The 144,179-nt window shown below is 40.2% G+C and overlaps 2 protein-coding genes across 11 annotated transcripts; both read left to right on the top strand.

The window, feature by feature from the left end:
* The first annotated feature begins 17,964 nt into the window (after nt 1–17,964).
* LOC131245075 (mitogen-activated protein kinase kinase kinase 5-like) lies at nt 17,965–43,687 on the top strand. 2 transcript variants are annotated; one of them, XM_058244273.1, is made up of 11 exons: nt 17,965–18,588; nt 21,044–21,679; nt 21,763–21,850; nt 23,294–23,356; nt 23,462–23,625; nt 30,760–30,835; nt 34,836–34,895; nt 34,972–35,091; nt 41,749–41,940; nt 42,820–42,911; nt 43,016–43,687. In XM_058244273.1, the coding sequence occupies exons 1-11, from the start codon at nt 18,137–18,139 to the stop codon at nt 43,248–43,250; spliced, it is 2,178 nt and encodes a 725-aa protein (XP_058100256.1). In that variant the 5' UTR covers nt 17,965–18,136; the 3' UTR covers nt 43,251–43,687. The 2 variants fall into 2 exon arrangements, with proteins under 2 accessions (XP_058100256.1, XP_058100255.1); XM_058244272.1 differs by having other exon boundaries at nt 21,041–21,679.
* A 2,582-nt stretch (nt 43,688–46,269) lies between these two features.
* On the top strand, nt 46,270–114,837 carry LOC131245076 (ubiquitin-conjugating enzyme E2-17 kDa). 9 transcript variants are annotated; one of them, XM_058244275.1, is made up of 12 exons: nt 46,288–46,421; nt 46,514–46,596; nt 50,925–51,052; nt 59,444–59,548; nt 61,216–61,553; nt 61,637–61,724; nt 63,447–63,509; nt 63,615–63,778; nt 78,010–78,085; nt 81,647–81,706; nt 81,782–81,901; nt 82,731–83,077. In XM_058244275.1, exons 1-12 carry the CDS (start codon nt 46,396–46,398, stop codon nt 82,920–82,922), a joined length of 1,443 nt encoding a protein of 480 aa, XP_058100258.1. In that variant the 5' UTR covers nt 46,288–46,395; the 3' UTR covers nt 82,923–83,077. The 9 variants fall into 9 exon arrangements, 8 of the variants coding, with proteins under 8 accessions (XP_058100258.1, XP_058100261.1, XP_058100264.1 ...); XM_058244278.1 differs by lacking the exon at nt 46,514–46,596 and having other exon boundaries at nt 46,294–46,421; XM_058244277.1 differs by lacking the exon at nt 46,288–46,421 and having other exon boundaries at nt 46,464–46,596.
* The last annotated feature ends 29,342 nt before the right edge of the window (nt 114,838–144,179 follow it).

The raw sequence follows: 144,179 nt of genomic DNA, 5'->3' as shown, positions 1-144,179 counted from the left end.
ACGGATTATAGAGTTCCAAGGAAATAAGATTCAACAGTTAAGATTGATTTTAGAGGGTGGGATTGGGTGGTAGGGAGTGGGCCACACCTAGCTTCTCTCATGGAAGCCATAGATGATTCCTCTCTTGGGATTTGCTTGGAATGAAAAATGAGAAAATGAGAGAGAGGGAGGAGTAGTGATGGGATGAAAAGGGATAGGTTTTCTTGACTTTTGGTAAGGAAGGAATGGGTTAAACATGGGTTACTTTGACTTTGGGTGAGAGAGGGATGGGTAGGGTAATGGGTTGCTTATACTTTCTTGAGGTGATTGATTGATGGATTAATGTGACGTTTGGTAGAGATTCTATCGGAATCCGCAACGCACGACATTTTTCCCGAACTGAACGCGGGCCCACATTTCCTGGCCAGGGTATCGCCTTGGCACGCGAAACGCTTCGTTGGAACCCGCAGTGTACGCGTCGCTGGTCGCCGAAATTCGACTGGGAGGACCGCGGAAGCCTACGGAACAGTACAGGCTAGGATATGGGTCTTACAGCTTCAATGGTGGTCATTGAATCCCCACTGTTTCTTCTTATGAATCACACTCAATTTTGGATTGTCCCCATTTTTTGTTCTTTTAGATTTTTCACAAACACCACAGTGGACCCCACCTACTAGCATCCCGGTGCAGTAACCTCTTGCGTTTTTAAATCTGACAAGTGCAGTCGACTCTAGTAATCCAGACCATTGATTTGTTGCTCCCCACTATGGAACAACTATGCTCCAAAAAACTCCTTTGTAAGATAGTGATAACCTTTCGATTTGTGGAATGTATACGAACGGGTAAGAAAAGAAATACATTGATTGTCCACATCTAACTGAACATTTCACGAAATTGTCACCAAGATCATTCTAAGTTATTTTTTGGGGTAATGGTGCATCCATGTTTGGAAAGGAACCTATTTCTCCACAACCCCTCTTAGGAAGTGCTTTCAACTCCTGAGCTTTATGGGTCCACCCGCATTGTTTCTATGCCATCAAATGAATTCATTGTGTTAGCCCTCCCAGATTGAGGAGATATCCCTAAAATCACCCTAACCCAAAACTCAGGTGGTCTACACAAAGTGAACTTAGGTGTTTTAATTATGATTTGCACTATTCTCTTTTTGTGGCCCACCTAAATACTAAATTGAGCAAATTGTATAAAATCCTTTGTATTAAGTGGATGACAATTACTCAGATTACATGGGTAAACATATTACAGGCTATGGTTCTATATATTGAAATTTTTTGATGAACAAGCTTAAGCTCGACTTGAGGTGAACTCGCCTTGCCTCGAACCATTAGCTCGACTCAAACTCAACTTGACAACTTTGGCAAACAAACCAAGCTTCAATGTTGAGCTTAAGCTAGAACTCGAGTACAACATGGACAGGCCGAGCCGAGCTTTACCCACCTCGACTAGACTGGGCTCGATGCCCACCTCTATATGGAACCAGGGATGCCCGCCTGCGCACGAAGACATCATGTGCCAATCAGGAGAGCCAGTGCAAGCTCCTAGTGTTTCAGCAGGTAACTTCTTTAAGTGGACCCCACGTTGGAAATAGGAACGTGCGGCCATCATATCAATGGTCTGGATCAATGAGACATGAGCCCACTGACCGCTTAATTGGATGGAACCTAGGTTTTGGAATGACCTCATTTTTTTTTTAGTTTGTTCGCCTTAGTGGGACATGTTAGATGAATGGTTTGGATGAGACGTGTAGGGCGATGCACGATGTGAAGTTTTGTGAGTGAGTGTGAGGAGCTAAGTCTGGCCTTAGGTAATTTCAGACAGAAACGTGAAAGGAAGATGTTTTTTTTTTTTTTTTGGTACATGCTCTATATAAGAAAAAGACCCTTCCTACTACCGTATTTGTAAATAATACCCCTGTCGGTGTATGACGACGTCGGATGGTTAGGCCTTATAAATGTTGGAGAATCTGAATTTGGTACTGCTGCAATTTTTTATTTTTTATTTTTCCCAAAAAACGCCCCCCCTTTTTTAAATGCCTATCCTTCCATTCTGCATGGATCGCATAATTTTGGCACTTTAAATCTTAATCACTTTATAAGGGAAACGAATTGGCTACTCCCCCTGCCACCAGCCCTGTGGCTAATGGTTGGTGCCCCGTGGCCCACCATGATGTATGTGTTTCATCCATTCCATTCATCCATTTTTACAGATCATTTTAGGCTTGATCCCGAAAATGAGAGGTATATAAATATCAGGTGGACCATACCACATGAAAACAATAGTGATTGGATATACACCATTAAAATCCTCCTAAGACCCTCTGTACTGTTTATTTGACATCCAATCTATTGATTAGGTCATACAGACCTAGATGAAGGGAAAAAAAACAAATATAAACTTGATCCAAAACTTTTATGCCCCCTAAAATGTTTTTAATGGCCCACGTTCATTCAATATTGTTTTCCAGTAATGTAGTCCACTTGAGATTGTGATATACCTCAATTTTCGTCTCATACTATAAACTGATTTAGAAAATAGAAGGACAACATGGATGAAACACATACATCATGGTGGGGCCCACAGAGCACCGACCACTAGCCATTCGCAGGGGGAGTAGCCAATTTATAGGTGTCTTTTTTTATATGGCCATTGCTCATATAGTTACCTTAATCTTAGTCACCTTTTGACCAAAAAATTTTGGATGCAATTGATTGGGTTGTTAGGATCATCAGTTGGTTGTAATTTTAAACCATGGCTTACATTTAATGTTTGCTATCAGGTGAATGGCCTAGTTCCTTCACTTGCCTAGGGGTGTACATTGAGTCGAGCTGGCCTCAGCTTAGTCATTGGCTGACCTCAACTTGAACTTGCTGAGCCTGACTGGCCATCTCGGCTCAGTTCAATCAGCAGCTCGGGCCGAGTTCAAGCCAAGATCGAGCTAAGTTTACCATGGAGGCATTTCCACAAACACCTGAACTACAACTTCAAAATCTAACTGTTTTACAAACAGTGACAATGGTTTTAAAGAACACCTTCTAAGCAACATAAAAACAAAGAGAAGAAAGAGAAAAAAGGTATTTGTTTCATGTACAAACCGTCCTTGTCACCCGCCACATTCTGCTGAGTCATTTTATCAAACAATTGGTGAGCAACATCAATGGCAAAGTAACCGAGTCACCAAACTGGCTCAATCCGAGTTCGATTTGAGTTGGATTAGATCCGAGTTGAGACGAGATGTGGCCTAATCAAACTTGGCTCAAACTCATTTTCTAGATAAAAAAATCAGCTCAACTCAGCTTGAACTCAGCTTTGAACCGAGTCAAATCGAGCTTTTTCGAGTCGAGTCGAGCGAGCTAACCTCGGTTCGTATACACCCCTACACCTGCCACATCAATACATGTGACTTTCTTCACATCAGACCCGCCTTACGATTAACTCAGATGAGGACCGTCCAACTGTAGGTCCTCAACACCAATGGTCCATAGCACAATGGATGATCCAAACCAACATGTCTAGCAGGAACACATTAATAGTGTTTGGTACCATTAGACATCCTCGTTAGGTGATCCAACCATCTAACTGATGGGCCGCAGGGGCCGCAGCATTTGATCAGTGTAGATTGGTGTCTTGAGAAGGAAGGCATGGGCACTATATTGACACCTTAGTCAGTCTAGTCCAACATTTAGTTGGGCCATATACATAAAACAAAAGTCTTGGCAAGTGTACTACATTCGCCATCTATATAGTGGGGCTAACTGTTTGAATACCTCAGATCTTACAATGATATGCTATCATGGTTGGAGTAACCGGCTAGATGGCCAGATCTCGTAGCTACGTACTGCCATCTATATGGTGGGGCTAACTGATTGGATGGCTTAGATTTTGCAGATACGTGCAGGATAAAAAAAGGAAAGGAACCGCTCGATGCTTCAAATCTAGCGAAGATGTGACATTGGGCCTAACCTGTGGCAATTTAGTAGCTTAGCCAACGCTAGTTAAGCCGCCATCTAATAGCATTGACAATTTGGTGACTTGCGTATGAGGGAAAGGTATTAATTACAAATATGAAAAGGAAAAGGAGAATGCGTATATGTAAAATAAAAATAAGAAATGTTTTAAAAAATGTAAATATTTGAAAAATAACACGTGGCATGATTTAGGTGAGCCATACCAGAAATCGGATTGCGTACTGAGTTACTCAGTACGCTTTTATCGTACTGAGTAAACTCAGTTGAGCCTATCTAAATGTATATAGGTTATCCACGCCCCCTCATCTGTTTTTCCAGATCATTTTAGTGGTTGGGTCCAAAATATAATTATGCCCAAAGCTCAAGTGGACCACACCACAGGAAACGGTGGGAATAATGACTTCCACCATTGAAACATTTCTAAGGGCCACAGTGACGTTTATTTGTCATCCAACCTGTTCCTAAGATTACAAAGAAATGGATGAAGGGAAACCACAAATATCAGATTGATCCAAAGCTTCTGTGGGCCCCAAGAAATTTTCAACGATAGAATTTCAATTCACACTGTTTCCGGTGGTGAGGTCCACTTGAGATTTGGATATACTTCATTTTTGAGATCAAGCCCTCAAATTATATGTTAAAATGAATGGACGGAGCAGATAAAATATGTAAATCACGGTGGACCCCACAGAGTTTACTCAGCACGCTTAGCGTACTGAGTTACTCAGTACGCAATCCGCTTCCATTTTACAAGGCTTACCTCTGGGGCCCACCGTCTGTATATGTGCCACCCAATCTCTCGAGAAGGGTCATCCAATTTTGAATGTTGGACGCCAAAAAAATCAGGCCGATCCAACCACCAAACGGGTCAATATGTAAATTTGAAAGTTTTTGGTTGGTTTTCAATTGTTTTTTTTATGCAGTGGTCTACTTAACGGTTAGATAGGCCTGATTTTTGGAAAATCTCATTATAGTGGTGAGGATCACTTAATTCACGGGTTGGATGGAAAACACACAACACGATGGGTCCCACACGGGTTTAAGTGGATGTGTAGTCAAGCTTACAAACTTTTTGCATGCCTTGTAGAATAAGCTAGTTCCACGAAGACTAAAAAATGACAACGTATCAAAAATTCTAAATATCGTAACGGAAAACCACGAACATACAATTTGACTATGGAATTCAAACTCGGGCGGAGCAATGTAGACCATAGTCACGCGCTTCTTTGCTGGGAAGCGGATTGCCTGTGACCCGGGGGCATAGAAATATCCTTGCGTTCAAGGCGGCGTGGAACGGAGATGTCAATGACAAACCCACCCTATCCATCTGTTTTGCAAGACCATGTAGGACAGGAATCTAAAAATCATATAAATCCAAAACTAGTGTGTGACATACCACACAAAACAGTGTCCATTGAACATTCGGGGGTGATAGAAGTTTTGTATTAGTATGATAATTGTGATTATAGAAATAATTGATGTCTATCAAATGGTAATAGTCTAATAAACGTTAGTATTAGTATATATTGTGAATTTGGTATGAGTATAAGAAAGTTATAATGATCGAGTTCGAAAGGTTAGATGAGACATACACGAGATTTTTAGACTCTTTAATCACTAACAAGACTAAGGTCCCACCGGACATGCCAAATTTGGTCACATGGTTTGTGCTGGTGTACCAGAACCGAATGTTCGGCTCAATTTAAACCGAATAACTAATACCTCAAGCATCAAGATAATCAGATATGTCGGAATCAATCATACACAAGGGTCGGCTGCCTATTTAGCACTAACACAACATTATTTAACATGATCAGATGATTATCAGTGGGTGAGGTTCGTCCTTTGAAAATGGGTTACATCTTTTGCTTATAATAATCTTAAATAACGTTAAATAATTTATTTTGTTTGTTTTTTATGGCCGACTGTAAAAATTTTCCTTTTATTTTATTTGTATTGAAAAGTTATTTCATACATAAGTCAAAAGGTGCAACTTATTTTTAGATGATGAACCCTATTCTCTGATAATCTAATCATCTAAACAACATTGTGTAAGTGATGGAATAGGCGATTGATCTTATTCGACCCCGGTTATACACGGTCGATTCCGACATATCTGTCTATTTTAGCGCTTAGGTTTTAGTTGTTCGGTTTGAATTGAGCCACACATTCATTTTTTGCATACCCACATAAACCAAGTAACTAAATTTGAAACCGAGAGGTAGCAAATGGTGATAGCCTTTTAAATGGTTTGGATGGAATATAAATATCATGGTCAGCTACGTTTCTCTTCCCACTGGTTCTTTGGTGTGGTCTTCGATCCACTAAATTTTAGATTCAAGTCTAATCATGGTATTTCAAAATACATGGACAAAATGAATTAATCAGGGACAAGTATATCATTGTGCCCTTCGGTCCAAGGCAATTTGCTCCCCATTTGGAGTGGACACGTGGCAGTAGATAGGTAAGCCTGTCCAACTCATCTTACTTCACCACCAAGGAAATCAGATTACCTACTTATTCAGTAGGCTTTTACATAGTGAGTAAACTCAGTTGGGCACTTGGGCCACTATAAAGGTTTCGGCTCATTTTAGTTGAACCCAAATTATTTTTCACCTTATTTTAGTGGTTGAACCCAAAATTGAAGTATATCCAAAGCACAAGTAAATTGCATACAGGAAGAAATGGGAACAATGACCTGTGCCACCGAAACCTTTCTAGGGCCATTGTGATTTTTATCTGTCATCCAACCTATTAATAATATCACATAGACAACAATGAAGGGGAAAAACAAATAAAAATTTGATCCGAAACTTCCATGCCCCTAAGAAATTTTCAATGGTAGAAATTCATACGGTCTCCCATGGTAAAGTCTACTTGAGATTTGGATGTACTTCATTTTTAGTCTAAGCCATACAATTATCTGTTAAAATGGATTAACGGAGCGGATAAAATATATAAATCATGGTGGACCCCACATAGTTTACCCAGTACGCAATCCGCTTCCACTGCCAGGTTTCTCCCACCAGAACGCGGTTTTTCTACAATAGCTGTTGTAGGGAGCCCGTGGACCAAAAAGCTACGTGGGGCCCACTGTGATGTGTCTGTGAAATTCAGTCAGTCCATCGCTTTCTCCAGCAGATATTAGTATGTCCGAGTAAAAAATAAGTCTGATCGAAAACTTAACTGGGCCGCACAATTGGAAAAGTTTGAAATGTGGCGTTTTCCATTGAGACCTTCTTTGGGGCCTGATGAAGTTTTGGATCAGTCGGATATTGATAGCCTCATGAATGGGTTGGATTGAATACAGACATCACGGTGGACCCATGAAGGTTTCAATGGTCTGCGTCTGGTTCCCTTTGTTGGTTCGTGGTTGCAGCCCACTTTAATTTTGGATTGGTGTGATATTTGGGTTTTCCTCCTAACATGAGACGGCACAAATGATGGACGGAGTGGATGCACGCACACATCATTGTGGGCCACACATTTTTCTTTTCATATAGTTATCCCAACCTTTCAATTGCGACCATTAAATCAACGGTCGAGAAGAAAGTGATCGTGATAAATAGGATGGTTAAATTGTATGATTTTCGAGTTGTGCCCCCTGCACACATTTCGAAATGTGCCTGCGTGCCATGTATGGCTTTCTGAAATCCAGAAGGGTTCACACATCAAATAGGAGAAACCAAACCCGTTGATTGCACTTTGGATCATTGACCATTTTCTTTCCAACCGTTCATTTAATTTGCAATATCGGACGATTTAAAGCATCATGGCAATGTGAGATTTGGGTCATGCACCCATCAGAAACACGCTCTACAACGTGGATGGCGTAGATCCACCTACATTTCAGTGGACATGTCTGGGATTGTGTGCTACACTACAATTAACCGTACCCTACTAGAGGACACCATATGCATCCTGCTTTGGTGGATGCGTCAGCGATGCCAAGAGATGTACACCAACCGAATTAGCTCAGTTAACTCACTTGGGGCGTGTTTGGCGGGACCGATCCCGTGGGATTAGGAGGGATGGGATGGATTTTAAGGTAATGACGGTGGTGTCAGTGGACCGTCGGATATCCAATGGGACTCTTCTATCCCAGGACCAAAACCCCCCACCTGTTTGGATTGTCACGGCCATCCTAGGATCACATGAATAGTGATCCCGTTTGGATGCATATGGGATTTGATATGAAATCAACTGCAATTCCACCGTGTGCATTTGGACGTTTGAGTGGTCTCATGCAGACTGTGGGATCAGCCGTTCGCACGTACGGCTTTGACTGGTCCAAACCGGGTGGGCTACCACACCAAAACCAGTCCACCGTAGCTAGTGGCTGGTGCTCTGTGGGACCCACAATGATGTATCTGTTTCATTCGAATTGTCTATATATTTTACTGAATCATTTGCGATCATACTGCATGATCTCATCCATGCATACACAACATTCGGTATGAAATTTGTGCATACGTGTGGAAGTACTATATCAAATCCGTATGGATGATTATAATATCTGCTAATATTGCAACACCTACCTTGACTATACTAATGTCTTGAAATCATCCAACTTAAACAAGCTGTTCAAAGTATCAGTTTTAGTAAAACATTCCCAATAATATCTAAATTTAATCATAATATGCAATGCAAAAAAAAAACCATAATTCTAATCAAGAGTACCAAAAATCTCTCTGCAGCGGAATGGGGGAGATCATCAGTAAACGTGGGCCTAGAAATAGTAGCCCGGGCTGTCTGTTAGATAGACAGCGTTGCAGAATGATGGACATCAACTGCGTCCATTGATGTGGCCACATCTCCCGAGGGAGATCCACGTCTATGTGTTAGCGGTGCACTCGCCAGACCGAAAAAACTGTCCAGCATGCCGTAGCCTCTCTCCAATTCTTGAACACTCGATGGCGGCCCCCACTATATCCCTCTACCTCGACTCGTGCATCATCGCGTGTAAGATAAATTCCTGGCCGACACCTAACCAGGAATACATAGTATTTTTTCTTCGCCATCTACAAAGAAAGGTCCACTATCGTAATGAATAGTAACAAATTGAAAATTATATGCATTTACAAAGAAAGAGGCACATCCGATCGTATAAAAAATATATAATCTAATAAAACCATTTGACATGTGTTTGGGGAGCGTACCTTTTCTCCATACGAAGTGTGTGGTCCTATCATAAAAAAAAAGTTACATAACAAAAGCAATTGATCCAAAATTAGATTAAATAATTACATATCAAGGATATCATCCCAGGAACAGTCCAAGTCCAGTGTATAACATTGTCTCTACTAGATGTGAGGAATTCAAAAATAGAAGTCGTGACAAAAAATATGTGAAAGTTATTACATGTTAAAAAAAAAAAAGCTTCTTATAGCAAATGTTTGACCACCTAAATTACTATATAAACCCTACCCAACTTTTAAAGTTTTGAAATCCCAAAGATCAGCAACCATTAAACAAAACCACCACCATCATTATTCTTCAAATTGAATAGAGTTTTTTTAAGCCAATTAACACGACATTCCGGTCGTAGAGTAATAAAAAAGGATGTAGACTTCTCATCCTTATTAAAGAGTTGACCAACATCAATAAACTCAGCATTGGTTAGCCCCTGAACCTCTTCCAGTATGTCTAAGACCCTACTCGTTCGGTTGACCTCCTTTCCAAGTCCGAAGTTACGCATAGCCTCCGCGACACTCGTGAGAGACATGCCTACGACATCACAGGGTCGAGCAGGTCACATCTTTTTTGTTGTCGCACTCCCACCACGACTACTCTTGAATTCGGTTCTACGATTAGGAGTGTCCTGAAACGACTTATTTTTCCTTGTTTAACTGTCAATTGATTGGTCATAATTGTCAGGTGATTCATAGAGATTTTCCTCGGAGAGGTCCACGATAACATCCGTGTCATCACCCAACTTTTTCCATGACTCATTCAGGCCTCTATAAACACGAGACGATGATGCCGCAATGTTCCTACTTCTTTGTGCATATCTGCCCGTAGCTTGATCAGAGCCGACAATCACCTCTAAATCATTCATCCGTTCAATTCGCTTGCCACGCAACCTCTCAGCTGGCTGATGAGACTACAAACATGCGATAATTTTGAAAATCAGTAAATGTCAGCTGACTATCAATTTTTTATACAGCAAAATTTATAGGTTATGTTACCTTTAAATACTCATCCCAAACATCATCTGGGGCCGTCACCACCATGCGCTCACTGTCCTAACCGAAGCCGCTCGCAACTAGTATGTCCTTTACATAATCGTACTCTCTTTTGTGATACCTCAATCTACTTTGGACATTTTTCCAGGTGACAAGAATCTGTGTACGTTTATGGACCTCGTGGCGGCCGCTTGATATGCTCCTCGTTTGAATCTATTATCTGCCTTTCGACCTAGCGCAATTTGCTCAATCAAGGTGTCAAACAAAACTCGATCCATAGTTCTAGTCAATTTGATTTTGGCAACGCGAGAGGAAGGCTCTGTCAAGGATTTTATGGACTTCTCATGTGGTAAGCAACGTGTCGGTAGAAACGGGTTATGCAGCGGCGACTGCGTCGGAGTCGGAGTGGAACCTTCCAAATTGGCCGACATATCACATATGTATAAATGGGAAGGCAGTTACACAAAGAGAATCATGCGAATGCATATTGTGTCAATTAGAAGATTTCCCAACATTATATGTAGATAAATAAACAGTCATTGACATTTGCAGAAAATTTTTTTATAACAAGTTGTACAAATAGAAAAAACTAATATTTTAAATGTGTACAAAAAACTCAGTGTATCCATTAGTTCAGTCATCTAGTATGTCATTATTATCACAAAAACTAAGTAGGTCTATCGAATCCTACTATTGTTTTGGGCGTCTGTCCACATGCGCTCCGCGATCCTGTCACGAGTTCTTATCCACTCATCCTTCGCTCGTTGAGTAACTTAGACTAGCCATTGCCTTTCATCAATTGTTGATGCCTAATTTAGGGTATGATTAGCCTCAACGTTATCCACTAGTACATCTATATCACGCAAGTCTTGGTCCGATCCATCTTCTCTCCGTATAAAATTATGTAGCACACAACAAGCAATGATAATTTTAACATGTGTATCAAAATGATATTGTATAGCCGTCTTTAAAATTGAAAATCTCCCATTCATCACACCAAAACATCACTCAATTACGTTTCGCAATTGCGCATGTCGATAGTTAAATAATTCTTTCATATTCATGGGTGATCCCCGGTACGGTACTCTTGCAGATGGTATTGAACTGAACGATAAGGGGTTATGAACCCTGGTGAATGAGCGTAACCAACGTCGACGATGAAGGATTTTCCTACACAATTGCAGGAATGATTCTTTCAATTTTACATAAAGATGATAATACACACCAATTAATCCACGAATGATAATGAATATTAGTTACTGTGGGGCATAATAAGATGATCGTCAGTTCGCATCAGCGTATTATGTAGAACCCTCGCATCCAACGCTGAACCTTCCCATCCAGCTAATACGTACAATATTGATATATCAAAAGAACAAATAGTAAGTACATTCTGTGACAAGATACCCTTTCAATTGCGTAAGCTTACATGTTCTGATGGTGCCATGTGTGTCAGAATATGTGCCCTGTCAATTGCACCTATGCAATCCCATAGTAGAATAGTTTTTGAGCCTATAGGATTAGTATCAAATAATATATATTTTTACGTTTAGATTAATGAACGATCAATTGATCTATAATGATACTTGAAAATAACTGGCCTAATGTGTATTTTCCTGAATCTCAATCGGTGTTTGTGCACCTGCTTGCTTAATATACTTAGGGTACAAGGAAACAACCGCATCTAGAACTCGGTTAAAGTGACGGCTTATAGTTTCACCAGAATGACAAAATCTGTGTCTTATCATACGATTTCGGACGTTGTGGCCGACTGTATGCAGGAACACGACTATTTGTTCCTCCAAACTAACATTACGTGTATCGCGTAAGGTCGTCTTATCACGCACTACTTCACATTGATGGAAAAATGCGTCATGCTTCATCCTAAGTTGAGTAATGCAATCCCTATCACCTATTCGAATAATAGAATTGATAAATCTGGCACGCGTATCATCCCCTATTCGAGCCGGTTCTTTAAACATGTAGTGTCAACAGTATTCCCCAACAGTTGCAACACATGCAGCCATTGTAAGAACCACAATGGAATCAACCATCTCTTCCTCATCTTCATCATCCATCACTTGTCACCCACCTACGTATACAGGTGGAAGTAGAAGACTTTAAAATTAGTGTGAACCTCCTAATTAAAATTACTTTTTTTTTTCCAAATCATATTGTGAAATTGTTTCCCTTAGTGCTGCCCACCTAAAAAATAGATGGGTATATTTTTAAGCACCAGGTCTAACTTTTAATGTGAAATCTAAAGAGAACACACAAAGACTGTGGATCATGTACAAACAAGGGTTTCATCCCCTTCTTAATTGCTTAATTCCCTTGGAGTGTGCTCACTTGAATCACACATTCACCTGATTTTTTGACCATGTATGGACTAATATGGGTCATGCATTTGAGAGTGAATTGCAGGAAATTTAGAACCACACCGTGGAAGAGCTCACTTGAAGCCCAAACCCTTTACTTGCTTGCAGGAGACCATCAATCTTTTATGTAAGCACTCATGAAAATGTCTTGCAAATTATAATTAATCTGCTTTCAAGATACAATAAGCTAACCTGTCTAAATAAAGAGTATGTGGAATTTTGGTTTTAAGATGAAAGCAACACTCCAAACAACACGAAATATAAACATGAAATTGGCCTCAGGTGGCCATGCCAAGTAAGACCCTAGAATTACTTTGATTTTCATAAAAACAAATTTTGAAATTTGAACACATGGTCCAAACGTTGAAAAAATCATTTACTTTATTTTTGAAAACCCAATCAACAGAAGATGCATGCATACAAACTTGTAATTGGTGGCATCTGTTTATAAATTTCTGATTGGGAGGAAGTAAAAATAAATAAAATAATAATAAATTGAGTATCAAAGGGGTGTGCACATGAATTTCACATATTACCCATGCACATTATCAACCAACCAGTGTCCAAATTGAGTAGAATGTATTAGAACATACCGGGACCACGTGTTGCAGGTATATGAACGCCGTGTTGCTATAGGCGAATATCTCACTGTAATCGGTAAAAAAGCCAATCAAAAATATTGAAACATTAACAATGTTTAAACCAGTTGACCATCAAAATATATCTCAAAGTGAAATTAAAGCATTCACAATATCTGTTTGAAGACGTAGCACTAATTCTCTCAGTCAATGTATACATACCTACATTGCTGACTGACTTAAAGCACAAGATCAAATACAAATATGCCCATCCTACTCATTGGTCCACTTTTTGGATTGGATGAAATCACTTCAACATACACAGTGAATCAATCTCAGACGATGATTCCGTGATCGTTGTATCAATACAAGTTTTCATATAGGTTCCTATACGAAACGTACATCGAAACAGATTGTTAGAATAAAACTCTCAAATGACACAAACATCTATTTTGCATCCATATGAGCCGAAAGGGGAGGAATACCCACTTTGACATAATTAAAGAACTTATAAATCAAACTTTGCTATGAGTTGCAAACTATTAAAACTCACATCAAATCCTTTCCATCCATAGAAGGACGAGAATCTCAAAAATAGTCCTAATATAGTAATTAACAAAGATTCAAGCCTCCAATCATCCCAGCTCCAACCCCTTGATTCTAAATGAAACATGCACCAACACCACATGCATATTAAGAAGGCTATCCTGTACAGTTGGTGATCATAATAATAAAAACTAGGAGACCTTCAAACAAATTTCAAAGTCTAAGCCATCTACAAAAACCGTCTCCAGATCTAATTCCACGCATTAAAATAGATTATTGGTGCTGGTAATAGAGAGCAGCTATCAGAACATTTTCACCAAAAAAAAATAAAATTTAAAAAGACTTTTATGGAACATCTATCGAGTTTAAGTTCCAACTGATGTCCTTGGCCCTTCACGAAAACCATATTGTTCGGTTATGTGACATCAGGACAAAACTAGAAGACACTAACAGTAATTAAGTAATATTTGAAAATTAACAGTAAAAGAAAAAACTTTTTTGCTTCCTAATTAAACCAAATCCATTTTAAGGCACCACCATGCATCCGCGAGGTATATACTATAAATATTTGCGTCATGCAAGAAGTTGAGCTTAACAACACCCACTGATACGGTAAGAAATACCAACCGACGGAACAATTGTGTGTAGAAGCCGTTTATGATGGATTCCATGCCCAAAATCGTTTCCTATCCAAGTCCTCCTCTCAGCTAAAAGAGGCCTTTAACGTACATGCATGCCAAGCTACAACTCCAACGGCCGTAGCTTCACATTGCAATGCATGTGGGTGTCGAATGGTTTTTTAGAACTCAACTCCTCCCAATCATATATGAAATTCATTCCAAACATGAATTTATGAGAGGATTATAAGTTTTGAAAAGGGACGACATCCAATCTAAGTTAGGATGATAATAGAAAGTCCTGAAACGGCCAATCCATATCCAGGAGACAGATTGTGGGAAAATCAAGGTATGGGGAGACATACCTTAATCACGAATGGTAACCCTCTTCGAGAGGCTGGACTTTACCTTCTCCCCTTGCTTCAATCAATGGAGTTCCACAACATGCATTCACGGCTATATAATCGGAGATGGTCGTCACTGACGAAAGCCCATACCAGAGATCATTCATCTCTGCCTTGTATGGATTTGAAAGCAGGGACGAGCTGTTGCAGGCGGCGTCGTCATTTTGTATCTTCGTACGGGCGAAAAATCCAGCAAGAGATCGCAGCCAGCAATCCTGCAGGATTTGGATGGTGGGCTCGAGGAGACGAGAGAGACGGGATGAGATTTCTCATCCTTATCCCACTGTACGCGAGTAATAACCGTGGGATAAAGACGGGTTGTTGTATCTTGGCCGAAACAAATGTGCACGTGGGATGGGCACGTGGGATCGCGTGATCCCATCCCTCGTAATCCATCCTAATCCGTCTGCCCAAACACGCCCTTGACTTGACTCGAAAAAGCTTGATTCGAGAGTCAAACTGATTTTTTGAGCTTGAAATTTGAAAAAATTTCAAGCCAAGTTCATGCTTACTCGATCTTGGCTCGATTCGGATTGAACTTTAACTCGAATTGACTTAGATTGAATCAGCTCAGTGACTTAATTATTTTGATATTGATATTGCTTGCCAAGTGTTTGATGAATTGACTCAATGAAGTGTTGCTTCGGGTGTATACATTCTTTGTGGGATTGGTAAGTAGTGAGGAATGAATGAATACGAAACAAATCTTTCTTTTTTTTTAACACACGCACACACACCCCACATACACACGCTTATACATGCACACACACCCCACACATGCATGCTGACACGCACACACCCCACACATGCACGCTGTGGGATTTCACTACCGTGGGTACACGAACCCTTGACCCGGTGTTGAAACTCCTAAGAGTCTACCACCCGAGTAAGAATAAGGACTAGAATGCGAAACAAATCACTACCAAAAAAAAAAAAGAAAAGAAAAGAAAAGGAAAAGAAAACTACACATTATAAAATTGCCGTCAAATCAAGATTCTAATGATGCTCATCCAATACTTGATGAAACACTGCTGTTATTGTTTTGTTTCATGTGAAAAATTGAAAACGCGCGCTATGAGTTTAAGAAAATGCTGGTCGAAAAGAGCTGAGCCAAGTTCAAGAAAACGTTAGCTACTGGCCTGGTTGAGCCGAGCTATGCCAATCTCGACTAGGTTCAACTCGTGTACAGCTCTAGTGATGGCTGCCCGGGAGAGTAGGATAAGAATCCTACACTGGGCATGTGTGCCAGCTACTGAAAGGATGCCGGAATCTGGCCCGTTAATTCAGTGGGATCCTAGTATGTGGCGAGGATTAACAAGTCAGATCGATTAGCTTATCATGCCGGGGGCCATACCTGCGTTAAAAGCGATGAATGGTTACAAATTTGACAACACAGCGAGCAACTGGGGCTGAGCAGTTCCATGAGTGGCCCACCTGATGAATAACTGCGATCACATACACAAATCCAACCATGGAATCAGTATTTGTAATTCTTATCCAGATCAACAGAAGGGGAGTTATTTGATACTCGGGCAGCACGGACGCTTGATACGCAGGCACTGTACGCATGCCATGCATTAAACCAAATTCAACCGACTAAACTATGGAGGCCAATAATCCTAACCTCTGACTCATGGACACTTGTTTACTTAAATAGGACCATTGGATCTTCGTTTTGTCATTTTAGCCGTCCAACATGTCCATCCATCCGTTAGTCAGATAATCTTTTTTTTTTTTCGGTTCATGATAAATTTGAAGTGAAACACATAATCTGGAAAGCTTAAATTGGATTATTAAATATTTAAATAAATTCAAAGTGCCTGCGCATCATCCGTCATAGTCCGCCAGAGTATAGAAGTTTTCCTCCACGATATTCCCATGCAAATCCGCGCAGTCGATTTTGAGAAAATTTTCACTGTACTTGCTACCTTTTATCCAGCCTCTTTTATGAACAGTACAAAACTTACCTTCCCAACTTAGACCTTGTACACGTACCAACAAAACATTTGAAGATGAAAATACTCCTGTCCGTATGTGCAATGCCGGTGAAAAGCAAGGGTTTTTTGGTACTGAAATGCTCTATCCATACGTGAAAGGCCTAAGTTCGGGAAGATAAGTTTTCGACTCCTCATAAAAGACGCTGGATAAAGGGTAGCGTTACAGTGGTAATTTTCTCGTCGATATTCTCCCCGCCATCGGTGTAGCCCGGGTAAACCGTAGCAGGTGTTTCCCTGACTGTGGGCCCACCTGATGTATATGTTATACATATACACTGTTCATCAGTTTTTTTAAAAAAAATCATTTTCATTTATTTTCCCATAAATGAAGCAGATGGAATCTAATAATGAGAACCAGGAGTGCCAGACAGATGGGGTGATCTGATCCCGGGATGGTATTGGAAGGGATTGGAAGTTAAATCCCGGTATTGGCTGGGCGTGCCAAACAAACGGGGTGATTTGATCCCGGGATATAGCAATCCCATGAATCTTAAGACAATTCACTACAACACCATCACTACCTTCAAATCCCATCCAATCCACCCTAATTTGATCAAAATTGCCTGAGACGTGTTTGGCTCTAGCTCGAGGGATTGGAAGGGATGGGAAGGTTTAATCTCGGGATTGGCCTGGCGTGCCAAACAAAGCAATCTCGGGATATAGTAATCCCATGGATCTTAAGACAATCCACTGACAACACCATCATTACCTTGAAATCCATGCCATCCACCCTAATACCATTCAATCCCTTCCAATCCACCCAGCCAAACGGGCCTTAAGTGGACCACATCACAGGACATCACAGGACACATTGTTTATTAAACACTCACCATCAAAAATCTCCTAGGTCTCCCAATAATATTTATTTTCCATCCAACCCATTGATAACGTTAAGAAGAGCTGGATGAAATTAAAAAACAAGTTTCATCCAAAACTTCCGTAAATAACTTTTAATGTTCAGCCACTAGTGTGGCTCACCTGAGATCTGGATATGATTCATTTTCGAGACTAAGGCTTATATGAGATGCAGAAACTCACCGACAAAGTAGATATACAACACATACATAGAGGTGGGCCCTACGGGTTAGGGAAACCACCTGATCTGCTCCCCCATTTCCCGTAATCAGGTCTGCGTAAATCCACGCGGTCGATTTTCTACCCGCCATTTCCAGAATTCCGGCCTGATAAACGTCCAGCACACCTCACACGCGCGTGAACACACACGTGTCCCTTGCGAGTTGAGATGTAATCGTACTCGCTCGACTATCCTTCTCTTTTATATATTCAGAATATCGCAGAGAGAACCGCGTACCGAAAGGTGAAATATAAACTAAACAATCCCGAAGATCGTCATCTTCCTCTTCCACGCCCGATCTAGGGTTAGGGTTTGTTCCATGGCTCCAGACGGTCTAGGGTTAGGGTTTCTCCTATTTTTTTAAGAGGCCTACCATGCATCCTTCGCCTCCACCATGTATTTCTTTAAGAGCAGCGCAAATTCCCCTTCTTCCTCTTCCTCCTCCCCTAAATCCTCTCCTTCCTCTCCTTCCAAGCAGAAGATCTTCTTCTGGAATCGAAAGGAATCGCACCCCAGGCTCACGCGCCAGCGCAAGCTGCGCCACCTCAGCGACATCGAGGTCGTTGGCCTGGGGGTGAATTCGCAATCCCGGCCGTCTGTCTCGGCGAATTCTACGCCGGTCTCGCGGTCGCCAAGCGGGAGGGAGTGCTTGTCGGCCCGGGCTGCCCCGCTGCCGCTGCCGCTGCCGGAATTGTCCGGGATGTTGAGGAGGGCGGAGCCGGGGTTCTCTTCGTCCACAAAGACAGGGCGCTGTCCTCTCCCTTCTCCAAAGGACGGCGACGGTGCGGATCTTGCAATCGGGGATGGGGTGGGGGATCGAGCCCTATCGACCTCTGCAATCGGGAGGTGAGGCCTTATTTTTTGTTATTTTGTTTCATTTTATTCATTTGTAATATCATATGAATGATATGTTAGCAAAATGCGAAGCCTCTATGATGGGCTTTTGGTATTGTTTGGTTTTGACATGTTGTATGCAGCGTATTGGTATTGTTTGGTTTTGACATGTTGTATGCAGCGAATGTTAGGATTGTTATGAACCAATTTTGCATCTTTTGTTTTTTTCCCCCTTTTGATCTTATGCTGGGCTTCTCTCAATGAGATTGTGCAATTTGACAATTTTTCTGTCGGTTTGTTTTCTTGTGTTCTTCATGATTTGATATGTGAGAAATGTGGGAGAAGCTGGTTAAGGGTGTTCGGTGTCATGGCGCATCATCGCTGCAGAGCACCTACCCTTATCTGTTACAGTTGTTATTTGTGTCTAGTATGTTGTCTTCTATGTTGGTTCTTATGGTTCAAAACCATTTAGTGTTTTTTTTTTCCTCTTAAAAAAATAATAAAGTATAGATTATAGGCAACTGATCCCAAATAACCAGGTTCAGTCTATGGCGATGATTATGATGATCAATGTTTGAAGTGTCTGTATTGCACTATGTATGTACCCTTGGGACATGGAAATATCATAGGAAACAATGGGAAATATGACATTTATTGCATAATGTTGTGTGGTTTGAGAGAAACATCTAGGAAGCTTAGAATTGAAAATTATGAAAACTATGCATAGAAAAATGGTGGAGTTCAGTGAAATTTCAGTAGATATTAACAGACACCATGAGTACACACTTTGAACTGAAAACATTATGAAACCATGCATGGTAGTTTTTCATTGTTTAGGGGGAAAAACCATGCATTGTTTGCCATAAGTGATCCAATTATATTCATGCTGAGTTTATATTATTCAAATGTTGTACCATAGAAGAAATAAAACCCAATCAATCAACACATAGTTTTCACAGTTATGTTGCGATTTTAAAGGTCAAAAACAGAAGAAATTCAGCTTTTCCAAATTTCTTCCGTTATTCTCCTTCAGAATTGAAATTCCTTGCTCGAAATCCATGTTAATGCATGGAACTTATGTATAGATATGGATTTTTACTTGTTTCCTTGTTGATAAAAATGAATTTAAATAAAGTTTTCTCACTGTTAGGGTTCCGCTCGAATACACTCTTGGATTGACAAAGTTGTGTTTTGATTTGAAACAATTCAACTGAAGTTGTTAAAACTGAAAACACACTAAGAAACACAAACCTGTCCAAAACAAAAAAGAAGAAAAAAAGAAAAGAAAAAGAAAAAGCAGGCAAAAATGACTTTCTTATTTTCTAAACTGTTCTCTGAATATTGCGAATATTGCTGCTGTGTCAATCTATACTTGCAAATACTGCTAGTATCAATCAATGTTGTGCATTTATAACAGATGCTTCTAGGTGATATATTGTGACTAGCAATGCCACAATATAATGACATGCATTGACGATATTAACATTAAGGGGTTGTTTGGATGCCGGTAAAGTCCTCAAGTTGTAAAGGGATTACGGGGGCTGTTTGGATGGATGTATTTGCCTGTAAAGCCTTTACAGGCTAGGCTGTAAACAGATTACAGATTTTAGCTGTAATCTGAAACCTGGTAAAAAGCCACGGTTTAGATTACAGATAAAAAGGGCATTATACATGTTAGAACACAGTGGTTAATATACACTCATGATTATGTAGGGTCCACTGTAATGTGTATGGTACATTCGATCTACCCATCATGTGCTTCCCCTGATGCTCTCCTGTGGCCCTAAAAAAAACTGCTTGTCCATTATCAAATGGACCACACGTGGGAAGGATAGGATGCCCACCATTAAAAACTTCTAGATTGCATTTGGGGCCCACTGTGATGAGTGGAAGACATCTAATCCATTTAGTGTGTGCAATTGTGCATGCTTTAATGCTCTCTTAGGGCCCTAAAAAAAATCAAGTCTTTCTTATGTGATTTGTAGATTTTGGAACGTTCACCACCCAAGCTCTATGGTATGAATACCTACTTTATTCATTGTAAACACTTTACAGGCTAGCCAAACACACAATCTGTTTGCCTGTAAACAGATTACCACTTGAAAGCCGAATGGAATAGCATGCAAATTGATTTTCAAGTGTAATGTGTTTACAACTAAAAAAATTACGGGCATCCAAACGACCCCTAAATGTAATTTTTGTAATTTCCTCCTGGTTTGATATCATTGATATGTGGTATTGGTGTATTGGCTGATACCATCGACACATGGAATGCTGGTGATGGCGGTGGCAGTGATGATGATGATATGAATTGATAGGTTATGAGGATGCATTTACAAGTAGTGTGATATCTTAAATTCTTCTTGCTTACTTTTTATTTCTCCTGGCCATAAATACCATGTTTTTAAAGGGTTTCAGGACATGAAACTTTAGTTGCTGATACATTCTTGTGATCATGTTGTAGTAGGTTCACCTACCAAGCCATCCGCAAGGGTGTGGAGCATGTTGCTGCATCATCTGCTGGATCTACTTTAGGTCATGTTAAGAAGGTGATGCATGATCTAAATGCTGTTGAAAACTTTCAAAACGACTTCAGGCTTAATGAACCTTTTAAGAGTGCTCCAACTAGTGGCTTATCAAGTCCTGTACGTAGTCCTAGAAGATTGAGCACTGGGGATTTTTTCCCATCTTCTTACATGGCTTCTAGAGGGTTTCAGGCTTGGTCTGATCCAGAGTGCCAACCCTTAGACATGATCTTCTCTCCACATGCTTCACCAGAGAAATTTATGGCCAGTCCTGACCTTTCTCCTCTGCATAGCCCGAGAATGAAGAGTCCTGGTCGAAAATCTAATAATCCTAGTGGAGCTGCATCTCCATTGCACCCAAAAATGTCCTCAGAGAGCTCTGCAGCTTGGCATGATAGTAATGGTATTGTTACGGTCCACCCATTGCCCCTTCCTCCAGGAGCTACAGTGCCTTCATCACCAGTTTTTGTTCATCAAGCTACAGCAAAATCAGAGGTGCCACCAATGATAAATCAGTGGCAAAAGGGGAAACTTATTGGAAGTGGAACATTTGGAAATGTTTACGTAGCCACCAACAGGTATGCATTTATTCTAGGTGGTGTATGTTTTCAGGTTCAGCTGCACAGAGCAGCGTGCACCGATGACGTCTTTCGTTCAACAGGGAAACTGGAGCCTTATGTGCGATGAAAGAAGTCAATTTGATTCCCGATGATCCAAAATCAGCCGAAAGCATGAAGCAATTAGAGCAGGTTAGTTATTCTCATTCCTTACATGCTCCTAATCAGCAGCATTTTTCTATTAGCATATTCAGATTTGGGGATTTATCCTTAATATCATTTTACTCCATTGGCTTTCAAATTCTTCAAATGTGGTAAAGCATGCTTTTTATTTTTTATTTTTATTTTTATGGATGTACATTGTGTATGGCAAAAGTACGTTGAAGTGGAAAAAAAATAATGATGTGCTGATTGCCCTTTTCCATGGAAGCTTGAAATTATAAATGTCTGTCTGGAACTTGTTCTCTTGCATGCATTTGCTGCCACGAGTGTTTTGTCTTATGCAGCCAGTCTTGATATCTGGAGATACAGTTGAGCTGCGTAAATTCCAGTCAAGATTTTAGTCCTGTAAAATGCATCATTGCAGTTTGGTATCTTCTCTCTTGCTTATTATTGTTCTTCCATATGGAAAAACCAATCTCCGAATGTCCTTGTACCAGGTCAAACTTGCTGTCTGCCCTTCTCTTTCAATGCAATATTTTGTCAGAATGAATGGCAATTAAATTGGTCCCAGAATCCAAGGATTCCGGATAATTGCAACTTGTGAGGCTTTGCTTTGCTTGTGTGTTATGACCTGTCTCATTTTCTTTTGTGGACCATGCCATATTGATATCTGGCCTCAGGATTCTTTTCCTTTCAATGTTGAGGTATAAATCCAATATGGAGGTAGTAAAGAAGACTTGATGATATATGGTGTAGCTGAGGATATGGTCCTTGATAGACTGGAATGTCAGAATAGAATTTGGGTAGCTAACCCTAATTAGTTGGGATAAGGTTAGATAATGATGATGATCTGTTGACCAAAAAAATTAGAACTCTTTGCTACAAGAAATTGATTTAAAAATTCCTAAATTTGATTGAATCTTTCATTTCCTTTTTTTTTGGTCTCTTGTATATCTTTTTCATATGGTTTTGTACCTTCGCTGTCCTTCAATTGATTCATAAGGCACATTTGTTGTTCAGAGTTGTCGTGTTTGATACATTGACTGGTACTTATACTGACACATTTGTTCATAATACGCTGTTGTTCAGTGATACTTGTAGTTGTTATACTATATTACTATCATATTCATTCTGACTTCTTGTTGCTATTTACTTTCTGACTAACCGGTTCCACATAATTTAAAACCATGGAAGGGATAGGAGTATTACCTAATTCTTCCACTCCGCCATGACCGGATGAAGGGCAGCCCCTTACATCATTTGCATAAGAAAAGCCCGGCTTGGCAGCAAGCTCCGCCCCGGCCTGGTTAGGGCCACCAGGACTTGTACATCCAGCTGGGCATTCATTTTGTTTCAAACAATTTTGATATCTGGTCTTCCTATATGTAATTTTTAGTTATTTAAGTTTCAATATGTCCAATTTTCATGATGGTTTTGCTGTTATTTATGGTTTCTTTGTTCTTTTTGTTGCAGGAAATAAAGGTTCTTAGCCAGTTAAAACATCCAAATATCGTACAGTATTTTGGAAGTGAAATAGTGAGGCATTTCTCTGCTTGCTTATTTGTTGATTGTATGCTTTGGTGGCAACTGCTTATCCCACGGATCAAAATTAGTTGAAATACAACTGTTTCACATGTGCAGGTTGAGGATCGCTTCTACATATATTTGGAGTATGTTCATCCTGGTTCAATGAGTAAATATGTTCGTGAAAATATTGGAGCTATGACGGAATCTGTGGTTCGCAACTTCACCCGTCACATTCTCTCTGGGTTGGCTTACCTACATGGCAAAAACACAATCCATAGGTGCTTATTACCTCTATTCCGAGGCTTAAAATTTTATTTTATTTTATTTGCATTTTTTCAACATAATAGTTAGCAATTCATGCTATTTTAGTCAAGCATCTCTTTGGGACTTTCTTGTTTTAGTTCTAAGTAGCAACCATATTAGCAAAATTGTGCTCGATTTTTTTATTTGAAAGATAAATTGTGTTTATTTTGATGCAATAGAACTACACCACAGATTGTGGAATAACTGATTTTTTTCCTTGTTTTTTGTGATACTAACGATTTGACGCAATATGTTTGAAAATATTTTAATAATAAAAATATTAGAATAACTGAAATATAGACATAGCTTCATACCTTCGTGGCCTGAGATTTGGGGGTCAAGCAAGTATGTCACCTAGATTCGTGTCAATACCCAGCATCTATTACTGAATAACATAGGGAAAGATGAATGTCCATAGTGATATAAAGGCATACTTCTCTTGTACCTTTGTCCAGGAGGAACCTGGCCTGTTCTTGTAGCCAAATTGAGTCCAACTATTCCAGAACCTTGACATCTACAGGGTTTTATAACTGAATAAAGAATTTAAAAGAGCATATAAAACAGCAAAAAGGGCCGTTAGCACATTGGCTTGGACTTCTGTTTCCTGAGAAGATGATCGACGTTTGACCTCTGCCTGGCATATCTTCTTACACTTAATCCATTAGAAAAAGTAACCATTGTTTTTAGCAACAAATGACCGATCCATTTCTTGAGGCCTGGCATGCCCGAAACTTGTTATACTAAAAAACCTATGAAGTCTGATATATGTAAGAAATATGGCCAAGGCTTCAAGTGATCTGACATATGCTTCTTTTATCCAATTGCACTTGAGGGAATCTCCATCAAGCCAAATTGGACAATTGAAATACGAAAGTACTCCATATGATTACGTTGTTATTTTTTGGAAGGATGTTTCTTTGTTCCCACTAATCCATGGTTAATCAACCTAAATTTTTTTCGTGATTGTTAAAGTACTAAACTTATTAGTCTTCTCCTGGTTCTAAAATGATGGATTTGTTCATTGTTTGTGATGAACTTGATGGATATTTTTTGGGCATTCAACAAGGCTATGTGGGATACTTTGGCTTTCTGAGAGGAAACACTGATCTTTGTTTTTGGACTCACATTAGAGAGATCTTTTGAATCAGAAAATACGAGTTACAAAAGCCATATCTTGTATAATTTTTAAGTTTGGGAATTGTAGCTTCTTTATTGAATTTGTTTTAGAGCTTAGGTCTTTAGTTTTGTGTATAGAGCTTTTGCTTTGGTTTTGAACCTTTTTATCATAAACATTGACTTGTAGCCCTCATGTTCTAGTTAGTTTTCCTACGTGTGTTACCCAACGTCTGTTTTTTGGTACACTGATCATTGAAACAATTCAATCTTGTAACCATTTTAGATTATGTGGTTTGGGTATGCACCCAGTGCTCATCAAGGCAACCTTCTCCAATATACCGATTTATTACCTATCCTTCTAAGTGCCCACACATAGTGGTGGAGAAACTTGAGAAGCTGAGAAGGGACTTTCGTTGGAGGGGTTTAGAAGAAGGCCATGAATGCCATCTTATGAAGTGGGTGGATGTGTCTCCCAGTTCATCAGGGTGGTGCTGTCTTAAAGGAATTATGTAGCATGAACTTAGCCATCTCGGGCAAATGGTTGTTGCGTTTTGGTTCAGTGGAAGAGATCCATTGGTGTGAGCTATTGCTACTAAGTAGGCCTCGAGGGGGATGGGAAGTGTGGTGCAACCCGGTTTTCGAGTCAATGAAATCTTGATACCTAGCTTGCAAAGAAATTAAAAAAATATACTCACAAGAACAATGGAGTAGAGAGGGAGAACTTTTATTAATATCAACATTTTCTTTTACAAAACTTGAAAAAAAACCACACTTGAAAAATATTCGAATATCTAACTCCTACACCACTACTCCCCTTTTATAAATCCTAAAGGAATACTTCATTGAAAACTCTACAACTAAGAGAATCAATTACAATTTATTACAGACTAATCTAATCTGCCCATATGGGCCTCGCTGGGCTAGGCCTGTAGTGGGCCTAGGTGGGCATGCATCAAATCTCCTTGACTTCGAAAGAACTCATCTTTGAGTTGGAAACCAATCTTAATCTTTAGACTTGTACTACCTCTATGATGAATCTTCTTCTTCCTTGGTGGAAGTTGATGATGTAACCCTAGGCATCGGCTTGACACAACCTTTGTTGGAGAACATTGTAGATGATGTCTTGTTCGCTTGTGCTTTTGTGGGTGCCAACTTTTGTTGTAATTTAAAAGTTCTTCGTGGATCTTGAAACATTTGCTCAGTTTTTTGTGCCACAATCGTCTTTTGCAAAGATGGTTGAATTTGAGTATTGAGACCCACATGCATGTCTATCAATGTGATTGCCACTGTCATTGGATCCGTCAATCAATCCATCAACGAATTCAATTGTAGGTCCAACGTTAATGCATCGATCACCTCAAATGTCAACTGTTCCTTTTGATTCCGTGGATCTCTTCGTCATTTTTGGAATTTCTACTTCAATTCCGAGCTCTGTCACATTCTAAGAATCGGAGGATTCAATCATTAGTGTCTTCATTGGCCGGGGCCACCCATTGTTGGTTAGGACCTTGGCGGGGACCTTCCCCTACATGTCCACGCACTCTAACTTCAGTCTCTGGATTCCCTCCATGCTAGAGCTCCCCCCATTTGATTAGTGAGATTGCCTACATCATGTATGAGTTGATCTACCTATTCTGAGAGTGCGCGGATCAATTGAGCTACTTGCGCAAATTCTTCCTCTGCCACCTCTTTTGATGCCGGTAAGAGATGGCGTGGAGTCGAAAATTTCCAAAGATAACCTTAGCTTGGTTAGCAAAATGGTGCAACCTGGTTATCGAGTTAATAAAATCTTGATACCCAAATTGCAAAGAAATTTAAAAAATATATTCACAAGAATAATGGAGTAGAGAAGGAGAACTTTTATTGATATCAACATTTTCTCTCACAAAACTTCAAAAAAAAAAATAAAAAAATAAAAAAATCCCACACTTGGAAAAACACTTGAATTGCTAACTCCTACACTGTCCCCTTTTATAGATCCCAAAGGAATCCTTAATTGAAATCTTTACAACTAAGAGAATCAATCACAATTTATTACAAACTAAACTTAATTTTCTTCATATGGCAAAAGCCTAATGAAAAACAAACATGGAAAGCAATTAAATCTCTAAATCTAGGCCATATCCTCAATCATATCAATTACACCATCACATCTTTAAATCAGCGCCCTAATCTCCCAAATTAGTAAATTATATCCTTGATTTTATGCCCTGAATCTGTAAATAATCAGCCCAAAAACTAGCACATGTTGGGCCTACGGTGGGCTATGGGCATACGTCTTGTTGGGCTATACAATGGGCTTATATAGAGCTGTACACGAATTGAGTTAGCTCGGTTAGTTCGACTTGACTCGAAAAAGCTCGATTTGACTCAGTTCAAAACTGAGTTCGAGCCGAGACGAGTCGATTTTTTGAGCTTGAAAAAATTTCGAGCCAAGTTCGAGCTTGCCCGAGCTCGACTCAACTTAGATCGAACCCCAACTCAAATCAAACTTGGATCGAACCAGTTCGGTGACTTGGTTATTTCGATATTGTTGTTGCTCAGCGTTTGATGAAATGACTCAACGAAGTGTCGGCTGGTGGTGAGTAAGGTATGGATATGAAACAAATACCCTTGTATCTTGATTTTTATGTTGCCTACTTAGTTTTTGATGAAATACCTGTAAACCAATGTTGTTGCTTTACATTCCGTGAGAAATTGAAGGTGCATTCCATGTGTTTGAGAAAATGCCGCAGAGACTTGAACTCGGCTCAAAATGGCCCGAGCTGCTGATCGAACCGAGCCGAGCTGAGTCGAGCTTTGGTTCGACTCGTGTACACCTCTTGGCCTATATGGGTTGAGCCCTATTGTGGGTTGTGGGCTTGCATCAAAGTGAAAGAGTCCTCTCTCTACAGGGCATGCTTCATTTGGAAGTTGACAGTATGACTGAAGTCAGAATTCAAGAAGCGCATCTCCTTCTCGTTGGGCAATGGATCTAGAGTCAATTTTTGGGAGGATCCTTGGTGCGGTGATTGTCCCCTCTTCCAAGCCTACCCTAAGTGGCTTGCTTAATATTGTCCAAAGATATTAAAGTGGATGATTGCTATTTGTGTTGCGGTTCCTCAGCTCTTTTGGTCCGCCCTTGTACAAGGGATCTATCGGATACCAAGTCAGAGGATCTTTTGCCCCTGTTCGACTAGCTAAATTGCGCCCCAACCCCCTCCTATGGGGAGAAGGATCTTTGGTGTGGCACGCTCACCTCGGGTCTATTCTTGGTTAGATCTTTTTATAGATTTATTCGCTCAGACTGATCGATCAATTGACGAGATCACGCCTATCATTTTTTGTTCTATGGAACCCCCCTCTTGAAGATAGCTTGTCGCATTTTCTCACTTTATTCAATGTCTTGGGTTATGCCTGGAAATTCTAACAAGTTGGTTTGGCTTGGCATGGTGGGGGAGTGAGTAAACATCTCAAGTCGCATTTTCTCACTTTATTCAATGTCTTGGGTTATGCCTGGAAATTCTAACAAGTTGGTTTGGCTTGGCATGGTGGGGGAGTGAGTAAACATCTCAAGACCCTATGACATCTTGCTCGCCCGACAGTATGGGTTATCTAGGTTGAGCGAAATAGAGGATGCTTCCATAATAGCACTGGATCGGAGGAACTGGTTCTAGCTATGGCTAAGGAGTTTGTGTCAGATTGGGCTTCCTTGTTATTGATGTGAAGAATTTTGATCTTTCTGCCTTTTGCTTTCTTTTGGATGTAGCTTTGTGTCTTCCTTAGCTGTATTTTCCCCCCATTTGTGAGTCTTTTATTAAATTTATCATAAAAGAACCTCCTGTTATTTGTTTGGTGGGTTTGGAGGGATTTATGAGGGATGTAGAGGCGTCTTGTATTTAGGAAATTAGATTTCTTATTGCCCTTTTCGGTGCTCATTGTTCCTTGGCTTTGAAAGATACCAATGATGTGGGTAATAAACTTGCTTGTGAGGGAGTGATGAGAGAGTCACAACTATTGACTCCCTTTATCCCTTTTGTAACAATATTCCTTGGTTTCTGAAGAAGTTTTGTCACCATTCGAAAAAATGTGAAAAGGTCATTATTCAAGGTACATATGTGGTCTGCAGCCCACCTGATGAATGGGTTGTACCCATTTTTGTGCATGTTCATCGTCACTGCCGGGGCCACCTCATTCACTGCTTTGATGTCCCAATCACTTTGCAGATTGGCACTTTGCTCTACTTGAAGATGTGTGTGGGGCTAGTGAACCTCTTGCTTCTAAATTTTGTTCAACGCAATTGCTGGAGAGATTCTTGTTATGTGCATCAATATGGGGTTTTGTTGCCTGGGTATATTTTAGTTCCGCTTTTAATTAGGTCAACAAGCCAAACAACCACTAATTCTGACTAGTGTTCGAAATATCAGTATCGCGTTACGTATCGTATCCTTGGGATACAGATACGTATCGGTTATTACACGGGATATATCGTTTGTATCGGGTAATTTATCGCACTTTTTGGGAAACATGGGGAAGCATTGGAAAAATGGTTGGAATTTCATTGAGAAACTTCAGGGGTTGATAAAAAAGACCTTAATAAACACTTTTAAATCACATCTCAAAAAAGAAGTGCACGTAACAGGTTTCCTTTGTATATGCATTATCTGATTGAACTAATGCAACTATATTAAAATCGAATGCGTAACATTTAGTGTATGTGATGATCATTTCATCAAACATTCCTAAATACTTCAAAATTAGTCTCAATTGACTGCTGGTTGAAGGGAAATTTCAAAAAAATAATAATTTTAATACTTTTTTTAATATATATTTTTAATTAAAAATTATTTTTATTTTCTAAAAATTGACAAGGACTTAACAAATAAGTTGATCAGCCCTCAAAGATGCTTGGTTTCATGGTTGGATTGCAACATTGCAAGCAATTTGGGAAATTTTGAATTTTCTCCAAAATTTCCCAAATTGGACCACCTATACTCAAATTTGAAAATTAGAGTGTATGTGATGAGGTTAGTCTCAATTGATAGCTGGCTGAAGGAATTTTTTTTAAAAAAAAAAACGTGAAGAACATGAAGAACAAATGGATATCAAAACCAAAGCTCCAACTTCGTGATTTTTCATGCAAAACATGAAGGATCAGTGGATTTATAACCATTTGACATTGATTTAACATAATTTCGACAAAAAAAGGGATCAAAAATTGAAAATGCTGACCAGATTTAACATGTGGGATATATCAGCACTACTTGTGCATTTTGTATCGCACAGGTGAGATACAAGATATATCGTTGGATATATCGGCTGATATTTAAAACATTGATTTTGACGAAGTATCCAATCTTGAATTTCAACAGATTCAAATACTCTTGCAAAGCTCCTGTACTCATTTTTCCTTTTTTTTTTTTGTGATTTTCTATGATACATCATGATGTGATTTATTCATCATGTTTATACATGCAATAGTTGTAGATGAAAAACGTGCAACTAGCCACAGTGCATGCCATCCAATCCATCCAGCAGGGTTGTTCCACAATGAAAATGGGATGGACCAGAGATCATGCTGCTTCGATCATCATGTGGGCCACACGATAGAAAACAACAGACAACCACCCAGCCAAAGACCTCCAAATTCATGTTGTGGCCACTTGATCTTGGATTGGGATGATTTTTGGGGCATCCTATTTTCATTATGGGGCAACCACTGCAGACTGATTGGATGCCATCCATACACCATGGTGGGCCACAAACCAAAACTAGCTGCACTTACAACCACTTCTAGGTGAGACCTTCCCATGTTTATTTATTTTATAGTCTCATTATTGGTGTGCCTGATTATTGGTTCAAAATTATTTCATTCTAATTTATCTTTTCTTTGCAAAATACAAAAATCAATAGGAGAAAATGTACGAAGTGTTATGCTGTTATGTTATTTCCAGGATCTCGAAGTTTCCAAATATTAGTTTCTGTATTCCTAATTCAATGATTGTTTCTTATAGGGACATCAAGGGGGCGAATTTACTTGTTGATGCATCTGGTGTGGTCAAGCTTGCAGACTTTGGGATGGCAAAGCATGTGGGTATCTTCCATGAATAGAAAATACCAAACAATCTGTGCACTGTGTAGTATTTATTGTTCTTATTTCCCACAGTTGATTTGGTTTCTTTGTGTATTGTAGTTGCTGGAAAACATGCTTGAAGTAAATGATTGTATTCTGGGCATATTCTTGTTGAAAGAAAGTTCATCTTTCAACAAGAAAATGCAATTTTCTTGTCTTCATTTTAAATTGATAGAAGAAATGCTATTGTCAAGAAGAAATGATAAACGAAATGCATAAAAATATAAAATAAAACAAATGCACATTGAAAGATATATAAGTACACCTATTCATTGAAAGAAGAAGAAAAAAAATTGAGCTACTTATAAGTAGAAGATTGCATGGGAATCTAACTACCTATGTTCGTAATATTAAAATTAATGAGCAGACAAAACAATATTGTGAGGGTCTGGACTTAGATGAGCTGAAGTTACAAGAGTCTGGGAAACCGCAACACAAAGCTTGTTAATGGGAAACATTATGAGGAGAACATGGACTGACTTGTGCACCACATAGGGTATAATACTAGAAGTCACGTCAATTTTTCTCCACGTTTTTAAATGACCTATTTTCTTGATTAATGCCAATGTTTCCATATCGTTAACGCGTAATGTGTCACATCCTTGGGATATGGATACGTATCAGCTATTGCAAGGGATATATCGGTTGTATCGCTAATGTATCGTTGTTGTTGGGAAACATAGGAAAACATTGGGAAATTGGTTGATTTTTTCAATGAACCTTCCAAGATTGTTAAACAAGATATAAATACACACTTAGAAATCAAAACATCACAAAAAATAAGTGCATACAATAGGTTTCCTTTGTATGGGGGTCCAAGTCTATGCACTACTTGACTGAACTGATGCAAATATATTTAATGTCTATTTATATAATTTATAAATGTAAGAAGACGTTATGGAAACACAAGCAACACATTCAAAAGCAAAAACAAGTAGAAAATTAGAAATATACTTGTGAATAAGGTGTGTGGTTGTTCAAAAGCAAAAGGAGACTAAGAGAGCTACACTTCCACCCACTCCTTCACAAAAAGAAGCCCAATTGAATACTTGCACTGCTCCATTACTTTTGTTCCTGAAGCATCGATCATTCATTTCCCACCACAATGCCCTAAGTCATGCTAACAAACTTAATCACCACTTCTTATTCCTTTCTTTCCCTAACCCTACACCATGCCAAGCTATTAGAAGCTCGTCTATCTTGTTTGGAAACAGAAACACCCATAGAACCCCGGAAAATTGTAGCAAATGATCCCAGATCTCCCTAGCAAATACGCAATGGATGAACTAGTGATCCACATATTCCACATCTTTTAAACACATTAGGCAAACGCTCGGAAGAATCACCTTCCTCTTGCGCAAGTTATCTATTGTTAGAACTTTGTCCCTCCCCACTAGCCACCCAAAGGCCGCTACCTTCAACGGAGCACCATGGTGCCATTGGAAGGCCGTTGAGGGGACGTCATGGTTTTCCTTGCTCGGACATAAAAGCCGATAGAAGGATCTGATTGAGAATGCATCCGACTTATCCTTTAACCACCTAATGGAATCCACCAATGTTGCGAGTGGAGAAAACTTTTGTAACAACTCAAGCAATTAGACCAACTCTTTGATCTCCCCATCTAACAAGGTCCTTCTAAAGATTAGGATCCTCATTACCTCCTCATCCCTACATGAGTAGCAATTAAACACCTTCTCCCTCCCTCCCTAGCTAATCCAGTAATGAAGGAAACTTATCACCCAATCTCACATCCCCTGCCCACCTATCATCCCAATATCTAATTCTCTTATTGTTCCCCAAGCGAAAGCCTATTCCCTCTCACACTCTTTCTTTAAGGGACGCTACCGACTTCCACAAATAAGAAGATTGGTACAAAGATTAAGCTTTAGTCTACCACCCCCCTTACCTCAACCCCATATTTTCTCAATATTACCTCCCTCCGTCTAGATTCTCCCTCAAACCCAAACCTCCAAACCCATTTCCCCAACAATGCTAGATTAATCTCTTCTAACTTTAAGATTCCCGCCCTTCCTTGGCCCGTTGGTTTGCACACTTCATCCCATGTCATAAGACCTCTCTAATTTGAGAAAAATTAGGCAAATTTTGAATTTTTCCTAATTTTCCTCAAATCGGTTCATTTCCCAAATCTCAAAATTAGAGTTTATGTGATAATGATTTCATTAAGAACTCCTGAATACTTTGAAATGGGGGCCAATTGACCGCTGATCGAAGTGGAATTTTGGATTTTTTAAAAAAGCATTTTTAATTAATTTTAATTAAAAAAATATTTTTTTTTAGGGAAAAATCTCCAAATTACCAAGAATCATTAAATTAGGTTACATACATGTTTGATTTTGTGTTTGGACATAGATTGCAACCAATTTGTGAGAAATTGGAAAATTTTGTTTTTCGCAACTTGGCCCATCTCCTCCACATTTTGAAATTGAAGCTCAAAATCCATGTTTTTTTATGCAAAACACGAAGAATCATGGATTTGTAACCATTTGAGACTAATTTAACATGATTTACAGCAATTAAAGAAAAAAAGCAAAAACACAAAAAAAAAAAAACAAAAAACAAAAAAAGGATCGAAAATTGAAAATGTTCACCAGATCAAACAAGTCAGATATATCAGCACTACTTGTGTGTTTCATATCGCACAGGTGGGATACCAGATATATCGGCCAATATTGTCGATGCTGAAAACACTGATTAATACTTTGATATTCAAGATCTTAATCTAATATTTGGACCAAGAAACATCTATTTAGAACTTTGCTTTTGGACTCCCATTTATCCCAACAAGTTGAGATGTTTTTATTTTATTTCTTGGGGGAGATGATGGAATTTATTAAAAATTAAGGTAAATGGAATTTCCCAAAACAAAGATAAGGGCGTGAGACCCCTGCTTAGCTAAGTTAACCACAATGGAATTTCCCAAAACAAAGATGAACCGCCTAAAATCCTTTGAAGGCCTTTGACTTGCACCCATACACACTTTTTCAACTTGATTTTCTCGGCAATCTTCTGAAAGGATTACCTAGGAAAACCATGCTACTCTGTGATATATCTCCATTGGACTTTGTCGCCTGAATTAGCTGCAATACCCCATGTTTCATGACCGAAGTCACCACTGTACACATCATTCAGTGTGATGATCCTCAAAGTTCCAACAGGACTTTATTGACTTAATTAGCAAAGGAAGGTATTTTCCAGATTGAGGAGGTCTCACACACTTGGTGGAAGATGGTGATATTGTCGAACTAGCACATAAATGTCAAAGTGACAAGTGTGTACAGCTTCCTACCTGTCCAAAAGGTCGTGCTGCCAGATAGAACACCTGATGCGAACATCAGACTGATCCACTCATCATGTGAGCAACACCATAGGTATATGTTGGTTTTATTTTTTCGTGGGTGATTTAAATGGTGGGACCCACCTCTTGGATGGGTTGGATGTCACCAGCACATAGGCAATAGTTGGACGATAACACCATCGTCTAACTAGTTGTGTGACCTCTTGCAGATCTTCATTGTGTATCATTAGTTTCTGTCCATTACCTTAATGGATGCCTTGTACTCCTTTTTCTTATTGATGGAAAGAACCTCAAGGTCATTGGTCACCCATAGATATTGATTCACACTTGACCTGCAAATTATGCATTTTTTTTTTTTTGGTGGGGTTTCAATATCCAGTTAGGTATTTAATTATGTACCGCAGCTATCACGACTTCATCCCTCTGAGTGTACAGTTTTATAACAATGTTTATGTACCATATGTTTTAAGATCATATTGAAATATGAAGCATAGAAATGATTTGACGATGGCTGCACTGTGTCCATATCCTTGATTATTTCAAAACGAGTTGCTATGTAGAATTTCCCAATTGCTTCTAGTCAAAACGTTTTATTTTTTCACATAGCATTTTTTGCTATGCTGATTTGTGTTGGCATTCAGCTGAGTGGACAAGCTGCTGCACTTTCGATGAAGGGAAGTCCTTATTGGATGGCTCCAGAGGTATCTCTTTTCCCCACCTCACCCTGCAGTCTCATGCAAGAATCCCTCTAAATCATCGAGCTCACTGTTTTTGCAGGTCATGCAGGCTATGATGCAGAAAGAAGCTGGCTACGATCATGCTGTTGACATTTGGAGTTTGGGTTGCACCATCATCGAGATGCTTACTGGGAAACCTCCTTGGAGCGAGTTTGAGGGGGTAAGCACTTTGATTTTATGTTTGTTCATCATGTCCTGGACTTTGAAACATTTGCTTAGATTGGAAGCTGTTTAGTGGACATAGTATGCCATTTCAATTCCATGTCGAGATTTATGAAGTTGCGAATGGACCGAAGAACCTCTGATAAGTTATTGTTTGTGACCTCTCAGTGGTTGTTCCTGTTCATTTTAGTAACTATAGGATTCTATCTCTTTTGGACAACAAATTTTTTTTTCCTCTTATGAAGTTACGGCCCTTGATAGAGAGGAATGGCAGAACAAGATTCATGTATCTGACCCCAATTAATTGGGATAAGACTTCAATGACAATGATGATTATTATAATATTTTGGTAGGGAGCTGACCAAGAATGTACATTCCTGACTGTTTCCGAGCTTGCCAGATAAATGTTACTATGCCTATGGGATAGATTGGACCATTTGAATGAGGAGCGACTTTATTATTATTATTTTTTTCAAAAGCAACGAGAGAATATATTAAAAAAGGGGAGAGAATAAAGAAAACAGAAAGGAAAAGTAAATCTGCCGAGATAGCAGACAGCCACTAACAGCTTAGAAAACAAAGATTGCAGTCTTTCAGCCAATTAACATTGACCGCCCAAATCGCTTGGTTGCTCTACTGCTTCATTTCCTTCCTCTTTTGTGGGTCTTCCTCTCGTCATTGGTCCCCCTCCCAAATCGATATGGGACAAGGTTGTGGACAAGATTCAAAAAGCCCTTGCTAGGTGGAAATGCAGGTATTTATCGATCGGAGGGTGCATGACTCTGATCAAGTCTGCCCTTTCCAACTTCCCTACATATCTTATGTCCATGTTCAGATGCCCCCCAACCGTGCTTGCAGCCATGGATAAGTTAAGGCATGATTTCCTCTGGAGCGGTAAAGACAGTCAAAAGAAGTTTCACCTTATGGATTGGAAGGAGGTCGGCAACCATTATCAAGTGGGCGGGACTAGTATCAGAAACTTGAAGACTATGAACTAGGCCCTTCTCGGTAAGTGGATCTGGCGTTTGGGGTCTGAGAGGGGTTCTCTTTGGAACTCCATTATCAAAGGTAAATATGGGTCATCGCCAGGTGGTTGTTGGACAAGTGACAAGACCGTGCATAGAGCTTCCTATCTTTGGAAGAGGATCATCCGCATGAGGAAGGAAATGCTCAAAAACATCGTGTTCGAGCTCGGTAATGGCAATTCGATTCGCTTCTGGGAAGACCGATGGCTTGGAGAAACCCCTCTAAAACTCTGTTTTCCAAACATATACCGTTTGGCTCCTCTCAGGAACGTGACGGTGGCTGATTGCTACTCTGCTTTGTCTACAAATGTGGTTTGGGATGTTAAATGTATTATAAATCTCAATGATTGGGAAATCCCCGAATTCCCTGATCTCCTCGATGCTATCTCAAAAGCCATGCTAGATCCAGAAGCTCAGGATAATCTCTCTTGGACCTGTGACAAATCCAGCGCCTTCTCGGTCCGCTCATTCTACTCGTTCCTCACCCCTTCAACTCTCTCTACGCACCCCCCCCCCCCCATATATATATATATATATATGTTTTGGCTGGCTCGTAGGCAAGAACAGAATTCTAACGGTCGATAACTTTAAGAAAAGGGGAATGAACATTGTCAGCATTTGCATTTGCTGTATGAAAGTCGAGGAATCTGTGAATCATCCCCTGCTTCATTGCCCGTTCATCCATCAGATCTGGGCTGATTTTCTGATGCGGTTCAACATATGCTGGTGCAGCCTGCTGTCGGCAGACCTTCAAGTGCTTTCGTGGCAGGGGGTTAGGATGAGCAAAGACAGAAAAAGCATTTGGAGGATGGCGATCATCGCAATTTGGTGGTCTGTTTGGGAGGAGAGAAACAATAGATGTTTCAATGACAAGTCGTCTTCAGTTAAAGACGTTTGGTTCAGGGCAAATTTTTTTTTTTTTTTTTTTAAATTTTTAAATTTAAATTTTTTTATTTATGGAAGTAACTAGATATTATTAAAAAGAAAAGGAACAAACAACATAGTACTGCTGAGATAGCAGAACCGGACAACCTACAAGCCTAAGAAGGCAAGATTATAATCCTTGAGCCCCAAAACATTAACCACCCCTTCGAAAATCAACTTTTTAGCAAAGGATCCCACTGATTTAATCGAGGACTGAGTGTCGTTGAAACATCTTTCATTCCTTTCCTTCCAAACCGCCCACCAAATGGCGATAATCACCATACGCCAAATACTAGTCTTAACTTTACCCAATTTGAAACCTTGCCATGATGCGAGCATAGACGAAGCAGAATCTGGGAAACAGCTGACAATATTGAATTTGGACAAAAAATCCCACCAAATCTGAGTAATAAAGGGGTAGTGGACCCACAAATGATTGACGGATTCCTCACTTCTCATACAGCAGATGCAGATGTTAACAAGTTGCATCCCTCTCTTCCTGAGATTATCGATCGTAAGGATCCGGTTCATAGCTGCCAGCCATCCGAAGCAGATGTATTTAGGGGGAGCAGCATATTTCCATAAAAAAAGGAAACCCTGCATTGAAGAGGAAGGAGAGGGGGCAAGAACAGAGTATAATGATTTGACCGAAAATGTGTAGGACTTATCTTGTTTCCAGATCATATTATCTGGGGAAGACGGATCCAAAGTCACGTTAGATAGGCATTGAAGCAGATCTACATACTCAACCTCCTGATCGTGCAAATTCTTAACACAATTAATTTCCCAAACCCCTCCGGTACCTGTTTGGGTGAAGTAGCTTGCTATCATACTTTCTTTATCAGCAGCAATGCGATAGATATTAGGAAATCTACTTCTCAGGGTGTAATCTCCTACCCAATAGTCTTCCCAGAATCTGATCCTTGTCCCATTACTAGGATCGAAGCCTATATTGTCTATCACATACGATTTATGACGGATAATACCTCTCCAAACGTAAGAGGCCCTGTATGATGAATTGTTCTTGGTCCACCAGCCACCAGGAGACGAACCATATTTGCCTTTGACGAGGATGCTCCACAGCGCCTCAGATTCCTTGCCCAACCTCCAAGTCCACTTACCCAGAAGAGCAAAATTCATAATCTTTAGGTTTTTAATGTTAGCTCTCCCCCTTCCGATATTGACTACACATCCTTCTAGTCCATAAGACGAAATTTCTTAAGAGTCTCCTTACCACACCAAAGGAAGTTTCGTATGAGATCATCAATACGTTTCCCGATTGGAGCCGGGCATCATCTGTAGAGGGATATGAAGTAGACTTGGAGGTTAGAAAGCGTAGCTTTAATGAGGGCGATCATGCCCCCAATTGAGAGGTATCAGCATTTCCATGTAGCAAGTTTCTTTTGAATTTTGTCTACAATTTTTTCCCACATCGCAATCGGAGGAGGCCCTATAGCAAGAGGGAGACCGACGAAAGACGTAGGAAAAGAAGCCACAGAGCAGCCAAGGATATCAGCATATGCAGAAAGATCCAGATCCGACACGTTCACCCCATATACTTTGGATTTGGCCATGTTGATTTTTAAACTCGACATTGCCTCAAAACATCTTAAGTCATGTGAAGGTTATCGATAGAATCAGAATCAGCTTCAACCATGATGAGAGTATCATCAGCGAATTGAATGTGGGAAATGGGAGTGGCCACTCTTGATATCGATATGCCTTGGAAAAATCTTGCACTCTGCCCTCGAAGGATCAATTGCGACAAAGCTTCTCCAATCAAGAGGAATAGGAGGGGACAGGGGATCACCTTGTCGTAATCCTCTCGAACCAGGAAAGAAGCCTTTGGGAACACCATTTAAGAGGATAGAAAAATGAGCCGAATCCATCCACGATTTGATCCATCTTCTCCATCTGTCTCCAAATCCCATACGAAGCAGCATATATTGTAGAAATTCCCAGTCAACGTGGTTGTAAGCCTTTCAATATACAGCTTACAAAAGATGGATTTCGTTCCTAACCTGTGACAAGAGTGAAGACATTCGTTCACGATCAGCGCACCGTCAATAATTTGTCTACCCTTGATCAATGCATTCTGATAATTGGAGATAATCCTCCCCATGACTGTCGACAGTCTATTAGATAGGACTTTGGCCAGGATTTTATACGGGCCACCAATGAGACTAATAGGCCTAAAGTCAGATAGAGAAGAAGCACCAGCAACTTTGGGGATCAAAGTAATGAAAGAGGCTTCGAGACTTTTCGAAAGCTTCCCCCTCTCATGAAACTCAAGGAAGAAGTCCATAATATTTGATCTAATCGTGTCCCAAAAAACTTGAAAGAATAGCATTGGAAATCCATCAGGACCTGGAGACTTGTCTCCCGACAAAGTGAATATAGCCGCTTTAGTTTCATCTTCAGAAAAAGGAGCCTCCAGCAGGTCAGCCTCCGATCTTAGAATGGCTGAGAAGGCAATCCCATCTAGACGAAGTCTGGCCCATCCTTCTGAAGAGAGAGTGGTCCTAAAGTGGTCGATCAGACGATCAGCAATCTCGTCTTTATCTTTGATCTGTCTTCCATCGACTGTGATGCTTCGAATGGCTTTGACATGAGCTCTCATATTAGCAATATTGTGAAAAAATTTGGTGTTTCTATCACCCTCTGCTAACCGCTTCACTCTCGATTTAACCTTCCATGAAATTTCATCTTCCAAGGCTCTGGATGATTAGGACTGGATAATCTGAATCCGTCTGGACAGAATTTCTAATGGAATCACTTCACCGTCATTAGATACATCGATCTGCTGCAATTCAGCCAAAAGGGCCTCTGATTCCTTCATTCTTTTCGGGAGTTCTTTCTCCTTCCAATCTTTTATTTTATTTTTGAGGAGCCTGAGCTTGCACATCAGTCTATGACCAGCAAAACCGTCCACCTGGAACGAGCCCCACCACTCCACGAGTTGGTGCTGGAATCCTTCTATTTTGAGTCAAGCAGGATTAAATTTAAACGGCTTAGGACCCCAATTTACTTCTTCCATAGAGAGCATGATCGGGCAAATGATTAGATGTTGTTCTGGGGAGGGCAATCTGGCATACTGAAGGGAACGCCTCCAGCCACTCAGCAGATAAAAGAAACCTATCCAATCTCGACTGAATAGGCGATCTACGACAGTTAGACCAAGTGAAGGATGCTCCAGTCAGCGGCAGATCAACCAGCTACTGCGCTTGGATCCATTCAGAGGAAGCTTCCATAGCAGAGGAAGTTCTCCTCGGGCAAGAATGTTTGTCAGGAAAACGAATAACATTAAAGTCACCTACAATACAGCAAGGACCTGGAAATAACTGTCTAGCTGTAGTCAGTTCATTCCAAAAGGAGGACCTGAAAGAGTCGTCATTAGGACCATAAACAACAACAATGTTACAACAAAAATTAGACGACTTAGCTTGGAGAATGACTGAGACAGAGAAGACCCCAATGAAAGAGGATTGTAAGTCCCAATTGGAAGATTTCCAGGTGACGATAATTCCTCCCGAAGAGCCCACAACGTCTAGGGTAATACGACAAATATCTTTCTCTCTCCAAATAGACGCCAACAGTCTATCAGAGAATTGAATGGGCGGGTAATGTAATCGGGCTGAATCAGGACAGCTTGCTGTTCCTAGGAGTTTAGGCTCTCTGCTACCTCAGCAGAGTCCTCCCTTCCTTTGTATCTTTCTCCCTTTTTTTCAATATATTTCTCCGTTATCCTTTAAAAAAACAAAAAACATTGACCGCCCATTCAAACAACAGTCTTTTGAGTTTTGGCCCTGGAACAGACTACGTCAGTAGAAGAAGAGTTGTCGTTGAAGCATCTTTCATTTCTCTCTTCCCATACGGACCACCAGATTGCTAAAATGGCCATTCTCCAAATAGTCGTTCGGTTTTTTCCTAATTTGAACCCTTGCCACGATGAAAGGAGGTTGAGGGTCGAGTCTGGAATGCTGCACCAACTAATCTTGAATCGTTGACAGAAGTCGGCCAAGATTTGGGCAATAAAGGAGCAATGCACAAGTAAGTGGTTCACCGATTCTTCTTCTTTCATACAACATAAACAGACATTGACGATCTGCATTCCCCTCTTTCTGAGGTTGTCAATAGTTAAAATTCTGTTTCTACCCACCAACCAGCCAAAACAGATGAATTTGGGGGGAGCTGAGTACCTCCAGATGAAGGGGGAAGCAGGGATGGACATATGTGGTTTTGGAAGGATGTGGGAGTAGAAGGATCTGACTGTGAAAGAGCTGGATTTGTCAAGCATCCAGATGAGTCTGTCGGGCGAGGACTGGACAGGCCTGGCTTTGGAGATGCAATCGAGGAGTTCCATGTATTCAGAAAGCTCCCACTTTAAATTGAAAACGGCAATTTGTTTGAGAAGGGCAGAAACCCCCACTCCACTTCAAAAGGAGTGGAGAAAGTCTGTCAAACCGGCTCCAATTTCCCTCTTTTAGAAGAAACAAACAAAGGCCATTCCACTCTATACGATGTAGTAACTTCATATGCATCCTAAATCTGCCTTCCTACCATGTATTTAATGATCAGATTCTGTCATGTTGCGTTCAGTTCCTTTGCTATTTTGTTCATGTTTTTGTGTTTTTCGTTTATGCACATCTTTTATTTTTTGTTCCCATGAATTAAAATGGTTAGAATTCTCTGCTATGTTGGTGCAGGCTGCTGCCATGTTCAAGGTTTTGAAGAATGAATCCCCTCCTATACCAGATACATTGTCCCCTGAGGGCAAGAATTTCATACAGTTCTGCTTAAGGAGGAATCCGGCAGAGAGGCCGTCAGCAAGCAAGCTGCTCGAGCATCCCTTTATAAGAAACTCCTGCCATCAAGAACTCCCAGGAATGAAACTGATGGTAAATCTCAAGAGGAATTACAGGGTCCTGATAGATCAGGTGGTGATTTAGTGTCTTGATGCCCCCAGTCAATACTAGTGGGACCCATGTTTTAGTGATCCTGAATGTTGGTTTGAACGGGGGCCGTCGTTGGCAAGGGATTGCCCAAAAAATCTTCCAATATATTGGTAAAAACCTGGAGTCATCCAATGTCTTTCCCATGTTCTGGACTTCTTTATTTTTATTTTTAAATTTTGGGAGAAATACTTTGATTCTTTGGCATAGTTGGATGGATGACACACAGGCACTTAAAAATATAGTTAGAAATGACATACATGGCATTCTGGTAATTCTAATTAAACTGTCCAAATCATGGCGCTCAGTTTGGATGGATGATGAGCCAAACACACAGAATTATTTGATTATCTGACTATCGGATTGGTGGACATCAATTGTATGGTTAAAATGAAAATTATCCTATGGTCCTATTTCCAGAAACAAGCCCCCACTAAATTGGAGGATATTGTTTAACAATATGTTGGGACTTTTGACGTAGTGACTGTGGGTTCAACTATATAGTCATTTTAATTTGAGATAATGTTTGCAACATGTACAATTTCTTGGTGCCTGTGAGTCAAGTGTCATTCCTGCCAAAGAATGAATCAACTCCCCATTTTTTCTTCTAACAAATCCGTTCTGGAAGATTTGTGGTTCATCCCCCATCCACGGTGGGGCCAGTAAAAGCAACAGTCTGGATCACCATTACATGGGCCCACTAGTAAGGACCTGTGCATCAGGACGCTCTTCACATCCTTCAACTCCTCTTCTCAAATCTTGCCCATCTTTTTCCACTGTTAAGTTCAAAATGCTGCATGATCCCACCTCACGTTACTTGAGCAGGATACGACGACGCCGGCACCTAGTCCAAGAGAGCGAACTAATTTCATGCCAATCCCTCCAGGCATGCTGGCAAGCAAACAGTTCCCAAATGGGTAAGCATCACCACTTCTATCATTTTGACATTTGATCTCTTGACTCCGATTGATTTTGCATGATTACCGGATGCGGCTTCATGCATACTATTGTTTTTCTCCAGTGAGACTGGCCAATCTTATCATGAAACTTCCGAATCCGCAGCAGCCTCTCGCCATTCTCCCCGTTCTACCCTTGAGGCCATCCCAAGTCTATCTCCTCCACACTCGAACCACGGCACACGTGGTAGCTCCAGCTCTTCTGTGAATCTTCTAAACGGATTGCATCTTGGGGCCAGCAGCGGCCGTTCTTATGTGCTCCCTCAGTTCCATGGAGCAGCAGTGACCCATCTCTCGTAAGATGGGTTGGTTGTATCTCTACACGCCACAATAACCAGACCCATTGTTCATGTGTTTCCTGGAGAAGTCCAATGGTCACCTTTTTTGGGACATGCTGGTTTAGAGATTTGTACTCTTGTTCCCTGAGATCCATGTGCATATACCCAAAATGGTACAGACGGTTCGTGAAAAAATCCCTCGTCCCATTTTCGATGCACTTGGTGCTTCTTCAGGTCCGTTTGGCACAGAGCACAAGACCATGTGTATAGCATTGCATCGATCTGATTATTCACCATGACTACAGTTGTGATGACCCTGTATATTTGGTGTTTGGTATAAGCCTGTGTCAATAGCGCTCAATTGTTTGGATGACACAAATTGGCATGTTCACATACTAATATCAATCTGTAAATTATTTTTCAAACACTGAATGATCAAATTTTTTTTGCCCATACAAACTTCAGCATGCGGAGACCCACTTGATGGACTGCTTGGATCTTGCAAATCTTTGATATGTTGGCCTATGTTTGTGCATGTAGATTGACTGGGCTATGCACTTGTGTGGGCTCCAAAAGATGTTATTACCCGTGTTGTGTGCCCCACTGATAGATCATTGTCCCAAAATTAGGTTGTTGAGGCAATCTTGCTCTCTACAGCTATTGAATGTTGAGGCCAGCCCACTCGTAAATGGTCTCTCGTGGAACCCTCTTGGTCACGAACGGCAGCGAAAGTTGTTTTAGACCTCTTGATTTTTTATTTTTCCACTTTCCCCAGGGACTTTTCCACATTTCCTCAAAGGTGGGAGATGATTCAACGGGAATATGATACGATCCCTCTCACTAATATGTGGCAGTGTCGTCATGTGTAAATCAGGCCCTACTCCATGCGGGACCTAGCATTGATGGCGTATGTCTCAAAATTGAGACAATCGTATCCTTCCGAATCAATGGCCATTTAAGTGATGATAGAAAGCAGAAACAATGGGCAAATATGAAGTGGGATAAATCGGTAGAAAAACTAATGGATATGAATCTCTCTCTACTGCTGCTGCTGCTACTACGTGGGCTAATGTCTTGGCACCAGTATATTGAGTGAGTGTGATCGATGCATCACTGTACCACGTCTTCGAAAGAGATGATGTCTCGGGTTCCAAAAGTTTTATTATGCCATCTAGGGGTTTCAACGGGCGGGCCGGGCCGGGCTACAAGCTTCTGGACATCCTTGTCAAAATCCGGACTAAGGTGGGCTAGACCTAGATGCTCGACGGGCCAACCTGGCCCATTGACACCCTTAACAGTATCTTCCTTCCACGGTTTTGAAAGCTCGTTCCTTCTTTTTCTTGTTTTACCCCTCTTTTAAAAAAAGGAGCCAATAAACAGAAAAAGGAGTTTTATGATACTCAGTGCAACGTATGATTCTTGATTATTAGGCGCTCGGAAATTGTGCACATGATACCTGTTAATTCAAATTAAACGAAATAAACTATGAAAATCCATAGTCTCTAATTTGCAGTCCCAAAATGAGATTGTTTGAATGAACCTAGGGTCTAATTCGCGCACAGTTGTTTGTTGCAAGTACCGTCATTGCCTTTTATTATTATTATTTATTTTACCTGTGGAATAAATGACAACACACACACACACACACACACACACACACACACACACACAGTCACACAGTAGTGGGATTTAGCCACTAAATGGTTAGATTATAAGATAAGCAGATATTTTTTTATGACGATACATCTAAACTAGGAACCATAACTTTCTTAAACATCTCGGACAAAATACATATCATTTGTCACTTTACCAAATTATCCAACCTTTTCCTTTTGAGCATGTTTAATTACAAATGAGAAAAGATAACAATTTTACTTAATTTAACATTTGTCATTCACAAATTAAGTAGAGACTAGGGGTGCACATTTAACCGGTAGAACCATAGAACCGGACCGGAACCGACCGTGGTTCTACCGGACCGGAACCAACCAAACGGTCCGGTTTGGTCCGGTTCTAGAGTGCACCGATTCCGGTTCCGGTTCCAAAAATCAAAGAATCGGTGACATCGGTTCGGTTCTTGGTTTAGGAGTATGTAGAACCGAACCGAACCGTGAACCGATCCGTAGAACCAAATCGTGGATCTGATCCGTAGAACCGAACCGTGGAATCGAACCTTGAACCGAACCGATGTATTTTTGCATACTTTATAATTATTTTCTCTAGAATAATTATTTTCATAAATATATTTTTGAACACCTTATACAACATCTAAACCATTCATCAAATGGACCACAACATGGATGGACATAGGCTTGCAATTGGGCTGGATTATAAAAAGCCAAGAACCGTGGAACCGATCCGGAACCGAACCGGTTTTAACGGTTCGGTTCCGGTTCAGTTCTAGGGTGCCAACGGTTCGGTTCCAGTTCCAAATTTCCTAGAACCGTTAATAACGGTTTGGTTCTGATTTCACCCCAAAACCGGACCAAACCGAACCGTGTGCACCCCTAGTAGAGACCATATTGATAGATGTTTAGGGCGTCTGACTTACAGCAGTAAATAAGTAACTTATTTGAGATAAGTAAGTTTATTTTATGATCAATTATAACTTATAAATGGCTTTTTTATTTAAGGTTACTTAATCCCTTCAATTTGATGAGTAAAAATTCAAGATAAGTTCCTGAAGGCATAAATAACTTATGATCCAAACCCCCCGTTACTATAAATGATATTTCATATTGATTTTCTTTACAGATCAAATATGATCTATCCATGACATTTGTGAAGGTGCCAACAACTAAGTGAAGAGCATGTGGGGAGAATGTGTATGAGATCTATGCCATCCATCAGGTTTAGTGCCTCATTTTCACTTTGGAAACTAACATTGAGGTGGGCCAAAACTCATTTAGGTCACACTATAAGGAAGAATTGGAACGGAATGTCCGCAACTTACTGCGGTCCACGTGATTATTGGAACCGCCTGGGTTTAGTGAAAGAACAACGTAACGTTAAAATCTCCGCCCGATCTCGTGGCCGTGTTGAAAAGTGGAGGTTCGAAATCCTGTGTCTACTACGCGGAAAAAACCCTGTTTGAGCGTCCAACAAATGAAGTCTTCGTCAAACCCGCGTCGAGAATACGTACCATTCCATCGTAATTCCATCGTAAAATGAAAAAGCTGTCTCTCTCATTCTCGTATTCCCCATCTCTCTCTCTCTCTCTCTCTCTCTCACACACACACACACACACACACACACACCCTATTCTCTCCCATCTTCGATCGACAGCTCGGGTTTCCCCATGGCTTCCTCGAGGATATTCAAAGATCTCGAGGATCTCCAGAAAGATCCTCCCACATCTTTCAGCGCAGGTAAATCTCCCTTTGATTTCCCTCCTTGACACTATGCAGTGGCCCACTGTAATGTTTTAAGTAAAATCCACGTGGCCCACTGTGATGGCCCCACCAATTCACGAAGTAAAATTTAGGCTATTTTCATAGAGGAGTCAACCATCCACCCCTAAACATTTCTAAGATATGGCTCACCTTGATATGCTTATGTAAAATCTATACCGATCACCAGTTGTGTCAGTCTATTTTAGCCGTAGGGCCCAAAAATTTACCCAGTCCATGATTAGAGTGGAAACAGTATACCCACCGTGGTCCCTCTACCAAATGTTCACCTTAGTATGGCCAATCTGATATTTAGGCTCTGTCGCTAAAATTAGGTGAAGCGGGGTGGATTTCACTTAAATACTTGTGGGGCCCACCGATTTATAAAGTCAAATGTATGCCATTTTCATGCACAAAGCCTATGACCGTATGACGTGAGCCCATCCAAGACTAAAAAATTATGGAACAGTCCAGGGAAGGGCTCTGAGGGGGGGCCAACCTAATGTACTGGTTTTATCCACGCCATCCATTTTTCCAAGATCGTTTTACGGTACAAGCCCCCAAATGAGGTAGATCCAAAGTTTAAGTGGACCACACCACAGGAAGCAGTGGTGATAATGGCATCCACCGTTGAAACATTCTAGGGGCCGCTGTGATGTTTATTTGCCATCGAACCTGTTAATAAGTTCATATAGCCCTGGATGAAGGGAAAACACAGATATCAGCTTGATCCAAAACTTCTGCAGCTCCCAAGAAGTTTTTAATGGTGGCCGTTCGATTCCCATCGTGTGGTCCACTTGATCCTTGGATCTTCCTGGGCTTATACCCTAAAATGGTATGGGAAAATGGATGGATGGTGTGGATAAAACTCATACATCAGTGGGCCCCATAAAACCCCATCGTGATGTCCAAAAATTCAAAGACATGGCCCGCCGTGATATTAATGTAAAATCCACCCCGATCACCAAGTGCATCACCCATTTTAGCTATAGGGCCCAAAAATTAGCCTGGTCAATAATACAGGTGGGCCATACAAAGTGAAATAACAATACTCAGCCTCCAAATTGTTTCATTTCATGTAACCCACCTGAATCAAGTATGGGCCTGATTTTTGGTCACGAGACCTACATTTTAGCTTTGCATTTAAGTCCTCTCCCAACTGCATCATGGACTGAGTTAATTTTTGGGCCCTATGGATAAAATAAGGTGACACACCTGGTGTGTCGGTTGGATTTCACATAAAAATAATGTTTAAGGTCCCCTAATTTATTGAAGTGAAGCTCGTTGTGAGGGTGAGGAATCTCGAACACGAGACCTCCCGCTCTGATACCAATTTGATGTAGAACAATTAACCACTTGCTTTAAAAGCTCGAACTGTCAGAGTATGACGAATTAATCCCTTTATCTCATAGCCAAGGCCCCAAATCTCATGGGTTAGGAACTCGGCTGAACCCCCCTCAGGGGCTTGTGGGCCCCAAATCACATGGACCGCCCACCCCGAGTGTGTCCCCACATCCCATGGGCTACCCCACTCGAGCCCGGTGTGAAATGCCCTTGCATTATCTTGCCTTTTGCTTTTACCGCCCATTACCATCGTTTCCATGCTGCCAAACGAACCATTAGGATTTCTCCAAGCATCGATTTGCAATTCCTCTCGTAATCTTCATGCATTTGCAACATTTCTATCAATCTCCTTTTCTTACAGATCGATTTAGTTGTGATTGTCTTGAATTTGTATTGTCAATGATGAATGGATTTTATATATGACTTGTTTCATTAGAGGTGGAATAATGACATATTCACACCATACATTTATTGTATGGTGATTTTTTGCAAGGGTTGACCCCAAAATGTTATGATTTCAGTAATTTTATGGGATTCTTTGTCAAATACATTGATAAGGCTCTGTGTGCCATTTGGAAAAAAGTGTATTACATGCCACGTTGGGAGAAAATGCCATTGAATCCCATCTAGAATAGCAGCTTATTAGGATTGTTGGATTTCTGGTTTATGATGTAATCAAGATTGGAACATGGGTTTAAGAATCATTTTGCTCCGGGGCTTGTTTGGATGTCCATGTGATTCACACATGGTCCAATAGATGGAATAAGCAAATGAGATAGAAATGCTTTGTTATCATGTTTGTGAATTGGGGTAGCTATTCCACTGTTGTTTTGGTGGTTGGCAAAGCATAGATGGATGGTATTTGTAGTTGGATCCAATCCAAACATGACGTTTGGTTATGGTTGGAGGTGCTCTATGACACTTCTTGCTTATGCCCCAAGTACGGGATGGCACAAATGAACACCATTCTACGATGCCATCGAACCAGTGTTTGTGATATTGATAGTATCGGTCAAGGGCCGATGCATCAACCGATATTATTGGTATCTAACCTCCCCGATATGAAACCCCATTGAAGTACATGTATTTTTTAGCATGGACAATGCTATTGCAATATATCACACTATAACGACAATGCATCAATTGAGTGTGATATATCATGATAATATCGTCGATGTATCAATATTGACACGGACTATTTTCTTTCTTCTTCTTTTTTCCCTCTAAAAGAAGCCCAAAAAAACCCATTTTCCTCTAAATCTTTTGCTTTTAATCTAGTATTTAAGTAATTTCAACTCTCTTTGATTTTTGAGAGGAAAACTAGATTATAGTGCAGAAATCGAGATTCGATGGTGTTGAGGGTTGATTTTCTTGAAAAACCCAAAAATTAAAAAAAATAAAATCCAAAGGAAAAACATCACATAGCTATAAAAGCTCCTTCCTCTTGTCCTTCTACTCTTCTTCAATCCCCCAACCCCACCAAGTAGCGTATGATGCTTGATACACTAACACTTAGAAATTGTATACGTGGTCTTAGAGAAGAATTGCTTTCTCTCTTAGGTTTGATTGTATTAGTCATTGTTCCAAGCCAGGCGTCATTAGGATGCTCTAATTTGAGGGGGAATGTAAAACGGTTAATAGTTGAATAAGGCCCATAGGCCCCGCCCCATTCGCGTTTTTACTATTTTAAATAACATTGTTTCAAATAGCACCCGTAGCGTATACTATGTAGAGTAGACTATATAGTGTACTAAATAGAGTAAATCCCCTATAGCTTGGGCTATAATTACGTAGCATACACTACAATGCATTTATTATTATTATTTTATTTATTTAATATTTTTTTGACGTTTTCTTTGTATTTATTAATGTAGATGAATGTAACACTTATATTGTATTTAATACTTTTAACCTGTGGAATTTTTATTTCTTTTCATACTTGTGACTTGTACTTTCAATTAGATATTATTAATTAAAGTGATTTGTTTAGAAAGTTGTTGATGTGATAATTATTTGATTTGGTTTATATATGTGGATTGACTTTTGATAAATGATAATTAATAACTTGTTTGAACATCCTTGAAAAAATGAATCATCTTTTAGGTATTTTTATATTTTTTCCTTTATCTTTTCTTACTATTTATCATATTTTTCTATTTTTAAATTAAAAAATAGAAGTATCGTGTACCTTACGCTAAATGCTATGCCATTTACGCTACACGTTGCAGAGGGCTGAGCACTACACAACACACTACCGCTATTTAAAACACTGATAAATAAGAGTAGAGGGCTAGGTTTTCAATACACCCTAAGCATAATATGTTGTTGCTATCTTTCTACTCTCTCTCTCTCTCACTCTCATTGTCTCTCTTTCGTCTTTCTTTTCCCTTTTTCTTCTTCTTCTCATTGTAGCTTCTCATTGGACCTTAAGATTAGCACCATGTAGCTATTTAACATGATATTAGAGCCTAAGTACTCCTAGGGTTTCTTCTTCTTCTAAGGTTTATTCTTCTTTTCTCTTTTCTTCTTTTCCCTTCACTTTTTTTCTTATTCTTCTTTAATTTTTTTAAAAGATTTTTTCTAAAGAAACACTAATTTTTATGTTGCTTTGACTAGGGTTTGTTGAATTTTTTCTGTTGAAGCAGATTTTTGTGTTAGGATTTGCTGGATTCTTCCCGTTGAAGTAGATTATTGTTTTGCTTTGGCTAAGGTCTGCTGGATTTTTCCTATTGAAGCATATTTTTATGTTGCTTTGGATAGGGTTTGCTGATTTTTTCTATTAGGGTAGATTTTTGGGCATTTTTTGTGTTTACCTTCCTAATCCTTGGTGATAGTTACCTTTGCATTATAATGAAATTTGAAAAAAAAAATCTTTCATGTTATTTTTTAATATTTATCTTTCATGTTATTGTTGAATATTTCTCTCTTAGGCTTATTTTATTGCACATGTTGACATCTAACAGGCCCTGTTGCTGAAGACATGTTTCATTGGCAAGCGACAATTGTGGGACCCCCAGACAGTCCTTATGCAGGTGGCATCTTTCTAGTTACTATCCATTTTCCTCCAGACTATCCATTTACGCCACCTAAGGTATTGCATTAAATCTAAGTTGCTAGTTATGGAGCTTCATGGCCGTGCATTATCAATTTCACTTGTTACTTTTCATGATGCTAGTCTGCTTATTGAGAATGTTTTTTAAATACCTAAAGTTTTAACTGTTCAAAAAAAAAAAAAAAAAGAAGTTTTGGAGTTTTAGTCTTTGCTCACATAAGTCGATGGTTGTGATGTTTTGTAGAACATTAGTTTATAAATGGATCTAGTTAATTTTTATTCAAATTTCTGAGGCAATAAAGATGCTAGGGTATAAGCTTCTACTGCGACGCAATTGATCTTGTAGCTCAACAAGGTAGCCTACAACCTTCTTGCATTTTGTGTGCTATGTGGCATATATAATGAACACTTGATGCAACATCTAGGACATGATGAGCGCTTGCCTTCTGCAATATTCATTGACCACAGTAACTTACATTGATATCAGTGTAGTCTCTCTGGAATGATAGATATTGATGTGATGCGCCTTTTCTTCAAATTATTATTATTTATATGAATGACTCAAAATTTGATAGTTCAACAACCGGCTCCCTACTTTCCATGAACCCTCCTTTACCGGGTTTGATAAAGACTGGAGAATGGCTTCTACATGGAGACTGTGATTCTTAAATGACATTCTCAAAAAGATATAAGAACTATCTTGCTGTGGAGTGTACTTCTAGGGGATAGGTTACTGTTTTATTGGGAGAGGATTCTGTCAAAAAGGGTATTGAAGTTCTAATGAGAATTTAATACAAGAAAGTTACTGTTTTATTGGGAGAGGATTCTGTCAAAAAGGGTATTGAAATTCTAATGAGAATTTAATACAAGAAAGTTACTGTTTTATTGGGAGAGGATTCTCTCAAAAAGATATTGAAATTCTAATGAGAATTTAATACAAGAACGCTAAAGCTTTCTTGCAGTGGAGATACTTCATGTACACATGGTGGACATGCCACCATGAAGTGGAAGCTTTAGGCTTTAAAAAAAAAGGAGCCTTTTTTTGTTGTTGATAATAAAAATTTATTAAAAATCCCCAAAATGAAAAAGTAAAACATAGGAAACAAGATCCGTCAAGGCAATGGATATACTGAGAAGATCTATTGACCCCATCCTTGCCTAGAGAATCAGCGATACAATTTGGTTTGCAGTTAATACACTTAGCAAAAATTGTCTTTGACCAAGATGGCAATATTAATTTATTAAATATGAAGGATAGTTTCCAAAGAGGAGGAGAAGCACCAGATGCCCAAGCAATTGCATTTTGCAAATCCTCCTTGACCATACACGCACCTTCCTTTTTTTTCTTTTTGAAAGATGATGCGATATTATTAAAGGGCCAAAAGAAACACAAACAACAACAAGCAAGAAAAACAAAGAAGAAAAAAAATACAAACCCTTGCCCAAACAAACCATGCCCCAACTACTCAGGGATGCCAAACTGACACTCTCACAGAAGTAAAAGGGCCCTACTAAGAACTATACAAGCAGAGCAACTTTGACCACAAAACAGCTAACAACCCCCCCCCCCCCCCCCAAAAAAAAAAAAAATAAAAAAAAAATAAAAAAAAATCGACATTTGTAATACCCACTTTTGCAAATAGCGACAGCTTTAATTCATGGTTATTGCAAATACCCACATTTGGAAACTAACCCTACCTTAAAACCTCTTGTTCTCCTTGCAACTAAAAAAAAAAAAAAAACCATTAAAATTATTTAGTGTGGTATGTTCCATTTGGAGGAGAATTAAAAGGTCTGCCTTTGCCACCCCTCTACCTGTGAATGTTATTTTAACCCCATGGTCAATGGAATCGTTCCAATAGTTGCCATCGATTTTGAACCTGCTGTTTTGTACAATTCTGATACAGAACTGAAGTCCAGAATTTGAGGGTTGGGAGCTAGCAATCTCCTTTGCACCAACTAATGGGTGGCCCAAATTTATTGCTGATTCTTCAACATCAATCAGTTCGGACCTACTTTAAATAATGAAACGAATTTGACTATAACCCCTCGCCTTCCAAGCTAACGATGCGGGTTCAATTGCCGCTACCCACTTCATGTTAATTATTATGATACATGCATCATTGATTTGGATATGCGTCTCATTCTTTATTCCCTAAAATGTCTCACTTATACAATCAGATTCTTTTAACTGAACAGGAGATAGGAAAGTAAAAATGCTAAAGAAAATAACAAAATCAGAAAGAAATTTGTCCATTGTCTAATAGATTGAACAGAGCTCTTCTAAAACTTTGGAATAGGTTCAAATACTATTGGATGCAATTTATTTCCACGGTTTATGTTCTTCCCATGGAGGAGAATTTTGTTGTATGTTTCATATGGCATTTTTGTCATTTTCTAACGGTTGTTAACAGAAGTAACGAAAAACTAGTAGAATGTGGGTATTTACAATAACATCGAATTAACAATTTGTGTATTTGCAATAACATCGAATTAATAATGTGTGTATTTGCAGACCATTTTTTCTATGTGGGTATTTGCAAATACCCTGTTTTTGACATGGGAATCTGCAGAACACCCCAATATAAAGTGATTCGAAAGTTTACGGTACCTTTTGATGGCTGAATTGTTCATGATTTTTTCTTTTAAAGATCTCCTCTAATTACTGCAAAAGTTCATGTTTATGTTGGGGTACAATTCAGTTACCTTCTTGAAAGATGGGGGTGATCTCCTTCTAAGATTCTAGGGCTGCCATCTCTTGACTAATCACTTCAATTTGGCCCATTGAATTACTGCATACTTGTTCCATTTCTACAAAGACCCTTTCAGGTTTTCTGAAGCTTTGCATGCATGTAAACCAATAGCCTGCCCCAAGGTTTCGTTGTTGTCTTTGTGCTGTACCTTTGCCTTCGTGAAAAGAAAACAAAAACAAAAGAAGTTTGCTAAGGGGTGGATATCATATAGACGATGTGTTTTACAAATTCCGTCGACGAAGTCAAATAAGAGAGAGAAAAAAAAGGCTTGGAACTTGAAATATCTTGAACAACCGTCAAGGAGATTGAATTAAGTATTGTTGCGCCGCACGCCAACAATGCAGTGAACCGAGATCCAATCTCCGGTCTCACCCACAAACGATAAACAGAAAGAAATATAAATTAGAAAAAGAATCAAAGCATTCCAAACAAACCACAAGACAAGATATACGTGAAAAAACCCCAACAAGGGTAAAAAACCATGGATGCAATCTTCCACTATGAAGAAAAACGAAGATTATAAGGCAATATACTAACCTCTCCCTTGGAAGTACATAGAAAACCCTTTGCCCACACCTTAGAATTATTTTCCATCCACTAGAAAAGCCCTAGGGACACCTATTTTAGTTTAGGCAACTTCCCTTTCGCACCCTTGCGAAAATCGACTCAAAAATCCGCAATCCGCATCAAATCTGGAAACGAATCTGCGTAACCTCGACTGGTCGAGCGGACCCTCGACCGGTCGAGCATGGGCCACAACCAGTTGAGCACCTCGAAACCCAAAACCTGATGCTTGCTAGACTTTGAGTCGAGCCAGTCCTCGACTTCGGCCCCCAGATGTGGCTCCACATCTCAACAATCTCCCACTTAGAGACACATCACTATAAACCTTCGTCTTCTACATCTGGAGTGCACCACCTCCCTGTTTTCAAGCCTGAAGACCAATCAAAGTTGAACAAAGCTTCAGCTTCTCCCATGTGACCGCCTTGGTCAGCATATCTGCCGGATTCTCACTTGTATGAATCTTCTCTAAAGCAATCGATCCATCTTCCAGTAACGAACGTATGGAGTGATATCTGATGTCAATATGCCTGGTCTTTGAATGAAAGGCTGAATTCTTAGTCAAGTGTATTGCACTCTGACTGTCACCGTACAGCTTGCAATCTGCTTGCTTCTTACCCAACTCTTCCATGAAACCTTACATCCACACCATCTCTTTGCATGCTTCCATAGCTGCAATATATTCTGCTTCTGTCGTACTGATAGATACTATCTTCTGTAACTGAGAAACCCAACTGACTGCAGCACTACTCAGAGTAAAGACATAACCTGTAGTTCTTCTTCTGCTGTCGATATCTCTTACCAAATTTGAATCTACGTAGCCTTGTAGCTTGATTTCCGATCCACCATAGCACAACCCTATATCCACAGTACCTATCAGGTATTTGAGGATCCACTTCACAGCTTCCCAATGTTCCTTCCCGTGGTTGTTCATGAACTTGCTAACAACTCTCACTGCTTGAGCAATGTCTGACCTCGTGCTCACCATAGCATACATGAGACTCCCAATAGCTGTCGCGTATGGGACTTTAGCCATGTAGTCCTATTCCTCCTGCGTCTTTGCACCTTGCTCCTTAGATAGCTTGAAGTGGTTGGCTAATGGAGTGCTAACCGGCTTAGCACCTCCCATATTGAATCGATCAAGTACCTTGGCTATGTACTTTGCCTGTGACAAAACTAATTTCTTATTTTCCTTGTTACGCTTTATCCTCATGCCTAGGATTTGTTTTGCAGCTCCTAAATCCTTCATGGCAAATTCTCTAGACAATTGTCTTTTGAGATCTGAGATGTCCTTCATGCTTGAACCGGCCACAAGCATATCATCAACGTACAGAAGAAGGATGATGTACGACATATCAAATTTCTTCAAATAGCAACAGTGGTCTGCATGATATCTCCTGTAACCGTTTCTCGACATGAAACTGTCGAACTTCTTGTACCATTGCCCCGGGGCCTGTTTCAGGCCATATAGACTTTTTTTTTTCAGTTTGCACACCTTGTTCTCATTTCCTGGTGCCACATATCCTGTTGGCTGATGCATATATATCTCTTCTTCAAGGTCACCATGAAGAAAGGCTGTCTTAACATCTAGCTGCTCTAGATGTAAGTCCTCTGTAGCCACTATATCCAAGACCATGTGAATCGTAGACATTTTCACCACAAGTGAAAATATTTCAGTGAAATCAATACCTGCCTTTTATTAAAACCCTTTCACAACCAATCTGGCCTTCTACCGTTTCGAACCATCGTGCTCCTCCTTCAGTCTGTAAATTCACTTGTTATGAAGAGCTTTCTTACCCTTAGGTAAAGTGACTAGCTCCCATGTACGATTAGACTCAAGAGAGTCCATCTCATCATCCATAGCCTGCTCCCACTTAACCCGTGTATACGATTGTAATGCTTCTTCAAAACACTCTGGTTTACCATTATCTGTCAGCAGTAGATAATGTAAGCAGGGTGAGTATCAGACCGTGGGTCTCCTCTCCCGAGTAGACTTCCTTACAACTGGTGTCTGTGACTTTGCCTCATAATGCTCCTGTGCATGATTATCCCGTGGCACTGTAACACCCGTGTCCAGTAACTCTTCCAACTCTATGAATTCTTTCTCCTCGGCCTTATTTTCCTGCACACTATCCTTATGCATCACTTTTTCATTGAAGACTACATCCTTGCTTCTGATGATTTTCTTATTTTCTGTATCCCAAAACTTGTAGCCAAAATCATGTTGCCCGTAGCCTATAAACGTGCACCTTCTGGACTTCGCATCTAGCTTGTTTCTGTGCTCTGCATCAATGTGAACATATGAAGTGTAACCGAACACTCTGAGATGTGCAAGGTTCACTTCTTTCCCAGTCCACGTTTCTTTTGGTAGTCCACCATCCAATGGTGCTGATGGACTTCTATTGATGATATATGCGGCAGTATTCACAGCATTTGCCCAAAACGTCTTAGGCAACCCTCCATGTAACCTCATGCTCCTAGCGCGCTCAAGGATGATCCTGTTAATGCCCTCAGCAACACCATTCTGCTGCGGTGTCCCTGGAATCGTTTTCTGATGTTTGATTCCATTTGCTGCACAATATTCCTCAAATCTCTTATCACAGTATTCTCTCCCATTATCAGATCTGAGACATTTTACTATTTTACCTATCTCGTTTTCTACTATTACTTTCCACTTCTTAAATACATCAAATACATCAGATTTGTGCTTTAAGAAGTAAATCCATTGTTTTCTACTAGCATCATCAATAAAGGAAACAAAATAACGTGAGCCACCAAGAGATAATGCCTGTGCCGGTCCCCACACATCAGTGTGTACAAGCTCCAACAGATGCGTCTTTGGATCGCGTCCTGTCTTCTTGAAACTTACCCTCTTCTGCTTGTCATACATGCAGTCCTCGCAGAATTCCAGGTCAATAGACTTCAGCCCTGGTAGCTTCCCTTTCGACAATAACACTTTCATCCCCTTCTCACTCATTTGTCCCAACCTCTGATGCCATAACTGTCTATTCACTCTAGTTGATGCGACTGCGAGTGAATTATACAATCCTAAAGTCATGTACAAAGTATTTTCCTTCTTGCCTTGAGATATCACCAAGGCACCTTTTGCGATCTTCCAGGAATCACTGGTGAATGTCGTCACATAACCGGTATCAGCCAACTGCCCCACTGAGATCAAATTCCGTTTCAAACTCGGTACATGTCTAACATCCTTCAATTTCAGAACCGTTCCATCTTTCTGATTTATATGAACGTCTCTCTTTCCAACGATACTGCACGACTCATCATCACCCAGGTAGACTTTCCCGAAGTCACCTGATACATAATTACGCAGAACTTCCTTACATGAAGTGGCTTGAAACGAAGCACCCGAGTCTATGACCTAAGACTCATTTCTCGCATCAAGAGACAAGATCAATGCCTCTGTGTCACTCTCCTCAGATAGATTCACTGAATCCTTCCCGCCTTGAGAGCTTCCTTCTTGTTTCTTGAGCCCCCTGCAATCACGTTTCATGTGCCCTTTCTTCCCGCAATACCAACACCTGTCTTTGTCTTTCGGTCCCTTGGACTTCTTCCTCGACTTAGAACGTCCGTGTTTGTTGCCTCCTTTGTTCAGCGATCTTCCTCTTTCTTCAACATTTAGAGCATTCCCTGAATCCCCTGAACTCCTGATGCCTTTCTTCTAGATTCTTTGCTGAGAATTACACCGGCCACATCATCAAATTTCAGCTTTGTCGACCCTGAAGAATTGCTCACAGCAATCACCAAACATCCTAACTATTTGGCAAACTGGACAAGATCAGTAACGCCCTGACCTCGTCCTAAAAAATAATGCCAACGGATTCCAACTGGCTCGTGACTGTATTGAACTCGTTTAGATGTTCAGCCACGCTCCCATCATCTGACATCTTCATGTTGAATAGCTGTTTCATAAGATGAACCTTGTTGGACGCTGAGGGTTTTTTATACATGGTGGCTAGGGCTTCCATTAATTCTTTTATGGTTTTCATCTTGGATATATTGAAGGCGACGACGCTCTTAGACAAAGAGAGTCAGATCGTTCCTAAAGCCTTCCGATCCAATAAAAACCATTCATCATCTGTCATCTTTTCTGGTTTCTTCTTTTTTCCTCTTAGAAGAATATAGAGGTCATTCTGATACAGATAATCCTCCATCTGCATCTTCCAGAAGGCAAAGTTTGAACCATCAAACTTCTCAATTCTAGTGTTCCCTTCTTCCGTCATCGTTCCCAATAGAACTAAACCTAGCTCTGATACCAGTTGTTGCGTAGTATGCCAACAACGCAGTGAACCGAGATCCGATCTCCGGTCTCACCCACAAACGATAAACAGAAAGAAATATAAATTAGAAAAAGAATCAAAGCATTCCAAACAAACCACAAGACAAGATATACGTGGGAAAACCCCAACAAGGGTAAAAAAACCACGGATGCAATCTTCCACTATGAAGAAAAACAAAGATTACAAGGCAATATACTAACCTTTTCCTTGGAAGTACATAGAAAACCCTTTGCGCAAACCTTAGAATTATTTCCCATCCACTAGAAAAGCCCTAGGGACACCTATTTATAGTTTAGACAACTTCCCTTTCGCACCCTTACGAAAATCGACTCAAAAATTTGCAGTCCGCATCAAATTCGGAAACGAATCTACGTAACCTCGACCTGTCGAGCGGACCCTCGACCGGTCGAGCATGGGCCCCACGACCGGTCGAGCACCTCGAAACCCAAAACCTGATGCTTGCTGGACTTTGAGTCGAGCCAGTCCTCGACTGGTCGAGTGGGCCACTCGACCGGTCGAGCAGGGCACTTGACTGGTCGAGCGGCCCCCAGATGTGGCTCCACATCTCAACAAGTATCATATCTGATATCTCTCATTTCATTAAGAAAGAAGACAAAAAGCTAACCCTTAAAGATCAGTTATGCATGATGTAACAAAGTGTGATTTAGTAATTCATAAGCATTCTGGTTCTCTGATTTAACTCAGTGCTGTTCAGTAATCCTTCAGTATTATAATTCTCTGATGTCATACTGTAATAGTGCACACTCATTAATTTGTCATCCTTATCCTGTGGATGCTATCTGTAAATTGTGCAGGTTGCATTCAGGACAAAGGTTTCCCATCCAAATATAAACAGCGATGGCAGCATTTGCCTTGACATTTTGAAGGAGCAGTGGAGCCCTGCATTAACTATTTCCAAGGTTTGTAGTCTCTACCATTTACTTTTTCTGTTTTTCTATGTGCAAACAGGAACATCCTTGAAACACATCAAGTATTGGCTGTTATCGAATGTAGTGCAGATGGTTGTTATGATTGATGTATTCCACAACTGCCTCTGGGGAAAAAGCAAAAAAAAAATTCAAAACCTTCCCGGCACCCTCTCCTTTTTTGTTCATGGTTTGACTTTGCTCTGTGCTTCTGGATCAGGAAGTGACATTTGCAACTCAATACCTGAGATGTGGCAGGTAGGGAGGTGGATCCTGGCCATCATGTATGGATATGCACTTGGCTGAAAATCATTCTAACCAGATGATACTAGCTATCAGTTTCTTCTGTTGAATTTATTTTCATCTTGACTGTCCATTTGAATGTCACTGTTCTTACGGATGTCGTCGTCTGATTGTGTGATATTCAACTGGGGTATTTGCTCTAGCAAACTTGCCACATGTTGGATATTGGATGAAAAGCATCCACTACCCAATCCAACCCACTGAAGCCAAAACTTCCTCGTCGCAAACCCTAGTTTTAGATTGAATGTCATTTTCAGTTTTTCTTGTCACTTACAATGAGTTTGTCTGATTTCGTTCTCTGACCTTTAACTGTTCTCTCACTCTCTCTCATCCAACCACTGCACCGCAACTTATTCCCAGTTTGCTATTTCTTCTGAGTGGATTGAATATAGGTACCCTGTATTGACCAGACCAAAGGTTTTTGTCTAAAAGACATACATGCTGTCAGTCACTACTTCTAATAATTTCCTATCTGATTTCTATCTTTTTCTTTCCTTGGTTTTAGAGATTTCAAAATAAACTTAAAATGAATGAATCTTATGTGGTTAAGAGGAGCAATCTAGATAGGCACACCTAACATATATGTGGTTAAGTGCTCATCACCAATGCACATGTATCCATCTCAACTGTCCATCAGGTGGGGCTATATCTTTGTTGGGCCAGATTCTAACCATCTGTTCAGCGGCCTTAAAAGCAGATGGTTGAAAAGAGAATTGTTATCGATCCGAATTAATCTTCATATGACAGACAGAAAGGATTGTCCATTCTATGTGATTTTCTGATTGTGGTTTCATCCATGGTTGGCCCTACCTGGTGGGTGAATGACTTTCTGGCTTGTGCAGCAAAGCGTTTGGTGGAGATGAGAGCCTGACTGTTACTACATATTATTTGACTTGAATTTGGAAAATCCCTTCATTGGTGGATGTTTCAAATCAAGTCCTTAATAAAATAATAATTTATTGAGCCTCAAAACATCAGGGTGGCTGCTATATCTTGTTGTGTGCTTGACATCTAGGATTGCATTTGGATGCTTGAGTTAATTGAGGAATGGAATTGCAAATTTTTGGAGATGACCAAATTGTGATGGTTTTCTAGTATTCGTGACCAAGTAGACCTTGGATGGTAGTTAATTTCATTTCAAGTACAACATGAAAACAACATAACTGCAATTTGGAGCCCAATTCTTGGATATTGTTGCTAGGGTATAATTGCAATTTAGTCATTTTCCACTTCACCAAACTGCTCAACTGAACTAGTTATTGTGATTCAATCCTACAGTGCCTCCAGACATGCCCTTAGTTTCACAAAGTTGCTACTGTTCAAGCAGATTGGAAATACTCTTTGTTTGCATTTTTCAGGTACTGATGTCAATCTGTTCTCTGCTGACGGATCCGAACCCTGACTCATCACCAGCTTTTGTTCAACAAGCTACAGAAAATTCTAATAACCCTAGCGGAGCTGCATCTCCTTTCCACCCAAAGACGTCCTCAGAGAGATCTGCAGCATGGCTTGATAATAATGCTATTGTTACGGCCCACCCACTGCCCCTTCCTCCAGGAGCTACGATGCCTTCATCACCAGCTTTTGTTCATCAAGCTACAGAAACATCAGAGGTGCCATCAATGATAAATCAGTGGGTAAAGGGGAAGTTGATTGGAAGTGGAACATTTGGAAATGTTTACATAGCCTTGAACAGGTATGCGTGTATTCTGGGTGGTGTGTGTTTTCAGGTTCAGCTGCACTGAGCACTGAGTACTTATGATGTCTGTCGTTCAACAGGGAAACTGGAGCCTTATGTGCGATGAAAGAAATCAGTTTGATTCATGATGACCCTAAATCTGCCGAAAGCATGAAGCAATTAGAGCAGGTTAGTTCTTCACATCCCTTGCATGCTCCTAATCAGCAGTATTTTTTCTATTAGCATATTTGGCTTTGTGGATCTTTCCTTAATTTCATTTTGCTACATTGGCATTCAAATTCTTCAAATGTGGTAAAGCATGCTATTTTCTCATGGATGTACATTGCATATGGCAAAAGTACTTTGATCTTGGATTTTTTTTTTTTTTTGGTTGTGTGCTGATTGCCCTTTTCCATGGAAGCTTGAAATTGGAAATGTCTGTCTGGAACTTGTTATCTGGCATGCATTTGCTGCCATGAGTGTTTTTGTCTTATGCAGCCAGTCTTGACATCTGGAGATACAGTTGAGCTGCATAAATTCCAGTCAAGATTTTAGTCCTGTAAAATGCATCTTGGCAGTTTGGAATCTTCTCTCTTGCTTGTTGTGGTTCTTCCATATGGAAAAACCAATCTCCACATGTTCTTGTACCAGGTCAACCGTCCTTCTCTTTCCACACAAGATTTTGTCAGAATGAATCAGCAATTAAATTGGTTCCGCAATCCAAAGATTCAGGATCATTGCAGCTTGTGAGTCTTTGCTTTGTTTGCAAGTTGTGAGTTGTGACCTGTTTCATTTCACTTCATAGTGGCAATGTTCTTCTGTGGAACATACCATATTGATATTTGGCCTCAGGATTCTTTTCCTTTCAATATTGAGGTATAAATCGACTACAACCCCGCAGAAGAAAAAAAAAACCCATTAATTTCCTGTTTGAATGTTCAATTTGGACAGGACTGGTCACGCAGTCTGTCTCCTATGACCTCCTGTTGCTGATATCAGTGGATCTCCTTGCTATGCTGGCTTCATCATCATAACAAATTTTTTTTTTTTAATTTTTTTTAAAATAAATTTTAAAAATAATTCAAGGTACTTCCAGTTGCATTCTATTTGCTCCAACCTTGGTGGAACACGCCGCACATTTCACTGCAAGCTATTATCTGTGCTTCTTTATTTTTTATTGGTTCTGAAAGAAAGACTATAGGGAAAATGCCAAGATGGAGAATTACATTAATTGTATCAGCATTCCACTGTCTTTACAAACCTACTGCTATGGAAAAGGAAGAATTGGTCTATTGATTGACAGAAGGGAGAGTTACTATTCTCTAGAAAGATCCTTTGAAATCACTTGTATGTTAATATAAGCTGCTGAGTTTAAGCTGGTAATTAAGCTGTAGAGACTGGTATTTTGTGTCACTCATTTAGATAGATGACAGATCCGGCAATCTTCCACATACTGATTCATATCCCACTTAATTCGTTGGGATAAGGCTTGGATAATGATGATGATGATGGTCTGTTGACCAAAAAAATTAAAACTCTGTGCTTTCCTCTTTTTTCGGTACCTTATATATCTTTTTCATACGGTTTTGTACTTTCAATGTCCTTCGATTAATTGAAAAGGGTACATTTGTTGTTCAGAGTTGTCGTGTTTGATACATTGACCGGTTCTTATACTGACACGTTTGTCCATATTATGCTGCTGTTCAGTGACACTTGTAGTTGCTATACTATATTACTATCATATTGATTCTGACTTCTTGTTGCTATTTACTTTCCGTTATTCATTTTGTTTCAAACGATTTTGATATCTTGTCTTCCTATATGTAATTTTTAGTTATTTAAGTTTCAATATGTCCAATTTTCATGATGGTTTTGCTGTTATTTATGGTTTCTTTGTTCTTTTTGTTGTAGGAAATAAAAGTTCTTAGCAAGTTAAAACATCCAAATATCGTGCAGTATTTTGGAAGTGAAATGGTGAGGCATTTCTCTGCTTGCTTCTTTGTTGATTGTATGCTTTGGCGGCAACTGCTTATCCCACGGATCAAAATTAGTTGAAATACAACTGTTTCATATGTGCAGGTTGAGGATCGCTTCTACATATATTTGGAGTATGTTTGTCCTGGCTCAATGAGTAAATATGTTCATGAAAATATTGGAGCTATGACAGAATCTGTGGTTTGCAATGTTACCCGTCAGATTCTCTCTGGGTTGGCCTACCTACATAGCAAAAACACAATCCATAGGTGCTTATTACCTTTATTCCCAAAGCATGCTTAAAAATATTTTTTGCATTTTGTCAACATAAAAGTTAGCAATTCATGCCATTTTAGTCAAGTATCTCTTGGGGAATGTTTCTTGTTTTAGTTCTGAGTAGGAACTATATTAGCAAAATTGTGCTCGATTTTTATTTTTTTTAAAGATAAATTGTGCTTGATTTTGATGCGATAGAACTACATCACAGATTGTGGAATACCTAGTTTGTTCTTCTTGTGTTTTGTGATACTAACAATTTGATGCAATACCTTCATAGCATGCGATTTGGGGATCTAGCATGTCACCTAGATTCATGTCAAAACCCAACATCTATTCCTCAATAACATAGGGAAAGACAAACGTGCTCAGTGGTATAAAAGCATACCACTTCTCTTGAACCCTTTTCCAAGAGGAACCTTGCCTGTTTTTGTGGGTAGTTCGATCCAAACCAAGTTCAACTATTCCAGAACCTTGACATCTACAAAGTTTTATTACTAAATAAAGAATTTAAAAGAGAATATAAAAGAGCAAAAAGAGCCTACAACACATTGGCTTAGACTTCTGTTTCCTAAGAAGATAATCAAGGCTGTAACCATTGTTTTTAGTGACAAATGATGATCCATTTCTTGAGGTCTGACACACCTTGATTCAAGACAATTAACCATTTGCTCTAAAAGCCGAATTGATAGAGCATGGTGAATTAATCCCTTTATCTCATAGTCCAGGCCCCACATCGCATGGGTACCGCCTCACACGGGTGGGCCCCGCATCACACGGGTGGACCCCGCCTCACATGAGCCACCCGCCTCACATGGGTGGGCCCCGCCTCACATGAGCCACCTGCCTCACACGTGCCGCCCACCCCGAGTGTCCCCGCATCCCACAGGCTACTCTACTCGAGCCCGGTATGAAAAAGCCTCTGCATTACACCTGCAACTTGTTACACTCAAAAACCTATGAAGTCTGAAATATGTAAGAAATATAACCAACACTTCAAGAATGATCTGACATATGCTTCTTTGATCCAATTGCACTTGAATCTCCATCAAGCCAAGGAGGACAATCGAAATACCAAAGTACTCCATATGATTTAGTTGTTATTTTTTACAAGGATGTTTCTTTGTTCCCACTAATCCGTGGTTAATCAACCCAAAAATTTTCATGATTTTTAAGTCAGAAAATACGATTCCAAAAATTTTCATGATTGTTAAAGTTTCCTAGTTCTAAAATGGTAGAATTGTTCACTCTTTGTGATGAACTTGATGGATATTTTTTTCCCTTTCAAAAGCCTATGTGGGATATTTAGCTTTTTGAAAGGAAACAATGGTCTTTTTTTTTTTTTTTGGACTCACATCAGAGAAATCTTTCGAATAAGAAAATAAGATTACAAAAGCACCACCGCCCACCCGATCTCCATCACCCTCCAGCTCGACATCACCGCCCTCACGATCTCCCTCACTCTCCAACTCAACACCCACGTCCCACATCCCCATCCCACCCTCCCATTCATCCCCCTCAGTCCCCTGGATTCCAGCTAGGGAGGAACAGAGGCAGACCCCCTTCTAGAGATTTATCCCAAGGATGGGAGAGGGTGGGTAGAGATCGTCAGAGGGTCAGATCTAGCCCCTCCCGTCCCACCCAAACTCATTCTAGGGCAAAGCTCCCCGACAACCACCCTAGAGGGGTTTCGAGACCAGGTGGGTTTTCTGTTTTTATTGGAAATATCCCCTTTGATTGCTCTCGGGAAGACTTACGTATCATCTTTGGGAGATATGGGAAGGTGATGGAGGTTCACCAACCCATATTCCCAGGTACGCTCAAACCGAGAGGTTATGCTTTTGTCCACTTCCTTTTTGAAGATGAAGCTAGAGCTGCGATTGGAGTTCTGAATGGGAAACAGATTGACGATAGAGTGGTCTCCGTCTAAGCAGCAATCCCTAAACCCCCTCCCCCTAGATTTTCCAAGCAAACCCATCCTCATCCCCGGGTTTCAACCGCCTAGAAGCCTAACTCCTACTTGAATATCCTCAGAAAAAATCCCTCACCCAAAGCCCCCAATCCAGCAGATACAGACTCTTTCAATGTTGTAGCAGACATAGCAACGGTGGAAATGAGAAGTCTTAGCCTAGCATTGTCCCTGGTAGGTTACGCAAATCATCCACACACTCCCATCATCCAGTTCATCAGAACCCTCAGGAACTCCAGATTTGCAGCTTCGGCAGTGGATGTTGTGAGATTGGCCTCGCAAGCCTTTCTCCTCAAATTCAAATCGGAAGAAGAACTCAAAGACTTCTCCTCGGACTCTGCCCTTCACTCAACCATGGGGCTGAACAGTATAGAACCTTGGCACCCTGAAGTAGTTCTAGGCCGCGGAGGAACGTGGGTTAGGTTGTATGGCATTCCCTCCCATGCTTGGTTCGAATCGGTCATTGTCGACATTGGGCAGCACTTCGGCAAGGTAATCCAAATTGATTCAGTTTCCATATATGGCATCTTCCAAGTTTTTGCTAGAGTGAAGATGCTCCTCAAGCCAGGAAGGGATTTCTTCAAGATAGTCGACCTCAAGGTGGGACGAGACTCCTATCCGATATTTGCAGTAATAGAAGATCCAATAGGGGAACTCAGGAACTTCTCTCACTCCCACCCCAGCTCTAAGCCTCCGCCTACGAAGGAACAAGACACCAAGCAATGGGTGGTTTCAACCTTCTTTCAAAGCAGGGGAGGGCATTCGGACAGTCCATCCCTTGTTCGACAAAATGTATCACAGAACTAGATAGTATCGGACCCTCCGGGATGTTTTCGCATTAGACTCCTAACCGATACTAGTCCTCAAGGCTCTTCCATTCCAGCCACACCTTTTTTTTTTTTGGTGGGTTAGTTTGTTAGTACACACCCATGTCAGTACACACACTCCATGTTAGCCACCCCCGCTAGGGATCGATACCAAGACCTCAAGTGTTGAAACGAGGTATCTCCACTCAGTTTGCCAGTTGAGCCATGGATCTGGGTGTCCATTCCAGCCACACCTAATTCTCCTCAGAGCTCCTTCATCCCAACCACACCAATCCCCCCTCAACCTCTAGCCACCGCCTCCCCAGCTCGTGTTCTTGAACACTCGAGATCCTCCCACCCACCAATCTAGTTCAATCCACCTCTGCAGGAAATGGTAGCCCTCCCAGCAAATGCTCATCTACCTCCAATATTCCCAGCATTCCAGTCCCTTCACAAACACTTGACTACTACCTCGCCGTCCGAGTAGACCATCACCCTAGATCCAAGGCAAGACCAAGATGATTCAGGGGCCAACATCAGCAATGCCCAACTCCAATCCCTCAAGCAGAATGTTGAAAATGGGTGTCGACCCAATGACAACAAGACCATCCACTATCATAGAAGACCCCCCTCTTAATCCGAGGGTGCCAAGTCGATAAATACTTAGGCCATCTTTAAAGCATCAGGAGGCTCTTCTCCCTCTCTTGTCAATATGGGGTCCAAGAACAAGGATAGCACGGGTAACATCGGGCAACTCCACGCTGACCTTTCTCCATTCTTCCTCCCTTCTCCAATTCATAGCCAGGACCAAAATCCCTAGGATCAGCCTTCCAATGCCTCTCAAGTATCAGATTCAGCTTCGGCAATAGATAATGAACAGTCAGCAAGGGAACAAGTAGATTCGATCCAACCCCCAACTGCGGATAGAAGAATCAACAGGGAAAGGTTCTTTAATCCGGACGACAACCTAACCAGCTACATCAAGTCTTGGAGAGGTCGACAGCGAAGCAAGAGCAACAGGGCCATTAACTCGGGTAGTGTTTTAGATGGATAGTTTTCTTCTTTGGAATGTGAGGGGAATTGGTAATTCTCCCTCGATCAGACATGTAAAAAGACTCATCAAATCCTTCAAGCCAGCGACAGTGATTATTATCGAGCCCATGATTGCTGACTCTCGAAGAGTTAGAATAGGGTTGAAACTGGGTTTTCACTGCTCCATCTCCAATGCTGCCGCAGGAGGCAAGATATGGGTGTTCCATCATTCAGCAATTTCTATGGACTCCTTGTCATCTTCAAATCAATTCCTAGCCTTTAGGGCCACTTTCCCGAACATCGAAATCCCCCTCAATTTCACTTGTGTCTATGCCAAATGCTCCTATTTGCGCAGGAGGCTCTTATGGGCTGACCTGACAAGTCAGGCAACCGCCAGTGTTGGGCCTTGGATTGTGTGTGGGGATTTCAATGCGGTCACGTCCCAATCAAAGAGAATTGGGGGAAACTCATTGGTGGGACATAGCTCAACCGAATTTTTTGATGCAATTAACCAATCCAATCTAATAGATGTAGGTTTCACAGCGAGTACCTTCACTTGGTGTAACACTCGTTTGGGGAGCAACAAGAAATGGGCTAGACTCGACAGAGCCCTTTGTTCCTCTGCCTGGCTTCATCGCTTCCCATCCTTTACTGTTCGACACCTGTCCCGCATCCGCTCTGACCACTCGCCCCTCTTACTATTCTCCCCTCCAGATATTGATAAAGTCATACAAAACTGGATGAAGAGAAAACACAAATATTGATTTTATTTTTTAAAAAAAAATCAAAAACTTTCATGGCCTTTGATAAGTTTTTAATAGTAGCCATTTAATTATCACCGTTTCCTATGATGTGGTCCACTTGATATTTGAATCTACTTTATTTTGGGCTATGCCCTACAAAAAAACTAGTAAAATAAATGGACACGGTAGATATAAAACACATACATCATTATGAACTCCAAATAATAAATTCACTGTCTCTGGCAGTTCCTTGGATCCAAGCAATTCAGAAACATAACATTTGGATGCATACCTTAGTTACTTAGATATTTGTCCCATGTGCCATCCATCATATCTCCGTGATGGTATGGTCCTTTCATGAAGAACACTCATGGAATCAGGACCATTTTCTCAAGCTTGTAATGCATATTGATGAGTGGTTTTAAACATTTTGGTGTGACTACTGCATCTTTCTGACAACAGAGGCTCTAGACAAAAACATTGACACGTTCTTGCATGATTGCACATGCAAGGGTTTTAAGTCCACAAGTAGTGAAACATTCCTACCAGAAAAACTTTGATACTCTGGTAGAATAGGATGGGTGATATATAGGCAGTTGGAAATTTCTTAGTTATTTAAGAACTAGAATTTTGGACATATATTGGATGGTTAAAAATGAGAAACATCCTATGATCTTATTTTAAAAAACAAGCACCTGTGGATTGGAAGTTAGGATTGTTTAACCAATCTCAATGACCGGGGATTCCATAATTTAGCTGGTTTGACTTTAGTTAATGTATGACACGTGTACAATTTTGAGTGCCTGTGTATCAAGCGTCTTCTGTAGCCAGAGTATCATATAATTCCACCCGGGAGAAAGGATCACATACAGAGACTACGTGAACTTTCACATCCCCAAGGCCTTTTCAATTTCAAAGGATGTGGACCCATCACGAGGGATTCCAGGCTATTGTTTCCAACGCCTGGAAATCTGAGGTCTTCATTAACCCAATGATCCACCTCCTGTGCAAATTAAAGAACACAAAAGCTGCTTTGAAAGTCTGGAATAGAGACGAGTTTGGCAATATCTTCAGTTAGATCAAGGCTACTACGGCGAAGATAGATCAGCTCGAGCTGGCATCGACTCTCAGCCCATCTCCCCACATCCTTTCCAGCCTGGGTACGGAAAAAGATATCCTCGTTCGTCTGGAGAACCGGGAAGAAATATTCTGGAAACAGAAATTCAGAAACAGGTGGCTGAAAGAAGGGGACAGAAACTCCAAGTTCCTCCACACATATGCAATCAACCGCATTAGAAGAGCCCATATAAGAGAAATTCAGCTGCAAGATGGGACCACAACAGGCGACCAGTCTCGTATAAAGGAGGAAGCGGTCGTTTTCTTCAAGAAGTTGTTCACGGTAGAAGAGGTGGCCCCGATTGGCAACTTCATCAACTCGATCCCGTCCCTGGTCTCCCCAGAAGACAACGACCTCCTCATGGCTATTCCGTCTATTAATGAAGTGAAGGTAGCAGTTTCGGCCCTACCATCAGACGACGCGCCTGGGCCTGATGGGTTCTCTGGTGCTTTCTTCTCGGCTTGCTAGGAAATCGTTGGGACGGACCTCCATCAGGCCATCAAATTTCTCTTCCAGGGATGTACGACATTCTCAGCCTCCTTGCTCTGCTTAATCCCAAAAAGTTCGGCTCCTAAATCTTTTGCTGATTTCCATCCTATAAGTCTTTGTAATTGTGTCTGCAAGGTATTTTCTAAGGTGATTGCAGCTAGGTTGAATTCCATCCTTCCTAAGCTAATCTTAGAAGAACAAATGGCTTTTGTCCAAGGGAGATCGATTGCGGATAGCATATCCATGGTGCAAGAGCTCTTTCTGGACATAGACAAAAGAGTCCGGGGTAGCAACATCATCTTCAAGATGGATCTTGAAAAGGCGTATGATAGAGTAAATTGGTCCTTTCTTAAGGCGGTGCTCCAGAGGTTCTTTTTCAGCCAATCATGGATTGATTTGGCAGAAAAATGCTGGTCAGGGACTTGGTTTTCAGTTCTCCTCAATCGTATCAACTCGGGCTTCTTCAAGACCGAAAGAGGGATCCGTTAGGGAGATTCGCTTTCTCCCAGCCTCTTCATTGGTCATGGAAGCCCTCAGTAGGGGCCTCAAATCCCTGTTCAATTCCAATATTTGTCAGGCGTTCAAAACCAACAGGGGGAGCCTGACAATCTCCCACCTCCTCTTCACAGACGACACTACCATTTTTATCAATGGTAGCAGCACATCGATTAGAAATATGATGTCTTTTCTCCATTCCTTCAAGGAAGTATCAGGCCTCAAAATTAATTCAGCCAAAAGCTGATTGTTTGTTTCCTCCAAGGTGTCAGAAGGTAGAGTTGAAAGAATCGCAGGCATCAGGAGAGCAGCGTCTCCTCTCATCTACCTTGGTGTTCCGCTGGTAAAAGGTAGAATCAGATCTATCTCCTTTCAGCTGCTTGTAGATAAAATCATATCTTGCATTTCAGGTTGGAAAGCCTGCCTCCTCAATTAGGCTGCCAGGGTTACTCTTATCAAACACGTGCTCGCTAGTATTCCTATTCACACTCTTGCGGCAATAGATATCCCGAGAAAGACGCTGTCTTCCCTAGAAAAAGGTTTTGCAGACTTCTTTTTGGGTTGGTCAGAAGGGAGAAAGAAGCTTCATTGGGTCAACTGGAAGTCTATATCAGCCCCTTCCATGGAAGGTGGGCTGGGAATCAAAGGCTAAAGGGAGGTCGCAAATGCCCTGAGAATTAAGAGGGCCTGGACTATTTTCTTTGCCTATAAAAACAGTCTATGGGCGAGATTCATGAGATCCAAATATGCCATCAATCAATCAAGGGGCTCCTCCAATCAGCGCTGGTCCGACTCCCCTCCATGGAAGAAAATCAGGGATCTTCTTCAGCTCGTTGAAGACAATTCTCGCCTGTTACTGGAGGATGGTAACAACAACTTTTGGCATGTCAACTGGACAGGACTTGGCCCTCTCAAGGATTTGCTCCCAGAAAATGTTCCTCCCCACCCCATCAATCTGAGGATCAAAGACGTAATTGGCCCCGATGGCCTTCTTCAGCACGCCATTTTCCCTGTCTCGCTCCTGCAATCAGTCCGTCATCACGTGCGAGCTGAGGGACTGTCCCTTAATCAAGGTGAAGATTGCTTCATTTGGGCCAAGTAGAAGTTGGGGAAATTCTCCACGAGATCTGCATGGCGCCTTATTCGGCCCATGGGCCATATGCGCACTTGGGCCAAATGGACATGACATCCTCATCTTCCTCTTAAAATTGCTCTATTTACCTGGATGATCCTCAATAACGCAATCCCTGTCGATATCAGTGTGAAAAGGAAAGGGATCCAGTTGGCCTCCTCTTGTGTGTGCTGCAAGAATCTCGACCAGAAGGAAGAATCCCTCAACCACCTCTTCGCCGAAGGGGTGATTGCTTCCTCCATCTGGTCCCACTTCTCGGCCATCCTTTCTGTTTCTTTTATTCCAAACCAGTTAGTGGGGTGTAGAGCCTCGCAGTGGTGGTCTATGGCGCGAATCGTCCACTATGGGAATGCTCAGAGGGGTCATCCTGGCCCTCATTCTCTAGGAAATATGGAAGGCTAGGAACGAGCAGCGCTTTGAAGACTCTCCCTTCAGGGCAAATCTCTCCATCTACAATGTCCGGACTTGGCTCTTCCATCTGTCCACCGCATTTCCTCTCCCTTCTTCTAAATCCCAAATTGATAGAGATGTCGTGGCTGATTTGGGGTTCGTTCCAGGGAAAAGCCGTCCTCTCTCGCTGACCGTTGTGAAGTGGAAAAGACCTCCCAGAGGTGGGGTGAAACTGAATGTTGACAGCTCATCCAGGGGCAACCCAGGTCCTTCCGGGAGCGGAGGCGTTTGCAGAGACGAGAAGGGAGTTTTCTCATTTGCATTCTCCATAGGCTACGGCGTGGGATCGAGCTTCCTGGCTGAAGTGAAGGCAGTCATTGACGGCCTCAAATTGTGCAGGGATATCGGTTTTTCCAACGTCGAGGTCGAGAGCGATTCCCTTTCAGTTGTTGGCCTCTTCTCTTCAGCAGGAAACACCCCATGGATCGCGCATTCTTGGAAAAATCAGTTCGATTCCATCAGGGCCTCTGTTTCTGTTGCAATCAATCACATCCCCAGAGAGGCCAATTCAGTGGCCGATAGCCTTGCTCGCTGATCAGTAGGTCAATTTCTTCCACTTTGTTGCTAGCCTCCCTCTCATCTCCAGAGGGGAACTCGTCCTAGACAGGGCAGGTTTAGGGGTGGTGTGTTTTTCTTGATCTTTCTTCTTCCTCCATATGATAGGAGTGCCCAATGGGGTGGGCCTTCCAAAGGTGTCTCCCTTGTAAAGCAGGGGGTCTTAGGCCTTTTATGTCCCGTCCCTCCTCGTCTTCTTGTAAGCAATCCTGTATATCAATGAAAACGGAGATTTCTTAAAATTAAAAAAAATAAAAATAAAAATTAGGAGTTGTGGCTTCTTTCTTGAGTCTGTTTTAGAGTTTAGGTCTTTAGTTGTGTATAGAGCTTTTGCTTTGGTTTTGAACCTTTTATCATAAGCAATGACTTGCAACACTCATGTTCTTGCTAGTTTATCTATGTTTGTTACCCAGTGTCTGTTTTTTTGCGACATTGATCATTGTTGTAACCATTTTAGTGTACGTGGTTTGGGTATGCACCCTCCTATTGAGATTTATTGATGGCTTATTGCTATTTGGTGCATGTTCTTGACATTGTAATTGATTCCTTTTAATTCTAAATCACATACCTAAACTTCTAATACTTTTTTTTTTCTTTTTTCTTTTTTGAAATAACACCATGAAACGTGTGTTTCTTGCTGGCCTTTGGTTGATTTGGTGTGAACGAACAACATAACTTTCTGGTATACATCAAGTTCTCTGGAAGAGTTTTTTTTTTTTTGGGAAGGCTAAGTGGCTTGTGGGTGCATGGGTCAGGTCTACTGAAGCCTTTGCTTATACATCGGTTGTATCTTGCGAGGAGAGATTGGGGGAGGATTCCTCCTATTGATCTAATGATTCCTATTCACTAATCTTGTATTTCTATTTCTCCTCTTTCTAATTATTTTCTTCATTAGCCTTCAAAAAAGGGGGAAAAAAGAGTACAAACCCATGAAACTTATGTATAATTTTTATTTTTATTATTTTTATTTTTTTATTTTTTTATTTTATTTTTATGAAATTTACACTCCCTAAACAGTATCTATGGTTCAAGTTCAACAAATTAGTTGACGGAGGATAGTTCTTAACAGAGTCATTAACAAATAGGTTGGCAGATATTGAAATTCAATTGCACTGATTTACTTTGCTATGCTAGTTAATTAGTTCTCTATTTGGACGTTACTTTTTTTAATACGTGACCTTTAATTTGAAGAGGATTGCTAATACCACTAGCACCTTTACATGCAGCATGTGTGCCAGTCTGGCGAGTAAGTCAGACATCTGAGTAGTGCATAAGGTGGTCCTCACTGTGAAGATTGAATACAAAAAAATCCAGGACAGTACACTCACCAGATGTCCACCCCTATATGAAAATAATATGTGGCTTGCCCTTCTTTTTCTTTTTGAAAGGTAATGGTATCTTTTTTGAAGAAAGCATAGAATAAAGAAAAAAACCAAAAGGTAGTGGTTTCTTATGAGGGGAGAAGTGGTTTGTAGGGAAAGATCATTGTTCAAATGGGGATCCTAAGATGGAATGTGAGGGGTATGGGTTCAATGGATAAGAGGGCTTAGATTTGGGAGGTTTGTAGGAAAGCAAATGTGCAAATTATCTCATTCCAGGAAACAAAAATTCAAGGCTTTGACAAAAGAATGTTGGAGTCTGTTTGGAATGCTAATGGCAAGGAATGGTGTAGTGGATGTTTACTGTTGTTTACCGGTCAAATGTGGCATATTAGAGGGACAAATTATGGGCTCATCTTGATGTGGTGAGGGGTAGAAATGACTATCCATGGTGATTGGTGCATAGGGAGTGACTTTAACCTCACCAAATTTTCTTATGAGAAATGTTTTAGTAGGAAAGTTACCTAAAGCAATGTTTTACGTGTCGTCATCACATAATGCATTGCACCCTTTAGATATGGATACATATCGATTATTGCACGAGATATGTTAGTTGTATCGTGTAATTTATTGTTGTTGTTAGGAAACATTGGGAAGTTGGTTGAATTTTTCAATGAAACTTTAGGGATTGTTAAAAAAGGCACCAATATACACTAAGAAATAATAATAATAAAAAAATCACAAAATAAGTGAACATAATAGGTTTCCTTTGTATAGGGTCGTAATCTATGCGCTATCTGATTGAATTGATACAACTATATTCAAAGTCAATTTATAAATGTAAGAAGGCATGTATAGAAACACAAGCATTACATTAAAAAACAAAAGAAGTAGAAAACTAGAAATATACCTGTGGATTTCGGGGGAAAAATAATTTTTTTTGAAAGATCCCCAAATTGCCAAGAATGTGTAGATCAAGTTATATGTATGTTTGATTTTATTTTTGGACACTAAGATTGCAATCGAGCTAGGCAAAATTGGAAATTTTTCAATTTTCTGCAACTTGGCCCATTTCCCTCATATCTTGAAATTGAAGCTCCAAATCCATAAATTTTCATGTAAAACATGAATAATAATGAATTTCTTACTATTTAAGACTATTTACAACATATAAAAACACACAAAAAAAAAGAAGAAGAAAAGAATCAAAACTAAAAAATAAAAAATAAAAAAAAACACCTTTTAGAATCCAGCTTGAAGAAGTTTCTGATCGCAATTTCGAAGATTTTCTTCTAACAAACTAAAGTGGACCGGTCGAAATCACCTACCAATATACCAGCAAGAAGTCTTTTTTTTTTTTTTTTAAATTTTATTTTTTAATACAAAAAATAATAATATATAATTAATTTTTTGTGAATTTTGAGGATTTTCCAGACAAAATAGTGCTGGTTTCCTTTTATCCCTTTCAGTATCGCACTTGGTATCGAAATATCGCACTGTACATTAAGATTTTATAAAGGGGGAGTGTGGATATATCACATAATGTCGCAATATCTATGATATATCATGATATCGTGCGATATATTGCACAATACCATGAAAATTAGATATTAAGTTGGGTTTTGTATCTCCCAACTAGGAATAATAGATATATTGTGGGATATATCAGTGAGATCGCATGACACTGAAAATACAGACCCAAAGTATGTTGGCTTTTTTAAAATGGGTTGTGTCATGAGATGATCAACCTGGGAGATATACTTGGTCTAATGGTTAGGAGCGACCAATCATGACAAGGATCGATAGATTTCTAGTTCCGCTGAACTAGGTGGATAGATTTCTGCTTGTTTTCTCAATGTGGATTACCGAAGCCTGTTTCAGACCATTGCCCAATTTTGTTAGAAATTGGTGTCCAAAACTTTTTATATTTGAATTAATGTGCTTAGAGGTGGAAGGTATTTCGGGCCTAGTTGGGGACTGATGGGCTTCATTTGAAGTTGAGGGCTTTGCGGGTTTTAGATTAAATCAGAAATTGAAGTTGTTGAAGAGGAAAATTCTAGAATGGAAAAGGGAGATATTAGGTATAAGGGAGGGGAAAACGTAGGAAATCCTAAGAAAGATCCATGATCTAGACATAAAAGCTAAGGATGTGGTCTTATGACTCTTATCTGACGAGGTTAAACACCTCCATAGGAAACTTGGGCAAGAATATGCAAGCTGTATTAAGGAGGAAGAGATCAAATGGAAGTAAAGATCACGGGTGACTTGGTTAAAAGAGGGTAATAAGAATCCAAGATTATTTTCATAACATAGCAAGTGCTTAGGCAAGATGTAACAAGATGAGTAGCATTGTAGCGGAGCATGAAAGGGTGGAAGAGAAAGATAGGATTTGTGATAGGGTAGTGTGGTTCTATAAAGATTTGTTGACAATGGAAGGGTAGAAAGGCCAATTCTGGATAACTTCCAAAGCATTTCAAGGATGGAAGCGGATTTGCTAGAGGACTTTTCTGAAACTGAAGTCATGGAAGCTGTGGACTCTTTGGGAAGAGAAAGTGTCAGGGCTAGATGGATTCCCCTTAGCGTTTTTCTAGGTTTTTTGGGAAAGCGTGGAAGGGAATGTGATGGAGTTCGTGAGAGAACTTCCTGATAAGGGGAAGCTTTCGAAAGAAATAGTGCCTCATTCATTCTGTTGATTCCCAAGGTCTTGGGAGCAGAAAATCTAAAAGAATACAGACCCATTAGCTTAATTGAAAGCATTTATAAAATCCTTGCTAAGGTTCTAGCATTAGACTTAAGAGGGAATCTAGCAGGTGTAATTTCCAAGTTCTAGGATGCCTTCGTTGAGGGTCAGCAAATTTTGGACATCGCTCTTGTAGCTCGCAAGTATGTAGACACCAGGTACAAGGAAAGGTTGCATAGCTATATCTGTAAGCTTGATATCAAGAAAGCTGATGATCCCGTGGATTGGGGTTTTCTAGATTACGTGTTTGGGAGAATTGGATGTGAGGTGCAGTGGAGGGGTTGGGTGAAGGAGTGTATCAACTTTACTAGATTTTTGGTGTTGGTTAATGGATTGACAAAAGGTTTTTTTCATGGCTCGAGAAGTTTGAAGCAAGGGGGTTTGGCATCCCCTCTCCCGTTTGTGGTGGTAGCTGAGGCGCTTAGTAGAATGCTAGAACATGGGCAACAAAATGATCTCTTTTGTGGGGTACATGCGGACCACGTAATCTGCCAAAACATAGCTGAGGCATTGACGCCCTTCTGCTTGAAGCCGTATGTGGGGCTAGTGAACCTCTTGCTTTAAAAAAATTCACTGCAATTGTTGGAGAGATTCTTGTATGTGCGTCGACATGGGGTTTTGTTGCCTAGGTATGTTCAAGTTCTGCTTTTAATTAGGTCAACAAACCAAATAGCCGCTAATGCTGACAAAGTATCCAATCTTGAATTTCAACAATTCAGATTATCTTGCAAAGCTCCTGTACTGGTTTTTCCTTCTTTGTTTTCTTGTGCTTTTCTATGCTGCTTCATGATGTGATTTATTCATCATGTTTATACAGGCAACTAGTGGTCAATGAAAAAACTTGCAACTAGCTGTGTCCGGGCCCACGGTGCATGGCATTCAATCCATCCAGCAGGTTCGTTCCACAATGAAAATGGGATGCCACAAAGATCATGCTACTTCAATCATCACGTGGGCCACACGATAGAAAACAATGGACAACCACCCAAAAACCTCCAAATTCATGTGGCGGCCCACTTGATTTGGATTGGGATTATTTTTGGGGCATCCTATTTTCATAATGGGGCAACCCTCCTAGACTGATTGGATGTCATCCATACACTATGGACCACAAACCACAACTAGTTGGATTTACAACTACTTCTAGGTGTGACCTTCCCATGTATATATATGTTAGTCTCTTTATTGGCATGCCTGATTGTTCGTTCACAAGTACTTCCTTCTACTTTATCTTTTCTTTGAAATATAAAAAATTCAATAGGAGCAAAATGTACAAGTTTTATGCTGTTTTTGTTACTTTCAGATCTCGAAGTTCCCATATGGTTTTGTTCAAATAATTAGTTTCTGTATTCCAAATTTGATGATTGTTTCTTATAGGAACATCAAAGGGGCCAATTTACTTGTTGATGCATCTGGTGTTGTTAAGCTTGCAGACTTTGGGATGGCAAAGCATGTGAGTATCTTCCATGAATAGAAAAATACCAAACAATCCTTGTACTTTGTGAAGTCTTTCTTGCTCTTGATCTCCACAGAGTTGATTTGGTTTGTTTGTATATAGTAGTTGCTGGAAGGCATGCTTACCGTAAATTATTGTTTACCGTAAATTATTGTGTTCTGGGTGTTTTCTTATTGAAAGGAAGTTCCATCTTTCAACAAGAAAGTGCAACTTTCTTCCAACAACAAAATGCATTCGGGAATTTTCTTTTCTTCATTTTAAATTGATAAAAGGAATGCATATAGAAAAAAAATAAAAATAAATTATATGAATAGACTTTGAATATACTTGCATCAATTCAGTTTGACAGCTCATAGATTAGGACCTCATACAAAGAAAACCTATCATGTGCACTTGTTTTTTGTAATGTTTTGATTTATAAGTGTGTATTGATGTCTTTTCTAACAATCGCTGGAGTTCCATTGAAAAATTCGACCAATTTCACAATGTTTCCCCATGTTTTCAACAACAGCGACACATTAACCGACACAACTGATATATCCCATGCGATAACCGATACGTATCCCTATCCCAAGGGTGCGAGACGTAACGCAATACCGATATTTCAAACATTGCTGTGGAGTATCACCTTTAGCTGCCAGGGAAAACAGAGTTTATTAGGCTGGCAGCCAAAGCTCTAACCTTCTTGAAAATAAAAGGTGAGACCCAAGTCAAAGGAACCTCCCTGTTGGCCCAATTGATGACATCAGAAAAGCCCCTTCTGGGATGATTTGCGCCCCTTCTAGGATGATTTGCAAATCATGAAATTGATTGGGGATAGTGCTTCTGACCTCTTGGAGGGCAAGCACTATCGGTCCCTGCTTGGAGCGGGATAGAAAACAAGAATGGTCTTTCCCACAGTTGTCGATTAGGACAGTCACCCCACCCACCAGAGGTACTTGCACTACATGTGCCATTGAAATTAAACTTCCATTTTTTGGCAATGTGGGAGACCAACTAACTCTGGGAGAGATGAGTTCCAACTTGATCCATATCAGGTTGCTTCAGTTTCTTTTGGGATCAACTGCCTGAAGTCCTATCATGTTGCTTCAGTTTCTGCTAAGATCAGCCACCTGAAGTCCTTTGAAGGCACTTGACTTGGCACCCATATGAACATTTTCAACTTGTTTTGCTCAGCAATCTTCTGAAAGAATTACCTTGGAAAACCATGCCACTCTGTGATATATCCATCGGGACCCAACATGGACTTTATTGCCCTAATGGGCTGCAATGCCCCATGTTTCATGACTGAAGTCACCACTGCACACATCATTCGGCGTAATGATTCTCAAAGTCCCATCATTTCCTAATATTTTCAGTATTGCCACAGATAAAGAAGAGTCTGGTTGCAAGCTATTATATCCAAACTGCTGCTGGTATAGTGTGGGAAATTAATTGTGTCAGAAACCTCCATGAATGGGAGGTTAAGGAATATGTTGATCTGCTAGATTGTTTATCCAACGTCATCCCTGATCAGACTGTCCCAGATAAACTCATCTGGAAAAGGGACAAATCCAGTATCTTCTCGGTCAAATCCCTATATTTTTTCCTTGCCCCCTCCCTTCCCCCAGCGACTCAGGCTTCCCCAGGTGTCCCCCCCCCCCCCCCCCCCCAAATATATTTGTTTTGGTTGGCTGGCGGCTAAAAATCGGATCTTAACTATAGACAATCTTAGAAAGAGAGGTATGCAGCTTGTCAACATATGCCTTTGTTGCATGAAAAGTGAGGAGTCAGTTGATCACTTTCTGGTACACTGCCCTTTCATCTCTCAGATCTGGCTGGACTTATTTATCCGATTCAACGTCAGCAGATGTATCCCGAATTCTGCTTCCTCTATGCTAGCGTATTGGCACGGCTTTAAGTTGGGCAAAGTCAAATCCCGTATCTGGAGGATGGCTATTCTCGCCTTTTGGTGGGCTGTTTGGAAGGAAAGGAATGACAGATGTTTCAATGACATCCAGGCTTCAGCTCAGGCAGTGGGATCTTATGCAAAAAAATTGATAATTGAGTGGGTGGTTAATGTTTTGGGTCTCAAGGACTATAGTCTTTTGTTTTTAGGCTTTTAGGCTTTCGGTTCTGCTATCTCAGCAGTTCCTGGCTGCATGCTCTTTTCCTCTTTAATATATTTCATTGGGTAATCTTTAGGGCCCGTTTGGCCGGGTGGATTGGAAGGGATTGAATGGTATTAGGGTGGATGGCATGGATTTCAAGGTAATGATGGTGTTTTCAGTGGATTGTCTTAAGATTCATGGGATTGCTATATCCCGGGATTGCTACATCGAGTCTGTTTGGCACATCCGGCCAATCCCGGGATTAAACCTTCCCATCCCTTCCAATCCCTCGAACCAAACATGTCCCAGGCAAATTTGAACGGATTAGGGTGGATTGGATGGGATTTAAAGGTAATGATGGTGTTGTCAGTGGATTGTCTTAAGATCCATGGGATTGCTATATCCCGGGATCAGATCACCCAGTCTGTTTGGCATGCCCGGCCAATCCCAGGATTTAACTTCCAATCCCTTCCAATACCATCCAATCCCTTCCAATCCGCCCGGCCAAACGGGCCCTTAGTGGGGTGTTTTTTTTTTTTGTTTTGTTGTTTCTTTCTTTTCTTTTTTGTTTCTTTTCGGTCTTTTTCTGGCTCTGCCCAATAAATTTTTTTTTTCATCTTTCAAAAAAATAAATAAAAATCTCTACATTGACTCTATCAACTTAATTAGCAAAGGAAGGTATTTCAAGATCGATGAGGTCTCACAAACTTGTTGGAAGATGGTGATATTGTCAAACTAGCGCATAAATGTCAATTTGATGAGTGAGTACAACATCCTACCTTTCCAAAAGTTTGTGCTGCCAGATAGAACACCTGATGCAAACATCAGACTGATCCACTCATCATGTGAGCCATACCATAAAAAATGATGGACGATCTTCAATCTGATTCAAATTACTTGTGCGGGCCACCTGGTGAGCAGGTTGGTTTCATTTTTTTGTGGGTGATCTACGTGGTGGGACCCACCTCTGGGATCGCTTGGATGTCACACTCACATAAGCAATGGTTGGACGATAACACTATAGTTGTGTGACCTCTTCCAGATCTCTGTGTGTTAGTGTGTATCCATTGCCTTAATGAATGCTTGTACGCCTTTCTTCATATTGATGGAAAGAGCCTTGAGTTCATCGGTCACCCATAGATATTGATGTACATTTGACATGGGCATTATGCATTTTTTTTTTTTTTTAAAGTTTCAATATCCTTTTAGGTATTTAATTATGTATTGCTGCTATCACGGCTTTGTCACTCTAAATGTACAGTTTCGTAACAATGTTTACCTACCGTATGTTTTAAAGGTCATATTGAAATATGAATCGTAGAAATGATTTGATGATGGCTAGAGTGTGTCTATATCCTTGATTATTTCAAAACGAGTTGCTTTGTAGAATTTCCCAATTGCTTCAAGTCAAAACGTTTTATTTTTTCACATAGCATTTTTTGCTATGCTGATTTGTGTTGGCATTCAGCTGAGTGGACAAGCTGCCGCACTTTCGATGAAGGGAAGTCCTTATTGGATGGCTCCAGAGGTATCTCTTTTCCCCACCACATCCTGCAGTCTCATAAAGCATCCCTCTAAATCATCAAACTCATTGTTTTTGCAGGTCATGCAGGCTATGATGCAGAAAGAAGCTTGCTACGATCATGCTGTTGACATTTGGAGTTTGGGTTGCACCATCATCGAGATGTTTACTGGGAAACCTCCTTGGAGTGAGTTCGAGGGGGTAAGCACTTTGATTTTATGTTTGTTCATCATGTCCTGGACTTTGAAACATTTGCTCAGATTGCAAGCTGTTTAGTGGACATAGTATGCCATTTCAATTCCATGTCGAGATTTATGAAGTTGCGAATGGGCCGAAGAACCTCTGATAAGTTATTGTTTGTGACCTCTCAGTGGTTGTTCCTGGTCATTTTAGTTACTATAGGATTCTATCTCTTTTGGACAACATTTTTTTTTTTGTCTCTCTTATGAAGTTATGGCCCTTGATAGAGAGGAATGGCAGAACAGGATTCATGTCTCTGACCCCAATTAATTGGGATAAGGGTTCAATGACAATGATGATTATTATAATATTTTGGTAGAGAGCTGACCATGAATGTACATTCCTGACTGTTTTCAAGCTTGCCAGATAAGTGTTACTATGCCTGTGGGATAGATTGGACCATTTGAATGAGGAGTGACTTTATAACAGGATGAAAATAGCAATTGCCCCTTTTTGCAGGAAGCTCCCACTATAAATTGAAAACGGCAATTTGCTTGAGAAGGGCAGAAACCCTCACTCCACTTCAAAAGGAGTGGAGAATGTCAAACCAGCTCCAATTTTCCTCCATTAGAAGAAACGAACAAAGGCCATTCCACTCTATACGATGTAGTAACTTCATATGCATCCTAAATCTGCCTTCCTACCATGTATTTAATGATCAGATTCTGTCGTGTTGCATTCAGTTCCTTTGCTATTTTGTTCATGTATTTGTGTTTTTCTTTTATGCACATCTTATATTTTTTGTTCCCATGAATTAAAATGGTTAGACTTCTCTGCTATGTTGGTGCAGGCTGCTGCCATGTTCAAGATTATGAAGAATGAATCCCCTCCTATACCAGATACATTGTCCCCTGAGGGTAAGAATTTCATACAGTTCTGCTTACGGAGGAATCCGGCAGAGAGGCCGTCAGCAAGCAAGCTGCTCGAGCATCCCTTTATAAAGAAACTCCAACCATTAAGAACTCCCAGGAATGTAAACTGATGGTAAATCTCTAGAGGAATTACAGAGCCGTGATACATAAGAAGGTGATTTTGTGTTTTGATGCCCCGAGTATGTACTGGTGGTACCTGTGTTTTGGTGATCCAGAACGTTGATTTGAATGGGGGATGCCCAAAAAATCTTCCATTTTTGGAAAAGACCTAGAGTCATCTAATGTCTGGCCCATGTTCTCTCTCTCTCTCTCTCTCTCTCTCTCTCTCTACTCTGGTGGAGTTGGACAGATGATGTTAGACAGGCTCACATACCTTGTATAGCTAGTATACCTTGTATAGTTCGTTTCCATAGGTAGAAGATTCTGATTTTATTATTTTCCTTGTATAGATGACTGTAATCTCTATATATTCAACCCCTTGGGGTTGTCTCAAATACAGAAAAGCTTTCAGCTCCTCTCGGTTTTCATAGTATCAGAGCATATCAAGCGATCAGGCGCTCGATGTACACGATCGGAACGACGTATCGAGGTAGGTTCAGGATCTGCAACAGGTATAGTAGGTTCGGGTTGAGTAATAGGTGGTGGAGCTGTACGTGGTCGACGCGAGTAAACCTACAACGGACGAGGGAGAGTACTCGAAGAAAAATGAATATTAGGAAAAGTGGTTAGACCAGGAGATGTTGGGGCGTGCGAAGGAGGAAGAGATGAATGAAAGGCAATATGTTCAAGAAAAACAACATATCGTGAAACCCGAACACGACGAGAAACAGGATTATAACATCGAAAACCTTTCTGAGTTTTTCCAAATCCCAAGTATATACATTTGATCGATTTTGGAGATAGTTTGTTACGCTTATGTGAAGCCAGGTGAACATAATAGACACAACCAAAAACACGAAATGTGGAATATGCAGGAGGTAAGCGGTTGAGAACAAAGTATGGAGATTTACTGTTCAAAACGTTGGTTGGCATCCGGTTAATCAAGTAGACTGGATGTAACATTGCTTCCGCCCAGAAAGAATGATGAACACTCATAGTTGTCATCGGGGTCTTGGCAGTTTCAACAATATGACGATTTTTTCGTTCAGCCACCCTGTTCTGTTGTGGAGTATCAGAACAGGTGGTCTGATGAATAATCCCATGACCCTGAAGAAATGTACGAAAATCGGTTGAGAGATATTTTTTCCCTGAGTCAGAGCAGAGAGTTTGAACTGGAACCCGAAATTGAGTCTTCACCATATAGTGAAATATCTTGAATTTTTCAAAAACTTGTGACTTCGAGTACAGAAAGTAAATCCAGGTGTAACGTGTGAAATCATCAATGCATATAACATAGTATCGTAACCTAGAGAGAGACAATAGGTCAAGGACCCTAGACATCTGTATGCACTAGTTCAAATATAGAAGATGATTTTGTAATACTTAGAGGAAAATGAATACACTTACTTTTTGAAAGACAACAAGATGAACAAGAATAATCCAAAGATTTCTTATTAAAAGAAACCTTCCCTAACATGCCAGAAGAAAATAACTGAATTAACCGATCGGAATGTGGATGACCCAGGCGAAAGTGCCACAGTTTCCACAACTTATTTGTCGAACAAATATCTGATGAAAATGGAGAAAAGAAACAACGAGCCGGAGTAACAGATGGATCAAAGTCCAGCACGTACAGATGACCATATCGCCTACCTATCCCAAGTACCTTCCTCGTTGCCAGATCCTGTATAAAACAATAGTTGGGAAGAAATATGACTCACCAGTTATTGGATGTGAGTTGACTAACTGAAATTAAATTGGAGGAGAGGTTAGGGACATGAAACACATCACGAAGGGTGAACTGGCGATGAACAGAAGGAGATAAAGTCAATGATCTAACGGACTAAATAGGTAGTCTAGTGCCATTCGCAGTAGAAATAACCTGATTTCCGGTATAGGAACGAATGTCACGGAGATGGGATACAACACCAGTCATATGATTGGAAGCACCCGAATTGAAGAACCATGTAGAAGATAGGGATATACCTGACATACTGGCGGCAGAAAGGGCCTGAACGATTTGCTGAGGTATTGCAGGAGTCAAAGGTGATGAAAGACCTTCAGCAGAAATAGTAGATGCAGAATCACTAACGGACGGCTCAAAAGAAATAGTGGCAGCAGTAGCAAAAAGAGCACGACCACGGCCACGACTACGACCACCATGTCCACGGCCGAAATAAGATGCATAGGCACGTGTACGGCAGTCCTGATTACCATGACCAGTCCGTCGACTATAAGCGTACCATTCTTTGCATTAAGCGACAACATGACCCACCTTGTTGCAGTCGTGACAAGTCAAAGGAGTGTAACCACGTATTGGTCTAGTGGTGGACACAGCAAGCACCATATCAGATGATCCCGGAGTTGAGAAAGGAAGAGAGAGAACTTTCAGTCGTTGTTCCTCAGCCAATAAACCATTAATAACCGAATTTAAGGAAGGAGGAGGGTTATAGTTCAAGAGAGCAGCCCGACAATGTTCAAATTCCGGACGCGGCTTCATAAGAAATTGTCGAACTTATGCACTCTCGCGCATAGATTGGAATATCTTAAAGTCATGAGGAAATGTGAGATCCATCATAGCCATCTCTGTCCAAATTGTGACAATTTTGGAGTAAAATGATTGAATACTGTCGTTACCCTGAGTAAAGTTAACGAGATCCTGTTCCAGGCAGTATAACCGGGCCGCATTATTCTGTTGATAAATTATCTGGAGATGCTCCCATATTGCCTTAACAGTGCGATGAGGGGTGAGGCCAACAATAATGGATCAATCAACCGAATCGAGAATCCAGGTAATAATCCGCTCATTGTTCATTTCCTAATCAGCTAATTTGTCGGCATCTGTGGAAGTGGGGATAGGAACAGATCCATCAATGAGTCCCCACAAACTACGACCCCTTGAGGAAGTTCTGAAAATAGATGGCCCATAGAGAATAGTTGGTACCATCAAAACTATAGCGTGAGGCCTCTGTACGTGATGAATTCCTGTCTATTAATCTGAAGTAATTGAAAGCACGCAAAGAGTTGCAGTAGAAGAATGTGTTAGATATACCGTACAACAAGAGATACCCAAGAGATTACAGTTTCTGGATCTGACGGAATAACAACAACAACAGAGGCTCTGGATTTGGTGGAATAACAACAGATCTGGATGGGAATCTGGAATAACAACAGGGGCGCTGGATCTGGCGGAATAACAACAGATCTGGATCGGGATCTGCAATAACAACAGGGGCACTAGATCTGGCGGAATAACAACAGATCTGGATCTGGCGGAATAAAAACAGATCTGGAATAGCAACAGATCTGGAACAGAGGCCAAACAAGCAGATCTGGAACAACAACAGATTTGGAATAGAGATCGGAGAGCAGAGGGGCGCTGAACGAGCAGAAGGGCCGGACAAGCAGTTGGGCCGGACGAGAAGAGGGGCCGGACGACGCAGGGGCGCTTGACGAGCAGAGGGGTGGTCGGACGATGCAGCAGGAGTGACCGAACGACGCAACAGAGGTGGCCGGACGACGCAGGGGCGGTCAGACGAGTAGGGATGGTGGCCGGACGCAGGGATTGTCGGATCTGACAGGTGGTACCGGTTTCAGATCAGTGAAGCTCTGATACAATGTTGATAATCTGTAGAATCCTACTCCACTCCATGTTGATAATCTAAGTGCCATTCAGATTGCCTCTAACCCAGTTTTTCATGAACGGACGAAGCATATTGAAGTTGACTGTCACTTTATCCGCGAGAAATTTCAGTCTGGGCTCATTTCTCTTCCACATGTTACATTCCATGATATGATTGCTGACATTCTCACCAAGTCCCTCACTTATGCACGTCACTCATTTCTAGTTGGCAAACTATTACTTGTCGATGACCAGCATTAGTTTGAGGGGTGATGTTAGACAAGCTCACATACCTTGTAGAGCTAGTGTATCTTATATAGTTCGTTTCCATAGGTAGAAGATTCTGATTTTATTATTTTCCTTGTATAGATGACTATAATCTCTATATATTCAATCCCTTTGGGTTGTCTCAAATACAGAAAAACTTTCAACTCCTCTCGATTTTCAGATGAAACGCAGGTGCTTAAAAAATAGTTAGAAATGGCATACATGACATTCTAGTAATTCCAATTAAATTGTCCAAATTATGACTCTCATTTTAGATGTATGATGAATCAAACATTTGACTCTCTATCAGATTGGTGGACATCAATTGTATATTTAAAATGAAAATATCCTATGGCCCTAATTCAAGAAACAAGTGTCCACTAAATTGGAGGATAGGATTGTTCAACAAATCTGATGTTGGGACTTTTGACGTAGCGACAGTGGGTTCAACAATATAGTCATTTTAATTTTGAGTTCATGTATGCAACATGTACAATTTCTTAGTGCCTGCGAATCAAGCGACATATGCTACTAAAGTATGAAATAACTCCCCATTCTTTCCTCTAATGAATCCAATATGGAAGATTTATGGTTCATCACCCATCCATGTGGGGGCCAGTCAGAGCAAATCTGGGTCACCATTAACTGGGTCCACTAGCAAGGACCTGCGCATTAGGACACATCATATGACTCATTTTCTCAAATCTTGCCCATCTGCTTCCACTGATAAGTTCAAAATGCTATTGTATGATCCCACCACACATGTTACTTGGGCAGGATATGACGTCGGCACCTTGTCCAAGAGATTGAAATAATTTCATGCTAGTATCTCCAGGCATGCTGGCAAGCAAACAGTTCCCAGATGGGTAAGCATCACCGCTTCTATCCCTTTGACATTGATCTTTTGACATGTTGATTGATTTTGCATGATTAATTATTGGATGCGGCTTCATGCACGCTATTGTTTTTCTCCAGTGAGATTGGCCAATCTTATACTGAAACTTCTGAGTCCACAGCAGCCTCTCACCATTATCCTTGTTCTAACCTTGAGGCCATCTCAATTCTATCTTCTCCTCACCCTAATTATGGGACACCTGGTAGCTTCAGATCTTCTGTGAATCTTGTAGGGGCTTGTTTGGAATGCGGGGTTAAATGGTATGTGAATTGCATTAGGTGGAATTAACATCATTATTACACAATGATTGTATGTCTGGAAATGCCATGATATTTTGACCATCCAATCCCACGTTTGGGATCGAATTCTTTCTTTGGGCAAAACACAACGTGGGATCAAATTATTCGTTTGGCAAAAACATTGTATTAAATGAAACCTTTGGACCCTAGAATAGTAATCAACTGACCAAATTTCACAATCGATGCCCATCACTGATATACATATGCAAGCAACTCGGTTGTCACTTGTAAAGGGAGCATATAGATGGATGACATGGATAAAATACATGCGTTAATGTGGGACCCATAAATGAACCCATAAATGCTCTCGATGAAATTTACATGGGACCAAATGCAATTGGATACCACTTAATCCTGCCTAATCATATGTTCTAAACAGGCCCAAATGGATTGCATCTCGGGGCCACCAGCGGCCGTCCTTATGTGCTCCCTCAGTTCCATGAATGTGAAGTGATCCATCTCTTGTGAGATGGGTTGGTTGGGTGACCCATCACTCACACGTATCCTGGAGAAGTCCGAAGGTCGCCTTTTTCGGGACGCACTGTTTAGAAAGATTTGTATTCTTCAGTCACAGGGATACATGTGCATACCCAAAACAATAACAGACGGTTTTGTGAAAAAGCATCCCTCCCATCCCTTCGTTGATACACTCGGCACTTCTAATAATAAATGTGTTGAATGGTGAAGCCAGCCTGCTCATAAATGTGTTGCGAGAAAGATTCCTTCTCAGCCACATGCATGATAATATCGGAAATCCAAAAAAAAAAAAAAAAAAAAAAAAGAGCAAAGAAAAAGGCAAATTACAACAAAGAGATTTATGTGGCTCTCTTTGGGTGGTTCCATGGATTCACGCCAGTTCAACATACTCACAGGCAAAAAAAACAAAGAAGTAACTTTCAATATAATAACTATACTCTCTGACGATAAAATATATATTTTCTCAAACCAACTAGAAGTTACATGACCCTAAATAACTTGTGAAAATGCTGGCTGGATGAATATTACGGTCCTAATAAAACAGTCCGTTTCCATATAACTCAAAATTGTGCACGAGCAGTTTCTGGTTTACAGTACCAAAATTACATTGTTGGAATGAACGCAGCCTCTAATATGTGGACAGTTGTTTGTTGTAAGGTAGTAACCATAATTTCTTAGTGATTTGTATGTGCCCACATATCATCCATCACACATTACCAAAATATCCGAACTTATTATTTTCGAGCCTGTTTGATTATTAGAATTCTATGAGAATAAAAATTTATTTATATTAATTTAACATTTGTCTACTCTTTGATTTCCAAAGAAAACTGGATTCATGAGATCCATGCCATCCATCAGGTACGACGCCTTATTATCACGTTGGAAACTAACATTTGGGTCGGGCTAAAACTCATTTAGGTCACATCATAAGGAAGATTGGAATGGGATGGCCGCAGTTAGTTGTGGATGGGCCAAATTTTTAGAAGGAAGATGGACGGTTGGAAGCCCATATCGACCGACCATGTGGCCCACCGGTTGTGTAAACTGCCTAGGTTCAATGAAAGAGCACCACAACGTTAATCTCCACGCGCTCTCGCGAACGTGTTGAATAGCCGAGCTTCCAAATTTTGCGACGCTACGCGGAATGCGCAGTGCGCATGGAGGCGGATTGTGTCCTTGGTCAGCCTTTGGTCCAGGCAGGGACTCTGTGGGGTCCACTGTGATTCATGTGTTTTATCCACACTGTCCATCCGTTTTCTCAGATCATTTTAGTGCGTGGTTCGAAAATTTAAGCAGATCCAAATCTCAAGTGGAACACACCACAGGAAGCAGTAGTGACAATGGCACGTGCCATTGAAACCTTACTAGGGCCCACCGTAATGTTTATTTTCCATCCAACCTGTTCATAAGATCAAATAGACCTGTACTAAGGAAAAACACAAATTTAAATTTGATCCAAAACTTCTGTAAGTCCCAAGAAGTTTTCAACAGTAGGGGTTCAATCCTCACTGCTTCCTGTGGTGTGGTCCACTTGAGATCTGAATATGCTTTGATTTAACTATTATTTCCTAAAATGATCTGGAAAAAACGGATGGACGGCGTGGATAACACCCGTATATCACAGTGGGCCCCACGCATCCCCTGCCTGGACCGAGTCTGTTCTGGCGGAAGCAGGACGCAATCCGCTTGCAGTCCGCATACCGTGTTTGAGCGAATAAAGGCATCGTCAAACCCACATCGAGAATACGTACGATTCCATCTCAAAATAAAAACTCGTCTCGGTCGGGTATTCTCCTTCCCATTCTCGCTCTCCTCGCCCTTTTTCTCTCTCGTCTACGATCTAGGGTTTCGAGAGCTAGGGTTTCGCCATGGCTTCCAAGAGGATCTTGAAAGAACTAAAGGATCTCCAGAAAGATCCTCCCACATCTTGCAGCGCAGGTAAATCTCCCTTCAATTTCGTTTCTTTCCTGGTATCGGGGTTTCTCCAAGCATCGATCTGCAATTCCTCTTGTAATCTTCATGTATTTGCAGCATTTATATTAGTCTTCTTTTCTCGCAGATCTATTTAGTTGCGATTGTCTTGAATTTGTATGGTTGATGATGAATGGATTTTGTATACGACTCGTTTTGTCAGAGCGGGAAGAGCGACGTATTCCCACCGTACATTTATTGCGAGGGTTGACCCAAAATGTTGCGATTTCGGCAAATTTATGGGATTTTTTTGTCGAATACGTTGATAAGGTTCTGCATGCCATTTGGAAAGTGTATTAGGTGCCACGTCGGGACAAAATGCCATTGAATACGTGGTGTTATCCCATGCAGAATAGCACCTTAATAGGATTGATGGATTTCTGGTTTATGATGTAATTGAGATTGGAACATGGGTTTAGGAATCATTTTGCTCCAGGGCATGTTTGGATGTCCATGCGATCCAAATGAGATAGAAATGCTTTGTTATCTTGTTTGTGAATTGGGATAGACCATTCCACTGCTGTTTGGGTGTTTAGCAGAGCATGGATGGATGGTATTTGTAGTTGGACCACATCCAAACAAGACATTTGGCTATGGTTGGAGGTGCTCTGGGACACGTCTTGTTTATGCCCCAAGCACAGGATGAAACAAATGAATGCCATTCTGCAGCGCATCCAATCAAATATCGCTGCAGACTTCTGAAGATCTCTGTTGCTGGATTTCACTTGCCATGTTTTCATTGGCACGTGTGACTTCAAAATTTTGTCCCATTTCATCGGTAGCTTGTTCAATTGAAGGAAAAATATGATGCTTTAATTCTTTTGATTCATACTTTTGTTTTGCATAGCTATAACTGTTGTTGGGACAATGCTATGTCGGTGGTGATGGTGATAATGATGATGTAACTTTAGAATGTTTTAATTGTTGTAATTTGCATTCATATTGTTATTTTTCTCTATAGATACCCATTTTATCTTGTTTAAAAATATGGTCTGAAAATTGTTGCAGAATTGACTATTAGAGCTTTTCTTGAAAGGAACGGTCAAGTTATTTTGCTTGCTAGAATGTTTATTTCTTTTACTTTTGGTTAGACTATTATTATTATGTTTTATGTTTCAAGACTGTAAGCATCTCTCAGAATAACGAATCCTGTCATGCACGTTAGTTGACTGTTTCTGTTCCTTTTCAAGCGATAATATGTTGAATGGGCATAATAGGTTTGGCTGAAATTGTTTGATGTTTTCCAATATCTTGAATTCTTCATATTTCTGTAGATGTTTCACCATTATATTCTGGTTGGGCTTTTCCAATAATAAAAAAGGGAAAAAATATTTTATATATATATATATATATATATATATATATATATATATATATATATATATATATATATATATATATAGGTCAGAGAGCCAAAATAAAAAAAGAAAGGAAAAAAGAAGAAAGAAATCTGGTTAAGGCTGCATCCCCCGCGCAGAACGTTTCTTGACCTCATAGCTGTTTCCATTACAAACATGTTGCTGTTTTTTGTTCTCAGCCGGCTTTCTTAACTGGTGGAAACTTCATACAACTTTTGCGTTATCCAACTTTGCATTCTGATTTGTTGATGTGTCCAGGCTATGCATCGCATTTGGGAACTCAAGTTATTTTTTATGCCTTGTTTATTAACCAGATATTTAATTTGAGGCTCATATAAGCAATCATATAGCTTGCACACCATCTATGGTCCGATTTATACATGGATGTATATAAATTTGCCTATATGGCTGATATATATGGGTTCTAATGGAGACAAAAGTATGTAGAAATAAATGTGTCTTATGTAGTAAGATTGGAGGATTGCATACTCACTGTAAAGAACAATATAGCTGTACGCTTGTATACTATTCCCTTACAACATGATCGAGGTATTCCGTAACGGTAACGGTGGCCATAATGGCCACCATCATTACCTTTACAATACGGGTTGTGACGGCTGTTATGGCCCCTATAACAACCGCTATAATCTCTTTTTTAATTGAAAAAAAAGTCTGAAAAACTTGTATCCGCCCTATAACATTGAAAAAAAAAATCCAAAAAAATTGTATTTGCCCCATAACAAAACCATTACAGGGCTGTTATGACTTTTAGAAGGGGCGTAACGGGCGTTAACGGCGGTCACAAGTCATTTTTTTTCATAAAAGTTGTTACAGCTGCTACGACCCCGTAACTTGTAACGGTTGCCACCGTTACCTTTACGTAACAACCTTTATGGTACAACATGAGCATGATATATAAAGAGTTAGGGTGGAGTCAGTACTTTTTTATGCTGATTGGACATCGTTAAATAGTGTCTATATATCCATTGGTTGCCTATCTTGAGAATTAAACTTGGTCATAGTGTATGCAGTCTGTAAAATGGTTCATACAAATGATATAAAGGGAGATACGGTTGGTTTTTACCGTTAAAAAAGATATGATTGGTTTGAGAGTATTTATTTACAATTTTATTTATTTTTTATTTGGCTTTGACTCTTTTATAGCGAGTAGAAAAGGACACTTTATGGGAACCAATGGGTTTTTTGTTTTTTGCATTAATCATATAAACAATGAGATCCCGTGGCCTTTTGCATTAAATTAGTGATAAAATGTAAAGACGGTTACAGGTTATATAAAGACATGTAGTTATATGAAGCCATATGTAAATATGGCTATATAAACTATAAAGTTTATATGGACTTAAGAGGGGATTTTTTATGATAACCTTGAATAAATTGAATTTAGTTCTCTTGGTTTTCTGCGATGGGCTTCAAGTTTTTATTAGTGTTACAACTTTTGGAGCCCCTCCAGTGCAATGCGTTAGGGTTCGTGTGTTCCAATTCTACATTTGATCTGTCATTTGTTGTTTTTTATTTTTTATTTTTCCAATTATTTCCAGTTAAGTTGATTAGAGCTAATTGTGACATCTTTGAGGATCTAGATCTCTAAATTGGCATGACTTTTCAGATTTGTGAATTTAGGTTCTAGTTCTCAGTGTTTCAAATAGCGCCCGTAGCGTAGCGGTAGCGTACGCTACGTAGCGTAGCATGGCCGTAGCGCTATGTAGCGTCTCAAATAGCGTAAATCCCCTGTAGTGTGCGCTACAGGGGTCGTAGCGTACGCTACAGCTACGTAGCGCGTAGCGTCCGTAGCGTAAGCTACAATGTATTTTTTTACTATTTTAGTTTTTTTAATTATTTTTTCACGTTTTCTTTATTTCTAATGTTGAGGAATGTGACACTTGTATTGTACTTGATACTTTTAACCTATGGGATTTTTATGGCTTTTCATAATTGTGACTTGTAGTTTCAATTAGACATTATTAATTAAAGTGGTTTGCTTAGGAAGTTGTAGATGTGATAATTATTTGATTTGGCTTATATATGTGGATTGGCTTTTGATAAATGATAACTAATAACTTTTTGGAACATGCTTATAATTGATAAAATGAATTATCTTTTAGGCATTTTAATATTTTTTCCCTTTTTTTTTCACTATTTATTATATTTGTCCTATTTTTAAATTAAAAAATAGAAATATCGTGTAGCTTACGCTACACGCTACGTATTTACGCTACACGCTATAGAGGGCTGAGCGCTACGCATCACGCTACCGCTATTTAAAACACCGCTAGTTCTTTATGTTCTTGTATGTATCACAATTGGATAACTGCATCCAAGGGATTTTTATAAATATTTAGATAGTTTGGTATGAAAACTGCATTAATGGTTGGGATCCTCATTGTATACATAATTGGTGCGAGGATTTACCAAACCAATTAGGTATTACACTTAAAACAAAAGAGTGTCAATCTCTATCGGAATTCTACTGTATTTACTTATAAACAAAGTATATCATGAATAAAGTAGATTGATCTAGATCTCTAAGGGCCTGTTTGCGCAAATGGATTTCGGTGTATTAGGTGGGATAGGATTCTCAAATCCCACCTACTCTACTCTCCTGCTGTATTCGCTAGAGATATGGAGGGATTGCGAAATCCCTCCTTGGATTCGATGCCAGCTCTCTCACACATGTTGGTGACCGTATCCTGTGGACAACATCGATTTGCATTGTCATGCTCGACAATGGCCATCTTCTCAAGACAGTAGATCCGTCAGCAGGCAGTCCCTGAGCTCGAGCACTTGGAAGAGGATAATAGTCCTTTCTCTATCTCCTGCATTTCTCCGCTCTCTGTTACTTGTAGTATCGCCTCCGATACATCGGATGCCAATGCCGAACCCTTTGGAAACACCTATGTCATTGTATTGAAAGGAGAAATTGGTTACACAAATACAGATGCTTGTGAAATGGCATTTGGTTACCTCGAAGATGCCCAAAAGTCACATCCATTGAAGGATCCTGGCCGTCAATTGTTAGGGATCTCCTGATGCATTATCATCTTTAACCATCCTATTCATCCAACGGTGGCGACGCTAGTCTAGCTCATCGCCACCGTTGGACATAGTTAGAACATCATGGTGCATACACCAAATGTATGGTGTATATAACACCCCACCCGGATAAACAAAATCAAAAGGGAGGAGAGTGAAACATGTGATTACAAATCCAAATCCGCCGAGCTTGTAGGAAGGTCCAGCCATGGTGTAGCCTTTACAGTATTTGGCAAGGAATACCCTGGCATGTGGAGTGACGAAGAAGGCCGCGGCAATCTCACCGTTTGATAGCGCCTCAGGATAGTCATCAATGGACGCGATTCTCTTAATGTTATATGGACTGAAGCCCAACACCTCCAAATACTTGACTATGAAGGAGTTTCCATTGCACCCAACCGCTGCTTGAGTCCTCTTGAGGAAAGCGACGTCGACGATGCTCGGTCCAAGATCTGATACTGTGAGCATCGATGAGAGATTGGCGGTGTAGCTCGATGTTAGGAAGAGAACTACGAAGAGCCATGTCGCCGCCACCAACCGCAATAGGTTGCTCTGAAGCGGCTCCCCATGGCCTTGGAAGCAATTCCTCGTTTTCCAAACAACATTAGTTGGTGGGATTTCTCAATACCACAACACCCAAACAGAACCGTAGCTAGTCTTGGGATTGCCGTCTACACCCAAACCACCCGACCGTCCACTGAAAGCATGAAATGCGTCATATCAGCTAATTCTATACACCTCAATACATCGAAATCCATCTGCCCAAACAGGCCCTAAAATATATTGATATATTCTACCGGATGTACTTTATAAATAAAAACTTTATTTGTAAAGTATTATTATTAATAAAATAGATTGATGAAAAAGTGCAAATAAAGACTCCTAAACAAGTCATATTTCCTTTATATCTACTCTAGAATCTTTTCTAGAGTGTATATGCTATGTGGTTGAGTATAATTCTCGATTTACGCATCTGGTGAGTGTGTACACCCTATTTAATGCTATCCGATTGATATAAAGAGTTATGAATTCCACTCTAAATCTTTGCATATAATGTGCAAGGGCTTGGTATACAATCTTATAGCTACTATATTTTGTATGTAGGTATGTAATCCTCAATCTTGATATATAATGTGCATTCAATGCTACTAGTACTTTTATTTCCATCACCTTGTAAATCAGCCACATGCATTTATGTACAACCATATGGGTGTTTTCTACTATAGAGATGACTATACATGCTGTACAAGCTGTATGTTTGCTTGCATATTCAAGAGATCCGGTTGATATTTATCTCCTAATCACTGGATTGGATTTTTAGGGCAAACAGTGCAATCACTTTTGATTTTGGATAGAATTGTTACATGTGTGGTCCATCTGGTCCAACATTGCATTACAATGAAATTATTTTTTAAAAAAAACTTGCATGTTATTGTTGGATATTTCTGCCCTATGCTTATTGCACATGCTGACATCTGACAGGCCCTGTTGCTGAAGACATGTTTCACTGGCAAGCAACAATTATGGGACCCCCAGACAGTCCTTATGCAGGGGGCGTCTTTCTAGTCACTATTCATTTTCCTCCAGACTATCCATTTAAACCACCTAAGGTATTGCATTAAATCCAAGTTACTGGTGATGGAGCTTTATGGCCATGCTATCTATATGTTACTGGCTTGGAATTACTCTTGCATTATCAATTTCGCTTGTAACTTTTCATGAGATTAGTCTGGAACATTAGTTATAAATGGATCTGGTTAATTTTTATTCAAATTCCCGAGGCTATAAAGATGCTGGGGTATAACTTCTACTGGGACGCAATTGATCTTGTAGCTCAACAAGGTAGCCTACAAGCTTCTTGCATTGTTTTGTGTTACATGGCACATTTAATGAACACTTGATGCAACGTATAGGACGTGATGAACACTTGCCTTCTGCAATAATCATTAACCGCACCTACTTACATTGATATCCGTGTATCTCTCTGAATGATAGATATTCATGTACTGTTTTTTCGTTATTTTAAAATATTTTTATTTTTATTTTTTATGGATAACTCAAAATTTGATAGTTCGACAATCTGCTCCCTACTTTACATGACCCTTCTTTACTGGGTTTGGTAGAGGCTGGAGAATGGCTACTACATAGAGACTGTGATTCTTAAATGACATTCTCAAAAAGATGCAAGAACTATCTTGCTGTGGAGTGTACTTCTAGAAGGTAAGTTACTGTTTTATTGGGAGATGATTCTCTCAAAAAGGTATTGAAATTCTAATGAGAATTTAGTTCATGAAAGCTAAAGTTTCTTGCAGTGGAGCTGCTTCATGTACGCATGGTGGACATACCACCATGTAGTGGAAGCTTTAAGCTTAAAAGAGGAGCTTTTATTATTATTATTATTATTATTTTTGTTGATAGCAAGACTTTATTAAAATGCCTCAAAATGGAAAAGTGAAACACAGGAAACAAGATCCATCAAGGCAATGGATACATGTCCCCTATACTATGAGAAGATCTATGCACCCCATCCTTAGCCAGAGAATCAGCGATACAATTTGATTTGCAGTTAATACACTTAGCAAGAATTGTCTTTGACCAAGATGTCAATCTCAATTTATTAAAGATGTAGGATAGTTTCCAAAGATGAGGAGAAACACTAGATGCCCAAGCAATTGCATTTTTCGATTCCTCCTTGATTATACGTGTACCTTCCATTTGATTTTGCATAATCTCCACTCCCAACTTTGATTGCCAAGAGTTCAGCCCGATTTAAGGATCACATTCCCATTGGACCTGAGAGGGCAATACTGAAATATCCATTCCAACTTTGATTGCCAGGAGTCCAGCCCGATTCAAGGATCACATTCCCATGAGACCTGAGAAGGTAAACATCATTAAGCCTTGTTCATCCTTGAGAACACTTGGAATCATGGACTAGGATTTCCCATATAGCTCCCATCCATGTTTAACTTGCACCAACTAGAAGGCAGATGGGACATACAGTCCGCTTTGACAAAAGGTCAATGAGAACCTAAAATTACCTCCTTCGAACTATGAAGTGAATTGGATGAGCAGATGATGGAGAATTATGAAGAGGTGCATCCCCAATTATTGTTTTGACGGTGCATCCCCAAGAATAAGTTGTCTCTTTGGAGAACGGCGATTCTCGCTGTCTGGTGGACTGTTTGGGAAGAAAGAAATGACAGGTGTTTTAACGGGATTTCCAAATCAGCCATCTATGTCGCTTCCAGAGCTAGATTTCTAGTCGCTGAATCGGCTGTTAACGTAGAAAAATTAAAAGGCTGTAATTTGCTGTTTTTAGGTTCATAGTAGCCTTTGTAGCTCTCCCGCTGTCTGGTGCAGGCTACTTTTCTTTGTTGTTTCCTTTATTAATATAATTTGTGACTTTTCAAAAAAAAAAAAAGCTACTCTTATGTAGCGTGTTGTTTACACTATGTAATGTGGCTTAGCATTAACGCTATGTAGCTCATGAAAATAGCTTAAGTCACATGTAGCCTACACTGCATGATAATTTGCATACACTACACATTACATAGACTATGCTACATGCTACGTAGCTCACATTACAAGTTATTTTTCACTACTGTAAAATCAATTAATGTTTTCAATGATTTGTTACATTTTTCTATTTTCAATAAAAAATATTTTTAATAAAAATTAATTATTCTTTTCAATGTTTTTAGTAAAATAATATAAGTGACGTTAATGAATCAATTTCGTGGATCTTTCTTTACCTTTATATTTTCATTACCCTTTCCTATTACTTTAGGTTGCATTTGGTTGCACTAGATATCATGAAATTTTGCAAATTATTAACCAGTCTAATTTGGTGCAAAATATAATGAAATTGGTGCAACCAAGCACAACCTTGATTAAACCTACACTACACACTATGTAGCTTACACCTCATGCTTTAGAGTGGTGAACGTTGTGCAACAAACTATTCGCTAGTTAAAACACTGGTTCTGACCATCTGCTCATCACTAGAATGGAGATCTTTATAAGTTCTTCTTTCCATATTCTCCACATGATTGCTAATGGCAGCATTCTCCAAAGGAAAGGATTTTTCCATGAGGATTGAAATGAGCGCCGGTTTGTCCATCTATCACAAGGCCCAATGAACCTAGCATGATCCACTCGACTTCAAACATCCAAAATAATTCACTCCAAATTTCCGTGCTGCAGTACAATGAATAAAGAGGTTTTTGACTGATGCAGCATTTTCCTAGCTCATTAAGCACCTATTGGTAAGGGCCCGATTCCTTTTCTGAAGGTTGTCCAGAGAACAAAAGGAAAGGGAAACCTATAGTGGAGAGTCCATTGCAATGTCTCAATGGAATATGCTATATATTCATTCATCGTAAAGTCATTTACAAGGACCTCACATGTGCATGTGTGATGGAGGGTGACTGCCCAACCACCCTGTACTGATGCGATACTATAGATACCACTTTTGTACTAAAGACATGAGTCAAACATGTACATTGCAGGGTCCTCCCTAATGTATGCTTGTTGTGCTATGGGGATGCTGAAACAATGGACCACTTATTCATTCACTGTTCTTTCACAAGTGAAGTTTGGTCCAACGTGCTTCAATCTCTTAAAATCCAGTGGCTTATGCCGGGTTCGATTGAAGATCTGTTTCCCTCGTCGTTCTGGGGTTGCTGGAAGAGGCATAGGAAATCTTCTTAGGATTATCACTCTCAGCTGTCCTTTGGTGCATCTGGGCAGAACGTAATGGTTGCCGCTTTAAGATCAAAGCAACTTGGTGTTGGGTGTTTTCAATAGGGTTCTCAGTTTTGTAAGAGATTGGCTTCCTGGATAGATTTGGGTTTTTAAAGCCTTTTGGCTATTGTATTGCTTTTTATTTTGCTTTGTTTCTTCTTCTTCTTCTACTTTTTTTTTTTTTTTTTGCCTTTAAGAATATTCATTACTTTAAAAAAAACATGTACATTGTGGCTGGGTCAACAGTAGAATACATATGTGCAACCAACCTGGAGTTGATATTCCATTTGGACACTATTGCAGGGGTATTTTCATACCAGGCTCTAGTGGGGTGGCCTATGTGAATTAGGGGCACACTCGGGGTGGGCGGCCCGTGTGAGGTGGGACCCATGTGAAGTGGAGCCCACGAGGGGGGTTCAGCTGAGGGCTTGACCTAGGCTATGAGATAAATGGATTGATTCGACACGCTTTATCAATTTGAGCTTTTAGAGCAAATGATTGGTTGTCTTGCTTCAAAAGTGGTATTAGAGCGGGAGCCCAAGGATCGAGTCTCCTCATTGATGTGGGTGGATGATGCAGGGGTATCTTGGTGTGACTCCAAGGATGCACCCTCTCTCTACATTGGGGGTGGGGGGTTGACCCACGAGGTGAGGCCTGTGAGATGCAGGATGACCACGAGGTGGGACCCATTGTGGGACCGTGAGATTTAGGGACCCATGCAATGCGGGGGTTGCCCACGAGGAGGGCTCACCTAGGTTTGCTTGAGAGCTAAAATATATGAATAAATTGGTGCTTCCCCAATACCTCTTGGGCTTTTGGTGCGTTGGCCGATTGTCCGCTAACAAAGTGGTATCAGAGCGGGAGGTCTCACGTTCAAGACTTCTCATCGGGGGTGATTAATGTAGGGCCATTTTCACACTGGGCTCAAGTGGGGTGGCCTGTGTGAAACGGGGGCACACTCGGGGTGGGTGGCCCGTGTGAGGCAGGGCCTATGTTAAGTGGGGCCCATGAGGTGGGTTCGGCCAAGGGTCTGACTTGGGCTATGAGATAAAGGGATTGATTCGCCACGCTTTATCAATTCAAGCTTTTAGAGCAAGTGGTTAGTTGTCCCGCGTCAGACACTCTGTTCATTGTCTTTCACCTAAGGTTGTCAATATGTGGGCCTTGTGCACCAGCGGTATAAAACTGGAATTTGGTCGAGTTCGTGTTTGATTACCATGTTCAAAGCATTGACCTGAATTTGACTAGGCTCTTGTAGTACTAATAAGATTGGGTCTTATAGTCCTAACAAGATTGGTGTAGCTGAGCCCAATTTGTTGGGATAAGGCATTGATGATCATACATTTACATAATCCTAATCCAACCCAACTTTTAGATATGGTTTTAGAATTTGCTTAACATGTTTAAAATTTAGTGCTTCAACCTACATTGTGATTCGCCATGCTCTAAGAGTTCGAGCTTATAGAGCAAGTGGTTAATCAATCCCTTTATCTCATAGCTCAGGCCCCACATCTCATGGGTTAGGACCTCGGCTGAACCCCCCTCGTGGGCCCCAAATCACATGGGTACCGCCTCACACGAGCCACCCGCCTCACACGGGCCGCCTACCTTGAGTGTGTCCCTGCATCCCACATGCAACCCTACTCGAGCCCGGTGTGAAAATGCCCCTGCATTATAGGTCTTCTATCACAGTCCACAATGTGGTACTTCATTTTGTACAGATTGTACTTGGTGCTTCTTCCAGAGCAACAAGGTTCCCTATGCACAAGAATAATTAGATATTTATACAAGTAAAACTTGTTATCCATGCTTTGTAGGTAGGATAGAGTATGATAAAATGAAACCATGAAATATCTTGAGCAACTGTTAAGGGTATGAATTAAGCATCATATCTCGTTTCATTAAGAAAGAGGACAAAAAGCTAACCCTAAGGGCCCGTTTGGATACTACCAAATAAGTTTAACTTTTTCTACTTACAGCAGTAGATAAGTAACTTATTTGAGATAAGTAAGTTTGGTTTATGGTCAAATATAAGTAACTTTTTTTATTTAAAGTTACTTAATCACTTCAGTTTAATAAGTAGAAATCAAGATAAGCTTCTTAAAGCATAAGTTGCTTATCTTAAGTAACTTACGATCCAAATGCCCCCTAAAAGATCAATTATGCATGGTTTACCACAATGCGATTTAATAATTCATAAGCATTCTGGTTCGCTGATTTAACACTGTGCTGTTCAGTAATCCTTCAGTATTATAATACTCTGATGTCATACTGGAATGGTGCATGTTAATTTTGCCATCCTTATCCTGTGGATGCTATCTGTAAATTGTGCAGGTCGCATTCAGGACAAAGGTTTTCCATCCAAATATAAACAGCAATGGCAGCATTTGCCTTGACATTTTGAAGGAGCAGTGGAGCCCTGCGTTAACCATTTCCAAGGTTCATAATCTCTACCATTTACTTTTTCTGTTTTTCTATCATGCAAACAGGGACATTCACTAGAATACATCAAGCATTGGCCGTTATCGAATATAGTGCAGAAGGTTATGATTGATGTTATCCACATCTGCGTCAGGTGAAAAGAAAAAATTTCAAAACCTTCCTGGCACCCTCTCCTTTTCTGTTCAGGGTTTGACTTTGATCTGCCCCTCTGGATCAGGAAGTGACGTTTGCAACTCAATACCAGAGATGTGGCAGGCAGGGAAGTGGATCCTAGCTGTCATGTCTGGATATGCACTTGGCTGAAAACCGCACTAACCAGATGATGCCTAGCTATCAGTTTCTCCCATTGAATTTATTTTCATCTTGACTGTCCATTCAAAGGACACTTTGTATGGATGCAGTTGTCTGTTTGTGTTATTTTCAACTGGGTCTTCACTATCAAACTCGCCACATCTTGGATATTGGATGACAAACACCCCCTTCCCAATCCAACCCATTGAAACCAAAACTTCCTTGTCACAAACCCTAGTTTTAGATGGAATGTCATTTATGGTTTTTCTCATCACCCACTATGGGGTTTGCGTCATTACGTTCTCTAGCCTTTAACTGTTCTTCACTCTCTCATCCACCCACTGCACCGCAACATATTCCCAGTTTGCTCTTTCTACTGAGTGGATTGAATATAGTTACCCAGTGACAGGGTACCATGTATTTACCAGACCAAAGGTTTTTGTCTAAAAACCATACGTGATGTCATTCACTACTTCCGATGATATTCCAATCTGATTTCCATCCCTTTTCTTTCTTGGTTTTAAAGATTTCAGAATAAACTTAAAACGAATGAATCTTGTGGGTTAAGAGGAGCAATCTAGATAGGGACACCTACCTAACCTATGTGGTTAGATGCTCATTACCATTGTGCATGTAGCCATCTCAATTGTCTATCAGGTGGCCACATCCTTGGTGAGCCAGATTCTAACCACCCATTCAGAGGCCTTAAAAGCAGATGGTTGAAAAGAGAGTTGTTATTGATCCAAATTAATCTACATACATGATGGTCTAGAAGGATCATCCATTCTATGTGATTTTCAGATTGTGGTTTCATTCAAGGTTGGGCTCAACTGGCCTATGAATGACTTTCTGGGTTGTGCAGCAAAGCATTTGGTGGAGATGAACGCTTGACTGTTACTAGATATTATCCTACTGAGATGTCAGAAGCTTGAATTTGGAAAATCCCTTCTATTGGTGGATGTTCCAAATCCAGTCCTTGAGAAAATAATAATTTATTGAGCCCCAAAACATCAGGGTGGCTGCTATATCTTGATGCATGCTGGACATTTTGGATTGCATTCGGGTGAATGAGTAAATTGGAGAATCGAATTGCAAATTTTTGGAGATGACCAAATTGTGATGGTTTACTAGTCTCCGTGGCCAAGTAGACCTCTGATTGCAGTTAGTTTAACTTCAAGTACAACATGAAAGTAACATCACTGCAATTTGGAGCCCTATTCTTGGATGTTGATGACTTGATGCTAAGGTATAATTGCAATATAGTCATTTTCCACTTCTCCGAACTGCTCTACCAAAGTAGTTTTTGTGATTCAATTCTACAGTGCCTCCAGACACACCCTTAGTTTCACAAAGTTGTTATTGTTCGAGCAGATTGGAAGGACTCTTTGTTTGCATTTTTCAGGTACTGCTGTCAATCTGTTCTCTGTTGACGGATCCGAACCCTGATGACCCTCTGGTGCCTGAGATTGCTCACATGTACAAGACAGACAGGAGCAAGTACGAGACTACTGCAAGAAGCTGGACCCAGAAGTACGCCATGGGTTGAGCAACAGCAAATGCGCTCATGTGCGCATGGAGGGCTCCTTATTGTTTGGTCTTTACAATTATAAATATGGTGATTGTATGAATGAGTAGTGATCTCTCTTTTTCTCTCAAGGGTCTTAAAACATGCTCTCCAGAAAACACATTGTTGCTGCATTTGATTGCATTTACAAGTATTTGATTTCAGGACTGCTGGAGAAGTGCTCACACATTGCGTTGCAATATCTCATCTTCTCCCCAATAGTAGTAATGAATGGTGCCGCCTTCAAAAAACAAAAACTTCAGTTGCCCCTTTACAGTCAGTCCTCTAATAGTGCTGAGTCAAGGAATTCGGTTAGCAGGAATGCAGAGTGTCTTGATGCACCCATTTTGTACTGGTGGGTCCATCGTTTGATTATAGTGACTTTGTGCTGGTGGACCCATTCTTGAGCATAGTTCTGAAACTCACTCAACTTGAAACTTGGATGAGTCGGACTTGATTCGGTGTGATTTTTGAGCAGTCTCATAGAAACTCGGTTCTGGATCTGACTTGATCACTCTGTTAACTCGAAGTGTCTCACAGTTTGAGTCAAGTCACTCGTTGAGTAGTAGTGTTTATTATTAGTAAAAAGTAACGAGGGTGGGAATGGAACCCCCAGCTAGTCTCTTAACCAGAGTGGCAACCATGTCATAATAAAAACTCTGATTTAAATTAACTGCACATAGGCTTAACTATAACTATTTTTGAAATCCATCCGGACACTTGACTATTTTCAATTATAATTAGTAGATATTGAGTAGATCAGACCTTGCTGAACATCGATTTGAGCTGGTCCTTTCCTGTCTGTGAATGCAGCTTTGTCAGAAACCTCCCTGGGCTGGTTCTTGCTCTCTTTTGCACATGATCGAACCATCAAGTCTGCTTCCTCTCATTTTATTAGCTATTGGTGCTACTTGTATGTTCAAATGCATTCATCTCTAACTCTGTCCTTCCTCAATCTTGCCACTAATCCTTCACAGCATCCTCACTTCAGCTACACATCCTATAAACATTTTGTTCCTTAATTGCCTAACATTTTGTCCCATAAAGTAAAATTAGTCTTATAGCAATTCTATAAAATTTCACTTTCAATTTGAGTGGTACACAACAATCATAAGAAATTCTAGAGGCACATCTCCATTTCTTCCACCTAACTTGAATTCTATGGGCAACATCCTTCACAATCTCTCCACTCTCATGAATTATTGATCCAAAGTTTTCAAAGTGGTCATTTTTGGAGAACCTCCTAGGCAGCAGTCTAGATTAATTCCTCATTTCACTCATATTGTTATCAAAATTGCACTCCGTATACTTTGTATTAATTTGACAAATTTTAAGGTCTTTCCATTCTAAAACATCCCTCCATAAATCTAGCTTTGTGTTGGGGCCCTCCCTCGTTTAGTCAATCAAAACTATATCACGTGCAAACAATATACAACATGAGGTCCCTTCTGCAAATGTCTCGTTAACTCATCCATAATCAATAAGAAAAGGTACAAGCTCAATGCTAAACTCCAATGCAAGCCCATAATAGTCGGGAACTTACTTGACTTGTTATCGCTCCCTCGCACATATCATTAATCATGTCAATAAATCCTCTTGAAATTCCTTTCTTTACCAACACTTATAAGATTAACTTCCTAGGGATCATATCATATGCTTTCTTTAAGTTAATAAAGGCCATGTAGACCACTCGGGCAAGAGACCAAATTGATCTTTTGATACATTCCTCTCATGTGTTGGTTTTTGCTTAATCACTCTCCTAAAGTTTTGTATTATGGTTTATAAGTTTAAGCTCACGATGGTTAGTATTGCTTTGTATGTCTCCTTTATTCCTATAAATAGGTGCCACAGTATTTTTCATCAATTAGTTTGACATTTTTCCTTGATCTTACAGTCCTGTTAATCTCCATTCTTATATAATATTAAAAATTGTATATCCAGCATATAAAAGCAAGGATAAACATAACATGCAACCATGATATCAAAATAAAAATTAACCATCAAAGGAAACATGCAAAGGATCAAACAACATACAACATACAATTCAATCTTCAAGAGACTAGTAAGAGTTGTCGGAATCTATTTATAGAAAAGATTATTTGGGTTTATATAAGAAGCACAAGGGTAAGAATTTTGAGATATAAATTATTTATAAATGTCATAGGAAGAGCAACGATACTCGAGAGAGAGAGAAGTTTTATTTTAACCTGAACCAAAGGTATACCTTATTAGATAAAGGAAACAAAGCAACAACACAATCTCTTTTCATGAGAGATGAGGGAAGAGACGGAAGTTCTTACTCGTTAATGACGAACCGCTAGCATGTAACGCTTTATACGTACTACGGATGGGAGCGAAATTGGGGAGAACTGCTTGGGGTCCATTATGATGTTAGTGAGAAATCCACCCGTCCATTGGTTTTTTCCTCATCGTGTTACACGCCATAGCCTAAGGAATTAGTCAGATCCAAAACTCAAGTGGGCTGCACGATAAGAAAAAGTAGGTAAGGAAATGGCTGAACTCTTACCGTTGAAAACTTTCTAGAGCCCATGGCGATGTTTATTTGCCATCTAACATTTTCACAAGGTCACATAGACCTGTATGAAGGGAAAACAAAAATATCAGCTTCATCCAAAACTTTTGTGGCTTTTAAGAAGTTCCTGTGGGCTTATCTACGATGCTTCATGTTGTGTGGTTCAATTTAACATTTGATTCGTATTTATTTATTTATTTATTATTATTATTTTTTTTTTTTGGGCTTATGCGTTGAAATGATCTATCAAAGTAGATGGACAGAATAGATTAAACATATAGATCACAATTAGCCCACAAGCCTGGATTGTCCATCTCTAGCTAGGTCTTGATAGAGGTAGTACCTGATCAATGCCCATCCACACCATCCATCTTTTTTTGAATCATTTTACTGCTTGAGATCCCAAAAATGAAGTAAATCCAATGATCAGGTGGACCATACCATATAAAATAGCATTGATTGATCATAAATGGGTCACCAAAGTTTTGGATCATGCTGATATTTATTTTCTTCCCTTCATCCAGGCTTATATGACATTATCAATGGATTTGATGGCAAACAAACAGTAATGAAGCATTAAGGTGTGTGGTAAGAAGTTTTTAATGGTAGTGTGTTCAATCACCGCTGTTTACTAGAATATGGTCCACCTAAGATTTAGATTCTTCATTTTTTGAATCATGCAGGGAGAAAGAACGAACGTACGGAATGGATATAAAATGTATACATCATATTAGCCCGCCGTCTTGGATAGGGTAGAGAGTAGGGCTAAAAGTTGAGCGGGTTAGGTTAGGTTGGTGCTCAACCCTAGCCCAAGCCAAGGTTCCTATACCTCAACCCTAACCAAACCTCGGGTCGGGAATTCTCAACCCAAGCCCAATCCAAGCGGGCTTGGCCAGTTGGTCGGTGGATACATGCTAATATTTTCGTTATGACATTAATTTATTATATTTCAATACATCTTTTTTTTTTTTTTTGTATCTATAATTTTATTAATTATATATGTAATTATTTATTGGAAAGAACTTTAATTTTTTCTAAACAAACAAGCTAATATATAGGGCAACTATTCTAAAAAGCCGTGTTGTGGAGCACGCAATCTATTTAGGAGAAAAATCCAATGTATCTTGTTAGCTTGAGTCATTGAAAATAATGTGGACCAATGAGACCCATTGGCACTGGAATATCTTGTGCCTTCAAGACAGGGGATCCACAGTTAATTATAATTTACAAGTAACTTGTATATCAATCAAGTTAGGGTTGGGTTTGGCAAGCTGAGACCTCAACTTTTATCAGGTTAGTTAGTGTTTGTATAACCCAAGCTCAAGACCGGACCGACACATCCTTCCTTAGCTCAACCCAATGCCGTGTTGGTCGTCGGGCCCAACTTTCGGCCCTAGTAGAGAGTGGATTACACATGACCCCAGGGATGTATAAGGGTCCACAGAGATGCTGGTGACAAATTCAGGATAGGACAAGAATCTAAAAATATGGTAGATCCAAAACTCATATGGGCAACACCAACAAAACAGTGTGATCAACGATGTCCACCGTTGAAACCTTCCTGGAGCTGACCATGATGTTTATATGCCATTCAAAATTAATACCACTCAGATGAACTGCAGGAACAAATATACTCCTGATACAAAACTTCTGTCACCGGCGGGCGTTCAATCCCCACCGTTTCGTGTGGTGTGGCTCACAGGAGTGTTGGATATTCGTAATCTTAAGAATCATGTCCTATTGCATCTTTCAAAACTAATGGACGGTGTGGATTTGTAACGAACATTTCTATAGGTCCCACACAGCTCTGGGCACAGAGATATCTCTGTGGCCGGGGTAACAGGCAATCCGCTTCCCGGTGTGGCCGGGGTTTCACCTGTTCCGCTTCCCAGAAGAGGATACCTACTTCAGAAAGCGCATAAACCAGTGGGCGATGGATCCGTTCGGTGAAATCGCCGGAGATTGTGTCGTCTCTATCTCTCAAGAGTTCGATCTCGGCCGCTCCCTCTTCCGCGGCGAATCTGTAGATGGCCTCGTCGACTCGTCCGCCGGAGACGACGACGGATATTCTGGCCAGATCCCGGAATATTCCACCGGAATCTTCATCTGCTCTCCCCCTCACAGCTCCTCCGACGAGGAGGAAGAAGAGGAAGGAGAAGCTTCTGCGCACGGAAAATCTCGACCAGGTGTTCAAGAAATGTCCGCAGAAACCCTAGGTAATCTCAACAAAGATGCCGACGCTGATGCTGCTGAGGGCTGTGATGACGGTGGATTTTCCGCGAGATCTTCTCCGTCCAAGAGAAAATCAACGGTCGGGATTGAATTAGGGTCTTCTTCCGGGAGTAAAACAAAGAAAATCCGCTTCTCGGAGCCGCATTGCGTCGAGAATGTCAATGCTTCTGTTGATCTAGGACTTTCGAGGATCGATTCGAAGGGAAAATCCCTGGTGGAGAAGGATCTAGGGTTCTTTGAGAGGATCAAGTCTCGATTTTTTACCGGAAAATCTCCGGATTTAAGTTCTCCGGAGCCAAAGGGATATTCTTTGTCGCCGCTGAGGATCGGCAGTGGCGATAATGCAGCAGATGCTGTCACTGCTCCTCCAGATGTTGTCGGAGAAGTTTGTCAAAGGGATGGTGCGAATCTAGGGTTCGTAGAGAGGAGCACGAAGAGACCCCATGCCTCAGAAGAAAAATCTCCTGCTGCTGAGAAGAATCTAGTGTTTTCAAAGTCGAAGGGGAATTCTTCTGGAAAGTCTATGGTTGTGGAGCTGCTGCAGGGAATTGACAATATCGGTGATGCTGATGCCACTGTTCCGAAGGGAAAATCTCTGGGGAAGGAGGATCTAGGGTTTTTGAAGTCAAAGGGAGATTCTTTCAGACAATCTACTGCTTCAGAGTTGCTGGAGAGAATAAACAATGTCGGGGATGCAGATGCCACCATTTCGAAGGGAAAATCTCCAGCAAAGAGGGATCTAGTGTTGTCAAAATCGACAGGAGATTCTTCAAATGAAGTTGCAGCAAAATATACGGAAACTTTTCAAGAATCCACGGCTCCAGCCTCACTGGAAGTTTCAAAGGAGAAATCTCTGGCAGAAAGGAACCCGGAATTCTCAAAACAATCAGGAGATTCTTCAATTGAAGTTGCAGCAAAAGATTGGGAAAGTGTTAAAAAATCTAAGGCTCTAGCGTTGCCTGAACTTCCTCCAGGCAATGGTAAAAGGCCTTCTAGCAAGCGAAATGCTATCCTTCCTTATGGTGAATCTCCAGCTGCAAAAAATCTAGTTTTTTCAGAATCTCCAGAAAAACTCCCAACCAAATCCCCTGCCAAAGATCAGCCATCGAAGCCTACTGATGGAATCCCAAATGCATCGAAAGATCCACCATCGAAACAAGCTAGCAAAGATACTGGAATAGAGAATTTGCCATCTGATATACATCATGATCTGGAGAGAGATCCATCCGGTAAAAATGCAGGACTACCTATTGACGTGTTTCCAAATTTTAGATGCAGCAAATCCAGCAACCCGCTAGGATATCCACCACTGAAGCTATTCAAAGAAGCTATGGGAATTGCTAAGAAAGGTTCAACCAATGTCCCTGGGCCTCGGAAACTGCCGCCTTCGATTCAAGGTCCATCGGAGGAAAAGGCTGCAGGTTCAGATAGAGGCGGGAAGCTGATTACCACACAGAAAATACCCGAGAGTTCAAATATCAAGAATCTTCTAGATATGGTGAAGGCACTATCAAAGGAATCGGACCGAAGTATCGGAAATGAGAATATTCTGGAAGTAGCAAAACGGGCTGGGTATGTATTTCCCCGGCCGCAGTGGTGGCGACCTGAGGGTTACTCAAAGACATGAAGCTACGGGTGTTTTCCTGAATTTTGGTTGAAGATCTTCTAGAGAGTTATTGTAAATAGGCCTTTTGTTGTTCAAGAGTGTTTTTGGAGGGAACGCTAGATATTAAACATTTAAAAAGTTGAGTGGGTATTTGCAATGGTTGAATTAGAAAATCAAAACATTTTAATGGGTTATATTGTAATTTTTTGTTGTGGTTTGTCTCATGGTCGTTTCAGGAGTAGAGAAAATTAATTTGTGATTTTCAGATCCCTAATCTTAGTTGAGTTTCCAGAAATTGGGAAATGGGGTTCGTTTGGGTTGTATCTGAATCATGAGTTTTGGAAATTCTACTAAAAAAGTAGAAAGTCCAAAAATCACGAATGATTCACAACAAATCTGGAAGAATCTCGAGGGATGGCTAACTTCCAGGCCTGCAACGCTGCAGCATGGCCCTTCCAAACAGGTGTGTAATGTGTGAATCAGACAGACAATGGCCCTCATTTGCTTCTGCAATGCCCAACAGTAACTTTGGTTTGGAATTGCTTTTCTAACAAGTTCCTGACTGTGCGGATCAGGAGCTACTCTCTGAAAGCGGCAATTATTCGATGGAGCAGCAGCCTGGCCCACATCAAGGGCAGGAACTTGTGGAAATACCATGCCTTTTGCTGTCTGTTGAGAGATTTGGAAAGAAAGGAACAATAGAATGTTTAAGGGCGTGATTTGCACAGACTCGTGAAAAAAAGAAAAAAAGAGGGGGGGCGGGGCGGCGGCTGACCATTGAACAGGCATAACCATCTTGAAAATTCAGAGGAAGTCTGTCTCAGGTAGCAACAATGACTGGTCCAATACAGTGGCAAAGACCTTCAAGTTATCCCAGTTAGAATTTCTATAGTTGATTGGTGAAATATAAGACGCACTGTGCTTTATGGGACACGATGCTGGCTGTTAAAGAACAACATATTCTTAGGATTAGTGTTGTTGAAATGAGGATGTTGAGATGGATGAGTGGTTAGATGAGGATGGATAGAATTAGAAATGAATGCATTTGAGGGAACTTGGGAGTTGCACCAACAAGTTAGAAGATGAGGGAAAGTAGACCTAAATGGTTTAGTCATGTGCAACAGAGATCAAGGACTGTGCCAGTTAGGAGTGAGTTGGTACATGCTGAAGGCTCAATAAGAGTAAGGGGAAGGCCCCAGAGGGCATGGATGGAGGTAGTAAGAAAAGACTTGATGACCTATGGTCTAATTGAAGGTCTGGTCCTTGATAGTCTAGAACTGTGGGATAGAATTCATGCAGCCGACCCCAATTAATTGGGATAAGGCTTTGGTGGTGGTGATGATGATTGGTGAAAAGAATTTTACTTTGACAGATAAAATCATGCAATATGGGGTCTCTTAAGAATTTCGTCGAACATCTTTTACACTTATTGCTCATCTTTGCCATGATTACACAATACATTTTTTTAAAGGATGATTACACAATATATCAGAAATCGATTGGAAATGGAATTACAGTGAAAATGGACACCACCAGAAACTCAACATATCTAATGCTTTTTGGCGCAACAAACCCACCCCAACAGCCCAATCCATTTGTGTTGGAGATACATCGACCATCTGTTTTTATCAAACTTCATACTTGCAAGCATATCATGAATTTTTTAAACTGTCATTGAAACTTGGAAGTATTTATTTAATGAATTATATCGAGTGTTTTTATTATTATTATTATTTTTTTATTTTTAATGTTTGAGTTTGTATGTATGGATGTGTTTGCTTCATAATAATGTATGCACATAGATATTCAAATTTGCCATCATGACGAGGCATGGCCAATATTCATCAATTAAAGGTTTGGTTTGCTTCTCGTACTGTGTGCACCCTTGTGCAGGTATTCTCAATGGGAGATGAATATTGAGATGCATGTACATATGAGATGTAGATCTGTCTGATTTATGAGATAATTAGGATGAGATCTCATAGAGATCGGAACAATCGGCTCTGTACTTAGATCCTCTAAGCCTATAAGTTGTAGTGGGTTGGATCATTTGTTGATAAGTTGGATCCCGCATAATGATTCTCTCAACATTATATTCTGATTAGAGAGGCAAAAAATAAAAAAATAAAAAAAAATAAAAAATCCAGGTTTTTCATTACGTTCTTGACCTCATAGCTGTTTCCATTACAACCATGTTGCTGTTTTTTGCTCTCGGTTGGCTTTCTTAACTGGTGGAAACTTCATACTACTTTTGTGACAGTGAGCTTTGTGTTCTTATTTGTTGATGTGTCCAGGCCATGCATCACATGTGGGAACTCAAGATGGACTGCACATGTAGCATGTTTTATTCTAAATGAAATCTGATTGGACTGTGGGGCCCACAAGTCTTATCAAGTGATTTTTATGCCTTATTTAGTAACCAGATATTTAATTCGAGGCTTGTTTATACAATCATATAGCTTGTACAACATCTATTGCCATATTTATATATAGAAAGGCTTGTATGGATGTATATAAATTTGCCTATATGGCTGATATATATGGGTTCTAATGGAGACAAAAAGTATTAGTAGAATTAAATGTCTTTTATATTAAATTGGGGGATTGCATAACCACTGTAAAGAACAATATAGCTATACAGTTGTATCCTATTCCCTTATAGCATGATACATAATGAGTTAAGAGTGGATTAACTACTTTTTATGCTTATTGGACTTATATACACACACACACACACACACACACACACACACACACACATATACATTTTATACTTTTTATGCATATTGGACATTGTTAAATAGGGTCTATACATCCATTGGTTGCCTATCTTGAGAATTAAACTTGGCCATAGTACTTTTCAAAAAATAAAAAAATCGGCCATAGTGTATGCAGTCTGTAAGATGGTTCATACAGATGATATAAAGGGTGATATGGTGGTTGGCTTTTTCCTTTAAAAAAGATATGATTGGTTTTGCAATTTTATTGCTTTTTTATTTGACTTTTACTCTTTTATAGTGAGAAGAGAAGGAAACTTTATGGAAACCAATAGGTTAGCTTATTGTTTTTGCATTAATTATATGACTAATGAGATCTGTCCCGTGGCCTTTTGCATTAAAGTAGTGGTGAGATGTAAAGTTGGTTATATAGAGACTTGTATAGTTTATACAGCCATAAATATAAAGCCATATGTAAATATGGCTGTATAAACTATAGAGTTAATATGGACTTAAAGGGGATTTTTTAATAATAACCTTGAATAAATTAAATTTAGTTCTCTTGGTATTCTGTGATGGGCTTCAAGTTTTTATTAGTGTTAGAAACTTTTGGAGCCCCTCTGTGCGATGCTTTAGGGTTTGTGTGTGTTCCAATTTCACGTGATCTGTCATTTTTTTTTTTCCAAATATTAAGTTGATTAGAGCTAATTGTGACATCTTTGAGGATCTAGATCTCTAAATTGGCATGACTTTTCAGATTTATGAAATTTAGGTCCCAGTTCTTTTTGTTCTTGTATGTATCACCATTGGATAACTGCATCCAAGGGAGTTCTAGAAATATTTAGATAGTTTGGTATCAAAACTGTATTAATGGTTAGTTCCTCATTGGGTTCATAATTCGTGAGGATTTACTGAACCAATTAGGTATTGGGCTGCACATAAAACAAAAGAGTGCCAATCTCTATCGGAATTCTACTGTATGTACTTATAAATAAAGTAGATTGATCTAGATCTCTAAAATAGATTGATATATTCTACCTATATACTTTATAAATAAAAACTTTATTTATAAAGTATTATTATAAATAAAATAGATTGATACAAAAAAGTGCAAATAAAGATTCAAAGTCACATTTCCTTTATATTTTCCATAATCTTTTCTAGAGTGTATATGCTATGTGGTTGAGTATAATTCTCAATTTACACCAGTGGTGAGTGTGTACACCCCTATTTAATGCTATCCAATTGATATAAAGAGTTTTGAATTCCACTCTTAACTCTTTATATATAATGTACAAGGGCTACATAATCTTATAGCTACTATATTTGTATGTGGGTATATAATCATCAAATCTTGATATTTAAGGCGCATTCAATACTATTAGTACTTTTATTTCCATCACACTTTGTCAATCAGCCACATGCATTTATATACAACCATATGGGTGTTGTCTGCTATAGAGATGACTATACATGCTGTACAAGCTGTATGTTTGCACATACAAGAGATTCAGTTGATATTTATGTCTGAAATAATCTCTGGATTGGATTTTTGGGGGTGCATAGTCCAATCAGTTTTCATTTTGGACAGAACTGTGACATGTGTGGTCCATCTGGTCCCACATTGCATTACAATGAAATTGTTCAAAAATAAAAATAAAAACTTGCTTGTTATTGTTGAATATTTCTGCCTTACACTTATTGCACATGTTGACTTCTGACAGGCCCTGTTGCTGAAGACATGTTTCATTGGCAAGCAACCATTATGGGACCCCCAGACAGTCCTTATGCAGGGGGCGTCTTTATAGTTACTATTCATTTTCCTCCAGACTATCCATTTAAACCACCTAAGGTATTGCATTAAATCCAAGTTACTGGTGATGGAGCTTTATGGCCATGCTATCTGTATGTTACTGGCTTGGAATTACTCTTGTATTATCAATTTCACTTGCAACTTTTCATGAGACGAATCTGGAACATTAGTTATAAATGGATCTGGTTAATTTTTATTCAAATACCCGAGGCAATGAAGATACTGGGGTATAACTTCTACTGGGACACAATTGATCTTGTAGCTCAACAAGGTAGCCTACAAACTTCTTGCATTGTTTTGTGTTACACGGCACATATAATGAACACTTGATGCAACATATAGGACATGAAGAGCACTTGCCTTACTGCAATATTATTCATTAACTGCAGTAACTTACATTGATATCAATGTATCTCTCTGAAATGATAGATATTCATGTGATGTTTTTTCGTTAATTTTTTTATATGGATAACTCAAAGTTTGATAGTTCAACTACTGGCTCCCTACTTTACACAAACCCTTATTTACTGGGTTTGGTAGAGGCTGGAGAATGGCTACTACACGGAGACTGATTCTTAAATGACATTCTCAAAAACATACAAGAACTATCTTGCTGTGGAGTGTACTTCTAGAGGGTAAGTTTCTGTTTTATTGGGAGAGGATTCTCTCAAGAAGGTATCGAAATTCTAATGAGAATTTAGTACAAGAAATTTAAAGCTTTCTTGCAGTGGAGATGCTTCTTGTATGCATGGTGGACATGCCACCATGTAGTGGAAGCTTTAAGCTTAAAAAGGGGGCTTTTTTATTTTATTTTATTTTTTAAAAGAAAACTTTACTAAAATGCTCTGTGCTGTTCAGTAATCCTTCAGTATTATAATTCTCTGATGTCATACTGTAATAGTGCATGCTTATTAATTTTGTCATCCTTGTCCTGTGGATGCTATCTGTAAATTGTGCAGGTCGCATGCCGATTTTCCATCCAAATATAAACAGCAATGGCAGCATTTGCCTTGACATTTTGAAGTAGTGGAGCCCTGCATTAACCATTTCCAAGGTTCGTAGTCTCTACCATTTGCTTTCTGTTTTTCTATGTTGCAAACAGGGACATCACTGAATCACATTGTAGTGGAGCCCTGCATCTACCATTTCCCTCCACATACACACATCCAACCACTGCACCGCAACGTATACCCCTGTTTGCTCTTTCTGCTGAGAGGATTGAATATAGGTACCCAGTGACAGGAACCCTGTATTTACCAGACCAAACGTTTTTGTCTAAAAACCATTCATGCTGTCAGTCAGTACTTCCGATAATATTCCAATCTGATTCCTATCCTTTTTCTTTCTTGGATTTAAAGATTTCAGAATAGACTTAAAACAAATGAATCTTAAGCGGTTAAGAGAAGCAATCTAGATAGGCACACCTAACCTATATTTGGTTAGATGCTCATTACCAGTGTGCATGTAGCCATCTCAACTGTCCGTCAGGTGGCTGCATCCTTGTTGAGCCAGATTCTAACCATCTATTCAGCAGCCTTAAAAGCAGATGGTTGAGAAGAGAATTATTATTGATCCAAAATTATCTACATATGACAGACTAAAAGGATCATCCATTCTATGTGATTTTTCAGATTTTGGTTTCATCCATGGTCGGGACCACCTGGCCGATGAATGAATTTCTGGGTTGTGCAGCAAAGCATTTGGTGGAGATGAGCGCTCAACTGTTACTAGATATTATCTGACTAAAATGTCAGAAACTTGAATTTGGAGGTGGATGTTCCAAATCAAGTCCTTAGGAAAATAATGATTTATTGAGCCCCAAAACATCAGGGTGGTTGCTATATCTTGATGCGTGCTGGACATTTAGGATTGCATTTGGCTGCATGAGTTAATTGTAGAATCGAATTGCAAATTTTTGGAGATGACCAAATTGTGATGCTTTCCTAGTATTCGTGTCTAAGTAGACCTCGGATTGCAGTTAATTTCAATTCAAGTACATGAAAGTAACATCACTGCAATTTGGAGCCCTATTCATGGATATTGATGCTAAGGTATAATTGCAATTTTGTCATTTTCCACTTCACCAAACGAGTCTACTGAACTAGTTTTTGTTATTCAATTCTAAAGTGCCTCCAGAGTCCAGACACACCCTTAGTTTCACAAAATTGCTATTATTCAAGCAGATTGTTAAGGAATCTTTGTTTGCATATTTCAGGTACTGCTGTCAATCTGTTCTCTGTTGACACAGATTCAAACCCTGATGACCCTCTGGCGCCTGAGATTGCTCACATGTAAAAGACAGGCATACGAGACTACTGCAAGAAGCTGGACCTAGAAGTACGCCACGGGTTGAGCAATAGTAAGTGCGTGCATGTGTGCATGGAGGGCTCCTTAATGTTTGGTCTTTACAATTATAAATACGATGATTGTATGAATGAGAAGCGATCTCTTTTTCTTTGTCAAGGGTCTTAAAACATGCTCTCCAGAAAACACATTGTTGCTGCATTTGATTGCATTTGCAAGTATTTGATTTCAGGACTGCTGGAGAAGTGCTCCCACGTTGCATTGCAATATCTCATCTTCTCCCCCAACTGTAGTAATGTGTGGTGCCTCATTTTCTATTTTTATTACTTCAGTTGCCCCTTTACATTCCTCTGATGGTGCTGAGTCAAGGAATTCAGTTATCAGGAATGTGAAGCGTCTTAATGCACCCATTTTGTACTAGTGGGCCCATATAGTTTGATTATGGTGACTGCTGTGCTGGTGGACCCGTTCCTGAGCAGTCTTATAGAAACTCAGTTCTGGATCCGACTTGGGGCCCATAGATGAGTCAAACTAGACTTGGGGCGATTTCGAGCAGTCTTATAGAAACTCAGTTTTGGATCCAACTTGGGGAGATTTGTCAAGTTGACATGATCACTCTGTTAACTCGAAGCGTCTCACAGTTCTAGTCAAATCATTCATTGAGTCGTAGCATTGTTATTAATAAAAAGCATTGAGGGTGGGAATCCCAGCCAGTCTCTCAACCAGAGCAGCAACTATTTCATAACAATGTTTCTGATTTAAATTACCTGTACGTAGTTTTAATAACTACTGCAATCTGTCAGTATATTGAGTATTTTCAATTGTAATTAGTAGATATTGAGTTGATCTGACCTTACTGAACGTCCATTCCAGCAGTTCCTTGTCCCCCTTCTGTGAATGCTGCTTTATTGGAAACCTCCTGGGTTGGAATATTCTGACCTTTTGGCAAGTGCCCTACAACTACAAACAGATGGTTGATGAAAACACACGGCTCCTATTTTGTACTGGTAGGCCCATGGTTTGATTGCAGCGGCCGTTGCTGGTGGGCCCATGATTCTGTTTGTAGTGTGGCTAGGGTGCAAATGGGATGGTTATTAGAGTTGGGATTTATTATTATTATTTTGGGATAGGTTCAACCCATTCAGTGATGTGGTTCGTATTTATTTTTGACCCTAGACCCAACCCAACAATATCTGGGTTAGGTCTAGGTGTAGGGCTGTCAGTGGGACGGGTGGTCCCGACGGACCTGCGGGCTTGGCCCGGGGTTTGGGGTGGTGTATTAGGCCCGACAGCGCGCTCGAACTTAAATCAGGATCCCGATTGTAAACCAGCCGGACTTGGGCTTAGCTCCCCAAAAGCCTATAGACCCGGCTCAATAAATCTTTTCTAAACTTTCTTTTCTCCCTTTTCTTTCACTCTCCCTCTCTCACACATGAGGCACACTAAAATATCATTTATCCACAGATATTCAGGGCTTGGGCTATCTCGGGCGGACTCGGGTCAGGCTTTGTGTAAATGTCCTGGGCCAGACTCGGGCTGGACTATTTCAGCCCGTCATGGGCCTAGTCTGAATTTGGGGTTAGGTTCAGAATTATAGGCTGGGCTTGGACAGCTCGGCCCAGACCTGACCCGGCCCATTGGCAGCCCTACTTAGGTGGGATCAACTCTCTCTCTCTCTCGAATAGGTTGAGCCTATTCAGTGATGGGGTTTGTATTTATTTTTTCTCCTAGACCCAACCCAACAATATCTGGGTCAGGTCTAGGTGGGATGAAGTCAAATGTTTTATTTATTTATTTATTTATATGTTGAACCCATTTATTGACGGGGTTTATATTTATTTTTGACCCTAGACACCCAACACAAAAATTTCTAGGTCAAGTTTAGGTGGGATCTAGTCAATTTTTTTCTTTTTCTTTTTGGATAGGTTGAACCCATTCAATGATGGGGTTTGTATTTATTTTTTAACGTAGACCCAACCCAATAATATCTGGGTCAGGTCTAGGCGGCATCAAGTCTTCTTCTTCTTTTTGTGTGTGTGTGTGTGTGTGGATAGGTTGAACCCATTGAGTGATGGGTTTTGTATTTATTTTTGACCCTAGACTTAACCTAACAATATCTGAGTCAAGTCTAGGTGGGATCAAGTGAAAATGAGCCGGGCCTGTTCATTCAACAGGTCAGATCTAATATAAGAGCTGAGAAGAGTTTTTTACCTCTCACGTGTGCTTGGAAAGCGCATGATCTTAGTAAAAAGCTTGAGAAGAAATTGAAAATGAATATATCTCCAGATAAACTAACATAACACCACGGAATAAAATAATAATGATAATAAACACATCCATGAACAAATATTGTGTAAATCAATAGATTCAAATATACACATTGCATCTTGGAGTGTGAATATATATGAAATTTCAAGGGTTGGGGTCGGTTTGACCGAGTAGATGGTAGTCCATAGTGTGAAATAGTAGAAAAGGATTCATGTAGATGATGACGTTGATCAAGTGTTTGGCTCTTCCTCGTCTTGCTTGATTCCGTAATTCCATTTCAGACCGTTGCAATTAAGGACTCTTTTAAGAAAATTGGATCCTTGCCGGCTTAGGTCATACTGATTATAAGATGTTTCCAACCTCGACCGAAACGGTTGGACCCATTTTCAACTGGGGAAAACCCAAGAATTTTAGGAGTTGTCATTGGACGGTGGGGGAACAAATGTAAAAACGGAATGGATTTACTACAGTTGATTGCAACATCTAAACCGTTCACAAGAAGGCCTGAGTTTGATAGTGAAGAATGCCTTAATAGTCAAAAGAAAATCATCAATCATTATATACATTAACTAGAGTTGATTGCAATGATAGTCCTTTTCCATTGTTTGATTTATGCTGATAGCCTTTTCAAATGACTTCAATGTCACATCATGTTGAAAATGAGGTAAGGTAACTATTCTATTTGATAGGAGATTTTTTACTATATTTACTTTTAAAAAAAAGAGCAATAATTATAAATTACTTTTTTCTCTCCTTAATTCATCTTTATTAGACCGGCTATTCCGGTTCAGGTTTTTGAACTCATGGGAATTATAGGCTTTTGGATCCCCTAGCCATACTACTGTGTAGGCCACCTGATCAACGGATGGATTAGAAACATTCACCGTCCTAAATAGGGATTTGATCAACTCTAGTAGTGGGCCCACTCAATCTTTCGGGCTGGAGCTTGGGCATAGGCCTATAATAGGAAACTGCCGGGCTGTGCCCAAATACAGTGTATTGCTGCCCACTTGTGTTCTGCTGTCAGAAAATCAGGTCTGCCTGCACGCCCGTCTCTAGCCCCGAACGGAGCAGTTCTGTGGGCGGGCCCACCGTGATGTATCTGTTTATCCAAGCCGTCCATCCTCTTTTTTCAGATTATTTTACGGCATAAACAAAAAAATAATATTAATATGAGGAAGATCCCACGCTCAAGTGGACCGCACTGAATAATAAGCTTAGTTGCATTAAATGCGTAAAGCATTAAATGCCAGTTGCATTAAATGCAAGAGTTATCTCCGGTGTAGTACACTCGAGCGTTGAATCTGCCTTATTTTTGTATACATGGCTTAAAATTATCTAAGAAAAAGGAACGGACGGCATGGATAAACAGATACATCACGGTGGGCCCGCCCACAGAACTGCCCGTTCGGCTAGAGAGGGAAACGGATTGGCTACTCCCCCTGACACCAGCCCCGGAGCTGGTGATCGGTACTCTGTGGGCCCCACCATGATGTATGTGTTTCATCCATTTCGTTCATCCATTTTTAAATATCATTTTATGTCTTTATCCCAAAAATGAGAGGGATATAAATCTCAAGTGGATCACACCACAGGAAAAAATAGTGATTGGATATCCATCATTTAAATCCTCCTAAGGCCTGCTGTACTGTTTATTTGACATCCAATCCGTTGGTTAGGTCATAAAGACCCAGATGAAGGTAGAAAACAAAGATCAACTTGATCCAATACTTTTATGGCCCCCAAAAAGTTTTTAACGGTCAGAGTTCATTCAACACTGTTTCCTGTAATGTGGTCTACTTGAGATTGGGATATACCTCATTTTTTTTGTGTTACCATAAATTGATCTAGAAAAATAGATGGACGGAATGGATGAAACACATACATCATGATGGGCCCACAGAGCACCGACCACCAGCTCCGGGGCTGGTGTCAGGGGGAGTAGCCAATCCGTTTCCGCTAGAGAGGGGCGGGGTAGGACGCAATCCGCATCCAGCAGTACAGCAGGGGAGCCACATTATAACACGTGTCTGTAGCCATAGATCCCACACACGTGTGTCGGATGGCATGTGTAGGAAATGAGAAGAGTCATCTATCAGCAGCAATGGGCTGTTCCCGGCACACGTGCCAATGTGCATGTGTGAGCCTTCAGATCCATTCATCGTAACCAGCCCAGTTGACACGTTCAGTCGACAGAAAATGAGGCGGTCAGGTCTACAGGTGGACCGCATGTGTGGAGAGTTAGTCAACCTTTGAAACTCCCAATTCACATACATGTCATCGCTGACGAATGATCCAACTAGAATCATTTCCGACCGCAGAAATTATATTACCGTCCCAATATATTGGCCCCACATCCGACATTGGATATCTGGTTCCAACATCTATCTGGGTGGGGTGAAATAGAGGAATTCTACGCTACTCCACTATCCTCTGGTTTTCAGTTAGTATTATACTAGAGGGCCAGTAGCTCAGCAATCCAGACCGTTTATCCCCATGAATAAAGCAGTCATTGGTCAATGCCCTAAGATCTGTCTGACTGGATGATCCTAACCATTCAATCTTGTCTACACTTTTAAACTGTCTATTGCAGGCCAGCAAGTGCAGGGTTTTTATTATCCCATAGATAAGTTATTTTCGCCCTCATCCATCCAAAGTGGGGTTCACTGGACAAACAGTCAGGATCACTGAAATGTGGGCCCCACTTGTGCAAACAGTCAGGATCCTATGAATCCTCTTTGCCTACGCCGCGACTTAGAATCCAGCGTATCTCACCAATTACTGGGGTCCACGTGATAGGATGATCTGAACCGTCCATAGTGGAACTTATGCTACAAATACTACCTTGGGAATCATAAGCTAAACAGATGATCAAGATCAACACCATTAGTCGATAATTCTTTACAGATCACAATCTCATGTAAAAATCAAAAGTTAGCGTCGGCAGCGAAGCGTAACCATATGGTTCTAGTGAGAATATGAACGGTTCAAATAATCGGAATATCTCATCATGTGGGGTTCGGTGGGTAGCGAGAAAAGCTGGGTTCTATGACGCGATGGAGGCAAGACGAACTGAGTGTGAGCTGGACAGACCGACAGAATGCCGTGGAATCCGTGACTTCCGCTCGAATAGTCGAATCCTGGACGACTTTTCAAGACTTTCATATCCTTGGAATTACCTTTATACAGGCTATCGTAATACCTCTCACTCTCATTTTTACAGTTTTGCATGCTGGAAATTCTGACCTTCCATTGCATAGTGTGAAGTGGGCCATGAGGCAAAAAAGGGTGGCCACCTTTCCCATCACATGAATAGGCCCTTACATTTCACAACATGGTGGGCCCCACCAAAATCCAATTTCACTCAAATGGTCCCCATCTTCAATCAAAACATCCATCTTTTCATACTTGTTATTCAAACCTTTTGTCTATTCATCTAAACATTCCATTAGTTAAGTGGTCCACATGCCCCACCTTTCCATATCAATCTTTATACTCTTAATTAAGTCAAACTCCCGTGTATGAAGGCGGTGTCAAGTACTGAGTAGTACCCATGAACATTTTTCCCCATGTGATCGTAGCTTTTTTCCGTCTAGAGTGGGCTTGGGCCCACTTAAAGTTAATCCTATAGTCCATTATGGTCAAAGTCAAACCCCTTTGCCTTGGTTTACTTTCATGAACTTTAGCCGTTGGGCACGTGAAAGGTCATCCTAGTCGGCTACCATTCTTATGATGACACGTGTCATCTTGTCAGCTGGTCGCTCGTATGGTGTACTGTGATAACTTGTGGTATAACCCGGTTGCTGTGGGGCCCACGTCGACTGTGCATCCGATCCACCCTGTCCATCATGTTATCCCCCCTCATCCTAACTGAAGAAAGGAAAAAACAACAGATCCAAAACAAAGGTGGGCCACAGCGCAGAGAACAATCTAAAATCATGCCTAAGACTCCATATGGTGTGATCTACCTTGCCTTTGGAATGGCCTGATTATTCCTGTATCACTTCATCCTAGTGCAGCACGTCTGCTAAAGGGATTAGATGGAATATACACAACAAGGTGAGCCCCCTCAAACAGTATAAATGTTTTATCGGTTGTGCATCCCCTCCCAACTATTCCTTGTGCTGTGACCCACTTAAGTTTCCGTTCATGCTGATTTTTGGCCCCATGGCCTAAAATGAAAGGACGCATCTAGTGGACTGTGTGGATATGATGCAACGTTGAAGTGGGACCCACAGCCGCTCAGTTCCGTTACCAAATGAGCACACCTAACTAGGCATGGCAAACTCGTACCCTTGTTCAAAATCTTATGTATATTTCAATGATTTTGTTATGATTTGTCACTGTATTATAATATGCTTTAATTAAAACAAAAAACCATATCTTAAAACCGCTTTTTTATATAAAATAATAAAAAACACTCGCAATGCATGTGGCCCTGACTCGGACTTTCCACTCCTGATATATGATAAATAATAATAATCTAAGTTTGGAAATTGTATGTCTGTACGCTTGATATGTGGTAGAGTTCACTGTTTAGTGACTAATAGGAAACTTCCCTACCTTGCAATTTGGACATGTGGGCCCCATTGTTTGGTGCTGCAGATAACAACCTCTGGCTCCTGTCGCGGAAGGACCATGCCCCGAGAAATTTTTTTCATTTGCACAACAGCTTATTCATGGTAAGAGGAAATGCATCAACAATCCACATTCAATGAGAGAAAAGTGGGAGAAAGATTGGACGGTTCGGATCTTCTCACTTGAAAGATTTCGGGAGGTGGGATCTATCGATGATGGGAGGCATCAGATCAACGGCTCAGGTTTTAACACGAGGGGTTGCCTAACATGAGGTGATGCAGCTGATGGACGGAGTGGATTTCAAATACACACCACGGTGGGCCCACAGAGCTCGGGTATTGCACCCTCTTCCTATAACTACGGTCTGTAGAGGATTCTGTGTCCCTGAAACTAAGGGGTCAAGGCCAACGCCTTGGTTTCTGTAGTGCAGTAGTTGTGTGCCTTTGTTGGCCATAAACAATGGCCAGATAATAACAGTTCCCCATCATCTTGAAATGGTGGTGACTCATCCTCTCTTCACATGTGGCTCTCATGTATTGCTATCCAGACCATCCAAAATCTGTGGCGCATTATGGATGGACCATATCTCTAAATCAATAAATGGTCTGGATGCCCAGGGCAAAATCAAACCGTTAGTGTCATCTTCTCCATGTAAGTTTTGAGTCATGTTCCATTCACAAGATGAACAGTCAGGATTGCCTTACAACTATGCCATGGAGGTTCTTCAGATTTTCTAAAAGAAAAGCAACTGCCCCAAAGCCTTTGAATGACATGTGAAAAACATAATCATCAATTTGGACCGTTCACTTAATAGTACCATTCAAGTAAGCCATAGTGTAAAAATCAAATGATCATGACCCTTTAAATAGGCTATTCTTATGACCGTTAGCCATAGATCACATGGTTAGAATCACCAAACCAAAGTGTTACTTTGAAATCTCTATCCTTCAAATAAATGTTTCATAATGATGATTGGGCTTAATTTTGTTTCTCTGCTTATTTCTGACCTTTCATTTTTTTGCCATTGATCATACATATAGGATCATCAAATTGATATGATTTTTGCACTATGTCTTGGCCTAATCAAGTGGTTGATCATTTTATATGTCCTTTAAAAGCTTTGGTGATGCTACTAATGTCCATAGAAGGTGAGGACAATATAGCATAAACCTTTCTAAAATGGTGGTGGACCATCAATAGGAGTCCAAGCCCACTAAATAAATAAATAAAACATAGTCGTTAATAGTAATAAATAATAAATATAGAAAATGGGGACCCATGTCCTCTTTTATTTAATAATATTGCATTAGGTAGACTAAGATCTTCGAAGTTCCAACCCCTTTATCATATAGTAATAATATTTAAAAATTACGTCCACAACTTGGTGTCCTCGATTTTAATCACTAAGCCCATCTCCCTAAATATATCATTTACACGTGTGCACAGCACATGTGTGCATGAATCTGACCTTCTAACATAATGCTTAAAAAAAACTAAAGGAGTCGTGCACACGAGTGGATGCCTGTCCCTGAAAATCAGGTCTCCAGAACCCTAAAATAATCAGTTTCATGTTATCTGTAGGGCTTGTCCCTATCGAGGACATGTTCAAGAATCTACTGCTTGACTCCCACTTAGGAGATCCAGTGGATGATGATGTGGACATTGTCTGTTTGACACGTGGATCATGGCAGTTGCTGACGTGGAACTATAATAGCTTTATACACACACACACACACAAATACATGGGAAGCTCACTCGACTCGACTCAAAAAAGTTCGATCTGACTCGGTTCAAAGTTGAGTTCGAGCCGAGTTGAGCTGATTTTTTGAGCTTGAAAATGAGTTCCAGCAGGCCCCAGCTCGGCTCGGCTCGGATTAAATCCAAATTGAATTGAACTCGGATTGAACCAATTCGGTGACTAAGTTACTTTGCCATTGATATTACTCACCAAGTGTTTGATATAATGACTTTACAAAGTGTGGCTAGTGGTAAGGAAGGTGTGCACATGAAGCAAATACCTTTTTTTTTTTTCTTAGTTTTTATGTTGTTTAGAACGTGTTTGATAAAATACCTGTAAAACCGTTATTTCTGTTTCACATATAAAGGAATTTTGAAGGTGCAGTCCAGTGTTTATGGAAATGCCTCAATGGTGAACTCGGCTCGATCTTGGCTCGAGTTGGCCCGAGCTACTGACCGAACCAAGTCGAGTTGGCTAGTCAGGCTTGAGGACCGAGCCAAGGTAAGTTCCAGCTGAGTTCAACTGGTGGCCGAGCCAAGTCAAGCTGAGGCCAGCTCAACTCAGTTCGACTCGATGTACACCCCTAGGAATAAGAAGTACATGAGAAAAATGCCAAAGACTAATGGGTGGGTCCATTGTCATTTTGTAAATGGTGACAATTGAACGTGGCTCACATGTCTAGCAATCCAGACCATCCATGTTGTGTCCCACGTTGTGGATGGCAATGGTTTGTCCATTGTGAATGTGGTGTACGCGTATCTCAATCCAGACTATCAAGGTTGTGGATGTGACTATTCATCTGCGGCATACATGTTGGCATACTGTGATGTGTGAGTACCATCCAAACTGTCCATTGAATGTATCTATCCCCATATTAGGCATGGATCCAAAAATACACCCTAATCCATAACTCAGGTGGGCCATGCAAAACGTAACAATGGAGACATTGATGGTGACATATCATATAAACTTCTAGATGTAATGTGGGATCCACCATGCTGTGTACAGGCCATCCAACCCATTCATTAGGTGCACCCCACTTGGATAAGTGGAGATGCCAAAATGGCCACTCCAAAACTCTGGTGGGCCACAACATGTGAATAGAGGTGTACACGAGTTGAACTGAGTTGAGCTTGGAACAGCTTGACTCGGTCCTCGAGCCTGAGTGGGCAGCTCAGTTCGATCAACAGCTTGGCCAGTTCAAGCTAAGATCGAGTCTGTGTGGCATTTTCACAAACATAGGGTGTACACTTTCAATTTCTTATCATATGTAAAACAACAACAGTTGTGCAAGTATTTCATCAAACACCTTGTAGGAAACATCGAAATTAAGAAAAAATTGTATTTGTTTCATATATATACCTTCCTTACCACTAGCCGACACTTGGTTGAGTCATTTCATCAAACATTTGGTGAGCAACATCAATATCAAAGTAATCGAGTCACCGAACTAGTTTGATCCGAATCGGATTCAAGTTGGGGTTCGATCCGAGTGGTGTCGAGCACGGGCAAGCTTGAACTCGGTTCCAAATTTTTTTGAGCATAAAAAATCAGCTCCACTCGGCTCGAACTCAATTTTAAACGGAGTCAAATCTAACTTTTTCGAGTTGAGTCAAGTGAGTTAACCGAGCTATCTCGGTTCATGTACAGCCCTACACATGAAGTATAGGTTATGGGGTGATTGTACATTGCTCCCTGTGGTGTGACCCACCCGAGCTTTAGATCAGGATGAGTCGTGCGATGTACAGTGAACATGTAAGGCGCACAAGATGCAAAATTTGGAATCCCCATTATCAACCAGCTGGTTTTGACCGTTGAATTTAGATCCAGACCAATTTATGTCTAGCCATCCATCTGATGGCCACCAATTAGATGATTAAGACAGTGATTATCAGGATGTGAGCTCCGCCCACAATGGGCCCACAATTTGCACGGTGGGATTGACATGAATACATACAGTGGATGAGTTACCACCATTAAAATATGGTGGATGTCCAAACTGTAGTTTGGTCCACTGCTTATAAAAAACGTTGTGATTGACCCTAACAGAATCGCTTCACAATTCTCATATACTTCATGGCTTAGCTTGTCTCTCTTGAAGACATGTCCAATAATCATTCCCCCACCTCCACCGAATATCTTTGTGGACCATGAACTGGCTTTTTCCATCGTGACACGTGGATGCATCGCTGCTGCTAACTTGGCACCGTCCACGGAGTTTTTTTTTTTAATAACTTCATTATTTCGTTTGATTACAACCGTCCATCTTTGCTAAATCTGAAACATGCCCATTTAATAGTTGATCTTGATACAACTAAACTTGGAAATTGATATCTAACATCCCCAAAATTTATTTGCACACCAATTTCCCATTTTGGGAATTGAAATGGTACACTTCTGTACCAATTCAACTCCTAATATATATGGGAAATAGCATAGAAAATAATGTATACTCCTCGTATTGGGGCCTACCTATTGGACGGTTTGGATGTGGCATGCGCAGAACATGTTGAAAATTATCCACTTGTTGGACAACACATTACCGTCCAACTGATTGATTGGATGTGAGGATTCTCTTTATAAATAAAATTAGATCCTTTGATTTGGAATCTGGAACCTTTGCTAAGGTCAGATGAGATATTGTGGTCCTTGTGTTTTAATGTAAGTATTTGATCATTGAATCTAACCCATTTAAATCTCCACCTTTCCAATTAACTGGCAGCCATTTATTTCTAGGAATTTCTTAAATACTTTGCCAGACTGTGACGGTTGATATGTATGCATGTATGCTGACTGTGTAGAGGCCCACCCTGACTTGTGACTGCCATCCAATCTGTCCATTAGATGCACCCTGTTGTTAGGCTAAGATCCAAAAATCTAGCTTGATACATAACTCAGGTGGGAGAGGATGCCCACCACAGAAATTTTCGGATGAAATGTGGGGTCCAGCGTATTGTTTTTATGTCATCTAACCCATTCATCAGGTCTGTCTTACAAGGATGAAGGGGCACACTGAAAATTGAGCCATTCTAAAATTTGGGTGAAACTGAACAAGTGAATATATAGGTTTTATTTTGATCCATGTGTTGTGTTGCACCTGATTTTTTGAAAGGGACTATTATTAGTATGTACGGCTTCCATGACAAGGTGCACCAGATGGACGGATTAGATTTTAGACACACATCACGACTGGGCTCCACGCGTGTCGAATGCATGGTAACAGCATGTGACCTTCCCATGGCCTACCTCCTAGTCGATGCAAACTGTCCAGCACAGAACCAGCTTTGTTGGATTTGGGCCGTCGATTAATTTCCATTTTAACAGTTCATTTGATGTCCACCGATCAGCTGGTTGAGATGTCATATTCGGCGCAGCTTTGAAAGTGGGAACCATCTAAGGAGGTGCCCATCATTTGGACGGTTTGATTTAGTTACAATTATGCCACGTGTAATTTGCTTGCGTATGAACCACCGCACACTTACACGTGACAAGTGCACCTTGCAAGTACCTTCTCCATCGGCGCTACAAGTGCGAGGCACAAGATCTAGCCGATCATCATAAGTGCGTTGAATGTGAACTGTTGGTTCAGCGGATGAGCGGCTCATGGCCGGGTCGTTTCGTTGAACGGCTAGGATCTCGCACGTGGTTGTTGTGGGCTTGTAGCTGCAGAAGAATTTCTCGGTGATATCCAGCTTCCTTAAGAAACGGAGGCCACGTCACGGCCACATGCGATAAGAAAACGGTGCACACGTGTAACTCGTAGAGTATGAGTGGCAGGAGCTGTGGCCGGTGACCGGCAATTAGATGGTAGATACCGAATAAAGAAGCGGACTGTCAGCGGGTCCCACTGGCTCGCCGGTCATCCACTGCCGTTCAGTCTCCCGACAGACCCCGCACGGTCCGGTTAAATGTTTCTTGGACCTTACAGGAAAAACAGTTTATTATTTTTTTAATAAAATGAATAAAATAAAAAGAACTGGTCAGTATTCACCTGCAGACAAGGTACCACAACTTATGGTACCTGCCATCTTTTTTCTCAAACGTACCACTTCTATGGAAAATCAGCACCATTTCATCGATGGGGCCCTTCATGAAGATCGTGTGGCATAAAAAATCAGACTCGTTCGCTCAATACGTGGGCCACATAGTTGGAATAAATGAAATCCGACGGTTTGACTCGACATACAGTTGTGACCCACCATTTGAAAGGACCAGATTGATTTTTGAGAAGATAATAACCATGGTGGGCCATTAGTTTCCATGTTATCCTTAAAATGTGTCGTGTTGGTGGGAAAGATGTTAGGGTACCGCAAGATGTGTACCGTTGAGTGTGTAGGATCAGTTCTCTGCAATAAACCGGCTTCGTAAGCTTGCACCCTTGTACATGGCGACCTATCTCCACGTCAGCACATTTGTTAACGTGGCAGGAATGCCAGAGATCTAAACCGTCCATTAGGTGGTAAACACCACTTACATGTCTTTTTAAAAAATCAGGGTGGAGTATTGCTTTTTTTCCAGCCTTCTTTTCAGCCCTTCATTCTTTTTGAAGAATGTGGTCTAACTGATGTATCTATTTGCCTATTTTTGGGACAGGTCGTGTATTGTGGACAACCCAGCTGATGATGAACGGCTTAGATATTGCATTCGTTGTGACGTGTGAATGGGCTGCTTTGTATACGCGTGTCTGCTCAGCAGCTTTCCCTTGCCAAGGCTCGTGGGTACGAAAGCAAACTCGGTTCCTGTGAAAAAACACTTTCCTCACCGTACATTCATTTTCAATGGCCTCACATGCCTTAATAAGACATTTTCCATTTTCAATCTTGTCCCACGTACGTTATCATGGTATATATCGTTATCAGCCTTTTCTTGAGCCCCATGTATGTAAAGAGTTCCACATGTGCTAATGTGCTGCTATCTTACATGTGCAAAGCACTCTGCATGTACCAATGTATGATATTGACCATTGTCCATCTCCAATCATTTCAAAAATACAATATGTGTCAATGCTGCGGACATGCACAAGTGTTACCATCTAGCATCAAATGCTTGCTTGTTAAAAGTGCCGATGCATGTCTTGTGGCACATGTGTCACTATATAATTTCAAGTACCTCACACGTATTACATGCACTATAATTTAACTTAAGATATTTACAAATTCTGCTTACATTGCATATGCTATTATCCATCTTCAAGCATTCCACATATTGCACATTGCACATGTGTTAATCTAAATTACATTAGTAAGTATTTAGATTTTATCTTTCTAAATATAATAAATTTGAAATTGAATCCTTAATTTTCAAGAAAAACATATTAAATTAAAAAAACAAGATAAACATTGTTTTCGTTTCTTTCTTTCCAAGAACCCAAGCAAGCCTTTAAACTAGAAAGCAAGAGATGCGTACAATAGTACTAGGGATAGCATTGGGCAAGCTGCCTAACCAAGCCTGGACAACATAGCCCTGAAGGGCTTGAGCTTGGACCGCTCAAATATACCTAAGGCCTGGTTAAGAGCTTGAAATCTTGTCCTAGTATTTTGGTTGAGCTGGGCTAAGGCTAATCATGAATAACTTGCTTGTCCAGGCTCATTTTGCAAATGTATATTACATAGTATATAGATATTAGTAAAATAGACAATACAATTCTTATATGTAATAATACGATGAACATTGATATTCTTATAAAGCACTAATTATAAACATAGCATATATGTAACTTATCTTTAACTTTGGATTGCCTTTTGCCTAGCTCTCACTTAGTCCTAAAATAACTTGGTCATATCTTTAGCCCAACCGACCTTCTTTCGCCCATTAGGGCATGAGGCAGGCTAATGCCGGAGTTTAGGCCTCTGAGGGGCGGTGCTAACCTTGGCCCATCCTAATCATACAATTTCATGAATATACATTGCCTTCGAGAACATTATTGTACTTCAGCATAATAAAGCATAAGCATGCACACAACAAGGTCTAAACAAAAGCTGATACTAAAATTTTAATTTCTAGCCCGATTATAAAAGAACAAAGCTGCGTAATAAGATCAATGGACAATTTAATAATGGGATTAATGGATACTTTTTGTTCAAATCCGACAAAGGAGACTTTTCATTTTGTTGATTTGGATTCCTCGGTCATCCTATCCAATCCATGTTGTTTTGTGCATTGCCCCAATAATTAGGACGGCTAAAATTGATCTAAATGCATGAGTGTGCCACTGTATCTAATTATTATTTCTTCTCATGAAAAAAAATGAGTAAGAGTAAGCTCGAATAAACTAGATACGATGTTACTTATAAGGACCTATCATCATCATCCAACTTGTTGGATGTAACATGGAACATATCATTTAATGGGTACAAATTTTGAAATATATCCGATCTAAGGCTACTAGACTGGTGCCGACTAATGCAACTACCTATCATATGCACTGATTAGGGATGACCACCATATCCTTATACTTTTTTTTTTTTGAGTTAGCTTGTTAGTATACACCCATGCCAGTACACACACTCCATGTTAGCCACCCCCACTAAGGATCGATACCAAGACCTCAAGTGTTGAAACGAGGTATCTCGATCCGCTCAGTCTGCCAATCGAGCTATGGATCTGGGTGTCATATCCTTACACTTTCGGGCTCTATGGTATACCATTTAGAATTCTATCAATCAATACAATCAAGGCCTAGTTACAATGTGTTGTTAATGAAAAAGCATGAGTTAACATCTAGTAATAATCATGAAAAATCTTCACGTATTTGTCATGTAGTAACTTACACGATAATTTAGTCTATTATAAGCCTCCGGATGTACATTTTATATTAGCACTAGGATAGATGGCCTACATTTTAAAAATAAAAACCATGGGATGATCTTACCCATTAATTTTTATACAGTCAATCTCGGCGCATACACGACCGTTGACTGTTTCTAACATCTACTTTAAACTCCAAAGAGTGTTTTATGTGAAGTCGGGTTAACACTGAGTTTGATAGGCAGGCAAACTCGATGTATGTGTTGTATATTCACTTCCTCATTTATTTTTCCAGCTCATTTTAGGAAGTGAGCCTATTTCCTGTACAGTTTAGGGAGGATCCTGAAGGAAAGCAGATCCAAATCTCAGGTGAAGCACACCACATGAAATAGTGGAGATTGACCGTTAAAACTTTTTGTGGGCCACCAAAGTTTTAGATCAAGCTGATATCCTTGTTTTCCCTCAATCGATGTCTATGTGACCATATCAACAGGTTGGATGGCAAATAAACATTATGGTGGGCCCTCAGAAGTTTTCAATGGTGGTCGTTCAATCAATGCAGATTTCTATGGTATGGTACACCTTAGATTTGGATTTACTTCAAGTTTGGGATCATGCCCTTGAATGAGCTGGCAAAACGGATAGATGGCCTGGATGTACAATACATACATCAAGGTCCCACCGCCTGACCAAACTCAGTGTTTCCCCGACTACACAGAATCCGCTCCCTTAATTGCCCCAGATCACATGGACAGATTGTCTAACACGTGGGACTTTTGATACACGAACTATCAATGCCAGCCAATGCTGGAACACCGGAATCGTGTACAACTCGTGTAAATTACAAAGCTCTGTGGGGTCCAACCTACTGTATATGTAAAATCCACTCAGTCCATCAGATGATATCTATTATTTGTACCGTACATGTAGAAGATAATCATGTTTAAGATTTCATATTAACAACAGCTCTGGGAACAATGTAAAACTGCTTCTAGAACTGGTAAATTCACTGTGGCCAGCTTGAATATTGTACCAGTCTGGTTTTTCTATTATTAGGGGGAGTTGTAACTGAATATCGCGTTTGATTAAAAACATACGCCATGGTGGCTAGACACAAACCTATGGCTAGCATCCAATTCTGACCCAGGATGGGTGTGATGAGGTTGATCACCCGGCTTCTTTAAATGATAACTAATCTAATTTCATGATCACCGTGTTCCCTAAGGGCGTAACTACTCTGAATCCACTATCTTCTCCGTACTCTTCATTGAGATACATTGAATACAGGAAAAATAAGAAAATAAGAAAACATTCTAATTTAAAATTTCTACGGTAGATAATAAAAATGAATTTGCAATCCTTTAAATAGTTATTCCAAACTTTAGAAGAAGTTTCGTAATTAAACTGCAACTCAAGCTCTATAAAATTCAAAACTCCCTATAAATATTAAGTTTATTATGTATAGTAAATATCCTATCGGCTTAACCATGTTATTCTCCTAATTTTTCTAAGCACTTTTTATATTGGACACAACTTTAAAGCTCAAAAGGATAAAGAGTTATAATCACACTAAAACTTATTATGAATAGTAAAAAACCTTCAATATGATGGAATCTTGCAATTTCGGCATGGAAAACTCGTCTTGGTACACCAAATAACTCATTTTGATTTGTGAGATCCGTCTATTTTAAGGTTCTGACGGTCCAAATCACTTCTGCCTTTGCTCGAGCCTTCTTTGGTCCATTTAGACATGAAAGTGTCTGTGACATGCTTTACGTTAGTCCCATTTACTTCAAAAGAACTCATTATCGAGTTCTCATCCTCCTTTGGTTAATAATACTCAGTCAAGTCTATACAATTGAAAGTAGGCGAGATTTCCATGTCATCTGGACAACCAACAATGTAAGTATCGTCATTGGTATTTCGGAGGATGGGCACCAGTCCAATCTTCTTTTTCTTCAACTCGTTGTAAGTTCTGGTCGAAAATCTCTCATTGCATAAATAGACACTTGGTGTCCTACCTTAAATACCTTTTGTTGTTAATAGGTTGTGCACCTCATAACGATATCTGATCAAAAGTTATGGCTAATTCACAATTCACCTTCTTCTGGTTCAACTATACTAAGGTCGGTAACACATCTTACATCAAATTCCTAAATATTTCATATGGTGTATCCCCTGTTATCGCAAATCTAACTAATTGTTGACCAAAGGGCCTACCATGGAGGATAGAATCTGATAGACGATTTTTAATATACATCATGATGTTCACCACGGATTCCCCCGTACAGCTTAGTCTCGATTGTCCTAAATTTTGGATGGCATATACGTGCATGGAAACATGTGTGTGGGGCCTACTGTTATATCTGTATGCCATCCAACCTGTCGAAGTGGAAGATCTAAACACCAGGCTATAATTCCCTGAAAATTAGCCCCATCAAATGATCCCGGAAGCCCCACCATGGACCAAAAAATTGACCGCTACCCAAAAAGCTCTAAACCGTGTAGGGCCCACCATGATTTTTTTTAATGGAATCCAGGCCGTCCAAATGACGCGCTCCACCATGAAAGACAGAAGCACCGAAAATCAGGCCAATGGAATTATGAGGTGGGTCCCATTACTAATGTACATTTTCTTCCAAATTGTGGCTCACCTTAATTTTCGATTGGCCTGACTTTTTCTGTCAAATCTGAACCATCCGTTAGTAGGCCTAGGTGGGTCCACAGTACAATAAATAATAAGAATTTTACGCAGATTGATTAAATTTTCAAGGGAGCTACCAAAAGACTTATGTTTGTATTTTCCCTTCTTCCGAGTCAATTTGACCTTATGAACCGTTTGGATGACAAACACACATCACTGTCCACCGTACGAACTCATATAGCGTGTATGTTATCATGTCCACGGCTTCCTGTGCTGTGGTCTGTTTGAGCTTTAGACGTGCTTAAATTTTAAGTTCTGGTCACATATGGACGGTTTGGATATATATATATATATATATATATCACGGTGGACCCCACAAACTCCGGTCACTACGGAGGTTGGTGGTGGCGGGGTCATCACGCAATCCGCTTCATATATATATATATATATATATATATATATATATATATATGAAACGCTCATCACGTATGTACTATGTCTAACTTTTTGGTAACCCATCATACGAATGTGAATCCAAAATCAACATTCATCCTCAGACGAAACCTCTTCGAGCCCAAGTTTTACGATCTAAAACTTTGATCTAAAATTTGGATCCATCATATTAGATCGGTGAAAATTTGTCGTATGGGGTTTCATGGGATTCCGTGCAGGGGACCATGACTCTATATATATATATATATATATATATATATATATATATATATATATATATATCACGGTGGGCCCCACAAATTCCCACCACTACGGAGGTTGGTGGTGGCGGGGTCATCACGCAATCCGCGTCCGGTCGGGCGGGAAGTGCATCATTGCGTGCGCATTGACGTCTAAGTAAAACGTGTGAATTGACACCGACAGTTGAAAAGTGACTGGGAGCCATATAATTTTTGGAGTAAGCTTATATTTGTGTTTTTCCTTCAGCCACGTCTGTGTGATCTTAGAACAGGCTCGATGACGAATAAAAGTCACCGTGACCCTATTATGGTTTGAACGGTGGAAATCATTATTCCCTTATTTTCCTGTGGTGTGGTCCACTTTAGTTTTGGATATGCTTAAATTTCTGGACCAACCCTTAAAATGAGCTAGAAAAACGGATGGACGGTGCGGATAAGTTACATACATTCACATTGGCCCAACCGAGTTTACTCAGTACGATAAAAGTGTACTGTTTACGCAATCCGCTTTCGGTCGTGCGAGGCAACGAAGGGCGCGGATTCATTCCGACATGACCGAGTTCCGTTAGGTCTTGATCGTGTTTGTTGTATATCCATGCCGTTTATTCGTTTTACGAGCCCATTTTAGTGGATGGGCAGAAAATCAAGCCGCTCAAATTCAACTGAACCACACAACAGGAAACTGCGGTGATTAAACGCCTACTATTAAAAAGTTTTTAGTTGCCAAAATGTTTATTTTCCATCCAACCAGTTGATGAGGTTAATAAGACCATGATGAAGGTCAAATACAAATTCCATCTTGATCCAAAACTTTCGTAACTCACAAGGAGTTTTTAATACCCATTCAACACTTTTTCCTGTGGTGTGATCCAAATTAGATTTAGATCAGCTTCATTTTTTGGCCTGGAAAATAAAATGTTTTTGAAAAACGGATGAACGGCATGGATATAGAAAAAATAAAATAAATCAAGGTAGGCCCACGGTCCAGACCTGACGGAACTACCGAATCCGCGCCCGGCAATGTGCGAAGATTAGGCCGACGAACAACAGACTACGATGTTCCTGCGTTCTGTTCATTTCTTTGTATTATGACGTGTCACTTTCCCGTTTCATATACGTGTCGGGCGGTGGGCCCGATTACCAAAGTAGCATCATGTAAGGCCTGGACCACACGATGCCTGCACGGCTAATTAAAATATCATTTAAAAATATTCGTGTTTATGTGAATTTCTCCAAATTCAAGAGAAAGCACGTGGGCTCGATTGCCCAAACGTAGTAACGACCGTTCAATCATCCACCAAATTGACCACACGCCAGTGTAGTGAGGGGTTTGAAAATCCAGCAGGCATGCATGGCCCACGCCCCACACATGCATCACGTACCACACGTGTGGGACGTTCCATCTGAAATTACGTGGGCCCCACGGTGGAGATATTGTAGACAGGCAGGACGCGGATTGCGTCCTACCCCCGCCCGTCTCTAGCCCCGAACGGGCTGTTCCGTGGGCGGGCCCTCCGTGTTGTATCTTTTTATCCAAGCCGTCCATCCCTTTTCTTAAATCATTTTAGGTCATGAACACAAAACTGAGGCAGATTCAACGCTCAAAATGTACCATACCACTGATGACTCTTGCATTTAATGCAAGTGTCATTTAATGCTTTTTGCACTTAATGCAACCAAGCTTATTATTTTGTGTGATCCACTTGAGCGTTTGATCTACCTCATTTTTGTGTTCATGCCTTAGAATGACATGAGAAAAGGGATTGACGGCTTGGATGCACAGATACATCACGGTGGGCCTGGCCATAAAACTGGCTAGAGACCGGCGGGGTAGGACGCAATTCCGGTCCAAACAGGCAGGTCCACTTACCAGGCCAGCGTATGGTCGACCAGCCTAAAACAAGCTCTTTTAACCGTCCATTTCACGTGTATATATGTAGCCCACCGTATAAGCAAATCAACCATAATTTTCGAGACGGAAGGCCCACCTGATAGATGGAATCCGGTTCTCCACAGTTCTGCCACGTCGACATGTGTGATGGCGTGAACAGGGTTGGCCTATATCAAACCTTTTGACTCTGTCCTGACACATGGGCCCATATGCTGTATCATCCTAAGATCGGAATCGTCCATTTTGTGGAAAATATGCAATACCGGTTATTCTAAGAAAATGAGGGTGAACGTATGATTATGACCATTACTATCTGTAGATCAATTGACAAGAATCAAAAGAACATTTTCAATGGCTCTCATTCAACTCCAAAATTTAAAGGTTGGGATCATCATGGAAGCTTGTTGATTGTATACTAGTTAATTGAGATAGTGACGAGAATATGGACGGTTCAAATCATCAGACAATCTTAGAATGTAGACCCAGAGGATCGCGACGGACGCTGGATATTCGCCGTAGAGGCAAAACGAACTCCCTTTTAAGAGCACGGGAAACCAGTACCACACAATCCCAGAAGGGACAAGCTTTCATGGAATAGACGATACTCTGACCAAACAAATAGAATAGAAGCCATTTCATAGGCTCTACGCACGAGGGCCCACCTGTATGACAAATATCACCGAGATTTTGAAAATATCGCAATATTCCAGCGATATATAAACTTAAACGATTATTTATCGCGTTCATATCTCGAGATTTCTCTATTGGCAGTTTTGAAGTTTCATGATATTTGGCCGAAATTTTCCCGAAATTAATGTAGTAATTACTTGAAATAATAAATAAGCAATTCTATATTTATATAAAAATTATTTATTAACTTAAATAATTAATTTTAAAATTTTCTTTTTAGCTAGATTTCCTGATAACACCCCGATAGAAACGTCTAAATATAAAATATCTCGCTAAAAAATCTCGAGACGAGCCGTGCTCCAACGAAATGTTCAAATTAGGGAGCGGATTACCGGAGAACCCGGACATAAACCAGAAGGTGCGGCCCTTACCGTGGGGCCCATCTTGATATATGTAATCTGTATCCACGCCGTCCATACATTTTTTCAGATCATTTTATTGCATTATGATAAAAATAAAGCTGATCTAGCTATTAGGTGGGCCATATCATAGGATATAGTGTTGATTAAACTCCCTACCATTAAAAACTTCTTAGAGGACACCTTAATGTTTCCGTAGTGTTTATTTGCCATCCAATCTATCTATAATGTCACGTAAGCTTGGATGAAGGGAAAATAAATATAATCTTGATCCAAAACTTTTGTGGCCCATTAATGGTCAATCACCACTGTTTTCTATGGTACGGTCCACCTGATAATTGCATCTGCTTCATTGTTTGGATAATGCAGTAAAATGATCTGAAAAAACATATGGACGGCGTGGATAGAAAATACTTACATCAAAGTGGGCCCCACAGTAAGAGCCGCACCGTCTTAGTGAGTCCGGGGTCTCAGGGAATCCGCTCCCGTCAAATTATCAGGAGAAATTGACTTCTGGTCGTACAAACGGTTCTCTCGCAGGCGGTGGTATTTGATACTCTGGCAGAATACGGCGCTTTATACGCAGACACTCAGAAATTGTACTTATCTTGAATTAAACCAACAAAATTGGTGAGCCGACTGTCGTTCGGTCGCAGCCTCAGAATTAGATTGATTAAACAATCATGACCTTTGATTCGTGGACTACTTGTTTATTGAAGCAGGACCATTGGAAACTTTTCACCTTTAACCGTCCAATAAATGTGATCCAATCCGATGATCAAACAATTAAATAAGCATGATATTTGGCTTATGACACATCTAAACAAGGACCCATATCTTGGACAGTTAACTTTGATGAATTATATGCCACGCAGGCAATTTCCTATCATCGGCCACACTCAGCCAGAGTATCAATATTTTCTCTTTCCCACAACCTTGTGAGTCACCCAAACCAAATCTCTAACTTCTAAGATGAGCTTTGGGCTTGATTTTCGGCGCATTTTTTAGTTACTTAGAGTTTGTTTCTCTCCTCTAATCTGTGGTAGATTCCATTAAAATCCGAGAAATTTTGTTCCCATTCGTTGTACGAAGCATGAAAATTTGTGGGGTCCATCTTTTCACAAGGAAATCTTTTGGTATTATAGCTTTTTGGGGATTAATTAGAAGAAACATAGGGATTAATCCGTGGTATCTTTACCATCCCAATGTACTGAAAATTACAAAACTACCACCCACTGTCACGTGACCTCCTTCCTAACACACACACTCTCTCTCTCCCCCTCCTCTCTCGTCATTTAAATAATATATTCTCTTGTGGGTTCCTTGAAACTTGTAATGTTTCTTACTTTTCAATAAAAGCAAAGACTAAAAGCTTAAAAAATATATTGATTAATAAACAAACCCTTTCCATAATGATGTTTTAAAGAAAATATATAAATTATTTAATACTTTATTAACCATAACACTTGCATGCATGCATTCAAAAATTGTACAATGCATATGAAGACTGCATTATTATTAATCTTCTGCACTAATACCTTGTTAAAGGATCATTTTCTCGAAAAGGAGAAGTTGAGCTAGAGCCATTTCTCCGGTTCCTTGAATCTTGTTATAAGGCTGGAAATAGGCCCTTTGATTTTTAGGCTTCAATTGTTACATAAGATAGCTGATTCTGCAGCCGAAAGACACTTAAACCTTAAATCTTATCAAAATGAATAGGTACAGGGCCTATTTGTTCTCGAATCGAAAGGTAACTCAAGCTTCTACATAAAGTAGTTGTTTAATAGTATTACCTCCAACAAAATGTATTAAATTTAAGAACACAATATGCAATGTCCAGTACTATTTTGGTTGAATGTAGAGTACTTGTTATTTGAAATGGAATTATAAACTGTTTTCATTTCAATCCATCCAATAAATATTGAATGTGGATCCTTATCCCCTGAAGACATTTTTATTTTTCATTCTTATCCGTCCAATATCCATTATGATAGTTGGATAATCACAAAATTATATTTTATGATTAAATCGGGACCCTTAATTTGGATAATTTAACTTGAATTATTTGCATGCCACGTATGCAATTTTAAAGTTAAATGTAGACTCTCTTTTGGTGAAATAAGACCATGGATTATTTATTTTCATTTTTAACCATCTAATAAATGTCTGATATGATAGTTGGATAAACAAATAATTATATTTTTTTGGTTAAAATGGGGCCGTAATTTAGATAATTAAATTTAAATTACTTGTATGCCACGTATGCAATCTCAAAGTTCTTTGGTATCATTCATTGAACTCTGTTACAGTATTTAACAAAAAAGTAGGTTTGCTAAGCCCACACCACAGTGTCCAAGGGAGGCCCCTGCGCCAGCACACGTGCCACCTTGCAAATGTGCTGGAGATCTTACCCGTCCATTGGGTGGGTCCTACTGTGTAGATGCCACCTCTTAGAATCATGCTAATGTACTCATCGAACAGGCTGTCCATTTTAGAAATAAAATGACGGAATGGATGGCTAAATTTTTCCTAGATGCGTATTATTTTTATAAAAACTAGTGAAATTTCATCAGGTAGTGGACATGATTTTTTATCTAGGGGATCGACATGCGGGCCCATCAGATGGACGGATTAGATCATGCATGTATGCACTATCTATGGGCATGGATGGCATATTTATTGTCACCCTTATACAAGCGCGTGGGCGTAGCAAATCTCTAAAAAAAAAGTCCACGAAAATCAAAGCTTGGGAAATGGACCAGTTTCTATGCACGTCGACGTAATGGAAAAAAAGCTAAAAAAAAACACTCACGTGACTTTGCTCGTGACTTTTATGACCTTTAACCTTTTTACAGTGGAATTTGATTCTCCACGAGGATATTTCTAGCTACATACACTGTCACTGTAGCATGCGTCAATCCAAGCCGTCTAAATGGTAGGACTCAGTTTAAATGGCTCATGGCCCCAAAATCACACCGACTTTTTAAATAATCTAAGATTAGTAGATACTTGATTATAGAATGTGGACCGCTGACCAGTTTGTTTTTAACTGTCCATGATTTGGACGGTTGAGATTGATGTACATGAGTGGTGAATTCAATAACTCTTAATATAATGCTAATATACTTCTAAATAATGGCACCATTATTATTTGGACCGTTGAGATTGAGTTACATGAGTGGGGAATATCAAAAACTTTTTATTTTTTAATTATTATATGCTTTTTATCCTTTTTTCGCGTTGATTGAAGCTTGAAGTGAGCCTTTCTTTTGAGGGGACGGATCCCCTACAATTGTTTCACATTAAGTGTTTTGGTACAAACTTTAATTCATACGCCTTTAAAACTGATTTATATGCTTGTGGAAGCTATTCATGCCCTTCTAGACCATCTTATCTTGACCGGTCTGAGTTTCGGAGGGTCCCACTTTCTTGATAAGATGACTCAGACGAATTGATGCACATACTAAGGTGGGCCCCACATGTACCTAGATAGACGAAATTCTCATATTTAGGATTGCAGGTCTGAGTTTTGGAGGGTCCCACTTTCTTGATAAGATGACCCAGACGAATTGGATGTCACGCACATACTAAGATGGGCCCCACATGTACCTAGATGAACGAAATTCTCATATTTAGGATTGCAGACAAGCTGGCCTTTTCTTTTAAATAGAAGAAGTGATTGAAAGTTTAAAAGATGCAGAGAAAAAGAACCAGAATTTAAGTGGGCATAAGGAAACTAAACATTAATTTGATAAGAAAAAGTCATTTTTTTAAAAAATTAAAAAAAATAATATTTTGATAAGAAAAAGTTACAATTATCTCTTTTTCTTTCTTTCATTTTCTTGATTGCTAATGAATACAATTATTTAGTATTTTATTTAATTTAATAATTCTTGGGTTGCAATTCAAAATATATTTTTAAGATTACACCCATTGTCACGAAGAGGCAAAAAAAAATCATTTTATATAAAAAAATATTTTTTTTTTTCAAAAATAGGGAATTTTTTTTAAAATATTTTAGCTCTAAAATTCAAGGGCATGTGAGCAATGTGTGTGGAGCACACGTGTATGGACAAGAAGAACACGTTCAAATTCTTCCATTTGTGGAAATGTCAACACCTAAAAGCGTATTAATTTAAAAGGAGTCTTTATCAGTTAAGGTTGGTTGGTTATAAGTTCCATTCTGTGTGGAGCCCTGTCTACCGACTAGTGCCGGCACGTGCCAATATGGATGTATAGCAAAACTTGGGTTTTCCATCTAGTTGGAAACAATGCTTGGATCTGCCTAAAAAACTCGGACCATCACACTCTTCAGGTGGGCTGCAATGTACAAAGGAAGCCCATGATTAAAGCAATTTTTTCAAGTTGACTAATTTTTCAGATAATATGTCGAGTTTAGAATGCAAAATATATCATTTTTTTAGGCCTAAAAATATCACCAGTGTAGCCACCTAATGGAAAGCTTAGATCCCATACGTGTGCCACACATTAGAAATAATGTGCTAAAAATAATAGATATTATTCGAGGAAAAAAAAAAAAGACTAAGAAAAGATAACTTATTTATTTGAGTTGAGGCGGAAGTGGGTCACTCGGCTTGAAACCAAATATACCCTCATCAGACCATGTCCCAAGTACAATATGAATCTTAGACAATTGGTCACCAAGATACAACAAATATTACCCAGACTCAACGGTGCACTTGTCGTAAATAGGCTTGAACCAGCGTGTAAAACTTATTCGAAGTGAGTTGGCTCGACCATGAGTTCAATTGGCAGAACAACACTAAACCAAAGAGAAATCATTAGTTTTTTAATGAATTAATTCAAAAAATAAGTGAGTAAATATATATATAGACCTTGATTGGGTACTTAAAACACCATTCAAATGAGTTAGATGTGGTGGGTTTGAACCCAACAGGTGTGGCCATTTGAACAGACACATCTATATTTTGTAATTCGCATCAAACCACAGGTGCAAGTATACTAGCAGGGTATGGAACAAAACCATTAGTGTGAGCATGCTCACAGTCCTCACATACGCCCAAGCCAGGACCTGACCTGGCCCAACGCATGCATGTCCACATCCATGGTCAGTGACAAAGGTTTGGGTTAATGGCGTGTACCCCCATTGGACCAAATTCACATGCCCCATGAGAAGGGACTCAAGCCTTATGCAAAACCCTTCTCTTGTATACTTTAATTTTTCTTTGGTTCTTTCTAGTATAGGACGAGAAAAAGTAAAAACAAAACACTTTTCAAAACAAGGAAAATGGAAATTTAAAATTTTGAAATACTTTATTTTAAAATACAACATTACATGTTGGCACACGTGCCTGAGTGTAGTAGGGATCCACGAACATATTGAGTGGCCTATTTTTTTAGGCCATAAGATCTAAAAAAGTGTAGCCCTCTCGATGGAACGGAACGCTCAGATCCATCTCCAACGATGTAATGATCCTAGGTTCAATCT

This window comes from Magnolia sinica, chromosome 5 (genome assembly GCF_029962835.1).
Source record: "Magnolia sinica isolate HGM2019 chromosome 5, MsV1, whole genome shotgun sequence".
NCBI lineage: Eukaryota > Viridiplantae > Streptophyta > Magnoliopsida > Magnoliales > Magnoliaceae > Magnolia > Magnolia sinica.
The sequence above is the reverse complement of the archived record's forward strand: the minus strand, read 5'-3'. Positions and strand labels throughout refer to the sequence as shown.

Coding starts and splice junctions, on each gene's coding strand:
- LOC131245075 (XM_058244272.1), top strand. CDS start 18,137: ATGTATTTCTTTAAGAGCAGCGCAAATTCCCCTTCTTCCTCTTCCTCC. Junction 23,357..23,461: donor AGTATTTTGGAAGTGAAATA/GTGAGGCATTTC, acceptor TCACATGTGCAG/GTTGAGGATCGCTTCTACAT. Junction 23,626..30,759: donor GGCAAAAACACAATCCATAG/GTGCTTATTACC, acceptor TGTTTCTTATAG/GGACATCAAGGGGGCGAATT.
- LOC131245076 (XM_058244274.1), top strand. CDS start 108,364: ATGGATCCGTTCGGTGAAATCGCCGGAGATTGTGTCGTCTCTATCTCT.